The following is a 129,621-nucleotide window of genomic DNA, read 5'->3' on the forward strand; positions in this document are numbered from 1 at the left end:
TTATTGTTAGCTTTGAAATGTTATATTGTAACATGATATAAAAAGATAACAACTTACCATTTATTGTTAGCTTTGAAATGTTATATTGTAACATGATATAAAAAGATAACAACTTACCATTTATTGTTAGCTTTGAAATGTTATATTGTAACATGATATAAAAAGATAACAACTTACCATTTATTGTTAGCTTTGAAATGTTATATTGTAACATGATATAAAAAGATAACAACTTACCATTTATTGTTAGCTTTGAAATGTTATATTGTAACATGATATAAAAAGATAACAACTTATCATTTATTGTTAGCTTTGAAATGTTATATTGTAACATGATATAAATGATAACAACTTATCATTTATTGTTAGCTTTAGATTTGTTATATTGTAACATGATATAAATGATAACAACTTACCATTTATTGTTAGCTTTGAAATGTTATATTGTAACATGATATAAATGATAACAACTTATCATTTATTGTTAGCTTTAGATTTGTTATATTGTAACATGATATAAATGATAACAACTTATCATTTAATATTAACTTTATATAAAAGAAGCAACTAATCATTTATCATTAGCTTTAGAATTGTTATATTCATAGATTTATGAATGTGTATCATTTGGCCTAAGCAGTTACCAAAGAATGGTAAATAAATATGTAGCCAGTATTTTAACCATACCTTTGTATTATTCAGCGTGTTTATACAGAGCATACGGCTTTTTGACCCGCTATTTTCTGGGCACAAAATACCAATCATAATTGTTTCTACTGAGACCAGAAAGCACCTACTGTTCTCACGGTGAGCCAAAGGCTGAATTTGAAGAGAGGAAAGTTCTTCTCCAGGGAGATCGATGATGCGAGCAGCACGCCTCTGGACTGCATCTAGTTTTGACAGTGTTGTAGGAGTTGTTCCATGCCATGCTGTGCTATACTCCATCTTAGATCTAACCATACTCTTATAAATTATGGCTCTCTGAGCTGGCACCAAGTTGGGTGTAGCACGGTGGAGGAGACCAGTGCGCTGGGCCGCTGTCTTTGCCATCTTGGTTATAACAGGATTCCAAAATAAATCTCTGGTGAGGGTGAGACCAAGGAGTTCAACACTATCTGCCTCTAGGAGCTTTATAACAAAGAATTGGAGGCTAGGATGATTGCCAGCAGAATCTCTGCAGTTGGAAACTGTGATGGATTGGCATTTAGCTGCTCCGAAAAGTATGTTCCATGTAGAGGCCCATGTTTCGATCTCTAGTAGGTCTTTGTTGAGAGATGCAGCAGCAGCTTGTCTGTCCTCTCTAGCCTCGATAAAGGTCATCAGGGTAACATCGTCAGCATACAAGATGGAAGTATTTGTCAGCCTCTGAGAGATGTCATCAATGAATATTATAAACAGGAGAGGCCCAAGGATGGATCCTTGTGGGACACCAGTATTGATCCACTTCAGACTGGATGATTTGCCATTCAGTATTACCTTCATAGAGCGTCCGTAAATAAATTCATCAGGATTGTTCATAATTCATATTTTGCAAATGTTCTTTTTTGTACAAATCCAAATGTATTTCGGTATAAAGATCTTAAACATACCTCAATGACGTTTCGTACTACACCGTAGTACTTTCTCAAATTGACTGATCAACTCTCACACTCCTCATCTAAAGAAGCCCTGAAATTATGTGGTTACTGTTACTCTGAATGGGCATTCAAAGATGTTAATAAAAAGACTGCAAAGAAAAAAGACCAGTCGCAGACCCTTACAAAGAGGGGCTTTCCCAGCGAGGAAGACGTGTGTTCAAGAAACATAGTATACATACATCTTTTAAGCCGCATCAAACCCTTAGGAACATACTGGTACACCCCAAAGACAAGCGCGACATACTACAAACAGCGGAGTGTGTCTACGAGATTCCGTGCCTTAATTGTGAAAAATCTTACGCAGGGGAGACCGCCAGGGTATTCGGAACATGCCTTAAAGAACATAAGACTGAAGCTGACAAAGCCTCTAATAAGGCATTCACAAGATCACAGAGAAAGGCTTCTGTAACAGGAGAGGTAAACAAATCAGCCATAACAGACCATGTAGCGGAGGAAAACCACATAATTGGTTGGGAAGACGCAAAAATCAGAGACAAAGAACAAAACCGAAAACGAAGACACATTAAGGAAGCCATCTTGATCCGGCAAAAGGGGGCCAACACTTTCAACTGAGACGAGGACTACCACTTCCTACCCCACATTTATGACCAATTACTCCACTCCAAAATGCCACCAACGTCGAGTTCCAGCAGGAAACAGACGAGGAGTGTGAGAGTTGATCAATTTGAGAAAGTACTACGGTGTAGTACGAAACGTCATTAAGGTATGTTTAAGATCTTTATACCGAAGTACATTTGAATTTGTACAAAAAAGAACATTTGCAAAATACTTCATAGAGCGATTCGAGTGGTAGCCAGCTAACCATGCTAACAGCTTTCCAGAGAAGCCAAGAGCAGAGAGTGCCAAACTCGGTCGAATGCTTTGCTGATGTCCAGGCAGACAACACAAGCTTCTTCTCTGTTGTTCAAGGTGTTGGTGAGACACTGGGAAACATAAGTGAGGGCATCGGATGTTGAGTGGTCAGCTCTGAAACCAAACTGCTGTTTGGATATCAGCTTCTGATCGTTGAGATGTTTCCACATAGCCTTGTTGACCAGCTTCTCCATGATCTTGGAAAGAACAGGGAGGAGAGAGATGGGCCGGTAGTTGCTTGGAGACTGGAGAGTGTTTGTCCCTTTCTTGAAACATGGGACCACATCAGCAACTTTCCATTGGGCTGGCATGTGTCCTCTGTTGAAACAGAGCTGGAAGAGCCGTGCAAGTGGAGTGGCCAATTCAGCAGCTGCAGTTCTCAGAACTAGAGCGGGAATCCCATCAGGCCCAGACGCTTTGTTGATATCCAGTTTGGTTAGCCGTTTTCTTACTTTCTTAGGCCAGAAAATCACACTGGAGCATTTGGTGGTCGTCCTCTGAGGAAGGTGAGGGAATTGCTTGTTCTTTTCAGTTTCAGTAATGGTTGACTTGTCACTGAAGAATGAGGCAAAGCACTCTGCCTTTTCCTTGGCAGTGATAAAAGTCTGGCCTTCAGATTTCAGGACTGGGATTTCAGATTTCCCACCCTTATCCATCAACCGGCATGCTATCCACCACCAAGATTTCGAACCAGTTTGGAGCTCGTCTGTCATCTTTCCTCTGACCCTAGCTTTGTGAAGAGAGCATGCCTTCCCGGATATTGTGGTATACTCATTCCCTGCTCTGTTATGATCAAGGTAAGCTTCAGGAGACTGCAGGGCTTTCCATCTTCTCCATGTTTTGTTCTTTATCTCCAGAGCCTTTTCACAGCACTCATTCCACCACGCAGGATGGTCGACAAATGAGGGTGCAGATTTCTGTGGTATGAATCGGTGCATGGCATCAGAGATTGTGTTGGTGACATTATTGCAAGCCCCTTCAGGGTCATCTTTGGTTAGAAGATGGTCCCAGGGTGCACCAGCTAGCTCATTTCTCAAGGCATCCCAGTTAGCTTTCTTGTAGAGCCAGACACGTTGTGGAGGAGGATTTTCAGAGAGTGGAGAAGCTTTCAACATGGTCTGGTCAAGGTAATGGTCTGAAGAGCCAATGTCGTGGTCGATGGTAATTGGAGAGAACATGTTTGGAGCATCAGTGATTATGAGATCAAGGCGGTATCCAAGTTTGTGGGTTGGCTTGTCAACAATTTGGGTAAGGTTGGTGCACAGCATAGGTTGAAGGCTGCTTTCCCTTCTGCATCAGTGGGAGACCTACTGGCCAGCCATTCGCGATGATGACAGTTAAAGTCTTCAGCTAGAACACAGATGTTAGCTTTGGTCTTGGAGATGAGGCTATCCAGATGTCTATGGGTCCGATAGCCTTCTTTGGAGGACAGTAGACAAGTGAAAGAAGCAGGATGCCACTCTTGGTAAGGATAGTAAAGACCATCAGCTCATGCTTCTTGGGCTCTAGGTGGGTTTCCTGACTATAGGGAGGCCATTTCGATGGTATATTAGGCAGCCACCCCAACCACTGTCATCAGTTCTGTCTCTTCGCATACAGGAGTAGCCATTTAGTGAGAGGAAGTTACTATCATCAGGCACTGAAGAATCCAGCTTGGATTCATCAATGAGAATAATGTCCGGTTTAGAGTCTGATGGAGTATTCCGGATCCTCGCTTCCAGTTGTCCTTTGTTGGTTCTCAAGCCTCTAATATTTGTTAGCCAGATGTTCATATTTGTATTCGGTAGTCGTGTACAGGGAGCACATTTGGTCGTTCTCGTTTGGTCAGTCCGTTTATTCGCATTATAACTTTTCGCGACTTGTATGCAGAACAGGGGAGTCAGCCCCATTTCGGAGGTTGAGGAAGCACCCAACGGGAAATCCAAAAAGCATCCATACTGATGAACTGACTACAGAAGGCTCTTCCGCCGAAGATCAAACATGGCAAAAGCTGCTGCCCTAATGCCCTGATCACATTCCTACACTAAACATTATGATTGGGACAGCAAGAAAAGAAAAGATGAAGAGGAAGAGGTAATAATAGACACAACACAAGCTGGCACCGACACTAGCTTTTACCCGACAAAAGGAAAAGGACGATGTTGTCCGTCTGTGGACAATCTTTTAGTCCACAGTCCGGATTTAATTTGACAGCATCGCTGATTTCCTGATGTCCATGTGGGGTTGCACCGTCACCTTCACACTGGGGATCTGTGTCCTGTACCGCCAGTGTGAAATGGGTTATGTGCCCATCATTACTGGAATTCAGCGCCTTGACCCTAGTATGTGGAATAAGAACTCCCGTCCTCTACGAAACTTAGGACGAAAGCTTCAATCCAAAAACAACACCAGACAAAAAAAACCAGCTACCAAGCCAACTAATTTGGCTCACCTTTCCTAACCAGCTGTATTAGGAAAGGAAGTTTTAAGGTAGAGAAGGTAGTAAACAGGTTGAAAGATGAAAAAATAGAGTAGTGTAGGTAGGAGCATCCAAAATGGGACAAGGTGTAAGTACCCAATTGGAGAAAATCCAGCATAGATGGAAAAAAATGCTGGCAAAAGGTATTTTTCAGCTCCTTGACACTGGGATAAGGTGTCTCCCTTTTTTCAACTGTAGTATAAATGCAATCAAAATGTGATATATGTGTACATCCAAACCAAAAGGATGCAAATGTTGGCTGGTTTTAGGCCAAAAAAAAAAAGGTTTGTCTCAAAGCTCACGAGCGGTTTGAAAACAAATGCGATTTTTTTTTTTGAATTCTCGACTTAGGAAAAATCTAAAAAAACAAACTTTTCTTTTTCTTCAAATTATTATTGGATTGGGCCATATTTATTTAACCCTCGCCTTACTGAGATGTCTAGATTGCCTCGCCTTGGTCATTTGGAGAAATGGAGCCAGTGTGTCCCCTTGCAAGACTCCTATTTTTAAATGTTTTTTTCTCAAAATCAATTCTGCTGACATATTCCGGGTTTTCTAAGAACGGGTCACATTTAAAGAGTGGTCACTCGTTTTGGTGCAATAAATCAAAAAGTTAGTTATAATATATGAATTGTAAATGACCATGGAAAATAAGAAAAGTTATAAATGGCACCGGTTAACCATGAGTGGTCATTTATGAATCATTGCAAGGCTTAACAAAGATTTATGCTAATTTTTAACCGAAGAACATATTTTTATATAAACCTATAAACTGTCTATATTTGCACTGGCAACAATTTCTGTGACATTGTAAAGTGCATTTTGCCGTGGTTGCTACCCTTATTTGGGGAATCGTGTAAGGCATTTTGCGGGTTATATAGGGTAGGTTGATAGTAAGTTGTAATTTAGCATTATGCAAAAGGTTCCGGCAAAGTTCAGCGGTCTGCCGATTTTGCACTATTTACAGCGTAAAAACGGGAGTGGGGTTCTGATTGGCTAATTGAATAACGTCATCATTACATCGGCACCTCATTCAACGATCAAAGTGCATCACATGACCTATAGTTCTTTGACTAATCGGGTAGAGCAGTTGAACACAGCTGAAGAACCTTACCAAAAACTATAGCTTGTTCTTGTCATTTAATTAATATTAATGCTGTTATTATGTACATTTTTTTTCAGGATATGGCATCTATATAAAAACCTTGGACCACGACAACTTTTTTCTACATTTTGAGCCTACAGACTTCATTGATCGGGTAAAAAGAGAGGTAGAAAAACACACTGGTATTCCATATGACCAACAGAGACTCATATATGCTGGGAAGCAGTTGGAAGATGGCCTGACATTGTCGGATTACAGCATCCGACGTGAGTCTACACTTTATTTGGTGGAAAGATTGCGTGGCAATTGAATGGCAGGAAATTATTCGCTATGTTTTTGGCTTTGTTTTCTTTGTGTAAGGGGTAAGATGTCTATTTTCACCATCAATGGATGTCAGAGAGCAAACTTCCCAAAAATCATTTAAGGGGGTACTATACCCCTGTCCAATTTTGTGCCTATTTTTGCATTTTTCTCAAAACTTATAGCACATCGGTGACAAGTAAAATATGTATATTATAGGGGCAAGGACTACAACTACTGTACTGAAAATTCAGTAACTCAATGTAAGTAGTTATTGATTTATTGATTAAATATTGGTTTTCCCTCATTTTTGACTGTAACTCCACAACTGTTGTCTGTGCTGAAATTAAATTTCCAGTGCAGTAGTTGTAGTCCTTGCCCTATAATATACATATCTTATTTGTCCCCAATGTGCTATATTTTTTGAGAAAATGCAAAAATAGGCACAAATTGGGCAGGTGTAATACCCCTTAACATATTGGTAATTCATTGGAAGTGTAATATCAGGTCCAGAATGTGGTGATTAATTGTGTATGAAAGTCCATGGGGACCATTGTAGGAGTAATTGACATGGTTATACCTTATGATAGACGTACACTACTAGATTCCTATTGTGGCCGCTTGCACAGGTACACCGTCACCAAAGGACCTAACTGGTACACACAGAGTACCTACACAGTACTAATACTGCTACTGCACTGGCCCCACCAGCAGTGGTACTGCACTGGTATTACACTGGTACTCTCTTAGTACTGCACAGGACCAGATAAGTATTGGCGATGGTGTACCTGTGCAGGCAGCGGCAATAGTAATCTGGTAGTGTGGTTATTGGGACAATCTACTATATATCTGCATCAATGTGTATCTGCATCATTGTGCACATTTAACAGTGTCAGTATGATTGGCTGATTGTTGCGGCATTTGAAAACAGCTGTAGTGCATAGCGTAGCATTGAAAGACCCAGTAAAGCTTGCACTGGAAGATTGGAGATTGTTGGTTTTACACACTTACAATGCGGTGCAGTTTTGTGGTATGCTTGTTTGTAAACAACAAGGGGCAGATCAGCATCTTGGAAGTGCACATTATTGCATATTTTGTCTCATGTATACATGTAGATTGCTCCAATAGTTCTTATTTATAATATGAAAACTTGATAATCTCATCACATGCTATTTCTACCTTGGCTAAATGACGTTGACTCTCACTCCCACCTTTGGAGTAAAATAGTTTTGTCTTGGAATTTTATTCTGATTTGATATGAGAGTATATAAAGATGTGTATTATTACATGGAATAAATTTATGTGTGAATAATAAACTTTCAATGCCTTATGGTTTACACAATTGAAACAAAGCTTCTTTCAGCCCTGATATTTTTAGGGGCAAATGAGAAAATGGGCTTTTCGTTGGTACCAAAAATCTCCATTTAGATGAATAAATATTGGGGATGAGGTTTTTAACATTTCATGTACATATCCTTAAAACTTTTGAATCCATGCTTTCTTCAAATGTTTTCAGCTTTGACAGCCAGTTGCCATGGCAATTGCCATGAGCATGAAAGTTAGTCTTAAAAACACAGTGGTCAATCTGTCATCCTAACCAGCTGGACTTCACTTGGGTCACCATACTATATGCCCTCTGGCAATTCCAGCCCTGGAACTCACTCCCCTGCCCAGCTGACCTCCAGAGCACCAGAAATGTGTTGACATGCAAAAGGTCAAACATCAGCAGGTGTCGAGGTATATAAGATTATGAAATCCAATATCAGAAAATGAAACCAGTGAAACAAAATTAATTACCCTCGCTTTTCTCTAATCGAGGGTAATTTTGCTCAAGTTCTTTAAGGACCTGTCGACGAAATGAATTTGATTGTCCTCCTTTAAAGATAACAACTTGTATATTTATTGTTAGCTTTAGAATTGTTGTATTGTAACATTATATAAAAGATAACAACTTATCATTTTTTGTTAGCTTTAGAATTATTTTATTTTGTAACATATAAAATAGCAACTACCATATCCTTGAATAGTCGCTCCCGAAAGGGGGGGGGCGTTTATTAGAGGTCATTTTTAGAACGATAATTCCCTAAATAAATCATTAGGTAAGCTCATGCTGAAATGACAAACTATGAACTTCCGATTCACTTCCGGGTTAACGATCAGATTTTCGCCACCGTGTGTGCACCTTGGTAAGCTTACTACACAAGGTAGCACGGCAATATCAGTATTTTGAAACATCTTGGTTGAAAAAAATGGTGGGGGTGTTTAAATGAAGGGGGAGACTATTCAAGGATATACGGTAATCATTTATCATTAGTTTTAGAAATTGGACTCGATAAAGGCACACGCTGGGATGTTGATGCAGCCAATGCACAAGTCCTGCGGAGGAAGTGCATTGGACGCATCAACATCAACATCTCAGTGCAAGTGCATTATTGTTTCCAATCACAACAATACAAAGGATCTACATTAATCTATTTCATTCACAACAAAGAATTTCTGTTTTTTTTTATAACAAACAAAATACTAACAATGTTGGAAAATATGACCAATATCAATGCACCCACCTCCTGCAAGATGTGAATGCATAGCATGTAGTACACAAAACTGTGTGTGAGTACAATTATACAATATTTGTACACTATTTTTCTAATGGCTTATGTGCTTCAAAGAGTGTATGAAATTATTAGTGTTAGAATTGTTATATATTTTAACATATAAAAAACTTATTTATTATTAGCTTTAGATTTGTTATATTGTAACATTTAAAAGATAACAACTTATCATTTATAGTTAGCTTTAGATTTGTTATTATTAAACTTCTGTATTGAAGCAATTTAAACATACAAATGTAAAAGAATAAAGAAACCAACAAACATCCAAGACAACTGGGGCCTTTACTGACCACCAGGCATGGCGTGAACGAAATACAAATTACACATACACAATTTTTAAAACACCTAAAAAAAAAAAAAAAAAAAAAATTATATAAATAAAAAAATAAAAACAAATTAATGACATTGAGCATCAGGCGACAGATACGCCACCCTGACATTCCACTCTTTTTCATGTCTTGCCTGAAAGATGGTAACATTTAAAAGATAACAACTTATCATTTATTGTTAGCTTTAGAATTGTTAATTGTAACATTTAAAAGATAACAACTTATCATTTATTGTTAGCTTTAGAATTGTTAATTGTAACATTTAAAAAATAACTTATCATTTATTGTTAGCTTTAGAATTGTTAATTGTAACATTTAAAAGATAACTTATCATTTATTGTTAGCTTTAGAATTGTTAATTGTAACATTTAAAAGATAACAACTTATCATTTATTGTTAGCTTTAGAATTGTTAATTGTAACATTTAAAAGATAACAACTTATCATTTATTGTTAGCTTTAGAATTGTTAATTGTAACATTTAAAAGATAACAACTTATCATTTATTGTTAGCTTTAGAATTGTTAATTGTAACATTTAAAAGATAACAACTTATCATTTATTGTTAGCTTTAGAATTGTTAATTGTAACATTTAAAAGATAACAACTTATCATTTATTGTTAGCTTTAGAATTGTTAATTGTAACATTTAAAAGATAACAACTTATCATTTATTGTTAGCTTTAGAATTGTTAATTGTAACATTTAAAAAATAACAACTTATCATTTATTATTAGCTTTAGAATTATTAGTAACTTTAGAATTGTTAAAAATGTATATTGTTAATCACTCAAATCATATTGACTCATAACCAAGCCCTCAACCTGCTTTATATAACACATATTTTGGCAAATTGATTTGTTTCCCACAATTCATTATCAGTTACAAATTCTTACCTAATGCCTATATACTGCTAATCAAACACAAGAAGTGTAACATGTGTTTGTGATGTACACGTATAAGATCTGTCTCTTATCAGAAAAATGATTGCCAAAATCTGATTGATAAGTCACTATACTTTGATCAGCTCGTAATAGGCGGGAAATGTTAGGCTTTTACCACTACGCCGAAAAATAGACCCAAGTTAACACAAAGCATAAGACTTGGGACTAATAATTTGGGATGCTTCTGGTGAGATGTCACAAGACAATTTTCAAAATAAAATATTTTGATATTAACCCGTGATGTTATAAGGCCCGCCGATTACGAGCTGATCAAAGTATAGCATAGCATGCCGTAGCATCAAATAGCAACCTGTTGACTTGAAGGCAACATGGTGTTTGGCAACATGGTCGCTAGCCGTGACTGAACACTGGTAGTGATTATGCATTTGATCACTAGCGATTTTCGAAACACAATATCAAATAAAGTCACAAGCACATGTTGTTTTGTAGAATTGTGAGAAAGCACAAAAATGATTGCCAGAGTTGGCTTAAAATTTCATGTTTCTTCCTCAAATTGTGCTTGAATTTATATTGATTTTTGGACACGTTGGATGTGCAAAATGCGATTTCTACTTCAGAAGTTAGCAGGTCTTATGAGATGTTGTAGATTTATATAAAGTTTTGTAAACTGTTATAGTTTATATCATAAATGTACAATGTACAGGTGCTTTCATTTTAGTAGCTTTATTTACAAGTTCTCAAGCATGATGATAATATTTATATAATATGTTATTTATAGGCCTACATATGTATGCTGCTGTATGACCGTCCGGCTTTTAACCTTTTAAGTGTGTGCTATTGTGTCAGCATTTTGTGTGTGTGTGCTATTGCTTCACCAATTTTGTTTTGCCAATTTAGTGATATAGGGCTATATATTTATATAATACATTAAAGTGAGATGGAGGTGGGTCTTGGAGTAGAGCTGATCTGCAGGGCTGCCGCTAGAGGGTGGTATGGGCTAAAATTGACTATTGTCGGCAAAACCATTTGATCATCAGCAATTTATAAGAGTCATAACAATTTAATGTAGGCCTATTATTAACTTGTGCTGTCATTGTTATACAATACTCTAATTCCAATGTTTATGTAATAGTACTAACTATTGTAAAAAAAAAATTGGAAAAATTTTAACCCTCTGTCTCCAATTCATAATTTTATTTCGGGAAAAAAATATTTCCGTCGGCAAAATATCTTGTACATCCCCCCAATCCGATTTGTCTAGCGACGTCCCTGCTGATATGGCCCATTTTGTAACAAACTATATATAACATGTAAACATCTACCAAAAAGTAATTACCCCCTTGATGAATGACCATTACTCCAAAACAGTTGTGTGCCAAATTTGGGATATGAATTCGAAGCAGAATTTATTTCTGTGCATTATGACGCCTCATTTGTTGCAATGGTCCCAGTATTGATGTTGCAGCGTACATTAAATTAAAGGTAATGTTTTTGGCTCTTTTTGGATTATTCTTTTTTTCGTGAATTTGGAGGCGGTCAAAACATGTGATAGTCAATAAAAAAAATGTTATTAATCACATCATTGTTTACTTAATCAAAACATAACAAAATCAATGTTTTCTGTGACCAACAAGGTCACAAGACGTGGAAGTTCAAGGGTTACATCTGTTGGTAACACTTCCCAATCAGGAAATTTTGAATCTAACTTTACCACTGAAAGGACAACTTGCAATTTTAGGCCATTTAGGACAAGAAAAATATTGAAATCGTCATGTTTCAATTTGGCATTTCATGAATAATGATCACTGATGTGAATAATGATACTTGTTATTGATTATCACATGTTTTGATCCCCTCCAAATGCATGAAACAAAAAAGAATATTCCAATGAGAGCTGAACAGGTTTCCTTCAAAGGATACTGAATACAAGGCAATAGGATTTGCTGCAACTTTCAAATCTTTGGTTTTGTCCATGTAAATGTACGCTGTTACATCAATTTTGGGAATGACTGTTGCAACAAATGAGATGCCATAATGAGGAAATCTCAAATTTGGCATACGATTATCCGTTTTGGAATAATGGTCATTCATTACGGGGGTTAATTACTTTTTGGTAGATGTTTATAACCATGTTGCATCTGAGCTTATGCTCTTCATTATTCCATAATCCATTATGCTATGACAATAATTGAAACATACAAACTTTCAACATGTTTTAACACCAAGCTTTAATGTTTCATGATATTTTTGTGACCTGCCGATAATGCCCAAAGAGAGCTAACAAACTAAAGCAATATACCATTGGCTCCATTTCGCCTTAAAAGAATTGTATTTCCAATGTAGATGTAATAATAAGAAATCAACACTTGGTACAGTTCATTATTACATTACTAGTTTATTTCTTCAGTTTGTTAAGTATATATGTAGTTGTTACTGATTTCATATTAAATCCTTCTTCCCATAGTTGGAAGCTGATCACATTCCATTCATGCAAATACAGTTGACAGTGCTAATGTATATCATTGAACTTGCATGTTTTTTATGTTTAATATTTTTTGCAATTTGAGGGAAAATGGGACAAACGCATGCAATTTTGCATGTTTTCTCACAATTGCAGTCACAAAATTCAAAGACAAGTCTTTTAGCATTCAAAATTTTGAATATAGGCTATGAGAGTGCTCATAATTCTAATATTGTTTGATCTATTACCACAAAATGAGAGTAAATTTCACAAGTTTTGAGATCTTCCCATTGTTGAGTTGCTGTTCTTTGTTTGAAGATACCAGTATGGTCAGTAGTATGTCCTTTATGAATGGTGACATAATATGCTGTACTCTGTATTCAATTCTGTCCTCATTCACTGTCAATACAGACGTTTTCAAGCAAAGACATCAGATCAACATTTGGAATGTCTCAAATCTCCGAACTTGTGACTTTACGTTCATTTCATGGGAGCAGGTCTTTCTTAAAAACGCATGTTTTCAGATTTTATTTCCAAAAATTGATCAAATATTTAAATTGGGCATTGTTGCCTTGTTTGAACTAACTAAAGATTAGTTTGGCAAAACATGTACAGGATAATATTGTTTTAATCCAAAAGAAGTTGTGCTGTATTTTATCTGGATAAGGAGTTCTTATTTGTATAGAACTGTTGTATTGACAAAAGAAAAGAATACTAATGGTCATTAGTAATTTTGCATTATAGGCTAATTGTTAGTTCAGTTTTTTTTATATCCAATATGTTCATTTGGACATTACATACATTGTTAGGAACAACCGACAAGTTCGATGACATCCTATAAATGAAAGTGCTTTCGCTCGGAGGCAAAATCCTCCCTCCCTGTAATGCAAGTGCAAATATTGACAATTCTGACCTCAAACTTTTAGTTAAAACTAGTTTTTTGCAAATGTAACTTTTTGATCCCCTACCCCTAACAAAAGGAATATTTGTAGGACGTCATAAAACTTCTGGTTTGTTCCCTTACATTTTCACACTTATTCATGTAGATGTTAGTGAATTTTTGTAAGTGTTGGTTTCAATAATAATATTCTGTGGTCAAAGTCGTATGTTTCTTTTTTGTTTTTTGATTGTGTCATTTGCATGTGTTACATATTCATAAATGTTTCATGAGGCAATGAACTAATAGCAGATATACTTCTTGGGAGGGGGGGGGGCCTGGACATTGGGTATCATCTGTGAACAAAAATTCACTTAAAAAGGGTAATTTTCAAAGTACTGTATGTAACCATATAAATTAGAGAGAGAGAACTACCATCTATGATCAAATTAAATTGCAACATTTTGAGATCATTGACTTGACATAATTTGAACCAGCTCAGCTTTTTCGCCTTGTTGTGATCACTCGGACCTGCCAACCTACCAAAGTCAAAGAGGGACTTTGAGGCCAAAACCTTGTAAACATACACAAACCAGGTTAAGGTACGACAAATTCAAGACTTGAGGTGTACAATACTTTCAGAATTCAGGGGAGGTTTTGCAGAATGCTATAGCAAAATTTAAAAGTGAAATTTGCATCATTTTCTGCTGTTCTTACATTTAAACTTGTCATCACTGAATTTTTCAGAAAGCAGGACTGTCCCTCTTTTTCACTTTGGAAAACCCCAAATGAGGGACAGTCCCTCAAAATGAGGGACAGTTGACAGGTCTGGATCACTTGAACTAGCTGTATTATTAGCTCATTGCGTAACGCAATGAACTATAGACATGATCCGGATTTCTGTATGTTTTTTTCGTTCTCTTGCTACATCATTTGAGCAATGGATCTGGTAATTTGAGGCGGCGATCTTTGCATGATTGTTCATGATTGTTACTTATTTAGTTAGGAAAATTCGGACGGAAAGTGTCATTTTTGGAGCATTTTGTTACAAAAATTTTTACCAAATTTCATGGAATAGTCTCCTATGCAGACTGTTTGTGGTGCTTTTCATATTACAAACACTGAACAAACTCCTTGATCTGGCGATTTTGTAAAAGAGATGTTGAACTTTACTGCTTCAGTGCGGCTACAATGTTTGCTTTTCAGTGTTGCTTTGCTTTACATTCTGCATGTCAATAGATAAAGCACCAATTGGGCTCGTGCTGTCTATAGGCCCTTACTTCTGTGCACGAGCCATGAGCAAGTAGTGTCTCAAATTCAGAACTAATTGGGCTACCAAATTGTTGGTTGGCAACCCTGACTATGAACAAACATCTCACTCATTTACACCTATCAGGCATCTTGACCAGTCACCAAACCCAATTAGTTATGTAAACATTTACTCAAGGTGAAATGTCCTTTTGACTAGCACTTTTTCAGTGCCTAGTATTAGGCATATCACATCAAAAATAAGCGCAGCAGAAACACGTTATTTAATGTTTCTACATGAATGAGCTTTATTAAAGCATCAAAAATCAAAAAACGGAATTGAAATCGGTCAATGCATTGTGATGTAGTGTCAATTTAAAGATGCTCGTAAATGGAATAAAAACCTGCCACAAAATGGCTGCAATGACAAAATTGGCACATTCCGAGATTTTGACGGTTTATTTGGACGCTTGCTTGAAAAAGCAGCGTTAATTTAAATATCACAGGTTAAATGCCTATCTTTCCTGACTTCGTTAAAGAAAACAAAATTAAAAAATTTATCATTGAATAATTATAATAAATTAACCAAATGTACTATTTTAGCAATTTCGGCCAATCTGCAGACAAATTAAAGCTGAAAAAATGACTACAGCTAATTAATATGCAAAATTGATGCCAGTGGAAAACCGTACATGATATCAGGGTGCGGGTTTTTTTGCACACATATGTATACGAAGTTCTTTCAATTGATAACAAAAAATACACAAAAAGTAATTAATTATGCAAATTAGCTAATTACAGCTAATTATGTATTCATGATATTATTATGTAAATTAGGCATGAGTAATTTTGGTGTTTTTTAATATTTAATGAAAGTCTATTCATTCACCATAAATTTGTCAAGTATGAACCTGTTATGATGTTGAATAAAGAAACTGTAGTTAATTACCGTACTTAAAAATAATACAAAAAAATACAAAGTTTGACATTTTGATGGTGTCTGGAATAGAATTTTCTTTTTTACTGTCAACATGGTATGTGTCACCATTACTCAAAGCCAAATCCGAAAAGTAAAAATAAAAATTCATTTGCAATGAGACTTAAAATTAACATTTTGTTATCTGGATTAACGTAGGAGGGCAAATGGTAAAAGGAATCGCCATTTCACTCTAGCTGCGTATACAAAACTAGTATGGCCTTGGACACACACAATGGCTTAAAGCTATTGTGGTTTGGAAAACTACTCCCTATGGAATATCTTTGATAATAGTATGTTTTAACTAGTGTTCCTCAAGTGTTTCATTCAATGTAGACGGAAATAATTTACATGCTAAGAAAGATTAGTATTTTAGCTAAATGGTGGTAGATCAGACTATTTCAATAGGCCTATATTTACTGATTTATGAGCGATCGTCAAAAAATCCATTAAACAGGCAGTAATTCTTGAACAAAGCAAAATTTAATTTTGTCGGATTCAATGGTAGCTTCAGAAAGGTTTCACATACCATATATTAAAATTTCAAACAATTGGGTTAAATGGAACATACTAAGGAAATTCATTTTTGACATTGATGTTTTCCAAAAATCAGCCGACTTTGATGCGCGCTTTTTAATTCACTGTTATGCTTGCATGCACAGTGTGGCAGAATTATTGCGCAGCCACTGTGACATACCTACTAGTATATCAGTATATGGGACCATGACAACCCCTCTCTGACATTACAAAACAGACAGTCTGAACAAGGAAGTGCTGGGGGTAAACACTATGCTAGTGGCTTTTCCCTGTTCTGAAGATTGAAGGGAGCACTCGTTTGATATATGAAGTCAGGAAAATTAGATGTGTGTGCAACATTTTATTTTATTTGTTTTAAATCATTTCATTTACCATGAAAGTGTTGTAGTTTTTAAGTTTCAAGTTTTTATTTGGAAATTGCTTTTACATCAGTGGCACTCATCTATCCGATGGTGCATCCAAGACATTAAATATACAAACAAAACTGTATTAAACAAAATAAAATCCAAGGATACTCAACAAACAAAAGGTACAAATAAATAAATGCCTTGAATAAATAAATATCTTGAGAACCGTAAGTATATTTTCAAAATGCTGATTTGTGCTTGATCACAGCACTATGGTGATTTTGAGGTTTGAGAATACTGAAATGTGTTTTTCAAAGTTGGCAGTCCTGTATACATAGCTGTACATGGCTATGACATGGTTACATAGGGTTATACATGGCTATACATGGCCATACATAGCTATCCATGGCTATACATAACTATCCATGGCTATACATAGCTATGCATGGCTATACATAGCTATACATGGCTATACATAACTATGCATTGCTATACATAGCTATGCATGGCTATACATAAATATGCATGATTATACATAGCTATACATGGCTATACATAGCTATACATGGCTATGACATGGTTACATATGGCTATACATGGCCATACAAAGCTATCCATGGCTATACATAACTATCCATGGCTATACATAGCTATGCATGGCTATACATTGCTATGCATGGCTATACATAGCTATGCATGGCTATACATAAATATGCATGGCTATACATAGCTATGCATGGCTATACATAACTATGCATGACTATACATGACTATACATAGCTATGCATGGCTATACATAGCTATGCATGGCTATACATAGCTATGCATGGCTATACATAGCTATGCATGGCTATACATAGCTATGCATGGCTATACATAGCTATGCATGGCTATACATAGCTATGCATGGTATTCCTGACCATAACCTATAACAAATGAGCTTCAGCACCAGTGGTGCTCTTGTTGTACATTGACTGAATATAGCGCCACCACTAACTGCAGATCTCAACTTACTCAGCTGATTTAGGTCTACACAAAAACTATGGGGCAAATACCAAATGTATTTTTGATCAATTACAGCCATTGAAATCTTGATTTTGATGCAAGTAAGTGAATTTTACCCTTTCTGTGCCTCCATTTTGGACTTGTTTGAATTCACTATGCCACAGGTATTGTTCCAAAAACTCAATGCAAAGTGAAAATAATTCTTCATTCCAAATCTTTCATGAAAATGATTTGATTTGATGTTGCCCATAATTGGTCCCTCAAATCAAGTTTGTGCATGCATTGCTGGTTTCTTTGCAGTTCTTCCCAATAATTTCACTCATCCCTGATGTGTTGCACTGTCTGTTTGACTTGCCAGTATGTTAGGAATGTTCAATCAGTCGTAATTGCTGGCAACTAACTGGTACAGTGATACATTCTTTGTTTTCTTTACAAATGAATGGTTTCTGAAAATGTAAGCTTAAATGGATTTTCACAGATCCGTCGAGGACCACAAATATCTGTAAATAAGTCGCCTAAAAATGGTTGATAAATCTGGGAAATACCCTTCAACTGTTTTCATTTCAAAAATATCAACAAAATGTGAAGAAAACTAAAATGTTACATTCATCTTTGAGATAATGTTCCCTGCTGGATTTGCATGGATTTCCAGGTGGTGAATGACATGCATTCTCTAAATTCAGTAAATTTCCATCGTCAACCGTGTAATTGAATGGGATTATTTTGAAATTTTAAAACGCTTGAAATATCAAAAACAAATAATATAAATACAAGCTAAAACCGTTGGGGTTCGATAATGAACCCCACAAAACTAACTGAGTGTATGGAAAATGCCATACGGCCGGGTGGTTTCACAAGTTGCCGGCTCTATCATGCCACTGGCCGCCTGTGGATTTCCTTATGACTGGGGATAGAGAATTCAGATTTGGAGCACTTGACATGTAAAATGCAGTGTTTAAGTGACAAATCTGGCAATGCCCCTTTAACTCGCAACAAAAGGTACTCTGAGATTGATGAAAAAAAATACATTTCACACACAAGTTTTTACCATATACATTGTTGTTTTTTTATTCAAAAAACCTTTGGTAACTTATGCAATTATCATACACTATTGTATTGTTTATTATCATTATTACTACATACAAATAATAGATACAAAATTGGGAGCAGTCTTCACCCCTGTGCACATCTTGGAATAACAAAACAACCCACACATTGAAATTCTCTATCACTTTCTATATTCAGAAACTAAATAGATTATATACCAACATAAGCATGTAAATCAGATGTGCACAACACATATTTGCCATTTTTGTGCATATGCTCCGAGAGTAGAATATGCTACTTCTGAATATGAAATGTTTGTCCAAGGCCCTAAAAGAAATTAATTGATCTTTATATAGTCATCTCCACCCACAAACAACACTATCCAATATCACTTATAACTGAATTTGCAAACTGATAGTAGATCAATTATAGTTTTCAGCACAGTACTTCAGCAGTCTGCCAATTTGGCGCAGTTTGTGGCATATATGGGTTCCGATTGGCTAATTGAATCACTTCATCATCACATCGGCACCTCATTCGCTAGTCAAACTGCGTAACCTAGTTCCAAGAATTATAGTAATTACATACTTAGCACGATTTAATGGTAAAATGTGCAACTACATGTATACGCCACATGGTCTAAAGGTAAATATGTTATTTAATAGAATTGAGGGTATGATTGCATACCCAAGACCAATGTCCAAGACAAACCCGCATATCAGAATATGTGTGCGATTGTTATTCGCTGAACATAAATAAACCGTCAAATCTTCAAAAACCCAACTTTCCTAATCTTCCACCTCACATAATTATGATTGTCTAATTAAGTCCTCTATTTTGAAATTTCATGTTAGGAGTCAATAATTTGAGAACATGTTTCCTAGTTAGTGGTAAATCCTAGTTAGTGGTAAAAATGTTTGCTGTATGATATGGGAATTTTAAAGATCTATTTAAATTATCTATTAGACCACATTTTGAGTATCATTTTGTAAGATACTGGAGGAAGGAGAACCTCATCAGATGTGCACAAGAGCAAATACCAATGTAGTAGTAGCTATGTTGAAATGAACTATATAAACAAACCTTACTACACATAATTACTTTGTACTTGTGTAGGTATGTACCATATATTCTTTAATAGTCGCCTGGGTGTTGCATTTTCCAAAAAAGGGGGGGCATTTATAAGAGGTCATTTTTATAACAATAATTCCTGTTGAAATGAATGAAATCGTTAACTAAACTTAAAAACCGCGCTGAAATGATGAACTATGAACTTAGGAATGACGACTTCCAGTTCACTTCCGGGTTTACGATCTGACTTGCCAAGTACCGATGCCATTTAGCGATCGTGTGTGCACCTTGGCAAGCTTACTACACAAAATAGCATGGAAATCAGCATTTTTGAAACATCTTAATTGAAAAAAAAATGGTTGGGCGTTTAATTGAACGGGGCGACTATTTGAGGATATACGGTAGTTGCATTTGAAGAGGCAAAGTCAGGATTTTATGCCCTACACAAAAGCAAACAATTCCATCTTCAATACAATACACACTGTTTTTGTTGATTTCATCTTTATAGACATCTTGGTCTTCTGCCATTTCTGCACTTTCAAATATTGTTATTTTTGTGCAAATTTGTTAAGTGGGCTATTTTGTCCTATAACTAGGACTACCCACTTTATCATTTTCACATTAATTTCTTCATATAAATTTTGTCTTTCAAATCATCACTTCATTGAATTGAATTCATTGCTTCATGCAAGTTACTGGCTACCCTGGCTTATACTCTTTACTTGCTGGTTTACTATCGTGTTTGTGACTGTTATATTACTGCAAGATAAGTCCTAATCAAATAAAACCTACTATGTTACAACCATCTACTGACTATGGCATTAAGGTCACATTTGGACCAGATTGATAAATGACATGTTGCTCTATCACAATGAAGTTACCATAGCTACACTAGCCCACAGTCAAAATTGAGATATTGAAGAGTTTGCATTGCGATATACTGCAGCATTTAAGAAACATTTTGCTTTAGTGTTATTTTATAACAAACAACTTTAGAAGGTTGCAGATACCAAAGAGAGAAAAAAAGTAATTATCAGTACAGTGCAAACAATGTATGAATTCCCATCTTGCACATGCTGTAACATGTAATACAATTGCTTTAAAAAAAAAAAATTACCTTTTACTGAGTCTTGACAAAGCTTGTGACACCACCACAATTTCTTCATTCAGCACAGTGTTTATAATCCGCCAGTCACATGAACACCAGACCAAGTGTCAGCAGATTTTTATGTCAAAACAAGTGCTTTGTGTCTTTATCTCTGTGGCTTCCCTGATCTTCCTGTTCCAGAAATGATCTTCTCTGCTGATGACATCCACATTGTTAAAACTGATTTCATGTCTATGAACAGCTGACACTTGACCACATATCGGGTGGTCATGTGACCAGAAGCTTGTAAACACTACGCTTAATGAAGACGCTGTGATGGTGTCACAAGTTACATCACTGCTAAACCAAGACACTGCTATTATGTAATACCTTTTAAAGACACTACATATTTCAAAGTATTTCAATCATATTTTGCACTAAATTTTCATTAACAGCAAGATGGTTTTGAGAATTTCTAATATCCATAAATTAGTATTTACCATTCTTCATTACACTCAGTATATAGAGAAGTCGCTGTCATTTTTGTCCAAATATTTGACCGAGGAAATCTACCTTCTGAGTATGACTCAACTATATTATTATATAGTCCATTATTTATACCTATTCTGAAATTTCCATGCCTGTCCAATGAGCTTGTCACTCAAGATAACAAAGTTCTCCTAAATCAAGTGCATGATTGATCAATATAATATATTACACAAACTTGAGTGTTTTATTAACAAGCAGAAATCCAACAAATTTCCCTCCTTATGTCAGGAATACAGACACATACCTCATGCATTAAGAATACCCTTAAGAATACATGAAGGACAGGTACCAACAATGATCATGTGCTCTATATAAACATCTATATCCTAATACAGTAAGACAAAAAATTAAGGTACCAGTTATTATGTTCACTCCCTGTATATCCTAAACAAAGACAGGTATGTCATAATTGGAACCAGCAGCCAATAGCTGCATCTTTTAGCTCGAACTTAAGACCTCATTAGTTGAAATTGTTTAAGAAATAAAGACACACCAATCCAAAACCCCAAGGAAGGTGCCAATTTAAAAGTTGCAGTTTCATCCATTGCATACGCTATTGATCTGTACACAAAGCGTTCGCGAACAAGGGAACTAGCGCCATGCTTCCATTGATTAGCACGTTAAAACTAGCGTCATGATTTCATTGATTAAAACACAAAAAGTGCAACTTTTGATTTCGTCTCTTTGGTGAGTTTTAGATCACCGTTTCTTAAATTTTCAACCAATTTCAACAAATAAGGTCTTGAATCAGAGGTAAAGACTTCCGGTATTAGCTGCTTGTTTTAATTTTGACATATTTGTCTTTATTTAGGATATACAGGGGTGAACACAACTGGTACCTTAAATTTTTGGCTTACTGTATATGACGTATGTGTCTTTTCCTTGTGTTTTAATATGACTTGGATAATCCTATTTGTAATCAAACTGATAAATAATAATCCAAATGGATCTATATCCCTGTAAAAAGATGCAAAAATACACACTAACAAGCAACCACACAAGCTGAATGAATGTACATGTATGCTATAATAGTTGCAACAATCCTCGTCTACAGAGTAGTTTCACTAACAATTGAATATATGAATACAAAACCCACCCAAGTCCATGCTTTGGCCAAATTGAGTTAAGCATGGGAAATTGTTGCTATACATAAAGCCTGTCATATGTATGAAAGAACAACTCAAATTCTTCCTCTGTGTCTATTGAGCATGTGAAAAATAGCATGTATGAAAGAACCACCCAAATCCAGGATTTGAGTCTTGTAAGACATTGATTTAAATCCAGTATGTATAAAAGTCCACTTGTAACATATTCATTGCTGGAGAGTGACTTTTGACAAAAAAAAAAGGGTTTATTCAAGGAAAGTGTGTGGTTTATATTACATGGCAGTATGCTACCGGTGTGATTTATTTTGTATTATTTTACTAGTGGTAATCTCATTCCAACATTGTTGTCTTGTATATGATTCAAAAAACCACCTAAGTCCAGCATTTAAAATGACCCCCACGAAGCCCATGAAATGCTAATCGCAATACCTAATACAGTTTAACCCACTCATTTGCACATAAAACTTACCATATTGACCAGGTAAATCTAACTGAAGGAATTAAAATAATACACAGGTTTTTTTCTCAAAATCACTTCCCATGGACTTGGGTGGGTTTTGTATTCATGTATTCAATTGTGAGTTCACATTTAAATAATTGTACCCTTCAGAGTTCACACCAACTGGGAGAACTTATTTTTACATTATGTATATACAAAATCTACAGTATAAACAATCCTAGGTACATAGGCTTCAATGCTATTTGATTACATATACTCTGGTGTGTTGTGTACATTATTTGGTGGGCATTGGGTTAAATCCACAAACATCTCCATAAATAAGAAAACAACTATTTTAAAGTGCAACGTTTTCCAGTATACCATACACATTCTGCTCATGTCTTATAATAAAGAAAATAACACCAAACTTGCCCAATGTTGCTCAAATATTACTGTATACTGTAAAACACTTTAATTTCGCGGGTACTTTATTTCATGAATCGCTTATACTCGCCATTTTCATGAGTACTTAATTTCATGAATCCAGGATTTTGTATTTCACATCAAAGTTTCCAAATTCTTATTCTCTGCATGGCCAGAAGCTTAAGTGAAAATTAGCCTTACTTTGTTGGGTATTTCCACCTTACCTTCCCTAAATTGAATGTTGGGGTATCTCTAAAATGAAATATGGCCATTGTTTTGTAGGAAATAACATGCAAATTATGATAAAATTACTAAATACTTTTGCCCAATCAACCCACGCCATTATCATAGCCCATCATAGGGGCGGCCATTTTGTTTCACAAACTTTCATTTCTGTCTCATAATATTTTATTAAAATTACTTCTAAACAATTTAAAGTATCTTTTTAAATCATAGAAACAAATGAAAATAATATTTTGGAGTGTTGTGTAGAGTGTTATAACGTGAGAAAACAAAGTTCAAAACAAAAATAAAATAATCTGATTGAATGAGGACGGGCATAATTGATTGATTGATTGATAATTGGTCATTATTTTCAATGCAGCAAATGGATAAACAAATATCAATTTCGCGATTTTCTAGCGAGTTTTATGTGGAGGTTCAATGCTTTGTGGAATTTATTTTGATGATGTTTCAAGGTAAATAAATAATCTACTAATGAAAATTATGTCACATAGTCACTCACAAAATAACTTTGAGGTGAATTCTGTAATGGAAGTTGCTCGAGTTGGGTTGTCAAATTCGGAATCAGTGTGCAAATTGTCTGAGATAAAATTCATGCAGTATTTAATTTCGCGAATCAAAAGCCCTCATGAAATTCAGCGAAATTAAATACCTCATGAAATTAAGTGGTTTTACAGTAATTTGAACAAATCAATGTTAAACAAATATCACTCCAGGAAACGCCATACATATATCAACCAAATAAAGCCATTATGATGGTTGCATTGACGAAGCACCTGTTTGAGATTTGTTTTAAAGAATGAATTGCTTTGATACTTTTGTAAACAGCAACAAGGGGTCTGGGTAAGAAAACATGCTTTATAAATATTGATCTAATAATTATTAAGAGGTTGCAAACTTGATAATTAGTTGTATGCAGGCGACACCTTCCATGTGACGATACAAGTATGAAACACACAAGTACTGCGGAAGAAATCAATTGGATTTACTCTACACCTGCACAACTTGCTGGTCAAGTTACAATCAAGATAATTCAAATTGACAGAATTATTCACCCATGCTGAAAGGTCCTGTGACTGCTAAACTGTAAGCAAATTTATTAGAGTTCTAGAGATCCTCTGGAAGTACACATTTTATGTCACTTTGTATATGAACTTTGTCAAAATGGCAGACATCAAACATATGGATGGTTATGTTGCCCATCTCAGTACCCTGCAATACAAATAGCTTAATTTCAAATTGCGGCATTCCTAGAACCTTTTCTTACATTACAAAAAAAAGTTTTTACACCAGTGTTTCAATGAAGCCACTCCACTGGACAGACTCTGCTTTTATTTACACATTTGTTACGTTACAGATGGTACTCTTAACATGACGGGAGAATTATGTCTGTGTATTGAATCGCTACTTCAAATTAAACTATCCAGCAGTGTCGCCAAAACTTTTCAGCATCAAGGCGCGGCGCATTAACTCGCCAGGCCAATTTTTTAAGCTTCTAAAAAAGCGCCCAATACCGGATATTAGGGCGGATTTACCAGAATTTAGAACGCAAATCACCCACTTTGGCGGAAAAGCACTTGACTTTTAAACTTCCGGAAATTACTAGGAAATTACTGATCGATCAAGGAATAAATGATCACAAAATCCATTGTAATTGCAATTTGGAGCTTTAGAGACTCAAAGCCTTTATAAATTGGCTAAATTGAAAGGAAAATACATCAAATTACTGCCGCAGCCTGACACTGTCAAAAGTAGCCCAATTTTAGGCAAGTAGCGGCATGCTTTTTTGAGTAGCAGCAAGTGATCGCCAAAGACGCCAAGTAGCCCAATTGTGCGCCTAAGGCGCTGCGTTGGCATCACTGGTTACAGATGGTACGGGAGAATTATGTCTGTGTATTGAATCGCTACTTCAAATGAAACTCTCCACTCTGAGATACAGCGTCAGATCAATAACAAAATATAAGCACACACTGAATGAGTATACATAAATATTGATTATAGAGAATTTACTGATATTTGTCCAAATAATTTGTGCCATAATTATTGTATACATTCTTAACCCCCCATTTTGTCCAGTTTTGTTCGTAGCAATTGAACATAGAAAAAGATGAGTTATTACTGACATTATACACACTTACAGTCTGCTTATTAAACTTAATTACCATTTTCTACAGTTTTGTTCATTTTTCTGCAATTAAATGTAACAAAAAATAAAACCATAAATAATCAGAAATAAAATCAAAAATAATAATCAATATGCTTCTGACATTGAGAACGCAACAGAAAATGTATAATACATGAATACATTAAATTCAACAATCACACATTTGCAAAAAAATCTTATGATCCAAAGTATGTACTGTATAATAGTGTATATAGTTGATGAGACTGTAACTGACCAATATATGAAAGGTGCCACTGCTCAGGAGTGTCTGATATACCATTGTTGCAATTTATGATTGATTGTTTATGTTGGCAAGCAATATTGCTAACAAACTCAACTGAGTGAAACGCACTAAGTTGGATACATTTTAGAAACACACTCGGCCTATGTTGGGTAAAGTTTAGGCACATTACCTCCATGACAGCAGGGCGGGTGTGATTTTGAAGCAAGTGCATACTCAGGGTTGCCAAAAGATTTCAGCCCGAATCGCGGGTCAAATAATCGAAAAGTCACCCAATTTTTCTCTTTACCATTGGTTTCTATGGAGCAGGAAACTATCAGAAGTCGCAGGAGCCAATGTTGAAAAGTCGCCCAATTTTTTTTCTTAACCATTGGTTTCTATGGGACAGGAAATTGTCAGTAGTCCCAGGAAAAAGTCGCCCAATCGGGCTACCAACCCTGTGCATACTTGACAATCTATAAGTATAAGAGAATAACTGTATGACATCACCACACATGCCCAAGGGATATTTACAGCATGGCAGTTGAATGAGTGACATATATTTAGGCTATTAGCATATGACATTGCATGGGCCTACAGTCAGCAATTGACAGATATCAACAAATCAACCATACCACCCAATCTTGGCATAATTGACTCAAATGCCAAATGATCTCCAAATTCTATTTCAAAATAGTCATTCCTTAAGCTTTGGAAATTGTTTGAGAAGCTGGCATGGTTTCATTATCAACCATTGTAAGCAATGCAGAGCCGTTTTAACGCATCTATCTTTCTGAAGTATGTTTGAAATCCAACTTTTAATTAGTCAAGCAACAATTGTTTCCCTGTCTTATCAAAATTGGTTCAGGTATATTAGAACCAGGACCCTGACAGTGAGTTCAGAAGTATGTTACAGCGTGGAAGCGGCCATTGACCCTGTCATCGCGTATCAGGAACTACCGGTCGCGTTCGGCGCACTTGAATGCGCCCTATTGATCACGTGGGGCGCTTGTGCTGGCGACGCGTTCGTTAGCACCCCGGCGACCCCCCGCGTTGCTGTTAGCACCCTATGGCAGCTCCCATATGTGTGATTCGCTGGATTTTATTTTCAGGCTCTGTAGCGTGCAAATTTGGCTGGTTCGTTTTTTACAGTGGGGGACCTGTTAGAACTAACAATATAACATGTGACTTAAGAACAATATCGTAAAGGTTGTGTTTTAGTGTAAGGATGATTTAACAACCAAAATGCAAGTTGTACCTTCTTACCATCTTTTTGCACTAGTTATACCTTGGGCATCGTTAGGTCATATTTTGATGGTATAAAGATTAAAGAGGAATCATTCAACTGTGGATTTTGTTGCAGATCATCTACAAATTTGTTCATTTCTTGACTTTCTGTTCATTCTATTCCACGGGGTGGATTTCATTAACATTTACAATGTAAGTCCTCAAATTCATTGAAAATTATGATCAGGCCTTGAAATTCAATGAGGCCACTGAGGCCTGTTACCTGTTGTCAAAGTATTCTTCGGTACATAATGGCCATCATGCCGTTTGCTCACTGGCCTTAAAAATGAGTGCACTTTTGAGAATTTCGAGACCTGGTTATGATGCATTGTTAAGCTAAGTTCTCAAGAGTTATTGAGGTAATAGGGATGGGTAAAAAGTACTCCTAACTTTACAATAATAGTCACAGCATATCCGCTGGGATAAATGTTAATGAAATGCACCCCACCCACAACACTTATTTCCATTTTTGTGGCTGAATGCAAAACAAAACTTAATTTACAAACAGAGCACACATTATATTGGTTGGTTTAACAATCAAAATATCAAAATAATTTGTGACTTTTGATTAATAGAAAATTCTACACATCCAGTTTCCTAAATACCACTCTGCGCTTTCTGTAATTGATGGTATGGCGTACACACAGCATTATCAAGTACATGAAATTTGCATAATATACAAAACACAAGCTTAGAATTGATAACTTATTTAACACTATCCCCATCTCAACCATATATATTAAACTTGGGACATAGTCTATGGCTTCATCACTCATTCCGAGTTGCATGAACACTTCCCATCGCTACTGGATGGGAATTCAGACAACAAAGTCTGCTCTAGCTGCCTGCTGGATGCATTAGATGCTATGATGATTCCAGGGCGGATGAGTGTGGTGGACGTGACAGTGATTTCTTCAGATTGTTGGAAGGCTGTAATGGTGTTTTACAATCTATGGCAGTAGGGAATCGCTGGTGATACCGGTCCAATCGTAAGTATTTCACTGTTACTAATTTGCCTACAAAAGAACAAGAAATAGATAACAAAGTATAGTTGAGTAAGATATTTATAAGACAACTGAACATTAAGGTGTTAACTTGGTTTCCCAAAGTACTATATCTTGAGGCTACAATGATATTTAGAACTGGGATAAAATAAGCAAGCTGACTAACAAAAGGTTATTACATTATTTTTTATCACTTATCATAACCTTCAAAACAAATTATATGTTACTCTTTCATGATACGGCATTGTATTAGGATTTCAAAAACTTTGTATGTAATAAGATTTGATATGGGCCTATAAGAGTTAAGCTTGAAGGTAGAGCATGTCCCATACCTTATTCTTAGAGTTGCTTTAAGTATCTGAATTTTAACATAAGACTTCTTTACAAAGTCAAAACATTAAATAGAATAATTATAGAAGGGTTGCAAGTTGATGCAAATCAATCCCAATTTTAGAATAACAATTGTATATTCTGTAAACTGTTCAATTTTAGTCATTATTATGTTTGGTTGAATCCAAGTGTGTAAAAATATTGGATCCAAAGCATAATGATAAAAGTGGATACTTTACGCCCAATATTTATTGGTCTCGCTATGAGTTTTAAAATATTGGACTCGACTATGTCTCATTCAATATTTTAAAACTCATAGCTTGACCAATAAATATGGGCTCAATCAATCCAATTTTATATCAATGTTGTTTAATTCTAATTCTATATATATATATTTCTTCATATGTGACACGATCAAGGGAAATGAGTCGGATGTCGCTTATATTGATTTTGAGATATTGGCAAAGAAAGTGTTAAACTTCTTTTGTTTTGTATTGTTTTCAGCAATTGATAAATTGACGTAACTTCACAAAGAAAAGTCGTATCAACATGGGGTTTTCAGTTTCTGAAAGCTCTAAATGTCCTCTTTAGAAATGTTTGTAAAACTCACTTTCGACCAGAGCCGACATGTGACTCATTCCCCTTGATCATGTCACATATTATGTTTCTACTTCTCATTTTATTATGTAACACTTACCATCAAACCAACTGCCCTGCAATGCTCTGTAAGCCTGACCAGCATTCTCTGGAGTAGCACATTTCATGTAAACACAACCCTGAAAGATTATTAACAATTCATCACAATATCACATCAGACTACATACGACATACAACATACTAGGTGCAAACAGTTAGTGAGAACCAGTTATATAAACTGTCAAATCACATTCGTGCAAATGTTTTCTAGTCAGAAACGAGTCTCCGAGTATTTCTACTTTTTAGAACTGGGGCCCGAGCACTGATGAAGACCTCAGCATTGCTGGATGCAGATATTTTTGTTGACTTGGAACTTTTGCCGTGTTCAAGGATTATGTCCGACACAGCATTATATTTAGGCCTATGGTCTTATTTTGCGGCATGTCTCCGAATCAGTGGAAGAAACTCTACTTGGAACCTACTTATCAAATCACATTTGAATGTATATTGAAATAACAGGATTACAACAAGTCTTGTTGGAGAAGTGATACCTTGCTCCACTTACTTATTATCATTATCTACAGAACGATTCTCATGCCGGCACATTCCCTTGCTTTTTTTTCTTCAAGTTGGGTTGTGTGCCAGTCGGGATTTGTGTTTATTTGTTGTCTTGTTTAATTGTAACACTTTGGTAAACAGTTCTTTCTTTCTTATTAATTATATTCAGTTTCTTCTTGTAGCGAGCAATGGTTCCATTGTGTTTATATGTTCTTGTGCAGGATGCGTAGCCCTATTACCTATTTTATCGACAGAACATTAAACAAGGAAACTTCAAACTTTAAGCCTGTCAATTTTAGGCATTTTTTGGCAATTGTATCTTTTCCCAGTCCAAACTGGGATTTATCATTCAAGCTGCTACATTTATTACCTCTCTTGAATTCTTGTCTACTGCGATGTGAACAATACCATCATTACCGGTACACTTCTCAAGTATGGCATCTTCTATTGATACATGCCAATTCATACCAGATTCCCTACAAGAAAAAAAAAGGTAAAATATGAAACTCCATTAGCTGTCAATCATCCTTCCAATGTGTCAGCAGCCTTCCATCAATCAACAAACTTACCTGAACATTGGTGAAACAGGATTCTTATTACAGTAGGTTCCCTCAAGGCAAATTTGAATCACGACCATAAATCTTTCAAATCCACTGGAAGATTTCCTTTCATACCATGCATATGTACAGCACTAAAATATCTGCATATGCTGTCAACAACTTGATTCAGTCGAGTTGACAAGGAAATAATCAGGACATTGGTCAATGAGTCATGTTATGGGCTTGGTTAGGACAAATGCCACATATAGTACTGACCAAGTGACCAATGTCATTGACCACTCTGCCATTCCAAGTGAAGGTACTGGTTATATAATGTAACTTACTTGACCAAAGTAATGTCCAGTCATATATCACCTTGTGCCACTTTTAAGTGACCTGTCCAGACATGATTTGTATTATTAGTGACCACACGGTGACCACAAGGTCTGGGTGAATGACAATAACCTATCAGATTCAAATTCTGGGATTATATCACACAATACTGACAATGAAACAAAACCATTTGAAAATAAGATTCCACACAGCCCACAAATTCTTAAGGTGAAAAAGTATAAAAGTTGCCATTCAAGTGTGATTGCTTCGAGTAAAATCATCTTTTGCCCTAAGATGTGCAAAAATCCAAATTAACTCAAGATGTGTAAATGCTTTATGCTTGAGAGCATGTGTGGTGTCCAGTCTCAGACTACAACACAGGGCTTATCTACTGGATCATAAAGGCTGCTGACAGATAGCAAACTTTGACATCCAGTTCACAAGAAGACATTTCTTCTCACCTATAATTTGGTTCACCTCAAGTTTGGTAGTGGCGTATATAATGCGTATTTTGCTCGCCGCAGTGATGTCGATCGAATCGCACGGCGTAAAGTTCAAATGCGCTGAGTGTCCACGCACGCATACAGTGACGGCTAGTCGGCACGCTTACGGCGCAACCGCGGAAAAGCATTGACGTCACTACCGAACTTGAGGTGAACCAAATTATAGTCCCAAACAACATGACTTAGTATTATTTGGTATTATATACCTCATATATAGATTCCTCTCATCTGATTGGTTAAAAGTGGAGTCATTAAAATAGCTGTTCCCCTTTTTCTATCAAGATGACGTCATACAACAACTGTGCCCCGGGCACAGTTGATTCTATGCCGGAAAATAATTGGATATTCGCAACCCCGAATACCCAGATCGCTCGTATACCTTGCGCACCCACTATACGGCCGGCGTTGCTTACGCGTGTTGAGACTATCGCGGTCACAGTTCGCAATGAATTTGACCTCTCCTTGCTTGATGACGATCTTTCACCGGCCGCCGTAGTGAGTGCAGTGATTGTTTACAAAATGTTACATGTCAAGGATTTATACCTGCCAAATGTCACTTTTAGACAAATTACTACGACCTGGAGACTCGGCAGTGTGTGATGTTAGCACAGAAAGCGGTAGGGTTGTTTTAGATTATGACATCGGTAGATATCGGTCCAAATTCTGCACCCTTGCTCTTGCATGCACTGTCATGCTGTGTGCATTTAAGCCTAAAGGCCTATGCAGTTAAAAGCTTGTAGGCCTTGTCAGTCAGGAAATCTTTTAACCAATCAAATGAGAAGAAGCTATATTATTCGGTATATAAAACAAATATTGACTGCTTAATATTAGGGGCACAGTTAAAATTATAGGCCCGAGGTGATGTCAAAACCATGACTATGCCCTCAGCTTCGCTCGGGCATAGTCATGGTTTTGACATCACCTCGGGCCTATAATTTTAACTGTGCCCCTCATAGCAGTCAATATTTGTATACTATACCAAAACTAACCAAGAACGGTGTCCTAACCTCACCAAATACCACTTCCTGGGTGTCTTCTCTAAAACAAGGTGGGGCTGCCAATACATATATAGACAGCAGTGCCCAAACCACCCACCACCAGTGTAAGGGCTAAAAAGGAAGCAAATTATAGGCAGATTCTTAACCACCACCACAGAAGTCTTCAGTATTAATCCACTATTTACGATATTTTGGTATACACACCAATTCTCTATGTTGGATACAAAACCTTATTCCAGTATATTTTCAGGGTTCCTGCACCTTGAAGCCTTTAAAATTCAAGGACTTTTCAAAGTTTAAAAGCATGATTTTCAATCCATGCGGCACATATTAATGAAAGTGACAGCTCCTCTCCACTCCCTAAATTTTGGCAAAATTATACTTTAGGTAAAATTCCAATTTTCAAGGACTTTCAAGGACCTTGTGCATATTTCCAGGACTTTCAAGGCCTTGAAAAGGTGTTTTCAAATTCAAGGACTTTCAAGGACCGTGACAACCCTGTATTTACTACTTCCACAATTTATAAACAAAGATATGATAAATCTCCGAAATAAAGGTGTTGGGTCTTGATCAATAAGACTGAACATACATGTGCACTGGCAAAAAAAAGAAAGAAGAAGCTTTCCTCTCTAAAAGAACATGCAATTCTTTGCATAATATGTTATTTGTTAGAGAATCAATCCATACTCCATACAAATCATCTGTTGCAAACCCATAGCACCCTGTTACAGTGGTCACACATTCAATTTGACCAATAATTAATTTATAATTAAAAATATATTGCCATTGCTTTTTTCAAATATAAAAAACTCCTAAACAGTGCCCTTCCTTTGACCTTTACCACACTTTCCCCCAAATTGCACTTGTTTATGAATTCCATCATCAGAGGTTAAATTCTCTTAATCCTCAAAAAGTGGTGATCTCCTTCCAGAAATAAGCTAAATAGTTTTTGATAGACTCAAGTCAGAATCAGTGATTCTTTAGCGCTGTGAAAATCGGATGACAACTGGTTCCTGTGAAGCTAATTGGGTTAGCAGCAGCATGGGTGTACATGTTAAGGTGAAGACCACTGACTGGAGCAGGTGTTTATTTAAAGGCACTATATCGTCACTGGGTGGGAAAAACCTCATATGTACTTTTGGCCCTTGAACATGGATAAAGCCTTGTAGGTGTAGACTATATATTGAAGAGGTTGCTTTATCCATGTTCAAGGGCCAAAAGTACATGCAGGAAACACCTCATATTTACTTTTGGCCCTTGAAAATGGATAAAACCTTGTAAATGCAGACTTTATATTGAATGGTTTGCTTCATCCATGTTCAAGGGCAACACATACATATATGAGGTTTGTCCCGCCCAGTGACGATATATTACCGTAAAAGATTGCAACCACTTTTCTCTTGGTTTATTACAGAAGAACTGTAAAAAGTACTGAGGTTTTACCTTTTAAAGCACTTTAAAAGTATCATCTATCAGTAAATTAATTTCCACAAATCCACATATTTGTACTAATTGTTATACAGGTGTTTACCAATTGAGGGGCTCGTTAATATTAAGTAGTTGTAAATCAGAAGAGCTCAATACTTTAATTTATTACGTTCCCTGCTACTTCGGGCAATGTGCGAGGTCCAATACCCTTTCCCAAAACTATAACATTGTTTGGAATCAGTCATATCATAAAATTGCATTTCAAGCTATTCTGAAGGTTTCCCTTTAAAATGTACTATCTCTTATCATTTGCTTTTCAATGTACTATCTATTACCATTTGATCTCAAGGTTTATCCAGGGATTATTGGTCTGAAATCTGTACCAATTAAAAGGACTCTGAAGACTGATCCATTTTCCTTATTTCACTCAGCACATGCAGAACAGGATATCATCGTTAAAACCGAGACATTCAATTTGAAAATGTGTTACCTCTTACAGCTTTAATTAGCTTAAAACCTGCATAGTCCTCAATTTCTTTCATTCCAAATTAAAAAGTTACGATCTTGATAGTAAAGTCTGCTCAAACTTTGCAATTACAATGATTACCATAAAGTCTATGAAAGTGTAGCATAAAACGTGACAGAGGATTCCTCACAATGCAAAGGATGTTGGTAAATCATGTTCTCATGGGAGTAGCTTGGTCAAAACACACATGATAGAAAAACAAGAAATCACATGCAGGCAGGCAGTCAGTCAGTCAGAGAAAGACATACACATGTCTATGAAACAAGTGATGCAATCCAATGTCAGGAAACCCTGTCTGCTTAATAAGCTTCACTATTCACAGTCCTCACATGCAATCTAGAGCTGGCCACCTCCTTCAACAAATTGAGGAAGTTACGCCGTAAGTCCTCACAAATAATAAAAAATCTGACACGTTTTTTCCCGTCTTTAATTCACCTCTCTCACGCTTGTTTCTGCAGAGTTTCTGAAATGTGCAGGCCTGTTGTTTATTTGATGCGACATTAGCAGATGGGTCTGGTCATTTTATGCTTGTGTAAGAGGCTATTCCATTCAAATCTGCCATACCCACAGGGGATAAATTGGGGGTATCCATTCGGGTCCTTGCAGACGGTATGCGGAAACGAATAAAAACAATTCTGTGTGATAATCACGGTATAACACATTGCGTCGCTGCTTAGATGTGGTCAGTAAGTCGTGCCATGAAGCGTGTCTAGTATTGTGCACAATAACCGGATTGTTTCGGGTGCGTTTTGAGCAACACACAAATACCTCCAATTTTGGCCCTTTGCATGTTTCAAGATGGTTCTCTGGTTTTAACTCTGTGGCCAAACCCTTGTGGAAGATTTAAGTAAAGTCATCCAGAGAGGGAGTAAGTGTTTCAAATAGAATTGGATAGGGTTAATTATTTTTAAACCCATATGCCCCTGTATAAAAAAAGTGTATATGGCCTTACCTATATCTTGCACAACTTAAGTGAATATTTCGAATGGAAGTTACGCAATTGTTTATTCTATTTGAAACACATACTCCCTCTGTGGATAGACTTTAGCTCAATCTTCCACAGGGAGTGTGGATTTCAAATAAAATAGCCCAATAACTCCGGAATACTACTCAAGTGTTGTCATGCAATCCTGTCATGAAATAAGTGAAGACCTCCAAATACAACTTTAATTTGTCAACCAGTCTAGTATTTTTCATTCCTGTTCTAAATTCATAGAGGAAATGAGAAAATTCAATATTATTGCAACAATCAAGCAATCATTTTCTGTGTTATGTTGAAATTCATAAATACTAAATCAACATGTTTGAAGGGTAGCCAACATACTTGACACGCAATGATTGTGCCCATTTACAAATGTCATCACATGGAATTGAGAACAGTTCAATAGAGAAATTCTATATTTATGGCATGAGTTTCCTTACCATTGTAAATCAGTTATGTAGGAAAGTGAGAATGAAAAATGTGACATAATCAAGGAAAAAATAGTAGTAGCTTGTTGCTGAAATTGATTTGAGATATGTAGCCGGATAGGAAGTTTTCAATTTCATTTGTATTCTGCTGTTTTCAGTAACATGGAACTGATCTTTATCTAAAGTACAATGAGTCCTATTGCAATACAGCAAGTGGTTATTTTTGTGTGTAAACTTTTGCTAGAATTTTGACAAATGAGTGGTGGGCTCTAGCATCAAAATAAACCTTCAGTGGTGGGACCCAGAAGTGAGTGGTGGGCTCCACTGCCACCCACTGTAGCTACAACCCTACCAGTGGACAATTCACAACAAACTTTGATCTTGCATAAATTGAGCATGTAACACCTGTGTTGCATATATGTAATGAATTTGATTTGTATTGATTTGGGCCAATACCAAACTGCTTTGTCAGATTTACGGACGTAAAATTCATGAAATGGTCAACCATTTTTCCTGAGAAGTCATGCACATATAATATGCCTTGGGAATGAATCTGTTAACATATGTGCACTGATACAATAGTTTCCATGTTAAGTCTTAATTTAGATGGCCACTCTTGGGAAAGGATACAGACTAGTGACTAGTTGTGTGGTGTCCAGTCTCAGTCTGGATCAGTAAGGGCTTATCCACAGGATTGCCACGACTGCTGAAAGATAGCATGTCTTGGCACAAAACCTGTTGTCCAGTTATGTACCCTGATTCATAGTTTTCATGTTAAGTCTGAATGTAGATGGTCACACTTGGGAAAGGTAGCAGACAAGGAGTAATCACTACTTGTGTGTTGTCCAGTCTCAGTCTACAACACAGGGCTTATCTACTGGATCATAAAGGCTGCTGAAAGATAGCATGCCTTGGCACAAAACCTGTTGTCCAGTTTACATCACTGATTCATAGTTGTGTGACCCTTAAGGGTATCCGTAGGGAGAACACTTTGTTTTACGGCCAGGTCTGGCCAGGTGCATGTTTGTTCGCAGTCTACAGGTGTAACTAGGTTGTTGTATATTCTATAATTTTCCTGGTGTGTTAACTGTGATTACATCTAGACACCAGTTTATTTTTTATTTGACGGGACCCTAATTTAATGAGAAAAACGCCGAAAAAGAGAGGCCCGGCAAAAGCCGATTTGCAGACAATTTTGTAGCTACAGACAGCTCGTATTCCATATAACAACTACGGAAACCAATCAGTGCCAGAAGTGTTGATTTATATTTCATCCACTTAGGTTTGGCTTAACCCACTAAAAGGTAAAACTTTAAGGCTGATCATTAAATGTAGTGTGTGTGTAAAAGTATATTTCTCAAAATGGAGGAGAGCGCCTATGACTATTGTCCGTTCTGTCTACATGGTCTATGATAATTATTTTCTTACCGAAATATATTCACTTAACACAGACCACGGTTGCCAAACAAATGAGGGCAAACCCTGGGTCAAATCATTGAAAAGTCGCCCAATATTTTTTTTATCAACCGTTGGTTTCTATGAGATAAAAACTACCAGAAGTCGCGTAAGCCAATGTTGAAAAGTCATGCAATATTTTTCTTAACCATCAATTGGTGTCTATAGGACAGGAAATTGTCGCGAGGAAAATCTTCAAAACTCATCCTATTGACCTAGGCCTATTACATCGCGGGTTTGGCAACCCTGCAATATATACAGTTATGGCCATGTGTCTTGAAGTCGCCTCCCATATAGGGTGGAGGCGTTGCGTTTTTCTGTATCTCTCTGTAATAAATTTACTATAACTTTACAACCATGCAAGCCACACCTTTGGTTGTGGTATCATTTTAAAGCTTAAACTCCCTTCTCTGTGCTGTGCAAAATTCATGACATAAAGTTGCAGGATACTGGAGAAGAGTCATTTTATATTATGAGTATTGAGGGTGGAGGAGGAGGCGGAAGCGGAGGTGCGGAAGCGGGCCTGTACAAACCCTATGGAAGACACGGCATCGCACTTGATTTTTAAAATTGCTCCCACTTCATAAGTATAAGGTCCCTGTCCATGCAACTTGGACCCAAGAGTCCATGAGTGAAGAGGTATTAGATAAGCTATGTTTTAGATCACACATGGGGTCAAAGGTCACATGTCAAAGGTCATCTGAGGTCATTTAACAAAGCAGCAAGTAAATCTATATAGTATACCCTACCCCTATAAAAGTATACATTTTCTGAAGGGAAATTTCATGGGGAGTTCAAATATGATGAGAAATCAAAGGTAGGGGTAGAGGTTAAAAAAATGTGGTTTGAAAGATAAAAAATGAAAAAGTAAATTTTTAGGTGATTTTTTCAGTCTGGACAACTTTACCCTACTTCCTATAGTTTTTTCAATGCCAAATTTGGATTCCTCATGCAATTTCCTTTCAGGAAATGTATACTTTTGATAGGGTGAGGTACATATGTAAAATGTTATGTTGATTTCAAGCTCGAAAGATGTAAATATGCTCAAAAAGGCTGCGCAACGCAAAATGGGGCGAGCTCAAGACACGTAGCCTTATATAACATCGCACCGCATTGACCGAAATATATTCACTTAACACAGACCACGGTTGCCAAACAAATGAGGGCAAACCGCGGGTCAAATCATTGAAAAGTCGCCCAATATTTTTTTTATCAACCGTTGGTTTCTATGAGATAAAAAACTACCAGAAGTCGCGTAAGCCAATGTTGAAAAAGTCATGCAATATTTTTCTTAACCATCAATTGGTGTCTATAGGACAGGAAATTGTCGCGAGGAAAATCTTCAAAACTCATCCTATTGACCTAGGCCTATTACATCGCGGGTTTGGCAACCCTGCAATATATACAGTTATATAACATCGCACCGCATTGTGAGGTGAACGAACTGAATGTTGACATTGTATTCAGGATTTAAAACAAGAACTGTCTTTAACCAGACAATGCGGTTGGTATAAAACATAGCGTGTGATATCATGATATCAACTTCAAAATCTAAAACAAAAGTAAAGAAATAATTTAGGTGAAATAAATAAACAGCGTACAGCAGGTGCTATCTTGTCAATAATGATAAGAGGAACATGAAAAAACCAGCAGAGAGCATGCACCCCAGTAAAGAGTTAAATAAAGCAAGGAAAAATCATAATGTGCAGAAGGCCTACTTTTCGGATGATATTCACAGAAACAAAAATAAAGAACTAAAGATCTAAAAACAAAAGTAAAGAAAATGAGGGCGAAATAAATAAACAGCGTACAGCATGTGATGACTTGTCAATAACGATAAGAGGAGCATGTACCTCAATAAAGAGTTTAAATAAAACAAGGAAAATCATAATGTGTAGAGGCCTACTTTTCGGATGATATTCACTGAAACAGAAAAAAAGAAATAAGTTTAAAGAATTATATATTTTAAGATTAGATAATGAACAATCATACATAAAAAAGTGACAGGTGTCTGATGATATTTATACACTACAAAAAAAAAATAAAGAACTACTTAACACGCGACATAAATAAATAGCCATATTTTATGAACGAACTGAATGTTGACATTGCGGACCAGGATTTGAAACAAGAACTGTTTTCAAAAAGAAAACGCGGTTGGTATAAAAACATAGCGTGTGCTATCATGATATAAACTTCAAAATCTAAAAACACAAGTAAAGAAATAATTTAGAAGTGAAATAAATAAACAGCGTACAGCAGGTGCTATCTTGTCAATAATGATAAGAGGAACATGAAAAAAACCAGCAGAGAGCATGCACCCCAGTAAAGAGTTAAATAAAGCAAGGCAAAATCATAATGTGCAGGAGGCCTACTTTTCGGATGATATTCACAGAAACAAAAATAAAGAACTACGTTATAGTACGTTTAAAAAATTATATAATTTGAAATTAAATAATGCAAAATCATACATAAAAATGTGACATGTGTCTGATGATAATTATACACTTCGACCAAAAATTAAAAAAATACTTAACACGCGACATAAATAAACAGCCATCTATCAAGAATGACAAGAGGAACATGAAAAAAAACCACCTAATATATGAGAGCATGCACCCCAATAAAGAATTGCTTTAAAATAAAACAATGAAAAATCATGACATGTGAAATGTATGTTGATACAATTATAAATAATACTCAAGGGTGAAATAAAAAACACCTTATCTACCGATATTTCCACAGTTAAACATACTCAGTGATCACTTGTACTAAAACAAAAATAAAGAAATACTTCACAAATGATAAGAGGAACACATAAAAAATAAATAAGCGAGCATGTCCCAAAAAAAATTAGTAAAAGATAAAATAATGATAAAAGCGTACAAGAAGGGGCAAAATATTTTGCCATAAAAACTTATTAAATGCTCATTTGCTCTAAGATATTTTTAATGTTTGCAATTTACTCCTAGTTTATCATTTATTTATTATTTATCTAGGCTTATATATCTTTTATTTATTTATCTATTAATTTATCTATTTATCAATTTATTTCAATATCATTATTATTAAGTGCCTATTTATAATGATATTTAAATCTATCAACATTATGCTTACGTCATCCAGGAGTTATTATCCCACTTGAAATCGCCATATAAACACAAATTAATAAAGAAATACCCAATGGGTGAAATAAAAGCATGATCTATCTTTTCAAGAATGAAAAGAGGATATAAAAATATAACAGAGCATGTCCTATAAACATGATAAAGAATTATTTAAAATCGTACAAATGTGAAACATGTAATATGACATATACTTAAGGGATCTGGAATGGCGTTTTTGAGCGTTTCGACAGTATTTTTGTGGGAAATGAGAGCACATCAGACATATCGAATTGCATTCTGAATACGAAGAATGTCTTTCTGATATCAAATAATTTTCATTTTTTTTTAAATTCACGATATAATGCAAATTTTATGACAAATTATTAAAATTTGATATTTTTCACATTTTGATATATAACAGTCCTCGAAGTAAATTTTATAAATCTAATGACATATTCTTAAAGTGTATGTAGCTGGGAGGAAAAGCCGACGATCAATTGAACATTTTAACCTTTCGTATTGAAGATATGGATTTTTTTCCCAAAAGACCTATTTTTTTGGGGGAATCCATATCTTCAATACGAAGGTCAACATTTTCAATAGATCGTCGGCCTTTCCTCCCAGCTACATATACTTAAAGAATGTATCATTAAATTTATAAAATTTACCGAGGACTGTTATATATCAAAAATATCAATTTTAATGATTTGTCATAAAATGTGTATTACATTGCTAATTTCAAAAATCAAAATTATTTGATATCAGGACATTCTTAGTATTCAGAATGCAATTCGATATGTCTGATGTGCTCTAATGTCCCACAATAAATACTGTCCAAACGTTCATACCCCAGCCCTTAACATAAAACAAAATAAAGCGGTCATGATAATATGACATTAAGGTGAATACCACTAATGAAGCGTCTTGGTTGAAATGCACGTGAAAATTAATGTCTTTCTTTGCTCAATTTGAGGCCTTTTGGCTCTCACAGTTGCCTGATGTACCCGTTACATTTTATTAAGAAACAAGGTAGTATAGTTTCTCTCCATTGATTTTGCAATAAGCGTCTCCAGGAGGGGGGCTCAGAGGGCTTTCAGATTTATGCGGTGGGGGGCTTAATGGCTAAAATCGCCAAAAACCGCCTGATTTTACATATCCCTCTAGCGTTGGTTGTCAGTAGATTGCAGTCACTCCTCATCAAGTGTTGACAAAGACAACAGTGGTTGTTGAAACGTACACAGTAAGTGCATTTTCTTGGATCAGATACTACGAACTCTGGTTTACTAGTTTACTCTACCGATCCTGATGAATTTGTTCAATCAATAACGATATCTGGGGACCAATCACAAGCCAGATTCATTTAAAGATGCATTACATCATGACCAATTTTAGTTAGGCCAGAAATTGGCCTAACTCTCCATAGAATCCCGTGTTAAAAAGTTATCCGCAATCCAAAGTCAGTAGTCCACTTGGGAAGCTAACAAACAGAGGCGTCACGGTGACTGAAAAGATTAGATGTGAAAATCTATCAATTGTGCACAAATAATAATCGGAGTTTTAAGCTTAAATGCAATAGCCAGAAGCACAATTGGCAAGTGGAGTACGGAGAAGTCTAGCTACACCATGGAAGGAAAAAAAACAGTATTTGAAACGAGGAAATGTGCAATATGACTTAATGTAATACATTAGAAAAGGCTTAAAAGGCAACTATTACGCCCTGATTCATATTTAATCATCATTTAGGCCTGTAAATTAGATTGTCTGTGTAAATTTAGCAGGATCCGACTTTTTATGACGACTTTCAAAATGTGTTACATTTCAGAAACACCAAGCTGTTTGTGAGGTGGCGTTAGCTGTATGGGTTATAGGTTGAACTTTTTACAATATTTCTGGAAAAAAATCCTGAAATCCATATATTAATTTTTACAATGGATGTCGTCATCTGACCTTCTGCTTGCAGAAAGGGAAGTTTTGAAGAACTGAGTTGTTTTCCCGGCCCCTGTCTGTACAGAAAGTCAGTGGGGGTTATTTACTGGTGTGCACCCTAAAAGGCCCTTGTCATAACCAATGGTGGCGGCGTGATTTTTCCCGTGCATGAGGGTTTAGGGAAAATTAAATTATATGTCTAAACTTGAGGTTGCATGTGTAAAACATGGTCTTTTTTTAACGCATGTTTGGGGTATTGAAATGATATTTTATGGCTTGCACAATCATGGTAAAGATCCATGTCATACATAAGAGATTATAGGACATACAATACTTGGTAGGCCTAATGATAATGCGTAAACTTTGTACCTGTTAGGGAACTGAAATCAGACTGAAAACACAAGCGTCATTCGAGGCTCTGCCTCACCAGTTGCATTTACAAGGCCCTTGTTATAACCAGTGGTGGCGGATGATTTTTTCTGGGGGGAAGGGTCACACAAGGTTCTGAACAGAAACGTCACATACGGACCAACCCACACTACCGAGAACTGCATGAATGCCGAGAACATGAAAGCCGAGAACCGCTCTAGTTTTCATGTTAAGTCTGAATGTAGATGGTGACACTTGGGAAAGGTAGCAGACTAGGAGTAATGACTACTTGTGTGGTGTCCAGTCTCAGTCTACAACACAGGGCTTATCTACTGGATCATAAAGGCTGCTGACAGATAGCATGCCTTGGTACAAACCCTGTTGTCCAGTTTACATCACTGATTCATAGTTTTCATGTTAAGTCTGAATGTAGATGGTGACACTTGGGAAAGGAAGCAGACTAGGAGTAATGACTACTTGTTTGGTGTCCAGTCTCAGTCTACAACACAGGGCTTATCTACTGGATCATAAAGGCTGCTGACAGATAGCATGCCTTGGTACAAAACCTGTTGTCCAGTTTACATCACTGATTCATAGTTTTCATGTTAAGTCTGAATGTAGATGGTAACACTTGGGAAAGGTAGCAGACTATAGGAGTAATGACTACTTGTTTGGTGTCCAGTCTCAGTCTACAACACAGGGCTTATCTACTGGATCATAAAGGCTGCTGACAGATAGCATGCCTTGGTACAAAACCTGTTGTCCAGTTTACATCACTGATTCATAGTTTTCATGTTAAGTCTGAATGTAGATGGTAACACTTGGGAAAGGTAGCAGACTAGGAGTAATGACTACTTGTTTGGTGTCCAGTCTCAGTCTACTACACAGGGCTTATATACTGGATCATAAAGGCTGCTGACAGACAGCATGCTTTGTCATCCAGTTCACAAAAGCTTTATAATAGGCAGTAAGCCTTTCGCTATATCTTGTGGTTTTATTGGTAAATCAATATGGTTGCATCTCCTTCTATTGTCATGGGTGCAAATCTATGTAGTTGTCTCTAGGTATCACATGATTTCTTTTATACTTGATATATATTGATTTACCCACAAGATGGCCAAAATGATGTTACACTGCCGACCTAAATTGCTTACAGGTAAAGTTCATTGTATATTATTAGTTATTATGAAGTCAATTTCACAAAGGTAGTTTGTAATGGATATGACAGGAGCCTCTCAGTGAGTTATGGTCCTACCTAGTGCCGTACTATTACGCTGTCTTTCGTATTCGGCGAGGATGACAATTTTGACCTCCTCGTCTGTTTACAAACAGAGAGGTAGACAAAAGACCGTTCCGCTTGTCCAAACACTCAAGTATCAGAAGGATGGTCCACAATAGCGTGATCCACGTAACATGAATAGGGATTAAAAAGCTGTCAAGTAGAACCATGTGCTTCTTTTGTCCAATTTGCCATCAAGATTTCATATGGAAGCAGAACACGATCATGTCAGAAATTAATATTTTGTTCTGGGTCTGATTATTCGGACTAGGTCCTACCATACTAGGTTCAGCAATTGAGTGACAATCTCTTGTGGTGATTATGTAAACGATACAAATGCAGTGACTCAGTCATGGCCAAAGTTGCAGTGACTTGTGATTGTGTTGCTTTGAGTTCATCTGCTGGTGATATGCTAGTTAGTGATTCCTTATCAATATACATATCTTCCAGTATCTTTCCTGACAGAGACAAGATATGGCCACTCAAGATAACTTAATGATCAGTTCCAATATATAACAGGTGAATCTTTGGTCTTCATTAGAGTTACCGATTCTCATGAATGAGGTATATACATTGTACATACATGGTCTTTACATTAGTAGTGCAACCATTCTCTTCTACTTGAGAAATGACAACCATATTTTTTAAGTGGCTGGAAATGACATTGAATAGCCAGGTTGTTTTTTTGTGGATTTAGATTCTTCTATCTCATACACTCATTTTGCAGTGATAGAACTTATTCCATGATTTCACACACAAATCATCCATATCAATGTTTTATCATATTGATCAAATCTGACATCTTTTAATACAAATAAATACATTAAGACAGTTGCAAGCTTTATACGAGACACTGCTCGAAGACAAATTGTAGTCAAGCAGCCATGGTCTACATCAAATGAAAATCTGACCCTAGATCCAGCTTGAAATGCAGATTAGCATTGGAATATGTGAGTAATGGTGAAGTCATGGGGAAACCACCTTGCACACAAACTTGGAGATATCCTCATCTACATGCATCACTAACTGAACTATCTGACTTCGAACCATCATATTTTTTTCAAAACTGTTTTGCTATTCTTGCATATGCCATCTTGTTGAGGCTTGTACCTTTCAAGCTTTTCTACTTTTTATGAAACCCATATAAATGGTGTGTGCGTGTGTCTCTTTTTACCAACTGCTGAATTTTGCATGAATTTAAGCTCATGAAACATGGCCTTGTGGGAATCACGGTTACAAGACCTATTCCAGAGGACACTCACTACACACTTTTAGAAAGAATTTAGTCTAGATCCCCCATTTAAGTACATCATCAGGTACGCTGTGTAGCAATTTAAGTCCATGGTTGCAATAGCAAAATGTCCCAAGTTTTATATCCTTGGTTGCCTGTGTAAAATCCAAGGATCCACGGTTGCAGGTGAATATGAACAAGGGTGAGTGTGCATGTTGCATTGCTAAACCTTTTTCCGATAGATTTATAAAAGATTGACACCTGAAATGTACATCCTATCTGTAAAATATCATTCAAATTGCTAATGCCATTTAGAGCACAATTAATAGAGGCCAGCATTCACTGCAAGCTGGGTATTGGCAAAATTATGTGGTCAGAAACTTGGAGAGAGATTTTAAGCTTATTTTCTGACCTGCAAAGCTTAGATGGTATGTGTACAAGTGTTTTAAGTGTTTGGTTTAAAAGTGTTTGAATATAATCGGACCCTGGAATCAAAACTTTGAAAGGAAGTCGCCTTTGATTACAATGACTACTTTATTTTGCTATCACTATGTACAGTATTACAAAAACTGCACATTTAATCTTAAATTGAAACGGGGATATGTTACCTTCATATATGCCACCTATTTATATGATTTAAATCAACTTATGAGTCCCTTCAATCAGTATTTGACTATGTTACCTGTGTGGAGTGAGTCTGCTAAGTCATATACCAGTTAGGCTTGCAAGAGATTGGATTATTATGGATAATATATCTACATGCTCCATATATAGAGCTTATGAACTAGGCCAACCAATCACAACAGTAGAGTAAATCAAGCAATATATTGCCAATAAACTACACCTACGCTTGGCTACACCTGGTGCATTAATCTATTTCTGGTCAGTTTTAGTTTCTGTATAATTTTGTATTGGTAAAGGATATCTTGTAATGGTTTGATGAAAGCAGACAAATGCAGGTAATTGAAACTAGGCTAGACATGGCGGGGATGTACAACAATTGGTTCCTAGTCATTGTACATGCTTACTGCTATAAATACACACTTGAGCATATTACCTAGGCTAGCATGGATTTGAGGCATAGGAAACTGAGACAGGAAAAATGAAAAAAAACACAAAACTGGTTTGTTGCAAAACTTTCTTTTAAAGCTACAACCAAATAGACCGTGTCTTCAAATCCTTTTCACCACATTGCAGCCTCAGTGAGTAGAGTAGAGTAGAGTAGAGTAGAGTAGAGTAGAGTAGAGTAGAGTAAGCTCATGAACATGTAGAATGATCAACAACAACAATATATTTGACCCCGCCCCATAAAGGTTTGAATCTGGTCTCATGGGAGGGTCATGTGGTATGTGTTTTGTTATTTTCATGCATGATTTGTCAATTACTTTCGGACTTTTTGATGGAAAATTTCTTAAAAAACAAGCACACACAATGTGTTTTCTGCACAAACATGCACAGGTTACCACAAACTTGTTTTTTGGCCTTAAGAGTATGTGTCACCACCAATGACGCCTTGTGTTAAAAAGTTGTTATCATCACATGAAGGATTAAAAAAGGTAAAACTGTTGGTTGAAGATGCAATTGGTTTTAATATTTTTGGTACAGCTAGGCACTTCAGTGTCAGAGCTATATAAAAGAAAGACCTGTGACTCACTTGTTAAAATGAAGATACGAGAATTTGTTGGTGCTTTCAAATTCACAAACAGAACTTTGTGTAGAAAGGACAACTGCCAATTTCCCCGTGTATCATATTAAGCATCTCCATTAACTTGGGAAATTTCTTTCTTTCTCAATCAGTACTTAAGAAACTAGACTTTTTCAATAGACGGCCTGCTGGGCAGATCCGGTCCGCTGATCAATTGTGGTTGGCACTTGAATAGCTCTAAAATAAAGTACATATTGCAAAACAGGGTATTTTGGATCTCAAAGACAGATCTTTGACATCATGACTTGGCTTGCCATAGCCCGCAATCAAAATATAATTAAGAACTCCTGAACTAGACCAACACTACCAATAAACTGCATTCATTTCACACTTTTATACCACATAGCCATGTATATATTTTCTTACCATACCAACACTTTAAGGGGGTACTACACCCTGGCCAATTTTGTGCCTATTTTTGCATTTTTCTCAAAAAGTAAATCGCATTGCTGACAAGATATGTATATTATAGGGGCAAGGACTACAGCTACTGCACTGAAAATTCAGGAACTCAAGGCAAGTAGTTATTGATTTATTGATCAAATATTGGTTTTCCCTCATTTTTGACTGTAACTCCACAACATACTGTTGTCTGTGCTGAAATAAAATTTCCAGTGCAGTAGTTGTAGTCCTTGCCCCTATAATATACATATCTTACTTGTCACCAATGCACTATAATTTTTGAGAAAAATGCAAAAATAGGCACAAAAATGGGCAAAGGGTGTAGTACCCCTTTAACTGCTGTCTATGCCACTTCCTCAACACTTGTCACAGATTCAACTTTATAGGTCACATCATACTTAAAACAGTAGAACTAGAGATAACAAAAATCTTTGCAGCGGGTATTTTTTTTGAAAATTTTGCCCGTTACAATATTTAACACATTAAACATAAATTGACATGGCTATGTGAAATGATATGTTACGCTGATGACTCATGTCCAACAAGACAACATGCTATACAATACAGAGGAAAAATACAATTTCTACTATTCAACCTATATTGATGGAATTATGGGTTACAGATCCTGTTTGCTTTCACCATCTTGGATGATGACTTCTTCCTCAGAATGACTACTAGGGAATCTCTTGTTAACACTAGAATATAAAACATATTTTGTAACCCATATCAGTGGCGTGTCCAGGGGGGGGGGGGCTTTGGGTGCTGAAGCCCCCTGCACTTTATTAAAAATCATGTAAAATCAGCCGTTTTTAGGCAATTTTAGCCATTAAGCCCCCCGCATAACTCTGAAAGCCCCCCTGAGCCCCCCGCAGGAACAGATCCTGGACACGCTGGTGCATATATTCATCATGGAAGTTTCAATCTTAAAGGCCTATTAAGCAATTCGCTGAATACCCTAAATTTCATCAAAATTCAGCTATTTTAATATTTGGAACTTGTGTGGACAAATGGCAAATGTGAAAGTAATCTGATACAGACAAGAACGGATATCAAAATGAAGATAAATAAAAGTACATCCATACTTTTATTACTTCCGTCTTCTCTTATCACATGACAAGGCCATGGACGTAACAGATAACAGACCGTGTACAAGCAGTCAAAGTTTCAACATCACCCGATAAGGAGGGCCGATTGTTCCATGAAATGCGACAGATAAACCTGCTACGCACTTATCGCTTATTTTTCTGATCTATCACATAATCGCAAAGGCACGCGACGCTGGCATGATTGTTAGACACGGCACAATCGAACAATCGGCCCTCATGAATATGCGAGAATTCACAGCATACAATGCACAGGAACTTAAGACTGTTGAAACATGGTCTGTAGTAGTCTGTGGACAAGGCTGTTAAATTTGGCATGGTGCAGCAGTAGCAGTAGGCACTGACTGAGGACAGCAAATTACACTTTCAGAGCAGGTTATTTACATATTTTATGCAATAGACATGATATACTGTAATCAAATCAACCTATAAATTGTTGATCGTTTGGTGGTGCACAGAGACAAAATATTTTGTATAAAAAAATCACCGAATAGGCCTTTAATAGTAGTACATCTGCTTCAGCAACCTGTTGCAAACAAATGGTACTGCTGTACTACATGTGCAATTGATTGCGTGACAGCAGGTACACAAGTCATTTTCTGTTTTCCATTGCCGCATTGGCCTCACATATGTTGTTTGACACACTTGTGGTTTTGCTTAATACCTTCATGCTAAGCCGTGCATTCTTGTCTGCTATGGATATTTTTTGCCGGCCGGATTGAGCTGCAATGACTGATGGTATCCTGCTTTGTGTTGACAGGCCTGGCCTAGCCAAGAGATCTTTACTACATATGTTGTCAATAATATTTACCTGATTTGCATTTAACCTATTACTAGGCCTAAGTCATAATGGCACAAGTACAGGTTCTTCAAGTGCATCCAATTTACAAAAAAGTCCTCAAGTGACATTGAACCTTATTATTTGGAAAAATAAGCAAAAACCTCAGCTCATCCGATAACAAAGGCCCTATTTCCACCAAGTGCTTGACACAACATTGCAATACTCATTGGGCACATGAACCAAGGTACATTTGATCATTAAATTAAAAGCAAGCAACACTAAGGGTGTATGTAAAATGAAATATGGTAAAATACAACAGTGACATTAATCAACAACTTTTTTCAATTTGATTGAGCAATTGCACCTCATGAATATGCAAGAAATATTAAGCCAGCTACATAGAAAGCAGTCATGATGATTTTGAGTGTGACTGCAATTTGTTCATTAAGTTAAAAGCAAGCAACACTAAGGGTGTAAGTAGTATAAACATAATACCTGCGTAATTTATCAAATAAACCATCAAAATAGTTGAAAAACAGTAAAATACAACAGTGACATTAATCGACACCTTATTTCAATTTGATTGTGCAATTGCATCTCATGAATATGCAAGAAACATTAAGCCAGCTATATAGAAAGCATTAATGATGATTTTGAGTGTGACTGCAATTTGTTCATTAAGTTAAAAGCAAGCAACACTAAGGGTGTAAGTAGTATAAACATAATACCTGTGTAATTTATCAAATAAACCATCAAAATAGTTGAAAAACAGTAAAATACAACAGTGACATTAATCGACACCTTATTTCAATTTGATTGTGCAATTGCATCTCATGAATATGCAAGAAACATTAAGCCAGCTATATAGAAAGCATTAATGATGATTTTGAGTGTGACTACAATTTGTTCATTAAGTTAAAAGCAAGCAACACTAAGGGTGTAAGTAGTATAAACATAATACCTGCGTAATTTATCAAATAAACCATCAAAATAGTTGAAAAACAGTAAAATACGACAGTGACATTAATCGACACCTTATTTCAATTTGATTGTGCAATTGCATCTCATGAATATGCAAGAAACATTAAGCCAGCTATATAGAAAGCATTAATGATGATTTTGAGTGTGACTACAATTTGTTCATTAAGTTAAAAGCAAGCAACACTAAGGGTGTAAGTAGTATAAACATAATACCTGCGTAATTTATCAAATAAACCATCAAAATAGTTGAAAAACAGTAAAATACGACAGTGACATTAATCGGCAACTTTTTTCAACTGTTGTCTCTCAAGTGAATTTTATTGACCGATGAATCATCCTTTGAAAAAATTTACCTATAAATTTGTGACTGCATTTTTACCCCGCCTCATAATTTCCTACACAATTCATGTACTCAATTTACTCCCTGTCATATTCAGGTTTGAATCAATTGCTTGTTTAGTTTGTTTATTTAGATTTGCTACCCAATATGACAACATACAAGAGGCACTTTGTGTCGTACAAACCTCCGAGGTCTGATTTCTAATTGGGTGTAACCCTGAAATGCCCCACATCATACTCCAGTAGACGTTTAAACTCTTCTCTTGTCTAAAATATCATGAGTCACGCTTACTACGATGGAAGCAGTGCGTCTATTTCAAGGGGGTACATAAACGATGAAGTTTCTCAGTGGTATAGGGAAAACTACAGCCTAAGGTTATCTTCACTACAAATACATAAATATATGTACAAAAGGATATAAAAAGTAATATTGGCAGGATATTTAATGGAAGTGGGACTATAGGGCTTCCGGTAAGACTTTTAAAAATAATTTTTAACTTAAAAAAAAAAATTTCATGAAAGATATCAAGTTGATATAATTAAAATCTGGTCAATATATAATATACGCAAATATATCATGAAAGGACAAAATTATAATTTCATTTACGTAGGTAAAGTTAAAATAACAATAAAACCATTATTACACCAGAAAAAGATCTAATAATATTGAAATGATCCAAAAACTCGCTAATCAATGTTCAAGCCATTAAAGCTGCGTATCCTTGCTTACTTCTTCCAATGTATTACTAACACTACACTGGGAGGGATATGAATCAGTGAATGCTAATTCCAATATCGTGACCATGTCAAAATCAACATGAAGCAGCACTGTCCATGATATAGGAAGTTTCTTCTTCTACCATCCACAACCCAAAATTCTGCTTTGTGTAATTATTTCAAATTTGTTACAAGTATGGACATTTTCATGACAGTGCCTTGTCCTTAAGGTTCTCTTATACATCCCAGGCATGGTGGGGAGGGGAAATTGTGATTTCCGTGGCCCCAATTTCACTGTCATTCATGCGCAACACTTTTGTCTATCAAGCGTACCAAAAACCAGCGCCTATTGAAAGCAGTCAACTCCCCAAAGACTTCGCCTGGCACTACTCACGGCGACACCACTATTGACTTGTTCATAAAAAGAAAAAGAAGGGATGTGAGCTAGGAACAGCCACGATTAGTATCAAATTTCCATATCTAATTGTTATTTTTGTCTGAAAGCTCTTGTGTTGTGATTGTGGCTTTGATAAAGTGGTCAACTTGATGCTTCACTAAATGTACAAAAACACAACACAGCTAATTGTAGACAGCAGGAAAGGGGCAAACTCGGGGCTGACATGGGTGAGGAAATTTGCCCCCTACTCCCAAATTTTGTAGTTCCTCTTGTTGTTCAAGATACGGTATTAAAAACATTTATTAATAGCTTTTGGTATTACACAGGTACCCTCTTGTCTCTTTTCTTGAAGGGTTATAAAGTCAGCGCATTTTTAAGTCGCTATTGAATCATGACCCCATTTTGGTTTTTACAATGCAGTTTACATCCTAATCCTATTTGGATCGGCAAATCTCTTGATAAGATCTCTGCAGGCTAATGACTCCCATGAGAAATTGACGCTACTTTCTCAATAAACTCATTCTTCTGTAAAAATATTTATGCAACTATTTTGTGAAAACATCAATAATGGTTTGTTACACTTACATGGTAACAAGAGTGTTCCACATACGCATGGGATACACCCCCTACTGAACGGCATTGTAAATATTATCCATCTTCCAAATATTATAGTCCCTGGGTTAATAATATTCTACCTATTGGTAAAACCTGTCTAAGTAAGAGCACCCACATACATGTACCAATTAATTTTCATACACAAACAAATCCAAAATGAAAGACAGTTATAAAAAAAAAGGTTTTCTAGTTTTGTTGGCCCGCATAAATCTCAAAAGAGAGTGTAAGATAGTCAACTTATTTATTCTTAATGTCTGTTTCCTAATCCTTCTAATGTCTTTCACTAATTTGAATCCTCAACATGTCACATTATATATTTCAAAATTCAATAACTAATTAATATCAAGGGGGATAAATAAACTGATCAAAAATAGGCTTATTTATCATGAATTCTTAGTTGTTTTTTTTAATCTGAATTTCGGTTAAAATCTTTTTTTGCAGGGGCATTCTAAGAACGCATTCCAATGATTATGTCCCTGAAATGGATATGGGCTATTCTACATGAAATCCATACACCCCCTATGGAAGACATGACCTTAATCATACATACATAGGAGTATGAATTTCAAATGGGATTACATACCTGAATGGGTCACTCCATTTTAAATTTACCCCACCTGTGTGGGTGATTAAGGTCTTCCACTGGGGGTGTATAGATTTCAACAGGAATAGCCCAACATAATAACTAGCCTATAGGAAAAATAGGTTTTAAGGGTTTTTTAAAAAGGGTTGATTAACCACTGTACAAGGGTGCATGTGTGTGTGTTTACTGGCAATATGTTACTTGACTGACTGTTGTGAATGACAGGGAGTAAGCAAAGACAGAAAGCTAATAAAATTGCAAGGAAACTGGGAAGAAAATACCGGTTCAATTTCTGACACTTTTAAAGTTCCTGAACGTCAAGGTACAAACATATACTGACATCAAGATCAGAAAATATCAACAAAAAACACCTTGACTGCATAAGACAGTACAATAGCATTACTTCTAAGGAAATAAATTTATTTTCTCTAAATGACAATTTCCTGTCAGATGAACATTCCAAAAAGTCACATAATAACAAGTCATAATTTATCTATCAATCTACACCATTCAAAAATATTCATTAAAAAAATATCATCATTGTCATCATTAGAAAGTGACAAATACCAAGAAGAATATCTCCAGAAAATAAATGAAAATGACAACCTTCATGAAAAAGAACATTTCATTTGCAAAACTAGCTTTCATCAAGCTGCCAGAATCTTGACACCTCACGTTTCCTGTATGCCAAAAGTGAAGAAAGATGCCGTCAAAAAGACGGACAGACACATTAAGTGTTACAAACTTGACTTTTTCAGGCAGGCATGTCATTTTTCCTATTCAACTCTATCCAATCTGCAGCGTCCTTACTCCACAAATGAGTTCATATCTGGTTTATTCCCTATACAATACTTAAAACACAGATCTGAGTCATGGTAGAAAGCAGGTACATTTGGAGTGGTGCTAAATATGCAGACTTTCATACAATTCCTGTATTGTAAATTGAATTTGATATATGTTGGCGCAACAATAACACACACAGGTAACAAGTAATAGATAAACCCAGATTTCTTTGTTATGCATGTGTATAACAGAAGTGCAAATTTCCTAGTGATTTCACCGGCATATATATTGTCTTCATGTGCCTCCAGAGAAAACTAAAAAGTACAAGATTAAATGTTCAAAGGTATGTTATTTGTCAAGCCCTTCAGCAACATTTTCAACATTTCGTGCAATTACATGACAATGGATTGTCTGGAACAAGTACAAATTGTTATGACACTCAAGCACTTTTATGGAAGTGGTCAATTTCCAAAGACCCTAACCTCCAAAAGGTACTAGGACATATTGTTTTTCCAAAGAATGTGTCTTGATACTCTGGAAATTTGCTACTTATGAAAATTCTGAAGCCTATAATTGTCATCCTACTTTCTCATCTAATTGCCTTGAAAATAGCTACCTTTTACAATAGACCATTTTGTTCTTTGCTAAAGTATCAGGACGCAAGAGTGTCCACCACCCAGACCGACTAGTTAAGGGTACTACACCCCTGGCCAATTTTGTGCCTATTTTTGCATTTTCTCAAAATTATAGCGCATTGGTGACAAGTAAGATATGTATATAGGGGCAAGGACTATAACTACTGCAATGAAAATTCAGCAAACTCAAGGCAAGTAGTTATTGATTTATTGATCAAATATTGGTTTTCCCTCATTTTTGACTGTAACTCCACAACTGTTGTCTGTGCTGAAATAAAATTTCCAGTGCAGTAGTTGTAGTCCTTGCCCTATAATATACATATCTTACTTGTCACCAATGCGCTATAATTTTGAGAAAATGCAAAAAATAGGCACAAATTGGCCAGGGTTGTAGTACCCCCTTTAACAAACAAACCAAGACTATATCATCATCAATGCGCATCAATGAAGATGTACTTTTGCAATGGATTCGGTGAATTACTTAAAAGGTGAATTGAATTATGAAGCCAGACATTATCACATTAAAATTGTACCTCTCCCCCATGTTATTGATTTATCCCTACCCCCAAGATCTTGACATATTACTTTATTATATCTTACGAGTGAACGCAAGCTGTCAGATCTCAGGCCTACAGGCCAGGCACCAGACAAAATGCAATCACTGTCCATTCTGTTTCCCCTGTTTCCTGAGGTTAGATTTCCATTCGAAATTAAATATTAATTGTTTTGTCATGTTGGACTTCCTTGTTTAGTCTAATTCTCAAGATGTATCAGGAAAAACATAATGACATTGGAATTTCTGTGGAAGATTGTGCAATTTCACTGAAATCAAATAATAGAGGTTAGAAAACTTTTTTTTCTGACTTGATGAATCCGGAACAATGCAATTGTAACTATTCAGTTCTAGTTTCATACAGAATGGTATTACATTTGCTATCTATTTCCAAATGTCATTGGAACTTATATGAATAGAAAGCTCACATAGGTACAGAGACTACACAACGTTTTGAAAACCTACTTATTCATTACGTTTAATAGAAACTGAATAAGTGTGTCCTACTCTTCTTTTTTTTTAAAAAACATTGTTAATATTTAATTCACAAGGAATCACAGATACCTGCCCACTCTACCTATCAATTTCACAGCACACCATGATTTGAAAGAGGAAAGAATAACAAAAACAGTTTTCAGGAACTCCCCCCACATAAATTTCCCTACAAGGGCTTATTCAGTTCAAAAACAGGGGATCTGGAGACTTGTTGCTGCCGACACTGAAGAAACCCAGACAGCAAGCCGCAGATTCGCTGAATAATCGCAAATTTTTAACTTCCCCGCCTTAAGAGACTTTTTCATCCTGGCTTGATCCGCACCAACATGTTTTTCTGCAGTTGTCATGGTAACCATTTAGGACAAAATCACCATGGTGATAGAGCATTATTGCAAGTCCTGTATATATACATGTCCATTGTAGTTGTTCAAATTCCTTCACTTTTGACATTTTGTCCTTATTACTGTAAATTGTCAGATCAAGGGTATGAGGAAATGCTTTGTGTGTAACATTTCTCAAATATGTCAAGTTTATATCAAGAAATAACGAGTCACCAGTCACAATCTAATGACAAATGTACAACAGGTGCTCACCAAAGACCTTCAGAAAATAAGACCATGCTAAAAGAATGGATATATTGCCTGCACACCGTTTCCTCTATCTCCTAAAAAGTTAATTCATTTCACCTTCAAGTTTCATGTTGACAACACGTCTACAAACTCGGTATTATAGGTATCCAATTTTCGTTGCTATACTTGAGCAGTTTACCTTATTGGAATGCAAGTTCATACATGCAGGTATTATCGAAATGATGGAGAAATATAAAATGTCAACTCAATTCACTGATGGCTTCATTATACTGATAGTTGTATTATCATGAATATTTGAGTGAAAACTACTCTCTTGCTAGCTAACCTTCAAGTGGTACTATCAAACAAAAGTGTTCTCTTGCTCACCATTAGTCAAGCTATCAAGAACAATGACTAGGAAGTCGAAACAATGTGGCAAAAAAAACACATATCATAGTATCTGCTGTGTTCATTTGTTTAAGAAAACACTGAGCAGTCACATCAGCAAAGATATTCAATTTTAATGGCGGTTTCAGCAAAATGTAGCATTTCAAATGTGTGATTCCCCGGGTGTAATTAACAATGTACAAATTGCCCCGGGTGTAATTAACAATGTACAAATGCCAAAGTCAATATGGTTGGCATCCAACTCATATTAGGCCAATGTTGCAAAGCTTCCTGCACTGGTACATATATGATAAAAATCATTTTGTTGGAAGAATTGTACGACTTATCAGTTTAAATAAGTGAAACCATTCTATGTGAGAAAGAATGTCACAATTTGAAAGCTTTGAGCATCTCAAACATATTTTAAGTTTGAGTTGGGGAGGGGAATACAAAACTAGAAGGCTATATATTTGTACACAAATACGGCTATACCCGCATGTTATCGATTTACACAAACTTACAGTCCTTATTTGCTGAGGACTTAGGTTGCTGTTGTCAGTCTCTCTAATTCACAGTGAAGCTATGCAATTTGATAGATTGAAATTCACAATATGCAATTTGATTAGGGGAAAGCTATTCCAGAGGGAGTATGTAAATTAAATGGAACAGCTATTTTGGAATCATTTCAGAGGGAGTATGTAAATTAAATGGAACAGCCAAAGGTATGTTATATGAATGGAACAGCCTTAACGCTTCACACGTGGTATTTCCAATTATCATCATCTATAATAATGCAATTTGATTAAGGGAAAGCTATTCCAGAAGTAGTATGTAAATTAAATGGAACAGCCATTTCAGAGGGAGTATGTAAATTAAATGGAACAGCCTATTTTGTGGCCAGTTCAGAGGGAGTATGTAAATTAAATAGAACAGCCAATGGGTATGTAATTTAACTGGAACAGCCTTAACGTTTCTGTCATCTATATTATTATAATTACGCTATTGTTTCTGTGAATGGGGTGTTATTAACAATATAATTCTCAGGTGTAATCTGTGTACAAACTCTGAGCCCTGAAGCTGCTTTATTTGATGATAAACGGACGACCCTTTTTAACATTTGGGGCCCTGGGCCCATAATATTTGACTTATGAGGCTCATGTACACATGTTGAAGTATAATTCTCAAGTGCTATCAGTAGACTTAAGCTGGGCACTGTAGCTGCTTTATTTACTGAGTAACGGCCGGCCCTATGTGTTAGCGTTTGGGGCCCTGGGGCCCATATTTTGTGACATATGGGTCTCGTATGTACATATAACAATATTTCTCAGGTGCAATCTGTGTACAAACTCTGAGCTTTAGAGCTGCTTTATTTGATGAAAACGGCCGGCCCTTTGCTTTAACATTTGGGGCCCTGGGGCCCATAATATTTGACTTATGGGGCTCATGTGCATATGTTGAAATATAATTCTCAAGTGCTATCAGCAGACTCAAGCTGGACATTGTAGCTGCTTTATTTACTGAGTAACGGCCGGCCCTATGTTTTAGCGTTTGAGGCCCTGGGGCCCATATTATGTGACACGTGGGGTTCATGTATACATATAATAATATAATGCTGAAGACCTATTAGTGTACCAAATCTAAACCCTGTAGCTACTTTATTTGCTGAGAAACAGACGGGCCCTTTGTTTTAACATTTGGGCCTCTGGGGCCCTAGCCTAAACCATCTGGGGCCAAAATGGGCAAAAGGCACATTTACAACTTAGGGCCCATACATGTGCCACATATGAGCCCTAGTGCCCTTGTAGTGTTTTAGCTAGCCTTGTCAATCTGTTGCCCCTTATTTTAACATTTGGGGCCCTGGGGCCCATAATAATATATGACATGTGGGGCTCATGTATACTTGTATATATAGAGTACCCCTGGATCTATCAGTATACCAACTCAGGACCCTGAGGTTGCTTCATTTAATGAGAAACAGCATGCTTTGTATTTTTTACATTTGGGCCCCTGGGGCCCGTGACCTTTGACCTCTGGGGCCAAGATGTGCAAAGGATAAATCTACGGGGTAGGGCCCATAAGTGTACCACATATGGGCCCTGGGGCCCTTGTAGTTTTAGCGCTAGCCCTGTCAATCTGTTGCCCCTTATTTTAACATTTGGGGCCCTGGGGCCCATAATATATGACATATGGGGCTCATGTATACTTGTATATATAGAGTACCCTGGGGCTATCAGTGTACCAACTCAGGGCCCTGAGGCTGCTTCATTTGATGAGAAACGGCATACTTTGTATTTTTACATTTGGGCCCCTGGGGCCCGTGACCTTGACCTCTGGGGCCAAGATGGGCAAAGGATAAATCTCTGAGGTAGGGCCCATAAGTGTACCACATATGGGCCCTGTGGACTTTGTAGTTTTAGCGCTAGCCTTGACAGAATGTTGTGTTTGATGGAGAAGGAAGAGGAGGAGAAGGAGAAGAAACCATAGAATGGCAATATACCCGTTCATGCTTCGCATGCGGGTATAATTGAGACATACTATAGTTTTTTGACTCCGATCTTACCACATATGTGATGCGATCAAGAAAGATCAGTCGGAACTCGCAAATTTTAAATTTTCAGTTTCTTATAGGATAGTAAAAAGTATTTACAAAGCTGGATTTTGCAGAAAACCCCATTGAAATTGAACAATCTGTTCCAAAGCAATTAAAGAGTTCCAAAACAAGAGGAAACAAAAGGAATTTTTTTCTTTGTTTGGCTATATCTCAAAATCAATATTTCCGAGTTCGACTGATTTTGCTTGATCGCATCACATATACAGAATACTCCACCTGTTATTAAGTTAAAGGAGTATTTCGTGATCCTAGCATCCTCTATTTATGTCATTTTTCATTAGATATCCACGAAAAAAACCTATTCCCAAAATTTCAGTTGATTCCGATTTTGCGTTCGCGAGTTATGCATGATTATGTGTATTACACTGCTCCATAGACAATGCGTTGTAACGAAATTCAAATTTCACGATATCTTTGCTAAACGAATTAATCTGCAAGAAATATTTTGTACATAAACATTATGTAGCCAGAGGTTTCCAGTGATGTAAAAATCTCAATTTTTTTGAGAAGAGTGGGGGGATGAGGCTGTGGATCACGAAATGCCCCTTTAAGTTGCAATTATATTTCTTCATAATTAACAAAAATATAAAAAGTAAACTGTACATGCAGTCGTTCAGAAACTTACAGTGTTAGGTCAAACATGTTCCTTATCTTGAGGCAAGGAGTAGGCGTATAGGAGGGTGCTTTAACTGCCGTGTCTATGTTGTCAAAAGCTGAGGGCAGAAAAGAAGTACAGAATCTGTCAGTAACATATCAATACCACAAAAGATTGTTTGTTTCCTCTCTTCTTTCTTTCTTTCCTTTTTGTCAAAATAAAAGTTCTTCTCTTGTTGATTTCTAAGAGGAAATGTAGATGCAAAAACAAACAAACACATCAGAGGCATCCTATCAACCCAGAGAACTAAGTATAATAATTCCATTCCTATGTGACTTTATGTATTTGAATATGCAATTCTGATAACTTCTACGAGAAATGTGAAGAATATCATTCGAACCTTGCACATATAAATTTCAATCTTCCGTTCTTCTCCAGCATGCCTCTGGCTCAGTTGGTTAGAGCATAGTGCTTTAGTCCGCATACCTTCCTCGAGTCAGTAAATTTAAATCAAATTTTGAGATTTTCTCAAAAACTGTTCATTTTTGCAAGAATTTGTTATGCTAGTTGGATTCCTTGCATTATTTCCTTTCTGAAAATGTACACTTTTATACAATTCTCATCATTACATTTAGAGATACAATTTAAAGCAATATCTAAATTACTGACTCTAGCAAGGTATACAGACTATAGTGAGAATAATCTACACCAAGATATAGTGTCATAGTGCTAGTAAAGGTTACAGGTTCGAATCTGGCTAGATGGACTGTTTTGGGGGTTTGTTTTTCCAATGTTTATGAGTGCTGGCAGCTCTGGGTGAAGATTAAAATTTGTTCATCCTATCAACCCAGGGAATATATTAACTTCAGTAGCAAATATATATGCAAATTCCATTTTCTTCTTCAAATAAGCTAATGTTAATTTGGCCTTAAAATGGCAGATAAATCAAGAGGCCCTAGTAGCCACTAAAATTTACAATGTTTCTCTTCTACACACCTAGGCATAGTTGTGCGCACACACCCACCCCCACCCCCACGTAGTTTGCTCTGAGCAAATTACCATGACAATATGTTTTCAGCATGCACGTTTTTGTCTGAGATTTCAAGGAAGTTTCAATCTTTATTTATAGTTAGGAAGTAATCTAGTCTGAGATGAAAATATTTCCTACTTATGTCAGAAACCTTAGCAGAAAATGACCAGATCCTTTGCAGAGCATATTTTCATAAAGGCAGGCCACTTTGAAAGCCTACACCTATGCCAGGTTTATGTTTGCATGTGATACATACAGGCAATATGTTCAATCCACCTATGTCAAAATAATGCTCTGCATTTCCTCACGACAACGACATTCAATTTCCCTTTTTGACTTTGAATAAGATTGTTCCAAGTATTCTATCTACATTGGGCTATTGTAGAATCAAAAAACCAAACAGTGGAATCAGCATGGAAGACACTTAAATCCCAAATTATTTTTAAAAATGTTTGCAGTATTCAACCTGAATTTACAAATGAAAGGTACAGATTTAAAGCTGGATTGGACATTTGGTGAAAATGGAATTGAGATGTATGGTTTTTGCATGGGGTAAATACATCCCATTACAATCAACTAATATCCAAAGTTGTTTAAGGGATCTGGAATGAGCATTTCGACAGTATTTTTGTGGGACATGAGAGCACATCAGACATATCGAATGCATTCTGAATATGAAGAATGTCTTTCTGATATCAAATAATTTTCATTTTTGAAATTCACGATATAATACAAATTCACGATATAATACAAATTTTATGACAAATTATTAAAATTTGATATTTTTCACATTTTTGATATATAACAGCTCTCGAAATAAATTTTATAAATCTAATTATAAATCTAATGATATATTCTTAAAGTGTATGTAGCTGGGAGGAAAAGCCGACGATCAATTGAATATTTTGACCTTTCATATTGAAGATATGGATTTTTTCCCAAAAAGACCTAATTTATTTTGGTGTTTTGGGAAAAAATCCATATCTTCAATACGAAAGGTCAAAATTTTCAATTGATCGTCGGCTTTTCATCCCACCTACATACACTTTAAGTATAAATCATCAGATTGATAAAGTTTACTTCAAGTACTGTTAAATATCAAAAATATCAATTTGTAATCATTTGCCATAAAATGTGTATTACATTGCTAATTTCAAAAATCAAAATTATTTGATATCAGAAGGACATTCTTCAGATTCAGAATGCAATTGATATGTCCGCTGTGCTCTAATGTCCCACAATAAGTACTGTCCAAATGTTCATACCCCATCCCTTAATGTACTTTTATTAAAATATTTGGAAGAAATATGGCCTCATTTCAAAACAACCTCTTTCCAAGTATCTAAATTGACATATGAAACTACACTATAGATTCTTACCTGTACCCTGCCACACTTTCACTCTGTTAGGATTTAGTTCCTGCAAAAGATCATAATGAATTACATAGTTTTATTTCCTTTATTACATTTGATAAGTTTTTATGTTATGAAACTGCCCTTTAACCATTGAGGTAAAACCAAAGAGTACAGACTCTGCCATGTTTGAGCACTGCTTATTACAGCAGATGAAATGACTATCCTATTATGCTTTGTGGCAAAACAATAGAACTGCATGTGCCATAGAACATGTACACAAATTCAATTTCTTCAACTTTAAATTAGTCACTGAAATCAGTGGTGCTTAGATTTTTTGTCGCAAAAGTTTTGCAAAACTATGACTGCTGAAGTATTGTAAAACTATCCATAGCTCTTAATGTGTAAGGAGCTTTACTTATTTTTTGTTTACATTTGCTATGGAGCAAGTAGATCCACTGCAATGCATGATGGGATAGTCCCTTCAGCTGCTGTGGTCGCTCATGTAGGCCAAAATAGTGAGCCTCCGGATTACTTTGCTATGCGCCCAACAAACTTTTGATTGCATTGATGTTTATGTTCTACATGCAACACATTGTGCCCAGAACATGCACTATAATCGCTGCATGTGCAAATGTTTGTATTGCTCAAATTGAAATTTATGCCAATTATCATTCCATTTTAGGCTTTTGCCAATAAACACTGCAATTAGTTTGGCTGCCATGACCAACACACCAAATGGTGGATTTACCCTTACACAGGACAATTTTGAGTCGGTACTCTTTGGGTCTAATCTCTTTACCTCTATCTTATTTATCCTTGAATCCCTGATCACTGATAAAGTCTGGATCTCTCCCATAGACAATAAAACCAGAAACTTCTCAAAATACAAGTTTTAAAAAGTCTTAAGTTTTGCAAATGATTGAAAACTTAAATCCCTGAATCATTTATCAAACAGTCCCAATTTCCATCCTTGAAACAAACAACTGTAGGTCCTATTACACAATGCAAACCTGAAGGTACTAAACACAAATGCATTCACTGCCTTATGGTGGTGCTCCGGACTTGTTTTCCAAGTGATTCAAAACATGTAATTGCAAGAGTGCCCTTTTCAAATTACTTTGAGAATTGGCTGGCATTTGGTCAGTCTTAATTGGAGAGCGGCCTCTTTACTTCATACTTTAGTGTGGGATATTTAGCATTGTTGGAGAATGTATTGAGCTTTGAACCGCAAAAGAATCAAAGATGCATCTGTTGAATATAGTTATTGAGGTGGAAAAAGCACTGTAGTGAATTGCTGTTAACCTTTGACAAGAGCAGACTTCCGCAATGTTGAAATGGTGGAACTCACAACATGTATCACACGTATATGGCAGAATTAACAACACACATACTAGGCATCGCAGGCGTCCTTACCAACATTGTGGAAGTACGCTCTCGTCACAGGTTTACAGCAAAATACTAAACCAGCAACTATTTATAAACAAATCAATGTGCATGCTACTTTAATCAGCAAATTCTACCATACTTTTGTTTACAGTCTGACACATCTTTTTATACACGTGTCTGTAAAGGTACAGACAGCTGTCTTATGGCCTCATCATTTGCCAATTTAAAGTCTTAATTTGTATTATGTTGAGGATGCAACAATTTCCATTTTCTATTCATTATTAAGAGACACTACTAGTACTAACAAAGCCATGATTTACCTACAAAATGTGAACTGATAGCTGTATTATGAACACATACTGACTATTGGGTGGCACGCAGACACAAGTTAAGTTCACTGATCAAAGCTCTTGCAACTTATACATGCCTGAAGAGAAATCAAGTTGCTGTGGGCAAATTGATACACCCTCTAGATTCACAACAGAACTACGACTTCTCTTCTTATGGAGAATGATGGTAACCAACTTTAACTCTCTTTCTGTTTTTTGCCTTAAGGGAAAAAAGGAAGGAAGGAAGGAAGATGATGGAGAGAAAAGTTGTTTTTCAGCCCCGGTTTTGAACCACCGACCTCTCGGGTGCCAACAATAAAACTAGGAATAGCAAGCCATGCATGTTACCATTGCCTGGCCAATTGTTTTGTGTGTAGTTTCGCAGGATTGTGGAATAGGACCATGTGGGATGCATAGGCTTGCAGTCGCTCTGTGCTTTATGGTTTAGTAGCATTAAGCCGAATTTATGCTTGATCGCTTTTGCAGAAAAGCGATTTTCACGCATGCTCAGTGTTTACTTAGCGTCAAGCCGATCAATCGATTAAAATCGCTGAGGCAAAAACGACGTCGCTTTGCAAGTTGAAGAAATCTCAACTTCCCAGCGATATCGCTTGACACATGAATGCGTCAACCAATCATATACAACCAACTGGATCTCTTATTTTGTTAATTAATTCACCTTTCTCATTTATTAACTTTTGGTGATGAATTAATTCAAAGCAATAATTATTGACAGCAACTGATGTTTTAAAAATGTATTTTGAGGCATTTAGAATATTTTAATTGTCGTCTGCAATCGCCATCATAAGTATAAATGCAAAAGCGACGACGACGAGCGATGCATCGCAAAATTCAGCGATTGCCCATTGCTTTCCAAAAGCGTTTCATCGCAATTGTTCGGCGATCGAGTATAAATTCAGCTTTAGGGTTAAGAAGACCATCTCACCTGCTCTGTAATTGGAGCAAATGTCTGACTGATGACAACAGGAGAGGGCTGTACCCATCTCCACACCGGGAACTCCTCACCGGCAACTTGCTGCGTTTCCACACGCACGCGAGATTCATTGGCATTCAAAAATTGTACTGCACGATTCCACAGTTTCTGCTTCCTCCGTCTGTGCCAAAAATACAACATGGTAGTGTGATAGATTGGTTAAAAATTGGTGGCACACATGATTGGTTAAAACCTGGTGCCTGCAGGAACAAGCTGATTACTTTTCACATGACTTATAAACTAGACCCAACCTCTTAACACAATCTTTAGAAGGACAGCACAATATGCTTACTACTGAATACATGTAATGAAACATTGAAATAATTATTAGATATTGACGAGCGTAGCAAATTATTTACATACAACCTGCCTTCTCAATCTTGTTTCCTTTTATAGCTGGACTCTTGTCTCAGCAGATAATATTAAAGGTCTCTGAAATGTTCAAATTCTTACAATCATTCTACAGACTCAAAATAGACCACATTTCACAGTCTGCTCTTGAACTATAATAAAAGATTTAAAGGATATATCTGGAAATCACAACATTATGCCTTATATATTAGAAAATTAATTATCAAGCACAAATCACATGGTTTTATTTGAAACAAACTCATATTGACCATAAAAATGAATTAATACAGCCGTCTCAACACGCGATATTCAAAATTCCCGTGTACTGAAATTGTCTAGTGCAATGACGTCTCAGTAATACAATGAAGGCTGACAACAATTGAGCACAAATAACCATGACGTCATTGCACTAGACAATTTCAGCGCGGGAATTTTGAATATCATGTGTTTTATGTTCAATACCGAGTTTGTTTTAAATAAAACCATGTGATTCGTGTTTGATAATTATTTTTCTAACACAAAAGGCACAATGTTGTGATTGCCGGAGACATCCTTTAACAATCTTGCACGGACTGCATTTTCCATGACATCAAATACTTGTACATATACCATCTTATGCAATAGTAACAAATAAAAAGCTCTCGTGATAAATTGAAACTTAACATTGTGCTATAAAACAGACTACATAATATATCCTGGTTTCATAGGAACAGTGTACTTACAAGCTGTACATGTTTATTGTTAAGGTCAACACATTATAGAAGGATATCCTGTAAAGCTTGCCTACCTTTCTGCAAGAGGTATGAGAGTGTCCCTGACATGAGGGATGGCTAAGTATGGCGGCAAACTCTTGTCTTTACTGCAAGCACGGCTGTGATTTGACAACATTTCTGAAACAATATACAACAATTCCACGGTAAGAACAATAATAAAACAAATACTTCCATTATATAGATCCCAAGATATACGGTTTACACACCGCAAGACTTCCAACAAAGTAATCACTCACTTAGGTAACGTTCCCGAAATGTCTTCCTCACTTTCTTCCTCGTGTGTTTTAGTACACATTTTTCTTTTATATTCTTGATGGATTTGTCAGAGGTTGTCTCTGTTTGAGGCTTCATGGCGATGATCTAAAGTTGTAAAGCTACAAGTACAGGTCTACAGCATACAAACACACAGCACGTCAGCACACCACTGTGTAGCTTGTGTCGGTGGAAGTGAAGTACTAACTCTTACAACTGACAGGTTATATTATGGCTGGCCAAAAAAGAAAATATTTATGGGTCAACTTAATTCTGACACACAAAACTGACTTAAGGTTATAAGTAGTTTTTGTCAGCCTACCGTGAGTAATCAGGTTACCAACACTGAGCTGTGGTTAGAGTAACATGACCAATTAATTATTGTGTCTAGTCATTCCTTAACGAGGGCTGATCCCCGTCATATTACAGACATCTTGTACAAAAAAGTGCAAATCTTTACTTTGTTTTAAACAAGAAGACTTTCTTATTTTCCCTTGCCAAGGTTATTAGGATTAAACTAGGATTGAAAAGCAACATTTATATCTTGGAACCATTATTGGATCTGGTCCAGCATGCGAGTAGCAAACATTTGACAAGCACATAGACAGAATATAATTTTGTGTGTGGAGTGGATGTAAGTTTTTTCCCTTTCATTCATCCCTGTCTCCTGGGATTTTCCCCTTTATTAGCAATTGGATGAGTAATAGAGTGGCCCAAGGGAGTTCAGTACTACAACTAGGCCTAGCTAGTCCAATGACTGACCAATCCTCCTGCATTGATCTAAGAAGCCAAATCTGCAAAGATAGGGAGGGGTCTAACAACCATGCTAACTGATTTGCAATGTATATAGATTATCAATGCTAATTCATCAATACAAATCACAAATCGACTGTTCAATTAAAGATATAGGCCTAAGTAACAGATGGAGAAACAGGTTATATACATGTATGTACACTTTTCATTCAACCACCTGTTTGCTTGTTTCATGTTCAATATTACCACTTTTTTAAACAATCTATTCCTTTATAGTACTTCATCCAGTATTTCAATGGCATCACCAATTTTTTGGAATAATGAAATACATAACTTACAATGCAATGCTACAATTGTAGTCACCAAATTCCAATATTTGACAAAGTCTAAGCATTCAAAATTATTAATATTGGCTAAGATTTAGCTCATAATTTTAATATTTTATGTTATTTTGATAATTGGTTATGAAAAAGATTAGAAAAATTAGGATCCACAACTTGAAATTAGTCTTTGTACAATTGTAAGTCTTTGGCTTTGCTTGTCACAATTTACGGAAAACTCCCTAAAAATGTATGTTTTTGGCCCATATTTCCAAAACTGACAAATATTAAAATTTCTTTTTCATTGCCAGTTAGAACTAAATAAAGGATTATATTATTATATTTTTTTAATCCAAAATACTTAGTACTGTATTTTTCTGGAATATGGAGTAGTATTGTATAACCTTTTCTGCTCACTGTATGCAATTTGTATGGTTGATATTTGAACTAAACAACTTCATTACGATGCCAAGCTTTAAGCTTAATCCTGGATAACAATTAACATTAGGATATTAATATCACAATATCATAAGATGTGTTTTTTCTGACTGAACAGTACTGATATTTGGAGATATGTATAATGAAAGTCTGCATGTGTGAATGACAATCTGAATATTGAATATTAATCTCCATCCAGAATCACCAAGCTTGAATTTCATGTTCAACTTTGCATGTTTAAACATTGAAAACTGAAAATTCAATCTCAAAATCTGTTTTTAATCATCATTGTCATCCTGTTTTGACTACTCTGTTATCCTGAATACAAAGGTGCAAATATTTTGTGGAACGACCTGGGACAGATAATAATTCTTATCAAAGAAGACATAACAAGTCAATCTACGTATGAGCTAGACAAAAATGGAACACCAATGTTTTTGCTGTTCTAGTCCAAAAAGGGCAAAAAAGGACGCACATATCCAAAAAGGGCAAAAAAGGACGCACATATCCAAAAAGGGCAAAAAAGGACGCACATATCCAAAAAGGGCAAAAAAGGATGCAGGGGATTATGCTAAATTGCATCTATTCCAAATGGCTGCTAATGCAGGGCTCAAATTTCAAAATTGGGTCAATATGGATATAAACCAATTATATTCCTCTCATTATTAGATTCAGAAAAAGTTGACTTATCTAAAATAGCTGTACCCTACTCAGCCTAATTAACACCACCCTCCTAATAAGCACCCCTAAACGGAATTTTTAAAGTAATAACTTTTTATGCACCCCTTTTCAACACACCTGCACAATTAAATTCCTTCATTATTAACTAAAATGACCATCTAAATAATCTGTCCAGCTGTAAGATTATGATGAGTTTCACTTCATATACACTGTATTTTAATGTGTATGTGCGTAAATTGCACATTTCCTGGGGCACTAATTAGATTGAATACCTGCTTAGAACTTCATCTCACAATGTTATTTTGAACCATTTTTTGTGACATTTTTAGTAATGCACCTCTAGGAAAAAATGCTATTGTCTTTAGGCCATGCCTTTGACTTGGTACCCTAGCATGCTTTGATGTCCAGCTAAACTTCCTTGAAGATGGGAACCTGCACAAAATAAACATTTTACCCTGCACCTCAAACATTACAAATACAAGGACTAACAAATATGCTCTCATTTTCAATGGCACAGTTCAGTAAACTCCATTTCACAATTATAGCTCAAACTTTGCCCTCAAAGTTATGAGTTTTCATATTCAACATATTCAAAGATCCAAAGATGAGCATTTTTGAGATCCTATAAAGCGCAGGAGAACATAATACAGATCTCATGAAATGTGAGTTCAAGTTTAACTTTTAAACTAAGTAAACTACCTCTACATGCCTTCTTTGCATTGATAGTTGATACATTGCTATGATAAGGTTTGATTTCACCTAGCTTCCAGTTATGTAAGGTTATGCTAATAAACTGGAATATTATTTGATTGCTATCTGCTCTAAATAATCCCTACTTTAAGTTTTCACCACCAACACTTCACACAGCTGTAGTACAAGCTGCTTGGCTTTTTCTGTCAAGTCATAAGATATTGAAGGAACAGCACACTTGCATCAACTCATTTATGCTCTTGGCTTAATATAAGCTGAAATACATAACTTACAATGCATGTGTTCATCTTTTAAACCTCTGCATGCTACATAGATCGCATGTGAACATGTGTAAGGCATGTTTGCAAATCTATATTACGAACAAGCATGATAATAAAATGTATACTTACAAAAAACAATCTTAACATTAATCATGCAGTTCTTGAAATAGATCCACTGTTATTTGACGTAAACGTGCCATTTTTGCATACTGATCTGCGCATTAATGACTAAATAAAGGAGTTAACCTGACTTACTCCCTGCTCAACCAAACGCATAGGGGCTTCCCCACTGGGGTTATGACTTGGCAAATTTGTGTATTGAAAGGTTCCTCTGCAGCTTACGGTTATACCTGAACCACAAATTCTTGAGGCACAAAAGAAAATGAACAGGTTAAACTAAATCTGGCACAATTAACAGGTTTTGGGTGAACATTCCGGCAGGCACAGGTTGTATTTCCCATGGTATCACATCTGAATGCAGATGATATGAATAGGATATTACATTAATTAATTACTGCACAGAAGTCGTCTACCTTATGTTAGGGGGCAGGCAGGCAGGCAGACATCAAGTCTGAGTGACACAGGTTATCTGGCCTACGTGTCCTCAAATTAGCACTTCTAGGGCCCGTTTCACAAAGACGAACGGTTGACTTAAAGTTGATTTATCAAGTATAGCTGATCAAATATCAGATTAAAGGTGAAACAGGCCCTGCATATTTTCATCAGTACATTGTTTTGTGCAGATATTTGGAAATTGTACCAGTCAGTATGTCAAACAGCAATGTTTCATGCTCGCAACTATGAGCGTGTGTATGTTACGGCTTTGAGTGAGCTCTTGCGATTTGAGCTGTGCCTAATCAGGGGTGTTAGTGACCTCTATTGAAAAAAAGAGTAACTTTGTTCAAAAAAGAGGAAAAGCACTGAAATATGCTCAAAATTGGCTGAAAATGAAAGAAAAAGCTAAAATTTTGCCTCAAAGAAATTTCCAAAAAAGAGAAATTCGGCTTAAAAGAGGAGATTTCACACCCCTGCCTAATGGAATACGCAATGACGTCACCGACTCGCTGTAAAGTAAACATACCATAGATGACATCTTGACGCTGATTTTCATGTGCCTTCACTTCAAATCCTGTTTCTTGAATGCATCCTACTTGATAAAAACTATCAACTTCCAAATAATAATTCATCAAATGCAACCTCATTCTTGCAACATTCTATAATATTATAACCCAATTTACTGCAACACGGTTATAGATTGGAACCCAAGAGTACCAAATATATCACTGATGTTTTAGCGAGCACCGCCCGTCAGCAAAACAGCAAAGTGACAAAGATAGAGCTGTAGACATAGTAACCATCTTGCCATCAGAATGAAGCCAGTGATGCCAACGCCGCACCTTTGGCGCACAATTGGGCTACTTGGTGATCACTTGCCGCTACTCAAAAAAAGCATGCCGCTACTTGTCTAAAATTGGGCTACTTTTGCCAGTCTCAGGCCGCTGCACTAATTTGATGTATTTTCCTTTCAATTTAGCCGATTTATAAAGGTTTTGAGTCTTTGAAGCTCCAAATTGAAAATACAATGGGTTTTGTGACCATTTATTGATCGGTCAGTAACTTCCCAGTAAGTACCGGAAGTTAAAGTCAAGTGCTTTTCCGCCCAATTGGGTGTTTTGCGTTCTAAATTCGGGTAAATCCGCCCAAATATCCGGTTTTGGGTGCTTTTTTGGAAGCTTAAAAAATTGGGCTACTTGAAAATCCTAAATTCGGGTAAATCCGCCCAAATATTTGGTTTTGGGTGCTTTTTTGGAAGCTTAAAAAATTGGGCTACTTGAAAATCCTTTACCGCGGCCTGACGAGTCAATGCGCCGCGCCTTGACGCTGAAAGGTTTTGGCAACACTGAATGAAGCAAATCCTGCCACACGTAACACACCTCATGGTTACAACTTAATCCAAATGTTGAATCAACACACCCACACTTAATTCTTGTCTAAACCATCTAATCCAAATAATACAGCTCTTCTAAATTGACCACAAGTTGTATAACTTCCTCAATGAGCTTCCCCCCAACTACCTGCTGTCATGTGCTATGGGTAAGTGACCTAGATAAATTAACTTCAATCTAATTTAACTTACACATATCACTGTTTTATGACACAGTAACATATGTCTTTGGATATTGGATGCATTAGCTTCTTGGAAGCTGTTCAAATCACAATGCTACCTGATGATTTTCTACTACCGACTTGAAAAAGAGTGAAATTGTTTTCTACATAATTATATGCGTCCTAGTCTTTTTTCCTTAGGAATGTAGGATTAGAAAAGGGTGTTCCATTCATGTTTATCCCTTTCAAACTGGTAACGTAAGAGTTGTTCTAACTGAACTTGCCTCAAATTGACAAGTGAAGTACAAATGAGTTTCCTTTCTCCTCTTTTATTGAGTGAAAGAAATATGTTTTAAACTGAACTTACATGGTGTTAAGAATGACAGGGAAGAACAAATCCCCCGGCAAATCTTGAAACCTAAGCCTTTGGTGACACATACACTCGCTCCTTCAGTTAACTTTTATATATATTCTTAAACATAGCAGTATGACATTGCAGTATAAATTCCCAACGCACACAAGCAGTTCTATATCCTTTCCTTTTCTCAGCCTACCCCTTGCACATTAGCCTAAATCCATGCAACTTAACTCCAAATCCCTAGCAATACATTCTAGAAATCTGATACAGCAAGTTTGCAGACTGTGAGTGTTCAGTTCCCTCTCGTACCAGGTGTATGTCTCTACCAATCAGGGAGAACAGGAACTGCGGCACGGGAAATGGTCGACACTCTCAATCCCCCGGGATTATCGCATCACAGTCCGTAAACATGGCCCACAAATCCCCACAAATCACTTGCCAGATTCTGTCAAACTTGTTTAGTAATTCCTCAGCTTACATGTGTCTACGTATGTGCGTATGATAAACCAAATTTCCACAGTATTTCATTTCATAATCGTACAAACTTTCGGCTTCCTAAATGAAACTGATTTTGACAGTTAAATTTATTTTTGGTTTGAAGGAGTCATAGTGCTGGTCATTTTGTCAAGTGGTTCCTATTAGTGCCCTTCACATTTTGAGAAAGGGGGTTTGCACGCAATCAAGGACACCGCAATGGGAGGTTAATAATGTTAAGTGAATTGAGTTTATGTATACGCCTTATGTGTATAAGGTTACATCATAAAGTGTGTATCCATTCCAGTCTTCCATTCTGTACAACCCAAAAAGCAATTTCACCATCATTTGTAACTATCCTGAAGACACACTTGTCAATGTCGTAATGAATCACATTCTTATCTAGATTTAAAAGAATTTTTTTTGATTATTAAGAGGGATATTTTGAACTTGTGTGTACTGTTTGCCATTGACAAATATTTGTATAAATATGGGGCTATTTTGTGAAATAGGGCCAGTCACCCTGAGTCCCTGTACATTTGGAGCCCTGTTCCAATCTGTATTTAGTTAAAAGTTAAATCCTTCCCAAGCCTTTCGGCCCATTGGGCGGTGCCTATCTCCATTTCATAACCCTAGGCCACATGTCTGCAAGCAGAAAAGCTACAGCAGGGGGTTAGTTCACTGGTAGCCATGTGTTTAACTTTCCCTACTCCATTCTTTCAATGCCGAACGCCTGGCAATAGGTACCATTTTTAAAGCTTTTGGTATGGCCCGGCCGGGATTCGAACCCGCGACCTCCCGATCGTGAGGCGGACGCTCTAACCACTAGGCCACTAAACTGGTTTATCAAGAGAACCAAAATGTTTCAGCCATCCTAACGATACCATTGAAATGATATAAAGAAAGAGCATTTCCCATTCTTAAATCGCCTCAAATGTCTTGTATCATGGATGCGATTCTGTCAGTATGGCTTCTTCCATATATATGAACATTTTTTTCCTATTTCAGCTCCGCCATAAACACGTGCAATAAAAAGGTGAAGTATGTGTCATTGGCAGTCCTAGTTAAGACCATGATACATTAAAGGGGGAAATTTTGTTGAATTGAATTACCAATCTGGAATTATGTTCAATGTCAAGTGTATAGAAGAATCAGGTTTTCCAGGATATTGAATTAGGGCAACCGATAGAAATGAGAGTGCATGGAAAATAATCAGACAAAACATCACCCTAGGGGAATAATTTAGGGGTGTTGAGTTTCGTAAGGAAAGACAAAATAAATTAAATATACCTGGGATTGTAAAGCTCCAATAAAAATGTGCAAACACAAATTACACCATTTCATTCTATTTGTCTATACATAGAACCCAAAAATCACATATAACCTTCCACTTTAATCTGGATTTCATCAAATCTTAAGATTATGTATGCTTGTCAAAAAAAATAGCGTTCTGAAATTTTGAATTATCTCTCAATATTCTCTACCTTTAACATGAAATACTAGACTATGTTATGAACTGAATTGAAATAGTGCGTAATATACAGAACAGACATTGACATATTAATCAGTAAGCAGACTTGTCCATTCAATTGTTGTAAACTGAAGCAAGCTTGAATACGCATATTTTGGGTTTCTCTTCCCACAATGTCATACACAAAGGAAATAAATGTAACCTACGAACTGTATCTATTGTTATGCAATATGCTTATTGTGGGAACGAATTTCAGCACAAATTGACTTCCGGTAGAGAAACTCAAAAGCAGTGTATGACCTAAACTATTATCATTTTCACAAAGAAATTTTGAAATGTTGGTTGTTTTGATCAAGCTCATGTTGTCATGATTTTGTTTTCTACTGGGATAAGCTTATGTGAAGTCTAATTAAATGCTCCGGAGGACATTTTTACAACAGATGAAGTTTTAGCAGCTTAATAAGGCACTGACCTTACAACATGCAAGAGTTTTATCAGAAGCACTCTGCTGTGGACATATGGTGCTAAAAACAGGTTATAAATATAGCTGATTCACAACCATAACACTGAGGAAAGCAGATGCTATATTCATTTTTGTTCACACAGTTTTGGAGGAAAAGTACTAAAATCAAACTGAAGAGTACAATGCATTCAGTTCAATGACTATGAGCATGTTACTACTTGCACATCAACTCAGCATTCGTGCATTTACCTATTTCTGACAAATGGGAAATAAAGTTTGAAACTTTGATGTAGTTTCACAATTTTTGAGCGTGTAGCTACTTGCACGTCACATGCATATTTCAGAAGCTGTGTTGTATTGATCCCGCACAGCACATCAGAGTGATTTCATCAACTGTCACAATTCCCAGTACAAAACTGAACCCATCTCTCTCAGGATACACCAGGCCTCAAAAACCAGTGATATATAATCCTCCCACTTAGACACATCAATGCTGATGTCAAATTAGTAAGCCAACATTAGCATTTGTGATGGCACATTTTCTGTACTTATAATTATCAGCTTTGATCTTGCTCTAGATACCAGTCAGTGTGACATGTTAACGAGTGTCAATATTTTTTCCTGTCATGATCAATTTGAATTTGAGTTTCAATCGTTAAAAAAAGGGTTGACTGCTACACGTCAAAAGTGATCTCTAAAAGGCATATATAGTTTGTGCACAAATTAGCAGTAATCTGGGGGTTAGTGCATTGAAGCATGAACACACAGAAGCATTCACTCAGTCATGAGTATGCCCGGTTTTCAGAATTTCCTTGAATTTTCACGGGTGTTATGAAAAGCACTAACAGATATTCTCTTGATCGGGCTGATGTGGGGAAAAGCTCAGAAAATAAGTGTGAGCCAAGTGTAGTCTTGTGGTTTTTGAGATATGGTTCATTTCTACTTACTTTCATGATGCCCCAATAAACTAAGGAAATATGACTTCTATCACTTCTATGGAATACAAGTTTAACTGCACGCAACACAAATCATACTTTTCTTTCACACTTTTCCAAGGTATCTTATTTCCCCATTTACACACATCCTATCCAACACCACCCTGTTCCTACGTGGGACAGCACTCTTAAGCATGACCTTATCAGCTGACAATTATCAAGTGCTACAATCCTCATTTCTCTCTCCCTCCCATCCTCTGTGGGATGGAATACTCATGACAGCCTACCCTAGGAAACATTCATTTCCACAGGTTTCCATGTCAGCTGGGAGGGAGGGGGAAAGGACAAAGGTCTTAGGCCTCATGAATGGAAGCACACAAGGGTATCTTTTCAGAACTCTCAGCAAATGGTGACCACATTTTGACATATAGATTGCGGTCTGTTGACTTGCATTATCAATGCATCATTCTGTTTTACTTTTTGCATTTAAATGATGGAAAACAAACTTTTTTCAGCAATGTCACTTTTGTTTTAAGAGGACATTTTGTGAATCAAACAAAGCACACATTTTAAAATTTATAGGACACAGAATTCTTAGTGAATAATTACATGACGCATACATGTATATGGTCATTTTCACGGTAAAGGGTGTAACTTTGGATTTTTAACATTTTGATCCGTAGTTTTCTAATAAAGCCACAGAATTCCATGCTTTTTGGCCACATAAGTCATCTAGTTAGCAGCTACCTTGGGTAGCATAATCATCTTCGGAGTTACTGCGTTCAGTTTTAGCAGGCTTAAATGTACCTAATATTGCCATTTTGAAAAACTGTAAAAACAGTAACATTTTGTAAAACCCTGTGTTTTCTTCAGTTAGTTCATGGATAATTTTTCTTATCCTGAAAGTACGGTCATATGTTCAGTAAACACTGCCACATTAGATTTAATTGTGAACAGCCCTGTATTTTTGAGAACCGGACTTCGATATTTGTCGTTTCGAGGCTTCATTTTCCGTTAACAATTGTTAACAAACTTTGTGGGTATAGCTTTGGTTCATAATTCTTGGTTATTTCTTCACTTCTTCTTGATTCATAACAGTTGATATCTTAACTTGAAATGGGTAACAAAAATTAGTTGATTTGCAAGCTTTTAAAATTTTTATAAAATCTTGACTTCAAAGAGCCGATTTTCCGTTAACTTTTTGAAGCCTCCGAAACAAACTGTTCAGCAAGCTTGGGCAAATATAAATAAAAGAGCTCATCCAATCTATTTATCAAAATGTAGCAAAGTAGATCCTCAAGTCACTTGTTTTTAAATCATGGAGATATATATCACCGTTTGAAAATGGGACCCAATACAAACTTTCCGTTAACAATTGAAGCCTCCGAAACAAATGAAGCCTCCGAAACAACAGTAAACTTAATTATCATCTATGCATATCTAAATTGGTATGTTCCATATTTTTTTTGTCTTTCAATGTTTATTAGATTTTTATTATGAGAAAAACAATTATCAACAAATTACAATAATCACAAAAAAATAAAATAAAATAAAATAAAATAAAAAAAACAACAGCAGACAACAAATTTTAACATGAAAGTACATTGATATCTGCATTGTAATTGTTGCATGATATGTGCAGAATGTCATAAATTTAAAAAAAAATTGATATTATGGTTAATGCTTGAAAAATATACTGATATCCAAGAAAGCCCGTTTGGAGGCTTCACATGCAAATAACACCATACTTAACAAATGGGTGAAAAAATTATCATGTTATAAATCTGCAATATCTGCGCATAGAATCATTGATTCAATACACACAAGAAAATAACAGCTTAGATGATCCCAACAGAAAAAAAAAAAAAAAAACTACTTCTGCCATGTTTAACCATTGTAAACATGAAGCTTCCGAAACAAAAAAAATGACTTGCTGTGATAATTTAATTTTTGTCACAACTGAAATTCAATACTTAGAAGCAAAGCATGAAAATTGGTAATTGTGATATTTTTTACCTATTTTTTCATGTCAACTTGTAGTAGTTAGCCAAATATTTTACTTTTATGATCACCTGTGTTGTTAACTGAAGCCTCCGAAACACAAATCGCTTGAATTGCCAATTCTAAAAAATAACTCCAATTTCTGTGAAACTTGGCTGGGAGGTTCCTTTCATCAAGTAGTATTTGTACATGAAGTTAGACATTTAAATTATTTTAGGAACCCAATTAAAACTTAAAAAATATGTTTAAGGTTGGGAAATTTCCATTGCAAATGACCCTTGATGTTAAAAATTTTCAAAATTGCAATTACAAACATAGCAAAACATGGTATAAAATTTAACTTATATCTGTTGACTTACTTTGGAATGGGATTTCACATGTATTCCAGCTTTCATGTCATAATTTTCTGAGCTTATGTAAAATACATTTTTTCTTAGATTTTAACCAAAATGTTATGGAAATGTCAAATTTTTTATCAGAAATCAAAAGGTTTAAGCCTTGAAACACTATTTTACTGGAATTTAAGTTGCTTCTATGCATGATTACAGTAAACAGAAACATATTTAAGTGGTTTGAAATTTTGACCCTAAAAATCAAAAGTTACACCCTTTACCGTGAAAATGACCATATACCTCTAAGATTAAAAAACAACATGCACTAATTTTTATGCAAAACAAAATGCCTTTTTAAATTTGTGGGCTTTTTCTTGTAAAAAAAAGGTGTTTATATCAGGGTTTACATTCAAGTCTATAGAGATAGTGGTCATTGAGGGTGCTATCACCTTAGTTTTCATTCAGTTTTAGGCTTTTAGTAAAAAACAAGTGTTTTGTTGATTATAAAATGTGCATAATATGTGCTTCATACATAGGGGTATGTCATGTAATACAGTAAGTAAAAGAATTAAGGTAGTAGTTGTGTTAAGGGCGTACTACACCCCTACCCAATTTTGTGCCTATTTTTGCATTTTTCTCAAAAAATATAGCGCACTGGGGACAAGTAAGATATGTAAATTATAGGGGCAAGGACTACAACTACTGCACTGGAAATTTTATTTCAGCACAGACAACAGTTGTGGAGTTACAGTCAAAAATGAGGAAAACCAATATTTGATCAATAAATCAATAACTAATTGCTTTGAGTTGCTGAATTTTCAGTACAGTAATTGTAGTCCTTGCCCCTATAATATACATATCTTACTTGTCACCAATGTGCTATAATTTTTGAGAAAAATGCAAAAATAGGCACAAAATTGGCCAGGGGTGTAGTACCCCCTTAACCCATGTATATCCTAAATAAAGACAAATGTGTCGAAATTAAAACAAGCAGCCGATGCCTGTACTATTTAAAAGACCTTATTTGTTGAAATTGGTTGAGAATTAAAGAAACGGTGATCCAAAACCTAATGAAGATATGAAATAAAAAGTTGCACCTTTGTGTTCTAATTAATGAAAGCATGATCCCTAGTTTTTCATGCTAATCAATGAAAGCATGGCCATAGTTCTCTTGTTAGCGAACGCTTTGTGTACAAATCAATAGGACATGCAATGTGGTAAATTGCAACTTTTAAATTTCAACGAATGAGGTCTTAAATTCGAGCTGAATGTCCTATTATACGTCCACACTTATGAAATAGACTTGTGGCCCTATGCATGTTTATCAACTTTCCTCAATACTCGACTCTCAGTACAAGTGAGCACATTAAATATAGATGTTGTATTATAAATGATTAGACATCAATGTGCCAGCAAGAATACACCATTATTATGTCTTTGTGTACATTCACAATAAGCAGCCAGCACCTTCCTTCAGACTCCTAGACAAGTGTTGTACATTCATTCTCTCTCTCTCTCTCTTCTTTTCAATTTCATCCAGAGAAATCATGTCAGTTTCAGCATCCATACACCATAAGCTTTACATCCAAACATGATGGGATAAAAGGGCAGACATCAGTTAACAACATTAATGTAAAATATGTCACTTTTTGATTCAACCGTTTTAGGTTCGCCCATCCTTGTTGATTTATCTTGTTTTAGTCACATAAAGTGAATGTCACAGTAAGTAATCACTAATTTCTGAGCATAAATGTTACATAAAATTTGAATTCCTATACACACTAACCTGAGAAATCTTTGAAGAAGATAAACTTAACCTACAATTTTTGTATAATTTGCACATCCAAGTGAAATACTATATTTTTGAAATACACTTTATTTCTATAAAAGGTATAAATGTTTTCAAACAAGCATGATGATTATGATTGATCCGTATGTTGACATCATTTTCCTCCAGTTATTTGATTTTGTTCTAATAATAGAATACACATTTGTATGAAGAGGCAGAGGCAAAAAGTGCACAAAATATATGTTGTTGACAGTCTGATTGAAACGCTGTGGAAACTTTCATGTGAACAGAAGCATTTGATATTTCTAGCTACGCATTTAGAGAAAATAAGCCAAAAATAAATCAAACTTATACATTGTCTGCTCTATAATGCTCGGAAATATAAATACAAACCTCCAGTTTTACAACATGGGATAAAACCACTGCATGCTAGGTACATGTCAGAAAGAATCAAAATTGTGTTTTCGGTTTAAAGTTCACTGCATAGGCATCTACTACATAGGCATTTATAAAAAGATGGGAATGAAGTCACATCCACATTAACAACATAAATGGGTGTTATCATTGTGTGTGTTGTGAATTGCCTGGGCGTACTCTGTGTGTTGTTGTAAATTGCTTATGTCTGGGTGTAATCACTAATCAGTGTGTGTGTTGTGAATGGAGTTGTCTAGCTGGCATGCTGCCTGGAATAAGACATGCCATCATTGACTTACCTATAATCTTTTCTACCAGTTGATGTACTTGTGCCTTCTCTTCTTCCTCCCGTCTCAACCAGTATCTGATGTACAGGAAGAGTAACCACGCCAACAAGAATGCTACAATAACAAATCAAAATTCAAAATCTATGAGCAACAAAAGTTTGCCGAGGTCTTGTGGGTACGATGACATGGTGTTTTATAGATCACCAACCTTTACCATTCAATTATTCAATACCGCCTACCTACGCCTACAGGTTTAAGCAGAATGCGCTCCAGAGTCTGTTTAAGTTGAGCATCTTTTTACAATCAACAAGTATGTGTGGCGCTATCCCAGATGGCCATTTCCATTACTCTTGTTTGTAGGCAGGTTATTTATGTACGAGATTTGGAACAATTACGCATTTTGTGCGAAATTGCGAGATAATAATGATCTATATATTACAAAATATGTTTGGGTCACATACATCACATATATTCATGAGGTTATGAATAGCATGTTACAAGTGACAACTCCCTAGTTACCTACTACTAACCAATCACTGGCTGAGCAGAGTGATTGACAGAGACGTCTGACATGACTAGTCTTTACTTCCATCTCTGATTTTACTAGTTTTTGTCCATTCTGCTACCCACTTCCAAATACGAGCCAAATTAAGGACAGTAAGCTTAAACTGATATGATATATGTGACCATCCACCACGAAGTGGTAGTAAAGGTAATTTTCTGTTTATTGCAGATTTTGAAAGAATTCACTTTCAGCTTTAAAATGACACCTCAATCAGCTTCATCGGACATCTGGAAGTGAAGTTATGGTTCATCAAAGGTCAAAATTTCTGATATATTTTACATAGAAATCCATTACTGTTTTTGATTGTATCTCAAAATGGAAAATGCCGACTTTACGACCAGTTTGTGGTGGATGGGCACATATAGTGTATAATTTCACATAATTGAACCCTCTTTTTGTACAACAGGTGATGTCATTGCCTAACTTTCTGACATAAGGTAATAGTAGCTTCTCTTTATCCACCACATTAACAAGGTTTACAGTTTTTGTCAGAAGAACAGCAGTTGTTTGCATTTTGAGAGCGTGCAGAGCGTAAACACGGAAGTGGGGTTCTAATTGGCCGATTCAATCGTCTGACAATCATAACAACAGACCGCTAATCTGATTGGCCGATAACGTGTCAAATCGTTGGTCGGCGCAGTTTGGCACTTTTGAAGGGAACACAAAGCTCTGCGTAGGTTGCTCATTAACAGGGCGCTTGCGTCAATCTGAGCAAGGGACTGCCGTTCTTCTCTGAAACCCAATGTAGGTAATAGTTGGATTCACAATAGTAAATATTTGTCACAGGTAGAGTGGGGTTGCTGTATTCAGCCAGGGATGTGGGAGTAGATCTCTTCTACTCTCATGTAGAACTGATTCAGCACATGTTCACAGGATCTACAGGAAATGTGCTCTGCCCATGACAACCACACAGCACTCCACATCCACTCATGACCTTAAACTCATTACTGTCAGGATTAATACCATCATCATGGCACTTTCCTGCTATTGATGGGTGAACATTGATATCACATATTATAAAATAAGGAAAGCAATGTCAAGAAGGGTGCAAAATCAATGTTCACCCATCAACGTCAGGTAAATGGCAAGTAAAGGAATGGTCTATTGATCAAATGGATCTAATGCAGCTCTCAGTGTAAGATGTAGGAAAGCTTGATCCAGTCAACAGATCTGGCCTCCTGTGCAGTGCTGGAAAAACGATCAACATATCAAGCATTCCAAACAATGATACATCCAAGCTATATAATGTTTTTCTCCTTTTTATGATTCCTTGATGTTAATTAAAAAGTGAGCATTGATTAAGGAACATTTATGTAGTTTGAAATGACTTACCCAATATGATCATACAGACTCGAAAGAGAACCAACACGGCCGAGCGCTGTACACGACACAACCATGGCATATGGAGGTGTGTTGAATCCAGATATTTCACTTTGTGTATCAGGTCACCTTCTGTTTTATTGGTTAACTGCAGCCCATTGCTGCCAAATAATCTGTTAAGGAAGAGTAACAATAGTTTCCAATTTCAATTTTTTTGTTAATTGCTAGAATATATTTTTTAATTATTTTTGAATGTTTTTTAATCAAAGTAGAGTCAAAATTTCAGCGAGAATCCGAGTATCCATTCTCGCAAAGATTCTCATCAACAAAATTGCAAGAATCTAAATGGATTTCAGTTTATCATACAAAGTTATATGGTGAGAATCCATGGATTCTTGCAAAATTCCACTGGGAGAATCCAAAAGCATTCTTGCACTTGTTTGCGAATTTCTGACCCTGCAAAGAAAACCCAGGGAATCAGGAATGGAATTAAGAAGTTATACATTGATCTAAACAGCCAGTAATACACACACAAAGTATACCGTAGAAATTGGCTTTGAAATCACAGTATACAACACAACTATTAAAAACAAGAGATCAGGATATCCGTTCCATTCCCCTATAATTTCACTAGGCCTAATGGAAGAATTAATGAAATTGAAATAATTATAGAAAGTTGTTTCAATAGATGCTTTTGGTTTCTTTTGAATTACATAGCCTACTAAAATCCCAGGTGCAAATCAAATCATCTATTCCAATTATCCAATTCACATGCTATGATATATGCATTGTTATGTGTCTGCCTGGCATCTTCCAATGCTCTCACCTACAGCTACATATATTATCATTTTACTAGCTTTTGGAGAGCTGGTTTTATCAAAAAACAAAACCACCAACGATACAACAGTCATTGAAACAAGCATATTTTAATATTTGATTATTGAAGTAGTTCTTTTTAGGAATTATTCAGGAAATGACAGTTTACAAATGGTATGTGAGAGGAAAATCAGCGATTAAACCAATTGATGTGAGAGCACTGATAAACATCAGAATACTTACTTTATAACATTTTAATATTCATACCAGAGTTATTAGCCATGCATCAAGCCTAATGTGTGTACAGTGTGGCCACTGAAATTTCTAACAAGCCATGTAAAGTCATAGTAGGCGCTACATTTAGATCATGCTCAATTCATGTCATGATTCAGTCAGTGCATTATTATGTCACACTATGGGGTGTTTATTACTGTTATTCGTAATTCTTATTCAATGGGTGCGTCTTGTAAAGAATTCACGTAATTTGATTGGTTTTCTGGTGTATAATATCTCACAATAGTTGATAGTGATATTAGTCAGCGCCGCCACACAACGGCTGCACGCTTGTTGCTCCTCAATGATCGCGATAATGCGTTCGCGTAATACACGTCGCGAGAACTAAAACGCGATTCGGCGGCTTAGATGTTCGTGATGGTTTCGTTCATTTAAAACAACGGGATGTCCTCACAAAAGTAACTTTATTTTTTCTAAAAAAGGCAGTTTTTCTCATAAAATTACATTAAAACTGAATAAGAATGAGAATAAAAGATAGGATTTTGTCTTTTGCCTATCCAATATCGTAGTGGATACCGGCTGCGCCTGCATCCACTACTCAAAATATTGGCCAGCCCATCCATTATGACACGATATTGGATAGGCAAAAGACAAAATCCTATCTTTTATTCTCTAATTATTTGTTTAGTAAGATTTTTTTTATTCACTTCATTGTATTGTGCGTATTATTGTATACACACATTTCAATATTTTCACATCGTAATTTTATGGTATATTTACCTGGAGTATCAATGTAGTGCTATATGTAAATGCATACATTCTCCTGCATTTGACATACCTACACCCAGCCATCTCTTACTACTGCTATTTTAAGATTCACATTTCACTAATGTTTGCCATAAATGACTTAAAGGACATGATTTGACACCCACACATACTTTCAACTCAAATATTCAAGTTATCTAAGCATGCTATCAGTGCACCTAAACCAAACCCTACTGCACAAACAAAAACCCTACCCACGCAAAATCATCTTACTCTACAAAGATTGTCCTGGGGAGGCATACTGAGGAACAAGACTGAGGCAATCACCAAAAATATCTCTCTTCAGGAAAAGTTACACTAAAACCGACATTTTCAAAGTACGGTTTTGTACAAACTTCAGGATGCGAGGCACCAGATTCACTGTCTACATCCTAAATATAAAAAACACTTCTGGCAAACTTGATTGTCTTTTCCAACCGGATGACCATAAATCCTCCATACTCCTCACTTGCACCTAAAGTACACAAACTTGGCAATGGCTTTTCATAAATCCTGTTTTAATTTCTTTGCTAATATAATGAGTAGTAGGATATTTGGCTCCACCAAACTTGTCATCTTTGTTGTATGAGACATGCAACATGTAGCCTGTGGGTGACGAGCATGACAAGTTTGAGCGCCACTTTGCATTGGGGGTCATAGAATTCCAATGGGGTATGGCTTAACATGGCATTGGGCAGGATGAGATGAAATGGTGTGTGACCTGCTAGTAAACCAATTGGACTCACTGGCTGCTCCTCTTAATTCCTATAAGTAACTCTTTATTTTAAACCATTTTATACAATTCATTTGTTTGATGACTAATTGCTACTGCGCTGGAAAATGCTGTTACATACATTATGTTGATAATTGTTTTTTTCTTATTCTGACAAATAGTAAATTACATCAAATTGTACAACTTACCAGGAAGGTTTTAGATTTATTGTTTAAAAAGTACCCAGATTTCAGAATTCCAATTTTAGTCCAGTGCAATATTATGTTAGATTTTTATATAATGAAACCTACTCTTGTTTATGATCACTGAGTTGTTTCTTAATTTGCAGAAAAATTTACCATTTTACCGTGAATCAGGTTTTGCTCTTGTTTGTTCAAAGATCAAAGGTTTTGCTCTTGTTTTTAGTGGATTTCAATAATCATTTATTTGCAGGGGCGTGAGTGACCATGGGTAAAAGTCTGAAAAACTTATTTGGAAAGTTCTTATACTTTATGTACAGAGCAAGTGCAGAAAAAACAAAACTGAAAATCAAAATAAAGAAGTCTGAAATCAGATTTAAATCTGAACTCTCACACCCCTGAATTTGTTAAAATCATGCTAGAACATGTGTGTGTGGTGTGTGCAGTGAGGGATAAAGCCAGGGAATGATTCAGAGAAAGAAAGGGAGTGGGAAGGAAGGAGCGTAGTGTGTGTGTGTGTGTGTGAGAGAGAGTTTTATGCACATGTGTGTGTGTTTTGGATTTGATTACATATTTAATCACTTTTAGTTTTGTATCAGGTGCAATTAATTTTCTTATTTTGTAATTTAAATTTGTTATTTATGTTAATTTTTATGTATTTTATATTCTGTAATATGCGATTTATATAACTTAATGCAATTTGGCCTAGAGGCAACCATTTGAAATAAATATATTCTGAATCTGAACTCCAAATGGTATTTTTGTGTGTTTGTTAATAGATATCTTATATTTTATAGGCCCTATATTTTATTGGTTGACTGTACAGACACTGACTGTTGAAACTACATTTTGAAAGCAAATGAGTATACCATAATGTGCAATGGTATAATATTCGAAAGTGAAACTAGTGACACAAATGTAACTTGCACAAATAATTGCAACATCTTCATCAACAGAAGCAGTACATATAGTACATGTATTTGGTTAAGTTTGCCAGTATGCAGTGCACTCAGACATTCAAAGCCGACTAATAACATCACGCCTCTGCTGAGAAGATATGCCAATGTTTTATTGCTTTTTCTATGTGATAATGTTAGACTTAAGTATCTACGATCACATTTGTGATAAAGTCACTACAACAGACTTAGTGCCTAAAAAGCCTTGGTTCGATACAAGGAGTAGAATACAAATAAGAGGAAAAGTTGTTTTGCTTCCTGTGGCCAGACTGTCTACCATGGGGCTAGAATGGAAATTGCACCAAATCCAACCAATAAGTATTTCTGAATACAACGCAGCACTTATGAATACTGATCTATATATGTTACTACATGTCAACACATATTTCCCTCTTCAAATGCTGATATCTTTACCAAATGAAAATCTTTACCCAATTTTCTCTCTTCGCTCTAGGGAATCCCAGTAAACTCTCAATTTCATTTTTTCCCCTTCTTCTTTTATGAGCTCCACCCAAAATATCATGGATCCAATATTTCAAATACTCATGGGATGTCAATTTCAAATTCAAAGAGTAAGGCTTTCACTTATTGGAATCAGTCCACAGGATTGAGGATTTAACTTAATTTCAAAGTACTGGCAAATATTTCAATGCTGTGTGTTTTTCCATCTTTCTGTCTTTGCTTTTAGAATAAGTCATCAGGTAAACCAGACTTAAGCAAGCCATGTATGATATGACAATGGTTTTATAGTTCTTCTAGGGCTGACTCATAAAGGAGATTTTCTGTCATTTTGTGATTTCCTGATGATGATACGATTACAATTAATAAACGATGGTAGCAGTCACAATAAGAACATTGTAATCACATTGTAATCATTACTTGCAACACATCTTCATTCCAAATACCAACTGGGTGAACAAAAATCATCATGATTCATATAGAAAACGTGATGCAATGAAGAAATGCACTTACTTATATACTATGATCAGTTCGTAATGTTACTGTGCGAGTCAATCAATTCCCAACTTACACCCGCTAAAGCCCGCATCAGCCACGCAATACACAAAGCGCAATTCGCTTAGGTGCTGTGTGTAGTGACATGTATGACATGAATTGAGCTAAAAATGAGACCAAATGACTTGACCCAAATTGTTGGGGACTTGTTACAACACTGACAACAAACTGGTCCAATGATAATCATGACATGACACAAGCATGTTAAATGCCGATGACTTTGAGTGGTCATATGTTCTTAAGGGGGTACTACACCTCTGTCCAATTTTGAGCCTATTTTTGCATTTTTCTCAAAATTCATAGCACATTGGTGACAAGTAAGATATGTATATTATAGGGGCAAGGACTACAACTTCTGTACTGCAAATTCAGCAACTCAAAGCAAGTAGTTATTGATTTATTGATCAAATATTGGTTTTCCCTCATTTTTGACTGTAACTCCACAACTGTTGTCTGTGCTGAAATAAAATTTCCAGTGCAGTAGTTGTTGTTCTTGCCCCTGTAATATACATATCTTACTTGTCCCCAATGCGCTATAATTTTTGAGAAAAATGCAAAAATGGGCACAAAATTGGGCAGAGGTGTAGTACCCCCTTAATGTAATAACAAAACTGTAACACTATCATAGTCTACGGAGGAACATTCCATGTGATCTTGTATGTCCCCTAAAATGCACACTTCATAAATTACTTACTTTCTTCAATCAAACAGACTGACAGTGGACTTACCTGAGACCCCATTGTTCATTGTGGACTATCATTTCCCAGACATTTTTAAGATGATCATCAAGCCAAAATGGATTATCTTCTTGTTCTGATTTCTGTGTTAACAAAAAAATATAATTGGATAAAATGGTGAGTTTGTGTAAATAAATTTAAGGAAAGTATCTACCACAGTTGACATTGTTAAAATTATAGTTTGGAAATGGTTAATTGTTATTAATCAGTGCAACCATGTAGTGTATAGTTTTACATGTACTACACTCGTAGATAGCTGGAAAAAAAAACCCTGAAAAGGTGTTGAGGGTTTTGTTGGAGTTGGTCACATTATATATGCAATAACATTTATTAATAAACTTGTTAGTAAAAGGCTGTTTCTTTACCAGCCTTGAAAACATGATCACTAAGAAATAATAATACAAGAGAACCCACTATTGTCATTCACACTTGCCAGATCACACCTTTGATACCACAAAATGTCAAGCAAACCAGCCTTCATTGATTCTTGGCACATGCAGAAGAACCAATCAAGTGTGTAATCCATTCAAAAACATAAACATAGGGAGAGCTCACAGCAGCTGAAGGGAGTATCCCATTATGCTTTGCGGTACCATAATAGAACTGAATGTGCCATAGAAAATGTACACAAAATCCCTCACTTCAACTTTAAATAACTCGCTTAAATCAGGGAAGCTTAGACTTATTTGTTTGCAAAAATATGACCCCTAAAGTATTGTGAAACTATACATACAGTATCTAAGGGGCTCATTTATATTGTGTATGTATTTGCTATGGAGTATGCGGATATACTGCAATGCATGATGGGATACTCCTTTCAGCTGCTGTGGGGAGAGCTTGGTAGAATCCATGATAATGCAAAATGACATGTTATGCGCAAAATTGGACTTCTCATGTGTATTAGTGGTAATGCTGATATTCACAGATTTACATTTGAAGATCAAGAAAATCAAATTTTGATTGGTTACTAATTATCATTAAAAATTATTGGAAAGATACAAGATTCATCAATAAAGTCTGCAAAAGGGACTAAAACAAACTGTGTTTTGGATGCATAATAAGACACAGTATGTCACAGAATCTGCCCTTTTAATTTTATCAGCTCAGAAATACACAGAAAAGTATGATTTGTGTGAAACATGTAATCAAATTTATTGTTGTTGCAAAACACATTTTCCTGAGCCATGCATAAACATAGCTGAATGGTCAATCAACAATCAATTTTAATCAAAATGTTTGAAAGCTGGTATTGTAGTTTACCACTACATGTAGTACTGTAGCAACTTAATGTTTGGATTTAGGTACTGTAATTCATCTTTAAAATTGCTGGAATGAAATAGTAAACAGTGCTTGACACATGCAAAAAGGGAACAAGGAGTACTACTGCTCCCAAAAATTGCCTCAACTCTTGGGCTGGTTCCCTGGGCACTTATTCACGCAACCTACGATGAATCAGCTTGCAGAATATAATGTGTCTGGGGCCTCTCCAACACAACATCCTGAGCTATTCCTGACAGTTCCAAAGCCCCCATTCATTCTAACTTCTATAGGCCAATTCTGTTTTGTGAGCCGTCAATTCACGCCAGGAAACCCAGCGGCTCATTGATCTACATCATATGTCTATGAACACTTGTAACCACTATTTTTAGGCAACAAACTGGAAATCGCATCTTAAAAAAGCAATTCTCTTAAAAAAAAAATTATTGCATTGATTTCAAGATTCTGCATTGATGGATGACTGTGCTGAATGATCTCGAGGCAGATGTGAAAGAAGAAAGGGGGAGGGGAAAGAGAGGAAAGCCTTAGTGCTAATCTAAGATTTGATTTGGAAGCTTTTAGCAGTAGCTTGGAATTATATTCCGATGAATTGAAATTGTAATCAAGTATTACTCAATTTCGCATATCATGAACTTCTTTTACCCACACAACTCAAACAAATTAAAGGATCATTATCCGACAATACCAATTTGCATCCTTTTTCTTTTCGTTAGGTGTCGACCAAAGTGTTTTGCTGTGTCATGGGACTTCAGTACACTGTAGTGAAATACCGTATTCGGTAAATAAACGCCCCCGGGGGCGTTACATTTTCCCAAGGGGGGGCATTTATTCAAGGTCAATTTTAGAATGATAATTCCCATTAAAATCATTAGGTAAACTTAAAACTCACGCTAAAATGACGAACTATGAACTAGAAACACTGACTTCTGGTTCACTTCCGGGTTTCCAATCCAGATTTTCGCCAATTATTGGCACAACTTGGTAAGCTTACTACACAAGATAGCATGGAAATATCGGCATTTTTGAAACATCTTGGTTGAAAAAAGTGGTGGGGCGTTTATTTGAGGGGGGCAACTATTTGACAAAATACGGTATGTTCTGTTGCCTGAGCATTACTGAATGAAATGACACTCATCTGATTTTTAATGTTAATGCAGTTTTTGAAAAATGCTAATATATGTCTGATCCTTTAATTTTGTGAGCAGTGTATAATCAGTATAATGCAAGAAGCAGATCTACTGCTGTTTAATTGTATACATAGACATACATAGATATGCCAAATGTAATACTGAGAATGAGATACAACAGAGTTCTTTTGCATTTACATGATTTGTATGCTGTACATTATGAAACATTTTACTTGGTTAGAGCATGGTAACAGCAATTAACGTATATGATAAACATATGGTTATATATAGTTTCACACATGCATTTCGATTCCTTTAGAGTCACAAACATTTAGGCCAAACTTCCTACATGTAGTACAATGTAGGCCTGGCATTTTCCGGTAATTTTGTACCCGTGTACCCGGTAGCATTTTTTAGGCGGGTAACCGGGTACCAAATGCAAATAAAAATTTTTAAAAATCAGGTTTTTTTTTTAAATTTTTTTTTTTTTTTTCGGTTTTGTAGTGTCCCTGGACCTAGACCTAAATGCTAGGATCATTCATGGTTGACCTAAAAAAATAAAAAATTTCAAGATATTTTGTATTTTTAATATGAAAATTGATACTTTGTATTCATGTCATACTCTATTAATGATTTCAAAATGCATTCAAATTCATTCAAATTTTTTTTTTTTTTTTGAATTTCGGTTACCGGGAGGGTATTTCCTACCGGGTAATGTAATCTCGGCGGGTACCCGCTAGCCCGCCGAAAATGCCAGCCTTAGTACAATGTACAGTCCAACCTCTCTTATTCGGCCATGATGGGCACAAACATTAACCAGATAAGTGAAAAATCTGGATAAGTGAAGTATAATATTTTCTGAATGCTTCAGTGCATGAAACTCTCAAAAACATGTTTTTCTATGAAGGTCACATGTCCGGATAACAGAGAGATCTGTATAAAACAGGTCTGGATAAGGAAGGTTGGACTGTAATGTTAAGGTACCACACATAAGTGTGCAGATGAAATTGGATCACATTTGTGCATAATTTTGGTTCTATGCAAACAAAATAACAACAACAAAAATACTTACAAAGGTTGAAAGAAGATAAATTCTTGCTTCCCTAAGTGTCATATTTTTCTTATCACCTTCTGCACTTTGCCTGCATTCAGCCATTCCTGAAAAGACATAATAATTAATATAGACTTAGTTGTAAAGTTTGACTTACAGATTTATTAGAGACCTTCCCGCAATCCCAATGGAAAAACTGATACAAAACATTGTCTATGTACAAAATTACTAGTGCTTACCTAAATATAAGTTCCACTGCATTTACAAAATTGACTTGCGTGCCCTTAGTATCTGTCCCATAAGATATATGAATATTATTTTGTGCCTTTACAATATTTTACATGCTTCTGATAATACATACAATGTACATTTTAGATAAATAGAACTGCAGTATCCATCAATTTTAAAGCATTCCCTGGTATGGATTTGAATTTGTTTATGTGTTGTTTTCATATTTGGTTAAATTTTACAAACCTAACACTGGCTTGCCATGCAATGAAAATACACCCATTAAAGGGGACTGCGGGACGCATAAGTCGCATATGTAATTGGAAAAAAGGGATTGTCATTGGCTATTACATCATGCCGCTAGAATAAAATATTATAATGATTTTGAAGAGTTAACAGGTTGCATGCATACCCCTGACTGAGTTCCTTCCTGAATGTGGTAGTGCCTAAGTTTGACACTTCCAAACGCAAACAAAGCTTCTATAAACACAGTAATTTGAACACAATAAGTTACACAATCCAATCCAATAAAGTCTAAGATTTAAAAAAAACAGACAAAAACACATAAATAACTACCCAACTTGACAATGATAAATCCCCATGTGTACCTATAAATTCAAAAGTCCTCTTCCAAGATTCCCCTCTCAGAAGTGAGAGGGACATACCTAGCATACGATACTTACCTCCCACGACCTGATCTATGCACAAAGCGAAGTTTGGGACCACAAGAAACCCCTGTACCACAGAAAAGGTTTTGGCACCCCGGAAGAAGCAGGGGATGACAAGCGCCCAGGTGTTGGTGTCGCCCAACACTAACGAGATATCGCCCTCACCAACACACGTTTCTTGCGACCTCTCGTGTGAGCGTATGACTTTCTTGAGGGTGGAAGCATAAAAGCGGGAAGGGCTCAGGTCGTGGGAGGTAAGTATCGTATGCGCTTGTGTATGTCCTCTCACTTCTGAGAGGGAATACACTGCGCACCCTCTACTTACCTCCCACGACCTGATCTATGCACAGAATACCACTGAGAGCAAGGAGGTGGAAGAAAGTCGTGAGAGGTAAGGAGGGCACACAGTGCAAACTCCGCTCAACCACAACAAAAACCACCCAACCCAAGACTCACCTAACGTCCTCGATCCGATCCTGGCGGCCTGCAAGCAGTGCTGAAGTACCTACAGCTGAATGACTTTGCGGGGCGTCCTTGAGGTAGGTCGACTGGAAGGTGGTGGGGCTCTTCCAGCCTGCTGCGTCGAGCACCTCCCTCAGGGACACCCCAGAGTGGAAAGCCCAAGATGCTGCTTGGGCTCGAATGTCGTGACACCTGACCTGTGACTGTGACTGTGTCTGAGGACCCGTCATCCGTTCGTGATGTTTTTGGTGGGCATAGCGGATGACGGAGGCAACCCAGTGGCTGATAGTGCTCCTAGCGGCCGGCCTAAATGGCCTGGCCGATGTAATAAAAAGCTGCCTGATGTCCCCCTGATCTTCTCGAGTGCGCTTTAGAAATGCGATCTAAGGGCCCTAACGGGACATGACGGTTTCTCCGCCTGTCCTGCGACCAGGACCAGATCAGGGAGGAACACCGGGGAAGGAGTAAATGACATGGTCTGGTTCTTGGCCAAGAAACCGGTCCTAGGCAGGATGGAGAAACCCCGGTTGGTAAAGCGTAAATGGTGCTCGTCGATCGACAGAGCATGAATATCAGAACAACGCCGACCGCAGGCCACTGCCACTAAGAACACTGTCTTTAGTGTCAGGTCCTGCAGCGAGAGGTCCTCCATGGGCTCGAAGGATTGGCTAGATATCGCAACACCAACGGGAGGTCCCACTCCGGAACCAGGGAGCGGACTGGGGGCCTCTCCGAGAACATGCCCTTAATGAGGCGGAGAGGAGGGCTGGACTAGAGGAGACAGTCATGCCTCCCCAAAGCCATGATGGACGCTGCTATGGCCGTCCTGTGCGCTTGGGCAGTCCGAGGGCATACAGCCGCCGTGGAAAACTTCTGTAAGGAAGTCCGCGACTTCGCCTACAGGGGGCAAAATGGGGTCGATTTCTCGACCGGCACACCACCTGTAGAACCGGCGAAGTCATGAATCGTCAAAGTCTGTCGAGTCGACTGTCGCCTTGCCTTTGCAGGCGGCAGCCGACTCAGAAATCCCGCCGCCTGGTAGGACTGGCGGAAATCGTAAACAGTCAGATGGAGGTTGTTGATCCCCCCCATCTGAACCTGCTGGCGTGACGGAACGGACAGAAGATCCCCACGGCGAGGAAGGCTGACTGGCTCCCCCACTAGGAGGTCCAGGAGGCGGGGGAACCACCACTGCTTGGGCCAGAGAGGAGGCGACTAGAAGGAGAATACAGCCTGGAGGCGGGCTACCTTCTCCAGCACCCAGTGATCAGAGCAATGGGAGGGAAGGCGTGGCCGAATCGCCTCCCAGCTCTCCCGCATGGCGTCTCTGCCTATCGCCTGGGGTCTTGGCCCCAGGAGAAGTAGGTCGGAAGTTGGTGGTTCCGATGAGGCCGAACAGGTCGACATGCAGGCGATCTAACCTCTGGAAGATGGAGCGGCAGACTGCTGGATGAAGCCGCCACTCTACTGCCGCTCCCCTCTGGGCCGGGCGCGTGGATGACTGAAGCCCCCCTCGGGACAGTGAGTCGGCCAGGGTGTTGTCTCCCCCGGCCAGATGCTCCGGACGGAGGGTAATATCCCTCTGTAGACACCACAGGAGGAGGGACACCGTCTCCTTGCAAAGGCTGGGACTTCTGGTGCCCCCCTCCCTGTTGATGTAGGACACAACTGTCATGCTGTCGCATCTGACCAGGATGAACAGGCCGTGAATCCGTAGACCCAACTGGCGGCGGGCGAGGAAAATGGCCCACAGCTCGAGGAGATTGATGTGTCTCCGAGCTTGAGTTCTCGACCAACGCCCGGAGAGCCTAACGCTCTGAAAGTGGGCTCCCCACCCTGACTTGGATGCATCCGTGGTAAGGGCGTGGGAAGGGCGGGGTTTGGGAATGGGCGCCTATCTGAACACTCGGCTGACCTATCCACCAGGAGAGGCAGGGAGGAGATGCCGAGGGACCAGAATCCTGAGGCTCAAAGGATGGCGCCACGCTCGATACCGTCCGAGGAAGTACAACTGTATCTTCCTCGTGCGTAGCCGGCAGCCTGGAACCAGATCTATGAGGCTGGCCATCAGCCCTAGAAGGCGAAGCCACGACCGAGCCTGGACCGATGCTGCCTGCCTGATCTGCAGAGCGCAGAGCCGAGCGTCGGCGATCCTCGAGTCTATAGGAGAAACCCGGCCCCTGGCGAAGTCTATAGTCGCCCCTAGGAACTGAGGCGACTGAGATGGGGAGAGAAAAGACGTCTGGTGGTTTATGATAAACCCCAGGGACTCTACCAGCCTGCACACCCCTGAACATCCTGGGCGCAGACACTGCGGAGAGGGGCTACCAACAACCAGTCGTCTAGGTAGGCGAAGACCGTGATCCCCTTCCTCCGGAGAAACTCTGCCACCGACTTGACCAGTCGAGTGAATGTCCGGGGGGCCGTGGAGAGGCCAAGCGGGAGGACCCGGAACTGAAAGGCGGTACCGTCGAACACGAAGCGAAGCCATTTCTGGTCTGACTCGCAGATTGGCACGTGGAGGTATGCATCTTTCAGATCTAGGGTGACTCCCCACCAGCCTGGCTGAAGGACAGATAACACCGCCCGCAGCGTCTCCATCCGGAAGCGTGGGGCCTTGATGTAGGCATTCAGGGGCTTCAAGTTGAGGATTGGGCGCCACTCCCGGATTTCTTTGTGGTAAGGAAGAAGCGTGGAGTAATGGCCTGTCTGGAAGGCCCTGGGGAGAGGTGTGATGGCTCTCTTTGTTAGGAGAGCTTCGATCTCCCCACCAAGGCCTCCCTCTGTAAGGGATCCAGCGGTGACGGGGTGACTCGAACCCCCCGGAACCGAGGAGGGCGGGAGGTGAACTCGATCTGGTAGCGTAGAGACACTGTCTTTAGGACCCATCGGTCTGAGGGCACCCCCCGCCAAGCCCTGGCAAATGCCAGGAGACGACCGCCCACTGGGAGCGGGCGGTCGGGTCCCGGAAGGAGTCAGAACGGCGTCCCGACCGCGTCCGCCATAGGCGGGCGGACGGGTCGTTACTGACCGGCACCGTCACTCTTGCCTCGCCCTCCCTTGCGACTGCGATTGCGGTTGTGATTCCGCCTGCCGCCTCTTGCACCTCGCGGGGCCAGAGGGGGCATGGGTGGCTGGCGGAAATAACGGTTGCAAGAGGGAAGGATACTGCTGCTGCTGCTGCTGAAATTGCTGAGCAACCAGCTGCTGCTGCTGGGGCACCTGGATATAGGTCGGGTTGGCTGTCTGACCTTTGGTGCGACGCCGCTCGCGGGCTGCTGCGCCCGGTGCCTTCGCTTCGCTGGCCTCCTTAGCCGCCTTCCGTCTGGTACGTTCATCTTCGGTCAGCCTGGGAAAGGCCCCCCGAATAGATCAGTACCAAACGGAGCAGACCTCAACTCTCTTTTGTCCGAGAAGTTGAGCGCCTGGGCGACCAAGGCTCGGCGCGCCAGGACAGACCGAGTTGAAATCCGAGCAAAATGCTCCGCTGAGAGATGATTGAGGTCAGCCAGCACATGTACCGCCCTCAGTGTCGCCTCAGGAGACAAGGACCTTTCCTTGTCCAGCAAGCTCCGTGCCAGATGAGCGCTGACGAGCTGTTGGACATTGGAAATGCGGAGCCCGTCTCTGGCGAGAGACTCCAGGGACCGTAGCTCCTCATCCCGGGCTTTATCCCAGGGAGGCACCTTGTGGGGCGCCTTTGGTCCAGCCTGCCTGGGGCTCCCTCAACTCCTGAGGGAGGGAGCTCTCCAGGCGACACTTGGTCCCCTTATCCCGCTCCATCTGGCGATAGGCCGCCTCCGGACAGAGGGGGTTTCTAAGAACGCCACATCCTCTGTAGCGTGGGGGGAACGCCCGTGCCAGCCACGGGAGGCGGTCTACCTCACCCTTATCCTGTCGGCCGTGGTGAGTGCCTTGATGTCACGCGATAAGGGGATGAAGGGCAGGGACTGGGGGGGCGTAGCTGGCTTGGCCGCATATCCTAAGTCGCAGGCCAGGTGCGGAGGTGTCTCGAACTCCAGTCTCATCTTAGCGTCCGATGGGGACGGCTCTGCGAAAAAAGGAGCCGAGACCTTAGGGAGTAAGGAGCCTCTCCGCAACTGGTCCTCCTCGGAGCCTTGAGTCGGTGCTGGGAATGAATAAGGGTCCCCCCAGCCTCGACACTGATCATAACTCCACTGGTACCGTCCAGGTGGAGCCGGGTCGGGCTGAGGAGCCCCTCCCCACCGAGAACGCTCCTGATTGGGGCCACGCTCTGGACCGAGGCGGCCCGACCGCTCTGCGGTCGAATGTAAGGAGAAACCTTGAGTTTCTGCAGCGAACGCCGAGCCAGCTAAGCTCGGGGAAGGTGTGGAATCTGAGCCTGTGAGCCTGACGGAAGGAAGGACTGGGTCATACTCACTGGCGGAGGAAGCGACGAGGGGCCTGGGACCAAACGCGAGAGAGAGTAGGATCGACCCTGTTGGTCGGCCACGGTGAACGTGTCTGGCCAAAGTGCTTGGCTCTGCAAGGGAATACCGACCGAAGAGGGTTGTTGGGAAGCTCCGAGGGAGACCGAGAAAGGCGCTGAATGACTGACCGGGTCGCGATGAGCCCCATCGGGGATATCAGAGCCCTCTCTGTCAGCCCTGGGGAGTCGAAAAATCCCGAAAAGACTCTACCTCCGTCTGACTCTGAGAGCCATCTGAAAGCTCATCATAGCTAGCCTCTATGCTAATCGCATCGGACTGCGGATCCGGACCTGTTGAAGGCAAACCTGGACCCACTGGTCGGGTTACCGCCGAGGGCCCCTGACCGGGATCTTTGCCTAACAAACCAATGAGTTGGTTCATGCGGTCTAACGCCGACGGGTCCGAAAGTGATGAGAGGAGCGTTGACAGTGCCTCAGCCTGAGATGCCGAGCATTGACTGCTCTGGGATCTCGGATGCTCAACCATCGAGGGAGCAGCTAGGGCAGAGGAGGATCTCGAAACACGCTCTGGCCAGGGGCGGCGTAAGGGATCGGCGGTTGACCGGTGGACCATGGCTGCCGTCGAAGTCGCTCTACCGTCCTGGACGGACGGGAGGCCTTCCGGCCAGTCGAGCCGTGGAACCATTGAGGTCGACCGCTGCACGGGAGGACGCCTGAGCAGCGCCTACGCCCGGGGCACTCAACCCGACCGCAACTGGTGCCGTCGAGAGTGGCCGCTCGGCGCGAGCCAGCCCATTGCTCAGAGGATGCGGGGCCGCATACCCACCTACGGCACTTTCGACCCGGACGCCGTAGCGCTCAGGGAGCCGCCGTGAGGGCACGAGCCTCCTAGCATAAGGGCGGCGGAGCCAAAAAGGCAGGGGCTGCCCGACCGAGGGACAGATAGAGATTGACTCTCTCATACCTGGTCTCCTGGAGCTAGAGGACCCAGGGGACGGAGGACAAACTCCCTGGCTGGCGGGGGCTAGGGACACTTTCTTCGCCCGAGCCAGGCGACTCCTCTGCGAAGAAGAACGGCGTTGCGGTTCCTGTCCCTAAGCCCCTCCACCTTACGTTGGTGAGACTTCTGTAGTTTCACCTTATGGGCCAGGGACCTAGCCCAGGCCTCCTTGGACCAGTCACGGTCAATGGTGCACGGTTGGTCCGGTGAGCACGACCTACAAAGCAGGCATGCCTCATGCGCATCGTCTTTCCCAAGGAATGCCTTGCACGCAACACACTGCCGAGGTTTGCTTCTGGTCCCCAACGCCTTGGAGGGAGTACTCTCTTTAGACATTTTGATAACTACCTGTAATGGAGAAAGGGTAAGAAAACATGTAAACTCCCTCTCGTCTCCGAAGGACTGGAGGGAGGGACCCCGGCGTAAGAGGAGGGGGATAAGCAGAGTGTCAACCTGTAAGGGGTCACAGACTCCCCAAGGGAGAACCCCTCCTCTACCGCCAGAGAACCCAAAACAAGAAAAAGCGCACGGAATCCAAAAAAATGAACCCGAGAGCCCCTACTACTGAGAGGTGCGCATGGGAACAGTTTTGACATAGGCCCCGCACTATTAAGCGAAAAAACCGCGAATTTTAAGCTTACCACATGTGCGAGGAAAAATGAATCAAAACACCGACTACGAAAGCCAAAGTAGCGGGACAGAAGGGAGATCGCCAAGAAAAATCCGGCGACCTCCCAGTGGAATTACCAGGGGGAGCAGTGAAAACCTATGAATATTTTACTTGGGCGGTCTCACTTCGCCACAGAGACTACGAGAAACTAGCAAGAAAAAACATCACAAATGGAAAAAAATCTTGCTAAAGTTACAGAAAATATCACCGAAGTGATTACTGATACTTGCGTAACCGTTACTCGGAAATAAGCCTCACGCTGCTACGATATTTCTCAACAGAAATTGGAGCTCTTCTTCGTAAACACGTCCTTGTTGGTCGTAAGAAAGCGAATTGGTGAGGGCGATATCTCGTTAGTGTTAGGCGACACCAACACCTGGGCGTTGTCATCCCGTTCTTCGGGGTGCCAAAACCTTTTCTGTGGTACAGGGGTTTCTTGTGGTCCCAAACTTCGTTTTGTGCATAGATCAGGTCGTGGGAGGTAAGTAGAGGGTGCGCAGTGTATTGCCCACACCCAACATTGGCATTCTTTCACTTTCTCGCTGATGTTGGTCCGGATTGGCTCTAGATTTGAATCATGTCATTTGCTTAATTAACAAACCAAACCAATGGCTAAGCTGCGTAACTCCTGACATGCCTTTTCTGGTGTATCCTTTGTGTAATAGAATAATAAACAAATTCCAACTCTAATCCTAACCCTACCCTAACCATTACCCTATTAATTCCTAACCCTAACTCCTATTTGCTCTCTTACACTAAGGATAAACCCCTTTTCTTTTCATGTGAATGTCTGCAAGTATGAAGTTTGACACAAATCTAGCAATATGAACACAAGGCCAAAAAAACAAACAAGTTTGTTTCCTGTAGCGCGCATTTCGTTTTTGACGGCTTTTTTGCACATTTGAATGGAAAAAAAAATCGCAAAAAAAAAATATATAACACTACTGGAGTAAACATTTACACATCACACAACAAACGAGCTTAGTGAAAAACTACTGGAGAAAACATCACACATTTTTTTAATACTTTTTTAATCTGCAGGTTGAAAGGGGATCATAAATATTCTTGAATATGAAGAAATATGATTTTTTTTGTGTCGGAGAGACCCACTGTAAATTTCCATTCCAATTTGCAGCAAAAAAGGTTTTTTTTTTTCATTTGAAGACATGGATTATAAAAATTTTTTTTTTTTTAAAAACGCATTTCGCATTTGACTTTTTTGACCTGCTACAAGGAAACAAACATGTTTTTTTTTTTTCTAAGAAGTTATTTACTCTGATCCAAACATGTCAAAAGAGTGGCTTTCTAAAATCAAGTTTTATTGCAATGATTGCCATGAAGGGAGCATACTCGCATGAATATTGTAATTTTAGTTCTGTCCATTGCTTATGTAATTATTTATTTTTTTTGCTACTCATTTTTTTAGATATCAATTTCACACTACATGCCTGATCATGGCACTACATGTAGTGACACAGTTTATAAAATGAACAGGCAGCCAACCACACTGGGTAGGGTCTGATCTAACTATGCAACATCTTCCCGTTTTAAATCAAAACCCCCAGTTTTTGTCAAAACTGTTTTTAATTGACATCTACATGTAGTATGTTGGTTTGAATTTCTTGCTAGGAAACTGGGAAACAAGTGTTTTGTTTCCTGCGAGAAAACCTAGTCATATTTCTTCAAAACATCACAATTTTTCAATTTAGCCCAAGTTTGATATTTAATCATAAACACTGACAACAACATCCCATGGGTTGGTAGGTAAAAGTGAAAACACTTTGGTTGCGTGCACTAAAGTGTACTTCTGTTTGGACCTATATAGTTAATCCAGAGACTTAAGATGTAGTTAACATACTTCCTCATCAGATCACAAGTAGTTTCTTTTAGATTAACAGTGAAATGAGAGTATCCTGCTTGCTACAAGGAGCATGTCCCCTATAACAAAGTGCACTATATTTTACTCCATACCATGTTTACACTGAGTTGGATTTGAATTAGATGGAGTTGTAAGCAATTTAATTTCTGCATCACTGTAAACAAGCAAAGCCATAATTGGTCATAGTTATTCATTAGAAATGAATTCAATGTCACATTATATTGCAACTTTTCACAGTGTAAACACACATAAAATCCACTTCATGTTTTACTTACCATTTTTACAGTTTGGTATGTTTGGAAAATGCCTAACCATGTTTACAGCACAATATGACGTTCATGTACGTACGTATGTAACCATGTAGCATGTTCAAACCGAACAACTTGTAAGATGTACATGTACTGCAAGCATAAAATAGGTCTTTGGAAACTCTAAAGTACATGTATTTGTGGGGTGGGGTGGGGGTGTCTGCCTGTCTTGTCTCTCTGGTGCAACCTTAGAACATATCTTTTCTGATACTGTATTTTAATACTTGCTTTGGTTGTTGAGCTAAATAAGTTTTCATGATTTTCAGAATTTCAGGTTACACAGATAAAATGCTGTGCATGGAATATGGGCCACAAAAGGTTGCAAAGACTATGAAAATAGGCACAATTATCCAATTCAATCATAATAATTATTATTTCCCCCAGTTTCCTATTAAATACTTCTATTTTGGAAAGCATATCATCTCTCCAAATGTCAAAGTTTCATAGAAACGAGCTCCATAATTTTTGTGAAACACCAAAGTTCAGAAATTTAATTCTGTGGAGTGAAATGTTTTATGTCTCTAAATATTAATTTGACACATGTTATCAAGATGACACAAAACACTATTACATCAGCACTAAATATAATACTCTGGTTTAATCCTAATAATCAAGCTATCATCTAACTTTCTTATCCTTATATGAAATAGTGCTGTCAATCACTATGTACAACATAATTAAGTCACTTTCCTAATTAGATGTCATGTTCACCTGCAAATAGCCTTTTTTACATTACAACAAAAAAGTATTTTCTGTGAAGTACCTATCCCCTGGTACTTCTCAAACTGTGGCATTTATTAAAAACAATGGACTTCCACATAGACTAAATAAAAGTATGTACGGGTTAAAGCAAGTCCAACCAAATCTGCTCGTTAATCCACTTTAGTTAAGACACATTTACTACCGTGACCTGCGGGTTCCCCTGGGATCCTATTTCCCTCCCTCCGTAAAAAATGCCAAGTTACAGGAAACATTACTAAACTAGGGTAATTTTGGATTGTAAAACCAGGTTTCCCCTAAAATTTGTGACTAACCAATGAGGTTTATTATTGCACCATTTCTCTTGCTAAATTCATAACATCCGATTCCTTTTACGGTGCACGAAGGTCCAGCAGTCACTTATGTCAGTACACTCCTTGTAATACATGTAATTGGATACATTTGGAGGCGAAAGAGAAGGGGGGGTCTGTTTAGCAGCAGTCTTGGCTATAATTATAGGCATGAGTATACAGAAGTGGGTCACTTAGTCTTAGAGTTCAAGTCATTCATGTTTTAATGATATAGCTGATTAGCAGCTTGGTTTATCACAGGATTTGACACTAAGACCCAATCTACCAGTGCATGTAATCAATGACTGAGGGCAGTACATAAGGGACACAATGTTTCATACCACCTATTGACATACTCAGTTTCAGAGTACTTCCAGTAACCGTAAGATGCAATACAGTTTAATGAGACCCTTACCCGAATTTTGATCCCTTCTCATACTGTTTACATATATTTATAAATCTGAAAATAATAAAGGATAAAAAGGGAGGCCACATTACCCTATAAGGAAGGAACAAGTTCAAAACAAACTTAGAGAAGTTTTCTTTTCTGCTCTAATTTTGATGATGCAAAAACCAGAAGTTAGAAGTTATTTATTTGTGTGTGTGTTGGGGGGGGGGGGGTGTGCACTTGTAACTTTTAGGGATCAGGGAGTTCAGTTTAATTTTTTTGTTCAACCAGAAACTTCATGATAACAAGAGATCTTCCTGGTTGTAGTTGTAGATACTATTTTTCAATTCTTAAGAGTTATGTGCTGTGCATCTAGCGTATACAGGTATAGACATAGAAATGATCAACATACAACATTCATGGCGATTGACTGATCAATTGGTCAAAGAGTAGATATTTCACCTCTTCTACGTTATCAATGCTTACCAGCACATACCCAGAACTCAGAAGAATTAAAAATTGTACTGTAATACCATGTTATTTACCTTGTGTATATAAATTTATTGATTTTTTTTTACTGATAGTCGTTAAGTAAGTCGCTAAGTAAGTCGCTAAGTAAGTCGCTAAGTAAGTCGTTAAGTAAGAAAATGATCTTTCAAATATGCGTTCTTCAGAACAGGCTTCAGAAATGAAACCCAGCACAAACAAAATTTAAAATCATCCATTTAACATACCACATGACATCTTACCTGCTATCTCAGACAATTTTGCATACAGGACTTCCACTATTTTCACTGAATTGGCATATGTAACGTCACCTGCTCTGAGACACTGTTGAAGGGAAAGAAAAAACACAAAAGTACAAAGTTTCTGAAATTATTATTTTGGATTTTCTGCTGCAGCTGTAGTGCTGCTAAGTTAAAGAAATTGATGATGTCTTTTAATACTAGCAGTGCAAAGTAACTTCTTTATCAGCGCAACTGACTTTCCTCCTTATAGGTGGGGTCGACAAAGTTACATGGAACTTTTTCCCCGTTTTCTAAATCTGATGCAAGCTGCGGTAGAGTTTACCTACATGCTACTTCATCCCATGTCCTGTCTAGACCTAGTCATCAGGGAATCTCTTATAACATGCACCATTTTATCATAATAGACACACAGAAAAACAGTCAAGTACAACATGATATCATGATATATGTCACAAACATTGAACACACCAAACATAACACCTGCAAGTAATGTGAAAAAAATTGTATGTGTACAAAGTGTAGGAACACACAACCCATTTTGATTTCCCTCAAAAGTGTATTCCATATGGTGATATGCTTGCTATATGAAAATCACAACAAAGTGAGGAGAAAGAAGGGGAAAAACAATACTGCGTCGAGATCAGAGACACATTACACATGCAGTGACTTGAATTGCCCAACCAGAAAAACTCAAACTAAGATATTGGTAGTTTGAAAGAAGCATACATGGCACATGAGAGGATCAGCCACAGAATTAGAGAAGGAGAACCGTGACTCCCTATACCGCCATGTACAATCGCTACCGTCAGCTATGGGGAGAAAACTGGGGTATTCGGGTCCTTGCCGACGGTGCTTGGAGACGAACGAAAACAATTCTGCGTCTCATCTGAAGCATCTTGGTACTCGTGTGCAGGTCGCATCAAGTGCGTCTCTCAAATGCGCCCATCATCCATGTCGCGTTTGCATGACAACGAATGCCTCGAGGGCATTCCGAGGAAAAGTGAATACCCCCAATATTTGCTCCATGCCTGTATCAAGATGGCGGTCGAGTCCTGGTTCTCTGGTTTTAATTCTGTGGGATCAGCATAACACAAGCCTCATCTCCATGTTTGGTGGAAATGAGATTCTGGTACCAACATTAAAAAAAAAAAATGGGCTTTCCTATGCAATACAGTTTTATACTCATTTCAAACACCAATAAAGCCTCGGTCCAGTGAAACATAATTTAACCTAACTACCGTATTTCATCAAATAAACGCCTCAAAGGCGTTACATTTTCCCAAGGGGGGGCATTTATTCAAGGTCAATTTTAGAACGATAATTCCCATTAAAATCATTAGGTAAACTTAAAACTCACGCTAAAATGACGAACTATGAACTAGAAACACTGACTTCTGGTTCACTTCCGGGTTTCCAATCCAGATTTTCGCCAAAAAGTGACGCTATTATCGACCATGTTGGCAACTTGGTAAGCTTACTAGTTACTACACAAGATAGCATGGAAATAACGGTATTTTTGAAACATCTTGGTTGAAAAAAAAAAAGTGGTGGGGCGTTTATTTCAGGGGGGGCTACTATTTGACGAAATACATTACATGTATTCTTTAAATGCAATTTTCTCAAAACTTTAAAACATGAGATGATCAAAGCAATGAGTCCTCCATGTGCTAAGTATAGATTGTGCAAACAGTAATACTGAAAGCAATAAATAACAATGACAAATCTCTCATTTAACATGGAAGTTAAATCAATAGAATTGTCTTACTTTCATATATATTCTTGCTTGTGCAAGGCTGTCAAATTGGAAACCATGCTCTACATATAATGTACATGCATGTACAGTTGAGCATAAATACTTATTTTAGAGTGGGCTAATTGTGCAATGTAAAACTATGAGCTATCTTGATTATTTATCAATATGAGCTTGCTGTTTTATGCAAAAAATCAAGAATATATGGTAAATCTCTGTCACACACTTTAAGTTCTGAACCTACAGTCTACAATATCTGACAACCAAAATGATTAGTTCACCTTATTTATTAAATTTCCAGTGATTATGGAAATGACTGTCACATCCAAATACAACATTATGCAAGGAAGTCATAAAACTATCACAGCTTAAATATTGCATTATGAAGGAGGCAATCTTGTCAACTAAATTTGAAAACTGATGGGTACCAATCAGTTTGATAAAGGTTGTACAACCCAAGCTGCATTAAAAGGATCAATAAAAATTTCAAAAGAAAGCTGTGGTAACACCGAGGTGAGAAACAGCTTTACAGGACATGAGGGAGTCAGGAAGAGATGTACGAGACAAAAAAAGGGGGCATATCTAGTGAAAGTGAGACTAGCAGAGTGACGCAAACAAAGACCACAGTAGAGATTGAGACGTGAGACAAAGACGAAGATACATACATGTGCAAACAGATATTACGGGTCTAAACAAATCATGCAATGCAAGTCACATTTTGACATCAATTTTTTAATATTCCCAGGTAATCTCAGGAAAAACCCTCAAAACAAACCTAAATTACAAAATTATTTTTTCTCTAATAAAGGTCTGATGATAATAAAAGATACTTACATGTATTCAGCAATTCAATGATTCATCTGTCCTATTACCTTTTTTGTCAAATGGTCATTGATAAACAAATCTCGTAATCGTAAGTACTAACATTTTTTTTCAACCTTATTTAAATACCGATCATTCAGATCAATTGCTAAATTTTGGAGAATGACCTGTAAAATCACTGTACTATAATACCATGTCCTGGAAATACATGTATACTAAGTCCAGTAATCAGCATACATATCAAACATGCAAAGAGAATAAGACAAACATGCATAGAACTCACCATTTGTGATACCTGAAATAGATTTCTTACCTTATCTGGATTAGCAGATGAGCACAGTAAATATCTTTCATCTGTATGGAGATAATGAAATAAAACAACATACTGTCTGGTTAATTATCAATCTATTGATTAATAGAATTTTAGAACTTTCTAGTATTTTCTACTTCTTCGAATTCCATGTAGAAACTTCCATCTGTAAAACAATGTATGTACTTGTACATGTACAAGAGGGTATCCAAAAGTTTTTGAAATCACCCAGAAGTGAAGGAGCTATATCGATGAAATTTTGTCAGTGTAGATTACTGGTCCTTATGTACATTATGGTCCATAAATGGTCTTATAAGTATGTTTACTTTCTTTACAGGTGGCGCTAGATGGGCAGTAGGCGCATAACCTGCAAAATGGTGGAAATTGAGGCACACAGCGTGATTAAGTTCCTACATTTGAAGGGTTAGGCCTACAATGCTCAGAAAATCTATGATGGAATGAAAGCCATCTATGGTGATGATTGCCCATCATATGGCACTGTTGCTTTTTAAAAAAGGCATCACTTACGGATGATGCGGCCACAGTGAAGAAACTCAAGAAAGTGGAGGATCTGATCATGAAAAGGTTATGCACCTACTGCCCATCTAGCGCCCCCTTTAAAGAAAGTAAACATACTTATGAGACCATTTTTGGACCATAAAATGTACAAAAGGACCAGTGATTACACAATTTTATTGCTACATTGTATAGCTCTTTAACTTCTGGGTGATTTCAAAAACTTTTGGATACCCCCTCGTACATTATGTAAATAATAATGATGCATATGATTATTTACACTCTGTAACAGTGATGGAGTGTGATTTGAAATATAAATGTGACAGGAATCCTAAACATCCATTGTATTGTAACATGGAAAAGAGGGGGGGGGTATATTAAAACCCATTTACGCCAATGAATGTTTACAACATTTGAAATTCACCAGTGGCCACACTTTCGTATTTTTGTAGAACTTTTATACAAAATTCATGCAGAAAGCTGTGCAACAGTCAGTCTTGTACTTAAAATTCAATCATTGTATAGCATTTCTGAAAAACAATTTGTTAAATACTAGTATGGTGCACCTTTATTTATCAAAACTAAACTGCTTCTACAGACAAATAGTTCCTGTATTTGAAGCAAAGTCAGGCATTTAGGTTGTCCGTCCAATGTGTCCATCTATCACTTGCTATAAACAGCAATGCACCAAACATGCACACATAAAGAAAAGTTGTTTTTTACAAAAACAGCAGTGGTTTACATTACAAACTTTGAGATTGCTTGTTGTTCATTCAAATTAATGAACAATATTTCCATTTTATGTGATCTAACTTATCTTGTTTTAATCAATTAAAAAAATGTGCAAATTTTCAATGAAAATACACTTTCTTTTAACTTTAAAGTTTTGACTTCAATGACTCATGCATGGTCTTCACTTTTTTGCATTTTCCCACTTTCTGACAAGACATCAATGTCCACAGGTTTTCTTACTGAAGCAAATGGACTGAACATAGATAGAGAAATGAGTCGTTTGTCACTAATTCTGATTTTGAGATATTGGCAAAAAAAGTTTTAAAATTCTTTTCTTTTATACTGTTTTCAATGATTGATAAACTGATACGTAACTATGCATAGAAAAAGTCATATCAACATGGGGTTTGTCAGTTTCTGAAAACTCTAAATATCCTTTTTAGAAACATATGCAAAACTCATTTTTGACCAGGGTCGACATGTGACTCATTCCCCTTGATCATGTCACATATATGTAAACTATGACCAACAGACAAATATATTTATATACAATTTTACAATACAATTGGTAAAATCGTATGTGACAGTTTAAAGCAGTCAAAGGATATAACTTATTATAGAGAAGCTCTAGAAATAAAGAGACTGATTGAAATGTTAACTCCTGAAGGGACATGCATGCTTCAAAGCCCACCTCTCAACTGAGTCCACATTCTGTCCCGCAAGAAATTAATGCAAAAATACACATGCAAATCCACATAGGATCTACTGTATTTTTGTATAACTGGTAAAAATATACCTGTTATGTTGTCTGTCAGATGCAGTAACTCATTACCATTTTGCCCCTACTTTCTCAAAAGACAAAATCACATTATGGGCAATTCCAACAGGGTTCGGTTTTTGCCGGCAAAAACCCGTTTTTGCCAGCAAGGGTGGCAAAAACTGGCAAAAACCTGTTTTTGCCAGTTTTTGCTTGGTTTAAACCGGCAAAAATTGCAAAAACTCACATAGTCACTCACATATTATAAAGTAACACAGAAAGCTAATAACAATAGGCATGATCACACGGGAGCTTACCTCCGTGTTACCGTAATACGGAGGTAGTGCAAGGTCATGACTTAACACGGATACTTGTCCACACGGTCCTTCCTCGTGGTCTTTAACTCTAAGCACTCCGTGTTAGCTGCACGGCTTGGTCTTTACTTCGTGGTAAATATAGGAATTTCCTGGAAGTTTTAGGGCCGTTTGCTTTTTTTAGTTTTTGCCAGCAAAAACTGTTTTTGCCAATATTCCACTTGCGGCAAAAACCTGCGAACCCTGAATTCCAAGCAAGTTGAAGCAACATCATTCCGCAATGCGAAGTTTGCACATGAATTCTTCAATGCAGCAGCCAATTAGGTAGGTGAATTAAGTATTTTTATGGAAACTATTTTGGGTACGGCAAGTGAAAGATTAATGTAGGAGAAACTTTTCCAAACGCCGCTAATTTGCATATATGCATACTTCGTGTTGCGGAATGATGCTTGGAATTGCCCATATTTCCTCAAAACATCTTCAACAATTCATTTAGCCCCATGTGCAATAACCGAAGTGGCAACATGTAGCCCTACAATGAAGTGACTGCAGATGTACAGAAAAAATGTATGTTCTAGTAAGCTTAATTGTAACTTGCGATGCAATCAGTTTTTAAAACAATATTTATAGTACATACGGTAGTATGCATGATACAATTTGACATTTATTAAAGTATTGTGTACATGTATGATTAACATGAAAAACAGAGACTTTTTTCGACAGGAATAAGCAAACTATGATGCAATTTTATCAGTTTTGCTTGACAGCGAAACTGATAAAATTACATCATAGTATGTATGTTTTTAAAATTTTATCCATTTGGTCAATTTCTGCAAGCCTGGGAAAAATGAGAATTCAGGATAATGATTCCATAGTGTGCAACCCATGCATTAGAAAGGGTGCCCTTTGAAATTCTGAAAATTGTGAAAAGAGTGGGGATCTTAAAAAGGGTCGCATTATAAAAAGGGTGAGAGTGAAATATAATGGGAGCTTGGGAGGGTCGATTTCCACAGAAGGAACAAAATTTTTATTTGAAAATGTTTGGTACATTTCTACATCAATAATATACTGCACCAATAAAGTATCCTTACCAGTGTCCGAAATAAGGAAAATATGGAGGTTGTCCCGAGGACAACTAAAGCATAAATTCTGCTTGTCCTCAAAACATTTTGGTTGTCCCCAAAATGTGTCATATTTTAGAGGTAAAATATAGTGGTTGTCCAGGGGATAAGTACATAGCTCAATTTGGTTGTCCCCAGTGATTTTTGGACAAGAGGACAAGAGGATAAGTGCTTATTTCGAACACTGATCCTTACACTTGGAAAAATTTACGCCAATATTGTTCAGTTTTGGAATTGTGATTATTTTTCCAAGTGTAAGGATACTTTATTGGCACAGTATACATAATTTTCATGCGGCTCATGCCAGCATAAAGTCTTGAATTTGTAATCATCTACGACATTTCTCTGAATGGTAATAATAAAATAATATTATAAAGCAGAGGTATGGTATTAATTTGTTTCTGTTTTAAAAAGACGATTATTGTGAAAAGGGTGGGATATAATTTATAATCTAAAGGGTAGGGGGCCTACCTGATTTGCTCCTTCCAGGGATTTTGAATTTGCAGGGAAATTTGTGCTTCCCCACATAAAGAAAAATGACAAAATTGAAAGATCTTGTGATCTACTATCTAGGCAATACTCATTTTTCCAGGCTTGCGATACTGTTTTTTTCTTCCACACTATGTCCCATAACATTAAGAAATGATGTGAAATGACTGAAATTCAAGTTATCAATATCAAACACAAAATTTTGATGTCCAAAATAATTAGGTATTCATGAAATGTCCGGATCCCCAAAATATAATGGTAATATATTTATGGTTGAGTTGCAGGTGGGGGAAAGGGGTAGGGGATTGGAAAGTGATTAAATTGGATGCAGTTGTACATACATATTACAGGAATAGATAACACTAATCAATCATTCTTGTACAAACACTGAGCAATTTAATGTTAGTTAAATTGATCATTTCTGCTGATTAACGATTCTACACCAATGTAGACAACCACATCCTCTAGGTCCAAATGTTAACTTAAGTTGTTGCGTAATCTGTCTGGCTTGTTATACACTGTGATATCATGATTTCCACATACATATGTACAAGATACGACCATTATGTACAGTGTAGTATAAAATAACAAGTATACCCTATCAGATTGTCTAGGATCTGTGGATTTATCTAAGCAGCTAATTCTAATGTACCAATTTGTCAATCAAATATTATGGTGAACCATGTACAATGTACAGTACAAAGTATTGTGGGGTTATACTTTATATGTACGGTACATTTGTATGCGTGTTATACATGTACATTATTGTAACATAAATGTATCCAGGCCCAGTGCCTAACAATTATGTGCCTTTTCATTTACAGACATGAAACAAAAATTGTAAATGCTAAAAAAAGCAGAAAACAGTGTGAAATGGGTAAAATAGCTCAAATTGGGCTGAAAATAAAAGAAAACATGTTTACAAAATTAGAGCCAACAAAAAAAGCTGAAATGGGCCAAACAGCTGAAAAGTTTCAGGTCTATATTTAATTTATTTGTTCCCCAAGTTGCATTTTGGTATTAGATTTTAAAGGTGGTTTTTTCAAACGGCTATGGTGTCATGCACCATATGCTTGAAAATGATACAGGATGTTTAGAAATCCATGGGTGAGAACAAATCACCTGTCATTTTTTTAAAAACAACAAAATTGTGACAAATTGCACTTAAAAAATACAACATTTGAAAACAGATCTTTTTTTTAAAACACATTCAAATAATTTATTCCAAAATATTTGTAAGTATATCGGATTTTCTTGTGTCTTTCTCTTTATGCCATTTAAGTTAAATTTAGATTTTACTGATAGTCGACACCAAAGAGTCGCAATAGTGGACTATATTGACAACTTTTTAGAGATCAAAATAGAGTCATAAACTCCAAGTAACTTTCATACCCAAATGCACAAATCAATGTATGTTTTAAATATGTAAAAGGATATTACTACGCGCATTAGAGATCAAAAACGTAATAATTCACAATTTGTGCACCATTATTCAAAAAAAGATATCAAAGATGCATTGTAGGCCCGTTATCGATTGTCAAAAGTATTGATAGTCGGAAAATTCATAGACTTCCGACATGTTGGTACAATTGGAAGTATCGATAAGATTTCTTGTGTTGGGTGCAAATTATTGGGCTGTGAATGTGGTCCAGGAAGCTGTTCCATGTCAGTGCATTTTGCTGTTGTGTCAGTTGGACAACTGTTTGGTTAATGATCAGTGTTTAGAGTACGGTAGAGTATTGAAGTAATCCGTTGTGCAATTTTGGTTTATTTTTATTGGCAGGATTTTAAGATATGATCTTGTGAAAATTATAAGTTTCTTTTTGAGCCCAGTTTAGTTCAATATCAATTATATCATACATGTAGGCCTTTCCCCTTGGTCTATGTATATATGTGGGCCTATACTCTTTGACAAAAATGGGCCTGAAGCTAAAGGCAAGCAGCCTGGCCTAGCCTAACATGTAGGCCTATTCTTTTAACTAATCACATGACAAGACTCATTTTGTATAAAACAAACATATTGAAAACATTGACTGCTATATATTTGTGGCATCACTGGCATGGTTAAAATTATAGGCCTGCAGTCATCTCAAAACCAGGACTAATTCGACTTCATCTGGGGGCTTAGTCACAGTGGCGTGTGCAGCATATTGAAAGTGGGGGGCAGGTTGTTCAGTTCCCCCGAATGAAGTCTCGATTAGGAGTGTAAGGTGCGGGCGCATGACTCATTTCCCCCGAATGACCAACAAACGTGGGGGGCCTGTGCCCCCTGCCCCCCCCCTTTGCGCACGCCACTGCTTAGTCATGGTTTTGAGATCACCTTGGGCCTATAATTTTAACCATGCCCCTCATAGCAGGGTAGCGTTAACCCCCGATCGGGTTATTTAAAAAATATTAATTTTTCACCCTCCATATGATATATTGGGAATGTGCAAGCTCAGGGTGAACTCTGACCCTCTACTTTTGGACCTTACTTCTACCATGTCTACCCCTGACTACACTGCAAAATATTTTACACCCCCGAGATTTAATTTTCACTCCATGTAATGTATTGGGATTTTCAGCAAGCTCGGGAGTGAAAACACGGAAAACAACCCCGACTTTTGGGCATTAATGCTACCCCTGCCTCATAGCATGATAGCAGTCAATATTATTTATTTTGTATACTGCGACTATTGGCAACTTACACACTTTTTCACCCTGATGTGATGTGGTAGTGACATCAGCTTGTTCCTGTTGAGTGTTGAAGCAGCTACACACATCTACATGTATGCGGCGTTTTTAAACGTGTGTGTGTGTACACCAATGCTTTGGGCGAGCGCTGGCGGTTCAAGGCTGCGGCCAATGAAATGCACGCTGACGTCACACAGGGTGAAAAATGGTATATAGTCATGAAACTCTACCTGGTTGAACCGTTCAAGACAACTACACACACGTCATGCAAATCAGGAGGTCAGGTTATTCCCAAGTGTCATCAAGAAGTTGCCCATGGTTCTAATTTAGACCTGTCACCTATGATTGTATGCCACTTCAGGCCTTGTCTTTTGAAAATTGCTGGCGAGTGACAAATCACTCTCCTCAAAACTTTTCAGGTGAGCTGTAGGCGAGTGATTTTAATCACTTGTATTACACCAAATGTAGGTGAGTGTTAAAAAGCTCTCCTCAGCTTCAAAGGCGAGTGATGGCGAGTGATCACTCTCACTCGCCTCAAAAGACAAGGTCTGCCACTTGAACATTGAGATGCAGTGTTCGATTTTCATCTATTTTTTTGTGTTGCAAAAACTGCTACTCACTTTCAGATTTGAATAGCAATTCCAAAATTGTGAGTAGCAGTTTGTTTTCACCATAATGTGGATTTTTTTAAATACCTTTTACCATCGCCAAAACATTCCTAATTTCAGAATTCGCCATAACTGTATCGATGCGTTTTTTTCTCCTTCTTGCAAGTTTGTAGACAAATGCAGTGGCCAGTGATCGATTTTCGTAGAATTGTGAGTAGCATTTTGCGTTGCTAATCCAGGTAAATCGACCACTGTTGAGATGTGGTTCAACAAACAGGGTCAGCATTATATGGAGTGTGTACAAATAAACTAATTCTTGCAATTATAAGAATCAAATGTTGGATTTTAGTAAACACTGTTGGCAGGGCACCCTTTTTAAAGGGTGCCACTTGGAAATTTGGAAAATCCTTAAAAGGGTGGGGGTTTGAACTTTGTTGGTAAAAAGGGTGGATTGATATAAAGGGTGGGAGTAAAATAAAAAGGGTGGGAGTGCCAGCTTACAATATATTTTCATTGAATGATAAAATCATCCTAGTTTCCAAGAATAAGTGCCAAACCACAAAAAGTGCCAAACGCCAGCAAACCATATCGCAAGATAAAATTCCATTTGATGCATGTTTACATCCACTAGGCTATTGTGTGATGATAGGTGCAGACTTCGGCGTACTTAATTTACTTTGAACCAAATTGCCTGTGACTTCATCAATGTATACAAATAGGGGAAAAAGCAAAAAGTGGTGGGGGTCAGGAATTTTCAGTGTAAAGGGTGCCTCAGTATAAAGCGTGGGGGTCAGGAATTTTCAATATAAAGGGTGCCTCAATAAAAAGGGTGGGGGTAAAATAAAAAGGGTGGGAGTCAAACCCCACTGCCAAGTATGGTAAAACCTGTACATTTTACTCATTACTGTGTATTTTGAAAATTTATGGCAATCAACTTTGCTATGCATTATAATTCTGCAAAATACATGTACAAGAATTGAAGAATCTCAAGTTGTGATAATTGATCAGGTCAAAATTCTTGTTTCGTGAAGTCTAGCCATGAATTTGCTCACCAATAGCTTCACATTCTAGGCTAGAGACCATTGCATTCAAAATCTAGTCGGATTAAGCTGAAGCATGGCGTCGTGTAAAGCAATGGAAGTTCAGAAGTTAACACCGCCAATCACGACAGGCAATCACATCAAAAATGTTGCTAAAATTACACCATCAAAATTTTAGACTGCACTCAAAATAGGCAAATCTTGCTCAAAAGATACAGTTGACTCATCGAAATGACTTTCATCCAATTTCAACATTAACAGAATAAACAATTTCTGGTGCAAAAAATTGCACCGAGCTGTCTGACTGAAAAACGATAGCAACGCACTCTTGCATCGAATGTGTAACTATCGTGTGCACATTCGAAGCTGGAGTTCTCGAGTAACAAAATTCTGACCTTGTAAAAAAGGGAAACAGTGTTTAAATTTTCTCATTCAATTTGATTGGAAATTAAATCATATTCCTGAAACCTTGGCATAAAAACTGCTTTTTTGAAAACTGCCTGAAAAAGCACATTAAAAGGCCCAAAACAGGCTGGAAAAATAAAATAAAATAAAAATAGACTGGAAACACAACATCAACTTTCATTACCCATTTCTTATTTGCAGATGGACATACTGCATACAAAAATGCAATAATTTGACCACAAATAACATGCTTGTGCAAAAGTCCACCTGGCACCTGAACACTAAAAAGATTTGGACTTTTGCACAATCGCATTATTTATTTGCCTTGATATTGCATTTTTTGCTTTAACAAAAAATTACAAATTGTGCAAAAATCCGATCCAAAAACTAAATTATGGCTTGGACTTTTGCACAATCGCATTATTTATTTGTGTTTTTTGACATCTAGTATTGTAAACAATAACATTGACATTAATTTACATTCATGATACACAACATGTCTACATGTACATATGTAGGAACCATTTATTCGACTGCAGGATAAGCTATGGCATTACCTTTGAGATCAGCACTTCTATCCAGAGCTCCTACACTGAAGTACATAACAGCCAGTGAAACAAAGAAGAGGAAGGCACACATCAAGAGCACCATTGGGATGTACGAGTGGCCATACTTGGAACCCAAAGTGGAGCCCAATTTCTCTTCTGTGGCAAATTCTTTTTCTAACAAAGTGTCACCACCTATAGGTCCATCACCATACTGATTCACAGAACCTCCTCCAGTGTGATTTGCTTCATAGGCACTCAGAGGACTTCTAGCTTTGCTAGACCTCGAGCCATCACCCCCACCCATGCTGGTAAATGAGGCATTTGGATAATACCTCCTATTTACAAAACTGTCATGACTGTCCTCTGGTACAACTGTACTGCTATTTCTTTTCTTTGTGGATGTTTGGTCGCTAAGACGTGACCTTGTTCTGCGTGGAGTACTGGTTTTAGGAGTTTTATTAACAATATAAGATGGTTTGACAGATTGTGTTTCTGGTGCTTCATCATTCAAATCTTCATCGTGCAAAGCGTATGTTGAATTCAGACTTGCTCTACCTGATTTGTTATGACGGCCCAATCCTAATGATGCTCTACTGTTTACCCTATTGCTGGTGTTGATTCCAACATCAGCAGCCTGAAATTCATCTTCACCCATTGTGCCATTTGGCTGCTGGTCAATATCAACGTCCGAGTCGGAAAACTCAGCGGCTGCTGAGCGCGAGCCATCACTCGCTCTCGCCCGGGAGTTGACCCGGGACTTGGGACTGCTGACAGTGCCACCTCGAAGTGATGACCTTCCCAAGCTTGCCCTAGAACTTTGAGATGGCTTTGGCGTAGCATTAAATTTACCAGAATTTGAGTTTGGCACATCATTATTGTTTGTGGAGGGTGAATCTAGAGCTGCAGTTCTACTAGCGGCTTTTGTGCTTCTTCTACGAAGATTTTTGGTTGCTGGATTTCGTGACCTTGCAAGACTCCCGTTGTGTTCGCTATCGCTTTCGTCCGAACTGAACCCCAACAGCTTGCGCGATGGCACGGATTTCTTCGTAAGGTTTGGCAATTGTTTATCATCTCCTTGTAACTTCAACAATTTCTTGATCAGTAGTGGTCGAGTACTGCCTGTGACAGGTCCAGCATTGAAACCAAGCCGTTTTAATTCAGCTCTAAGTTCGCTATCGGATAAATCCGATGCATTGGACGCTGCCGCCATTTTGACTCGAAAACACTGTTTGAAACTCCCGGATGTTACTACAGAGAGGTCATTTCGTCTGGTGGGGTCAATGTAGCAGTCGACAAAATGGGGGTGTCAGCTGCTCTCACTGTTGGAGATACATGTAGCCTACTTCTGAGCTTTCAGTAGGCCTACACATGTTTTTGCCAAACGTTTTAATACCAAACGTTTATAATCAAACGGTTTAAAAACGGAAGGAGCCACACACCAGTTTAACGTTTTAAAAAGCGTTTGTCAAATGTTTAGGCCCTATGGAGCAAACTGTTTGTCAAACGCCCGTGTCAAACGTTTTATTTTTCATCGAGAAATTTGTGGTCCCTAGTTTTGAATTATTGACTTTTTGATGCATATTTTTGATATAGTGAAATTTGTAGTCCCTAGTTTTGAATTATTGACTTTTTGATGCATATTTTGATATAGGCCTAGTGAAATTTGTAGTCCCTGTTTTGATTAAGTGAAATTTGTAGTCCGTATTTTTGATTCAGTGAAATTTGCAGTCCCTATTTTTAATTGAGTGAAATTTGCAGTCCCTATTTTGATTCAGTGAAATTTGTAGTCCCTATTTTTAATTGAGTGAAAGTTTTAGTCCATATTTTTGATTCAGTGAAATTTGCAGTCCCTATTTTTGATTCAGTGAAATGTGTAGGCCTATAGTCCCTATTTTTGATTGAGTGAAATTTGTAGTCCCTAGTTTTGAATTATAGACTTTTTGATGCATATTTTTGATTGAGTGAAATTTGTAGTCCCTATTTTTGAGTCAGTGAAATTTGTAGTCCCTATTTTTGATTGAGTGAAATTTGTAGTCCCTGTTTTTGATTGAGTGAAATTTGTAGTCCCTATTTTTGATTGAGTGAAATTTGTAGTCCCTATTTTTGAGTCAGTGAAATTTGTAGTCCCTATTTTTGATTGAGTGAAATTTGTAGTCCCTGTTTTTGATTGAGTGAAATTTGTAGTCCCTGTTTTTGATTGAGTGAAATTTGTAGTCCCTATTTTTGATTGAGTGAATTGGTCATCATTTGTGTAACATAATGTAAAATGACAAAAATATCACCAATTTTGATTCACTTAAACACAACTTATCATGAATAAATTTTAGACCATTAAAAGTATATATTTCTGGAAAGCTTATATTACAAAGATGCCAAATCAACAAAGTATAACATCATAATACAGGGTGGGTAAGAAATATACAGGGTGGAACAACAACAAAATTAGCATCTTTCTTGTCATGATGAACCCCATATTTTCCTTTTCTGAAAGCTCTGTAGCTCAAAATAAATATGGATTTAGAAAGACATTGTATGGGTTCTTCAAGCAAATTTAATAGGAAGAAAGAGTTAGGTAACCTTGCGTTAAACATACAGGGTGGTAAAAAATTGTAAAATAATTCTACAATTTTTATGACATTATCAATCAAAACTTTTTTCCTCCACTTGTGGCACTAAAACTAATAGCATGATTGAATTCCTCATCAAATTTTTATTTCAAAAATAGGGCCTAAATATTTCACTAAATCAAAAATATGCATTATTAAAAAGTCAATAAATCAAAAATAGGAACTACAAATTTCACTCAATCAAAAATAGGGACTACAAATTTCACTAAATCAAAAACAGGGACTACAAATTTCATTCAATTAAAAATAGGGACTACAAATTTCACTCAATCAAAAATAGGGACTAAAAATTTCACTAAATCAAAAATATGCATTAAAAAGTCAATAAATCAAAAATAGGGACTACAAATTTCACTCAATCAAAAATAGGGACTACAAAGTTCACTCAATCAAAAATAGGGACTACACATTTCACCAAATCAAAAATAGGGACTACAAATTTCACTAAATCAAAAATAGGGACTACAAATTTCATTAAATCAAAAATAGGGACTACAAATTTCACTAAATCACAATATGTATCAAAAAGCAAAAATATGCATGTATCAAAAAGTCAATAAATCAAAAATAAGGACTGTAAATTTCATTTGATGCATAGGTCTATTTTTGATTGAGTGAAATTTGTAGTCCCTATTTTTGATTTAGTGAAATTTGTAGTCCCATTTTTTGATTTAGTGAAATTTGTAGTCCCTATTTTTAATTGAGTGAAATTTTTAGTCCCTATTTTTAATTGAGTGAAATTTGTAGTCCCTTTTTGATTGAGTGAAATTTGTAGTCCCTATTTTTGATTGAGTGAAATTTGTAGTCCCCTATTGACTTTTTGATCAAATTTAAAAAATCAAAAATAGGCATCAATAAATCAAAAATAGGGACTACAAATTTCACTAAATCAAAAATAGGGACTACAAATTTCTTTAAATCAAAAATAGGGACTACAAATTTCACTAAATCACAATATGTATCAAAAAGCAAAAATATGCATGTATCAAAAAGTCAATAAATCAAAAATAAGGACTATAAATTTCATTTGATGCATAGGTCTGTTTTTGATTGAGTGAAATTTGTAGTCCCTATTTTTGATTTGGTGAAATGTGTAGTCCCTATTTTTGATTTATTGATTTTTTGATACATATTTTTGATTTAGTGAAATTTGTAGTCCATATTTTTGATTTAGTGAAATTTGTAGTCCCTATTTTTAATTGAGTGAAATTTGTAGTCCCTATTTTTCATTCAGTGAAATTTTTAGTCCCTATTTTGGATTTAGTGAAATTGTTAGTCCCTATTTTTGATTTAGTGAAATTTGTAGTCCCTGTTTTTGATTTAGTGAAATGTGTAGTCCCTATTTTGATTTAGTGAAATTTGTAGTCCCTGTTTTTGATTCAGTGAAATTTGTAGTCCCTATTTTTGGTTTGTTGACTTTTTGATGCATATTTTAGACTTTGTGAAATTTGTAGTCCATATTTTTGATTTATTGACTTTTTGATACAATTTTTTGATATAGTGAAATTTGTAGTCCCTTTTTTAGATTTATTGACTTTTTATTGCATATTTTAGACTTTGTGAAATTTGTAGACCCTCCCTCGGGTCCGTGGAGAACGACTGGTAATGTAGATTACATAGCATTAAAAGTGGGGAGCGGTCACTGAAATTTAGCGTTCAATATAGGAGGTGTGATTAGTGTAGTGGCATCAATATGTAGAAAGAGGAATTGGTTTTGGGCGCTGTGAATTGGTTTTGGGCGCTGTGTATTTAGAATCGGGGGGGGGGGAAGGACTATGGCATATTTTGATACGGGCTATTATGTTATTATGTAGGCCTATCGTTCCATTATCCAGGCCGGACCGAACCGAGACTGTGGGACAGTCTATGAAATTTGTAGTCCATATTTTTGATTTATTGACTTTTTGATACAATTTTTTGATTTAGTGAAATTTGTAGTCCCTTTTTTTGATTTATTGACTTTTTATTGCATATTTTAGACTTTGTGAAATTTGTAGTCCCTGTTTTTGATTTAGTGAAATTTGTAGTCCCTATTTTTGATTTAGTGAAATTTGTAGTCCCTATTTTTGATTCAGTGAAATTTGTAGTCCCTGTTTTTGATTCAGTGAAATTTGTAGTCCCTATTTTTGGTTTGTTGACTTTTTGATGCATATTTTTGATATAGTGAAATTTGTAGTCCCTATTTTTGATTTATTGACTTTTTGATACAATTTTTGATTCAGTGAAATTTGTAGTCCCTTTTTTTGATTTATTGACTTTTTGATGCAATTTTTTGACTTTGTAAAATTTGTAGTCCTAATTTTTGATTTATTGACTTTTTGATACAATATTTTGATTTAGTGAAATTTGTAGTCCCCATTTTTGATTTAGTGAAATTTGTAGTCCCTATTTTTGATTGAGTGAAATTTGTAGTCCCTATTTTTGATTCAGTGAAATTTGTAGTCCCTATTTTTGATTGAGTGAAATTTGTAGTCCCTATTTTTATTTGACTTTTTGATGCATATTTTTGATTTCGTGAAATTTGTAGTCCCCATTTTTGGTTTGTTGACTTTTTGATGCATATTTTTGATTTATTGAAATTTGTAGTCCCTGTTTTCGATTTATTGAAATTTGTAGTCCCTATTTTTGATTCAGTGAAATTTGTAGTCCCTATTTTTTATTTATTGACTTTTTGATACCTAATTTTGTGATTTAGTGAAAATTGTAGTCCATATTTTTTATTTGTTGAAATTTGTAGTCCCTATTTTTGATTTAGTGAAATTGGTAGTCCCTATTTTTGATTTAGTGAAATTTGTAGTCCTAATTTTTGATTAATTGACTTTTTGATACAATATTTTGATTTAGTGAAATTTGTAGTCACCATTTTTGATTTAGTGAAATTTGTAGTCCCTATTTTTGATTCAGTGAAATTTGCAGTCCCCATTTTTGATTTAGTGAAATTTGTAGTCCCTATTTTTGATTCAGTGAAATTTGTAGTCCCTATTTTTGATTAAGTGAAATTTGTAGTCCCTATTTTTGATTCAGTGAAATTTGCAGTCCCTATTTTTGATTTAGTGAAATTTGTAGTCCCTATTTTTCATTCAGTGAAATTTGTAGTCCCTATGTTTCATTCAGTGGAATTTGTAGTCCCTATTTTTCATTCAGTGAAATTTGTAGTCCCTATTTTTGATTTATTGACTTTTTGATGCATATTTTTGATTTAGTGAAATTTGTAGTCACCATTTTTGATTTAGTGAAATTTGTAGTCCCTATTTTTGATTCAGTGAAATTTGCAGTCCCCATTTTTGATTTAGTGAAATTTGTAGTCCCTATTTTTGATTTAGTGAAATTTGTAGTCCCTATTTTTGATTCAGTGAAATTTGCAGTCCCCATTTTTGATTTAGTGAAATTTGTAGTCCCTATTTTTGATTCAGTGAAATTTGTAGTCCCTATTTTTGATTAAGTGAAATTTGTAGTCCCTATTTTTGATTCAGTGAAATTTGCAGTCCCTATTTTTGATTTAGTGAAATTTGTAGTCCCTATTTTTCATTCAGTGAAATTTGTAGTCCCTATGTTTCATTCAGTGGAATTTGTAGTCCCTATTTTTCATTCAGTGAAATTTGTAGTCCCTATTTTTGATTTATTGACTTTTTGATGCATATTTTGATTCAGTGAAATTTGTAGTCCCTATTTTTGGTTTGTTGACTTTTTGATGCATATTTTTGATTTTGCGAAATTTGTAGTCCCTGTTTTCGATTTATTGAAATTTGCAGTCCCTATTTTTGATTTAGTGAAATTTGTAGTCCCTATTTTTCATTCAGTGAAATTTGTAGTCCCTATGTTTCATTCAGTGGAATTTGTAGTCCCTATTTTTCATTCAGTGAAATTTGTAGTCCCTATTTTTGATTTATTGACTTTTTGATGCATATTTTTGATTCAGTGAAATTTGTAGTCCCTATTTTTGGTTTGTTGACTTTTTGATGCATATTTTTGATTTTGCGAAATTTGTAGTCCCTGTTTTCGATTTATTGAAATTTGTAGTCCTATTTTTGATTCAGTGAAATTTGTAGTCCCTATTTTTGATTTATTGACTTTTTGATACCTAATTTTGTGATTTAGTGAAAATTGTAGTCCATATTTTTTATTTGTTGAAATTTGTAGTCCCTATTTTTGATTCAGTGAAATTTGCAGTCCCTATTTTTGATTTAGTGAAATTTGTAGTCCCTATTTTTCATTCAGTGAAATTTGTAGTCCCTATGTTTCATTCAGTGGAATTTGTAGTCCCTATTTTTCATTCAGTGAAATTTGTAGTCCCTATTTTTGATTTATTGACTTTTTGATGCATATTTTTGATTCAGTGAAATTTGTAGTCCCTATTTTTGGTTTGACTTTTTGATGCATATTTTTGATTTTTGTGCGAAATTTGTAGTCCCTGTTTTCGATTTATTGAAATTTGTAGTCCTATTTTTGATTCAGTGAAATTTGTAGTCCCTATTTTTGATTTATTGACTTTTTGATACCTAATTTTGTGATTTAGTGAAAATTGTAGTCCATATTTTTTTATTTGTTGAAATTTGTAGTCCCTATTTTTGATTTAGTGACATTTGTAGTCCCTATTTTTGATTTAGTGAAATTGGTAGTCCCTATTTTTGATTTAGTGAAATGTGTAGTCCCTATTTTTGAATTATTGACTTTTTGATACAATTTTTGATTTAGTGACATTTGTAGTCCCTATTTTTGATTTAGTGAAATTTGTAGTCCCTATTTTTGAATTATTGACTTTTTGATGATTGACTTTTTTTTAGTGAAATTTGTTGTCGATCGCATGTCATGAATTTGTCATCATTTGTGTAACATAATGTAAAATGAGAAAAATATCACCAATTTTGATTCACTTAAGGGGTACTACACCCTGGCCAATTTGTGCCTATTTTTGCATTTTTCTCAAAAATTATAGCGCATTGGTGACAAGTAAGATATGTATATTATAGGGGCAAGGACTACAACTACTGCACTGAAAATTCAGCAACTCAAGGCAAGTAGTTATTGATTTATTGATCAAATATTGGTTTTCTCCCATTTTTGACTGTAACTCCACAACTGTTGTCTTTGCTGAAATTAAATTTCCAGTGCAGTAGTTGTAGTCCTTGCACCTATAATATACATATCTTACTTGTCACCAATCATGCCAATGCTCTATAATTTTTGTGAAAAATGCAAAAATAGGCACAAAATTAGGCAGGGGTGTAGTACCCCCATAAAAACAACTTATCACGAATAAATTTTAGACCATTAGAAGTATATATTTCTGGAAAGCTTATAAGATGCCAAATCAACCAAGTATAACATCATATAGAGGGTGGGTAAGAAATATACAGCGTGGATCAACAACAAAATTAGCATCTTTCTTGTCATGATGAACCCCATATTTTCCTTTTCTGAAAGCTCTGTAGCTCAAAATAAATATGAATTCAGAAAGACATGCATGGGCTCTTCAAGCAAATTTAATAGGAAGAAAGAGTTTGGTAACCTTGCGTTAAGTATACAGGGTGGTCAAAAATTTTAAAATAATTCTACAATTTTTATGACATTATCTAAAACTAACTTTTTGATTTATTGAAATTTGTAGTCCCTGATTTTTGATTTATTGACTTTTTGATGCATATTTTTGATTCAGTGAAAATTGTAGTCCGTATTTTTGATTTAGTGAAATTTGTAATCCCTATTTTTGATTTATTGACTTTGCATATTGACTTTATTGAAAAATATGCATCAAAAAGTCAATAAATCTAAAATAAGGACTACAAAGTTCACTATTCAAAAATAGGGACTACAAATTTCAATAAATCAAAAATAGGGACTAAAATTTGTAGACCCTATTTTTTATTTTTTTTTATTTAGTGAAATTTGTAGTCCCTATTTTTGATTTAGTGAAATTTGTAGTCCCTATTTTTGATTTGGTGAAATGTGTAGTCCCTATTTTTGATTTAGTGAAATTTGTAGTCCCTATTTTTGATTTGGTGAAATGTGTAGTCCCTATTTTTGATTTAGTGAAATTTGTAGTCCCTATTTTTGATTTGGTGAAATGTGTAGTCCCTATTTTTGATTTTTTGATACATATTTTTACTAAATTTAGTGAAATTTGCAGTCCCTATTTTTGATTTATTGACTTTTTGATGCATATTTTTGATTTAGTGAAATTGGTAGTCCCTATTTTTGATTTGGTGAAATGTGTAGTCCCTATTTTTGATTTTTTGATACATATTTTTACTAAATTTAGTGAAATATGCAGTCCCTATTTTTGATTTGACTCTTTGATACATATTTTTGATTTAGTGAAATTTGTAATCCATATTTTTGATTTATTGACTTTTTGATTCATATTTTTGATTTAGTGAAATTTGTAGTCCCTATTTTTGATTTATTGACTTTTTGAAAAATATGCATCAAAAAGTCAATAAATTCAAAAATAGGGACTACAAATGTCAATAAATCAAAAATAGGGACTACAAATTTCACTAAATGACAAATTTGTAGTCCCTATTTTTTATTTAGTGAAAATTGTAGTCCATATTTTTTAACTATTGACTTTTTGATGCATATTTTTTAGTGAAATTTGTTGATGTGCTGAAATCGGGGGGGGGGGGGCACTCCCACTTTGGAGCTGACGCGTATGTAGGGCCGTTAAGACCCCACTTTTCACCATCGCTGTCACCCAAAGACCCCATTACCAACACATGCTCTGTCACTCAAAGACCCCAAAGTCCCTAATTTTGATTTAGTGAAATTTGTAGTCCATATTTTTGATTTATTGACTTTTTGATGCATATTTTTGACACATATTTTTGATTAAGTGAAATTTGTAGTCACTATTTCAAAAATAGGAACTACAAAAGTGAAAATAGGGACTACAAATTTCACCGAATCAAAAATAAGGACTACAAATTTCAATAAATCAAAAATAGGAACCTTCAAAAATATAGTTGAGCTAGATGCAATATTTACACAGCCATGACACATTCAGGCTACATCAGTTTATGTAAAAGGCATATTTTTATTTGATCAGATTTTCTTGGTATATACAGGATAACAGGATGCGATATTGTTTTCCGTATTTAACATTTGCTTCGCATACATCACATACGTAACTATACGAGGTCTCAATTCTACGGTGTTCAGTTTTATAACACAAGTTTAGTGCCAATATTATTTCCTCTTAACAAAAAGAAAAGAAATTGATTAAAATTGAAACAACCTATGGATCCATAGTGCAGAGACTATAACATTGTACTACGAGTCGTTCTGCCAGAAACGTGTCTGTTAATCATACTTACTGATTGCTATTCTATACATATCACCAATGAATATGTATATAAGTTTCCTAACCCTAACTAAACCTAACCTTAATAGGCGGGACACCACGTATACAGTTGCTTAAACAGGCTCCTTGTTCAAATGTTAAAGGATGACTCCGGCAATCACAACATTATGCCTTATAAGGAAAACAAATATCAAGTAGAATCACATGATTTTATTTGAAACAAACTCATATTGACCATAAAAACAAATAAAAATAGTCGGCTCTCAACACGCGATATTCAAACTTACCGCGCCAAAATTGTCTAGTGCAATGACGTAATGGTTACTTGTGCTCAATTGTTGTCAGCCTTCATTGTATTATTGAGACGTCATTGCACTCAACAATTTTGGTGCCCAGGAATTTTGAATATCGCGTGTTGAGAGACAGCTGTATTAATTCGTTTTTATGGTCAATATGAGTTTGTTTCAAATAAAACCATGTGATTCGTGATTCGTGATTAATAATTAATTTTCTATCATATAAGGCATAAATGTTGTGATTGCCGGAGTCATCCTTTAACTACGGTAAAATAATTTGTGCCTGGGATTCCCTGTAAGGATGTCCAAAATGCATCATCACATATCAAAGCTTTATTACCTCTTATAACATGTTGACTTTCATGAAATCTTTTGACATTGTTTAAGGGGGTACTACACCCCTGGCCAATTTTGGGCCTATTTTTGCATTTTTCTCAAAAATTATAGTGCATTGGTGAAAAGTAAGATATGTATATTATAGGGGCAAGGACTACAACTTCTGCTCTGAAAATTCAGCAACTCAAGGCAAGTAGTTATTGATTTATTGATCAAATATTGGTTTTCCTCATTTTTGATTGTAACTCCACAACTGTTGTCTGTGCTGAAATAAAATTGCCAGTGCAGTAGTTCTAGTCCTTGCCCCTATAATATAAATATATTACTTGTCACCAATGCGCTATAATTTTTGAGAAAAATGCAAAAATAGGCACAAAATTGGCCAGGGGTGTAGTACCCCCTTAACTCGTGTCGTAAAAGCCTTTGTTTCTCACTAATTCTAGAAATTATACACTTTCGGGACACAGATGATACATTAATAGATAATTTTATTGTGCTCCATCATGGCGACAAATATATTTATCCTTTAGTTAACATGAATTCTGTAATCTCATTTGTCAAACACCACTTGGATAAAAGTCTGTATTTACCTGCGTTAATACTAAGGGGCTATCATTTTCTTTGGAAGGGGGTCCCAAATATATGGGGGTCATAAATATTTGGAAAGAAAAATAGTGGGGTCATAAAATTTTTGATGACCAAAATGTAAGGAGTCACAAGATGACCATAGATAGTGTGTTTGTTTTATTCAAAAAGACTGATTTCAATACAATTTTATATTGTTGAGTAAATATGCATAAATATCAAAACTACCCTGAAAATAGATATATAAAATAATTATGTGCCTGACTTTGAAAGACAATAATATTACTGTCAGAGCATTTATACAAATTGCATCAAATTTACTTTTTTCTTATGGTATTGGCAAATTAGCATTTGTGAACCTGTCTCTTTTTGTTATCAGCAAAATACAAAAATTGATATAAATTTACATGTACAATATCCTATATTCATAGCAGTTATATGAAAACCTTTTTTTAAAGCATCACATCCAAAATCAGTGGCGTAGATTTCTTTTTGACATTGGGGGGATTGAGTTGGAAAAAAATTATTGAAGTATAGTCAATCCAGCACATTTTGGCGACAGAAGTTTATGGTACAAATGCGCGCGAAAAATTGTGCTATTTTGAAGCTAAACTGATGAAATTTGGTGTAAAAGTAGAATAAATGCGCGCGAAGTGTGCGAAAATTTGCACTTTTGGGGCTAAAATGGGCAAATATGAGGTTAATATGGTCAGACACCCATTATCAGGCATCAACATTTGGGGGGATGATTGTATGGACCATCCCCCCCTGACAAAATATTGGGGGGGGAGATTTATCCCCCCCACCGGGATCTACGCCTATGTCCAAAATTTCTTGCATTGATACATGATCAGGCATGAGAATATATTTCAATGAAAAGACAGGAAAATTCTGAAAAAACAGGAAGTGCGTAAAATATGGCAACAATGCTCAAAAACGGGCTAGAAATAAATCAAAAACAAAACAACAACAAAAACCCAGAAATTACTGTTTAAACAGGAAAATTCTCATGCCGCCATGATAAAGTTTAAATTACATTTATTTTCATTTTCATTTTAATAGGTTTATACTATACTGTTATAGTTAAGGGATCTGGAATGAGCGTTTTGAGCGTTTCAACAGTATTTTTTGTGGGACATGAGAGCACATCAGACATATTGAATTGCATTCTGAATACGAAGAATGTCTTTCTGATATCAAATAATTTTCATTTTTTGAAATTCACGATATAATACAAATTTTATGACAAATTATTAAAATTTGATATTTTTCACATTTTGATATATAACAGTCCTCGAAGTAAATTATATAAATCTAATGATATATTCTTAAAGTGTATGTAGCTGGGAGAAAAAGCCGACGATCAATTGAAAATTTTGATCTTTCATATTGAAGATATGGATTTTTTCCCCAAAAAGACCTAATTTTTTTGTGTGTTTTTTGGAAAAAAAAAATCATATCTTCAATAATAAAGGTCAAAATTTTCAATTGATCGTCGGTTTTTCATCGCACCTATATACACTTTAAGTATAAATCACCAGATTTATAAAGTTTACTTCGAGTACTGTTAAATATCAAAAATATCAATTTTTAATCATTTGCCATAAAATGTGTATTACATTGCTAATTTCAAAAAAACAAAATTATTTGATATCAGAAGGACATTCTTCGTATTCAGAATGCAATTCGATATGTCTGATGTGCTCTAATGTCCCACAATAAATACTGTCCAAACGTTCATACCCCATCCCTTAATAAAGGCACAATAAATATAACAAAGATTGCATTGAAAGGCTAGTAAAGACATTATATAATAAAGTAGCATTGTCATCACTATATTGATATACATCTGTACATTGTAACTTAGCCATAAAAATAGATATGGATTCTTTTTCACAAAATATTACTTTTTTACTATCAAATATTATCGTCAATACGCATATCAGTCCATCGAACATTATGATGCTGATCGGTTCAATGACTTATGAACATCACAGATACATATGTATCTGAATGTATTGGACATATGTATTGGACATATAAATAAGACTTATAACATAAAGACGTACAGTAATGTACGCACAGTTTATATATGACATGATCAAGGGGAATGAGTTACATGTCAGCAATTTTCAATTAGAAGTTTTTAACATCATTTTCTGGCAGTTTATGAATGCTACATTATGATGCAACCCCATCAAAATCGGACACCTGGTTACCGAGTTATGAGCAATTTATCAATGGCTGAAAACAATATAAAACAAAAGAATTTGAACAGTTTTTGCCAATATCTCAAAAACAATATTAGCGACATCCGACTCATTCCTCATGTCACATACGTCAATGATTCATCAACAACACATTTCAGGCATCACATTTTGATTGTATAAATTAAATGTTGTGTTCTGTGATTTTTTGTCACAAATACAACACCTAAGGCCTTGGATTAAATGCCTTGGATTGAAAAGTACATAACAATCAGCAGATATTACAATATTACTTTCATCTATTATTACTTGTGTTATAAGTGCAGAAAAATGGGCAGCATTATTGGTACTTTGGCAATGTAGTACAACAATTTCTGTTATCAAATTTGGTTTCAGAAATAGAGAATTCTTTTATATTTGTAACACTAGTAATACCTTGGCCACATATATTAATTTATTATTGGCATGAAAATATTGGAACTAATTAAAAAAATATTATACAAATTCCATTTTGAGGATGAAGAAAATGTGTCACATTGTTTCAATGTAAAATAAGTACTGTTCCAACTTGAGGGTACACAATAAAATCCGGGAGCACTCCAATCTTTTGAATACCTTGCTTCATGGCTAGTACCCTTTTGGGCAAGATTTTATAATAATTGCTACCACTCAAGTGAGTAGGGTTAGGGTTAGGGTTTAGGGTACGAATTAGTGGTCCCTCAAACCAAAGTATACAGAGTGACAGGTTTGAGACCAGTAACCAATGGGGGAGATAATTGGGCTATTCCAGTTGAAATCCATACACCCCCAATGGAAGACATGACCCTAATCAATCACACAGGGAGTGTGAATTTCAAATGGAGTCGCCCATTCAGGTAACCCCATTTGAATAGAATAGCCCATTGTAAAGTATATAAAGCATGCAGCATTTGTTTTATTATTTTGCATACAAACTTATGATATAATGGTAGAGTCCGAAGTTTTCCGTTTTACGGAAAACAGAAGAAAATCACGGAATCAGAGGTACAACACGGAAAATTACATTTTTGTATGTGACAAAAATTGTCAAAAGATAAGAGAAATAAGTGTCAAAAACAATCATGAGTTGTGTATGTCAATTTTTATGATAAAAATACTGTTTAATAATACCGAAATAAAGGTATATTACCAAGGCATGACCCCCTATATCCCTTCAAACTTCGTAATAGTCGGCCTATTATCGTGAGAATATTCCAATCAGACAATATTGATCGCGATATTGAACACTTTATTGTGATATTAATATCATTGTTTATACATTTTAAGCTTTATTCATGACACAGATTTACAAATTTTACAACACGGATTACAACACGGAAAATGGATTTTAGAAAACGGTAAACTTCGGACTCTAATATAATGGTACCAATCAATGAACAGAATAGATAGAAGATAATATACTTGATTATTTTACTCTGTATTTTATTTAGGTACCATTAAAATAGAGGTTGTGCATATGACGAATCATACCGTAAATATGGCAGACTACTCAAATACATTAAACAAAAGCATGATTGCAATCTACCGCAACAGTTCGTCTCACTCACATAACAAATGCACTCATCGAATAGGTTGATGACAACATTTTATTGAATGGACTGCACTGCGCCATGATTACGGTGAAGAACACCGGTTCAAATCCTCTGTTTGGAGCCAATCAATAATTTCATGCAGAACCTCTATCTCATTCTCTGGGACTAAGTCTTAAGTATATTTAGGTATTTTGGACATAGCTAAATCTTTTAAAGTAGTATCATGTACAATTTAGCGATAAATTGATACCATTCACCCCGGGAACCACAGGTAAAATATTTATACTGCGCCAATAAAGTATCCTTACACTTGGAAAAATAATCACAATTTCAAAACTGAACAATATTTGGGTAAATTTGTATTTTTAATATGCACTATCTAATCCTGCACATTATGACACTACATTGAATCCAATGTGACCTCAAGAAGTAAAGTTATAAGCAATTGAATAGACGAAGGTCCAGTTTTAAAAGTGACAAACTGGCCTATACAAGGCGCAAAAAGATTCCAACAAGCGCAACAAAGAGACAACACAG

At 36.8% G+C, this 129,621-nt stretch overlaps 1 protein-coding gene across 1 annotated transcript; it reads right to left on the bottom strand.

The window, feature by feature from the left end:
• Positions 1-25,030: 25,030 nt before the first annotated feature.
• Positions 25,031-115,380, bottom strand: LOC140148386 (inner nuclear membrane protein Man1-like). Its single transcript, XM_072170314.1, has 14 exons — positions 114,172-115,380; positions 104,963-105,003; positions 102,078-102,159; positions 90,287-90,372; positions 86,801-86,892; positions 81,349-81,509; positions 79,464-79,565; positions 65,421-65,523; positions 64,235-64,403; positions 61,598-61,637; positions 59,219-59,306; positions 30,204-30,309; positions 29,337-29,415; positions 25,031-28,321 (listed from the first exon to the last, which is right to left on the bottom strand). The coding sequence occupies exons 1-14, from the start codon at positions 115,370-115,372 to the stop codon at positions 28,170-28,172; spliced, it is 2,502 nt and encodes an 833-aa protein (XP_072026415.1). The 5' UTR covers positions 115,373-115,380; the 3' UTR covers positions 25,031-28,169.
• Between the last annotated feature and the right edge of the window lie 14,241 nt (positions 115,381-129,621).

Source organism: Amphiura filiformis, chromosome 3, assembly GCF_039555335.1.
Source record: "Amphiura filiformis chromosome 3, Afil_fr2py, whole genome shotgun sequence".
In the NCBI taxonomy this organism is placed as follows: Eukaryota; Metazoa; Echinodermata; class Ophiuroidea; order Amphilepidida; family Amphiuridae; genus Amphiura; species Amphiura filiformis.

Bases quoted from the DNA above. Each gene is read 5' to 3' on its own strand.
- LOC140148386 (XM_072170314.1), bottom strand. From the start codon at position 115,372: ATGGCGGCAGCGTCCAATGCATCGGATTTATCCGATAGCGAACTTAGA. The intron at 86,893-90,286 runs GTAAGTATTTTT...TTGTTAACACAG, and splicing joins TTTATCTTCTTTCAACCTTT to AAATCAGAACAAGAAGATAA. The intron at 28,322-29,336 runs GTAAGTGTTACA...GTTCTTTTGTAG, and splicing joins GCAGGGCAGTTGGTTTGATG to GCAAATTAGTAACAGTGAAA.